The 144,179-nt window shown below is 39.3% G+C and overlaps 2 protein-coding genes across 2 annotated transcripts in view; one reads left to right on the top strand and one right to left on the bottom strand.

The window, feature by feature from the left end:
- Window positions 1-32,083: 32,083 nt before the first annotated feature.
- On the top strand, window positions 32,084-112,477 carry LOC118809537 (protein shisa-6). The gene is made up of 9 exons (XM_036572952.1): window positions 32,084-32,203; window positions 32,808-33,697; window positions 36,315-36,475; window positions 43,555-43,653; window positions 87,871-87,909; window positions 96,616-96,678; window positions 101,729-101,881; window positions 107,858-108,288; window positions 111,074-112,477. Exons 2-9 carry the CDS (start codon window positions 33,150-33,152, stop codon window positions 111,494-111,496), a joined length of 1,917 nt encoding a protein of 638 aa, XP_036428845.1. The 5' UTR covers window positions 32,084-32,203; window positions 32,808-33,149; the 3' UTR covers window positions 111,497-112,477.
- A 14,415-nt stretch (window positions 112,478-126,892) lies between these two features.
- Window positions 126,893-144,179, bottom strand: part of dnah9 (dynein, axonemal, heavy chain 9) — a 156,656-nt gene continuing 139,369 nt past the window's right edge. Inside the window, exons 67-70 of the mRNA XM_036572951.1 lie at window positions 137,310-137,480; window positions 134,816-134,998; window positions 132,536-132,925; window positions 126,893-127,485 (exon numbers count right to left, since the gene is read on the bottom strand). Of these exons, the coding sequence (XP_036428844.1) occupies window positions 127,258-127,485; window positions 132,536-132,925; window positions 134,816-134,998; window positions 137,310-137,480 (972 nt within the window). The 3' untranslated portion in view covers window positions 126,893-127,257. The remainder of the gene's footprint in view (window positions 127,486-132,535; window positions 132,926-134,815; window positions 134,999-137,309; window positions 137,481-144,179) is intronic.

Here is a 144,179-nt window from a genome sequence, read left to right as displayed (position 1 = left end):
AGGGGGTCTCCCACAAGGTTTATACTTAAGGGACTTATATTTATACTTAAGAGACTTATATTTATACTTAAGGGACTTATGTTTATACTTAAGCGACTGGGCACTGGACTGAAGGCCTACTGTCAGATTAGCCAACATGATTACGTGACAAAGAAATTAACATTTTTATTTTCAATCAGGGACACCAATTTTGTGAGAAAATATCATTCCAGGCCTTCTGGAAGTCCTAGATATGCTACTGACTGCGAACAGAAGCTGTAGTCTAACCAGGTTTCAGTCAGTTACTGCAGTGGTAACTCTTTGCCAGGGCTCTTTACTGAAAGAGTCGCTGTGAAATTGCTACACATAAAGTAAAATATATGTTATTATGTTTGCTACAAGCTTCACATTTCTGCATTTAAGCTAGAAAAGTGAAAGATTAATTTAAGTGAATCATCATTAGCTTAGTGCTAACATGCTACTAGAATCATGTAGGGGTGCTAGCAGAAATTAGCATCATTCCAGAGTGTTTTTTTCATCAGTTTTGTCCTAAACTGAAAAACTAGCTCTAATAGCATGGTTCACCACAAACTGACAATCCATCTAATCAAGTAACCAAGTTGCCAGTCATCGGTGGGGTAAGTTTTCCTCAAAACACAAAAATTCTTTTAGGGGTTGCCTTTGAACCTTTTCAAAAAGGGCCTTTGTTTATGAATAGGTTGTATGGTGTTTTCAATAAGTCATATCTAGTGAAACCGACGGGGAAGAATCTCTAGAGTGAGCCTGGCAGCCTTTTGTAATGAGGAAAGAAACCACTCAGCCATAGAGCACTGTACCTCCAGTCAGGAGGCTGAAATTAAAGGACCAAATGATGCGTGCATTAAATTTTCCCTAAATCTCCAGGGTTTTCTCGCGCTTGCTGGAATCAAACTCATTTCTGTGAGCCCCATCTGCCTCGGCTAGCCTCACGTCTCTGCTTCGGGCGCAAACTTTCTCTCTGAGAGTGCGAGCATGCAGGCCTTACACTTAACTGGGCTGCCATTTAGCACTGGAGCCGTCGAAACAGGTTTTATTAAGTCGTGAGTGGGGCGATATTACCCTGAACATTTGTTTTATCCTAACCTGCCTGAAAGCTCGACAGCCGGATAACTTTCCTACACCACTTTCCTTTTAAAGTGCTGCCCCTCTGTTGGCTCTTACGCAACGCTGTGTTCAGAATCGGTTTGTTATAACTGACATCTAAACCCAAGGGAGCAGAGCAAATGTGCTACTGTATTTTCCGCGATTGTCAGCGTAGCTCAGCAGCTGGGGTTCTGCCAGACAGAAGCCTGGAGTGGGTGAGGATTCCTCTCTGAAAGAAAGGAAGCTCTATGCTCTATAGCCAATTAATTTGTTTATCACAGCACCACCTGTTTGATGGCATCCTCCATGTGTAGGCATTGTTTGGCACTCCTGCATATAACTAATAAGTAAAGCCTACATCTTAACAGTCAGGTTTCTAATATATGTCATTTCATATTTTTCGCATGGTTTAATATGAATTAGGCCATATTCTATGGCCTTTTCTAGAGGATTATGTGGTTTTGTTATGATATGGTTTTGTAATAAAGCTTAAACATACAAAGAGCAGAAATTCCATTCAAATTGACAAAAGATAAATATGTTTTAAATAGTGACAAAAATTGAGGCTTATAGTAGAGATTGAATTAATAGAAGAGCTGTTCTTACAGTCATGGGGTGGGCAACGTGGAATTCCATGCAAAATACAAGAATATCACTTATTTAAACAACAAGCTAGAAAAGACTGTGCATTACAGTGATTTCACTACAGGTAAGATGACCCAAAGTGGAGTCACACATAAAATTTGATCACCTGTGGACAATTTATTATTAATTCCACGCAGCCCATAGCAAATTCTGCCATTTAGTCTTCTCTTCTCCTTTATTAACACAATCTCTCATTGTTGATATTGCATGTTTGATATCGTCACTGTCCAAAAGCAACAAGACAGAAAAAAACAGATTCTTCATTTTTCTACATCATTTGAGCACACAGGCTGCAAAATGTATTATATTCTTTAGCAACGTAACTCATGCTTCAGGCACATTTTATAGTTTAAAGAAATGCAAATGTACTAAAAATTAATTCATAAACAATAAATAAATAATAAGTGCTTACAGATCTGAATTCTGAATGCGCACGTATATTCACTTGGTAAGAATCACAGTGCATCCAACAATAAATGCAGCACCATACTTCTTTTAGGCTATAAAGTGACAGAAAGCACAGTATGACAGTACTGTACAGAAGTCAGAGATCATCCTGCTTTTCATCTGCAGTCAAAATGGCCATTAAGTACATATTACTCATGTTTCAGTCTCTGAAAAATCAAAAACATATTTAAAAGAAAATTACACAAATGCGTCAACAACTGAATTTGATAAGGTAATATCACATCATCTCAGTATTTAGTGTGTCCACACTTTGTATGTTTATAACAGCATACGCGTTCATATCTAGATATTAAAGTCGTCTTTACCGTGTTCCCTTAACCCAAGCAAAGCAAGGTGCAGCTTTTGTCTAAAGATCCTGTAGGTCAATCTATACTCTATAGTGTATAATCAATATAAAGTCAGAGACCAGCTATCATGTATTTACTTTCCAGTCAAAATGGCCTTTAAGTACATGTTATTCATTTTTCATTCTCAGGACAAAAATAAAAACCATATATTTTATAGAAAATGACATAGAAGTAGACATAGAAACATTTCCGTTGTTTAGTGTGTTCACACTTTGCCTCTACTACAGCTTCCATTCTTTTTCAGAAGACATGCTTTCAATTTTCTTCAGAAATCTGCAGGGATATTTTTCCACACCTCCAAAGTTCAGCCTTCTCTTGAAGCCAGGTAATCCCAAATGTATTCAGTGATGTTGAGGTGTAGCCGTTGTTCTGAGAACACCAACAGCTACACATCCTTTCAGACTCATAGCACTGAGTTGTCTTCTTACAGTGGGAGATTGGACAGAAACTCCTGAGGATTTCTTCAGATCTTTGAAAAATCAAAACTTTAAGTACTATTTGTTTAAGTACTGATGGTGACAGTTTTGGTGGTCTACTAGGTCTTGCATGGTTATTAGGAGTCCCATTTATCGTATATCTCTTAATAATTTTTTGAACTCCAGTTTTGAAAAGTGTCCTTAGTGTACTTTGACTTTCCTCTTCCTTATGCAAGTGGATCATTTATATCCAGACTCCTTAGAAATATCTCCTGAAAATGAATAACTAGTACTTAATGGCATTTTGAGTGGAGATGAAATAAAGGAGGGTGGTCTCTGACTTTCGTGCAGTACAATAGAAGGCTCCAATTCCACATACTGACACATTTTCTTATGTCTAGTAAGGGTCTATGTCTAGGAGGTGCATGCAGCATAACTTCTGTGGGGCCAATTTAAATGAGTTAAAGGGAAAACAAGCCAAAGTATCTGAATGTATTGCTGGTGAGATTTTCAGTTTGATAGGGTTAATAATAATTGTAATTATTGCGTTAATCAATTCTCCCAGCAAGAGGTATAGTTTGTTAACAGTAGGCTATGGTTGCCAAGCAACATAACGGTCAAGAATGTTCAATAATTTGGCACGTTAATACAGTTGATGTGTGCAGTCATGTATGCGTGTTTGTGCATATATTGAGTATTTTATAATGGCTATAATGTGGCTCAGCCAATCAGAGTTTAGAACCAGACCTATCCATTTTATAATTTGCTTTTTAACTGGGCCCTGAACAGACTTTTTCTCTCCATGTCTTTAGATTTAAATCCACACAGATGGCTGATAAACGGCAGAAGACAAGCACTTTGAACTGATGCCACATAGATGATACATCCCACCTATGTGCTATTAGGATTCCCTGAAGTCCCCAAGCTGCTATCTAAAAGCAAGCACTATTGGCAGCAGGAGTCATTGCTCTGTACTTAATGAACTTTCAGAGCATGGAGAACACTCCGTACCCAAGTTTAAGTCTTAAAGATCATCTAATATCTTCTCCAGTGCAAGCATTCGGGTGCCCAGGAAAAAAACAACAGAATATCGCAAATTGATGATGTGAGCTCTGCAGGGTTCCATTTATCAAATGCCACGTTTTGAATACAGAACAGGTCTTTAACTGAAAAATGAAAGCCTGTGTGCATAAATGTTCAACATGTCTTATGAACAGAGGATGACAGGATCAATGTTTTGTGGATGCCAAGACACGTCTTTTGCCTCCTGTTGAGTTAACGTGTCTCTGCACACTGCTCTCCTGTTCCAGAGGTTAGGTTTTACTTTGGCTATTGAAGGAGCCCCACCATAAAAATAAATATGCAAATTGTTCCAATTTAAAAAGGTGAGGATGGATAGTAGCTTCAAATAGACTTGCCCAGTGCCGGCTCAACCTAATAAGCAACATAAGCAGCTGCTAAGGACACTGTGGCCACCAGGGGGCCACCTAACAACTTCTGTCTTATTACTATACCATTTAGTTGTATAATGGCTCAAGTGAGGTGAAAATAACAGCTAGTTAATTGTGACTCAAAAAAATGTACACATCTAGAGACAAAAACCTGATGAGTTGAAAAGCTGATAAGAAAATAAGGATAAAGCTATGTTTATTTTGCAGTGTTATATTATGGCATTTGTTTTGACTTGTAGTTGGACAACAAGTAGCAAGAAGTAATGGATCTGTCTAACAAAGACAGGCTTTCTGAGTTTCAGCTTCACAAAACCAACCAAACACAGTCGCAGTTAACTTGTTTTACAACAGCGGGTAACAATTTTCTTACATACTCAGGCTGTGATTAATCCAGTCTTAGACAGTCTGGCTGAGATTATTCTAGGCTTAGATACTCAGGTTGTGTTTAATCCAGGCCTAGATACTCAAGATGTGACTAATTGAGGTTTAGATACTCAGGTTGAGATTAATCCAGGCTTAGATACTCAGGCTGTGATTAATCCAAGTTTAAATACTCAGGCTGTGATTAATCCAGGTTTAAATACTCAGGCTGAGATTAATCCAGGTTTAAATACTCAGGTTGAGATTAATCCAGGTTTAGATACTCAGACTGAGATTAATCCAGGTTTAAATACTCAGGTTGAGATTAAGCCAGGCTTAGATACTCAGGCTGTGATTAATCCAGGTTTAGATACTCAGGCTGTGATTTATCCAGCTTTAAATACTCAGACTGGGAGTAATCCAGGTTTAGATGCTCAAGCTGAGATTAATCCAGGTTTAGATCCTCAGGCTGTGACATTTACGACATATAATCACATGAAACATGGGAAAGAGTCGCCAAAGAAGGAAAGAAAAATCACTCTACCTAAATATGTACAAAGTAAAGCATTCATATTGGTAAAAAAGCACTGCTATTGCCACTGCCATCAAGGTTAAATCTAACTAAAAATGTAAATGCAACCAGAATTGTAAATTATTAAACCCCGAACAAGCATCCAATCATGAGCAATACACACATTACTCAGTTATAAATGTATACAATTTATACTATATAGTTTAGCTTGTGTTGATCACTGTTTTTAGCTGGCCTTTCATTTTACAGTACATTAGTACATTAGCATCACTTAAATGTGAGGCCTTTTGGATTTGCCTCTACAGAGTCTCTTGAAACTACATTACCTTCTAATTGCAGGTTATGATCGGTTGCCTTGGGCCTACTGCTATTGCAAATAACAGTTTCTCATCTAGCAGAACATTAATTCAGACCTGATTGTTATTATTACTGAGTCTTGTTTACACTGGACAATTAAAATGCAGATTTACTTAGCAATCAAGTGGTCATGCAGGTTTCCGCATCAGTGGTCAAGTTCCACACACTTACATCTTGGTATTAGGAACTTATATACTGAACTGATTTATAAACAGCACTGTGACCACCCTTTCATTTAGGTAGCTCCCCTTCAAAGAGACACTAACCTTCACACTACCCAAACACACCTTAGCTGGCTAAAGGAGATGAAAACCTGGTAGACCATCATGACTGTTACCATGAGATGAACAGTGCTTAAAGCTTTCATCTTTGAGAGAAAATAAAGCTTCACTCTTGCTTCAGATCTGAAGACATCCACAGATGTTTGTGTCCATCCATCCACTGTGAGAAATCAACTCAGTTGATTTCTGAAAGGATGTGTAGCTGTTCAGAAGCTGTTACTGAGACAAGAAATAAGAGACAAAAAAAGGAACATTTGTACTGGATTTTTGAGAGGTGGAATTTAAGTTTGTAACTGGGATTAGAAAATGTAACCAACTTTCAAGACTGAACCTTGGAGATGTGTAAAAATATCTCTGCAGATTTCTTAGAAAAACTGAGTAGAAGAAGAATAGAAGCTGTAAAAAAGGCAATGTGTGGACACAGTAAATACTGACATTTTTTAGATTCTATTAAATTGTTGTGACTTCCATGTCATTTTTTTAATAAAATATATGGTTTTTGCTGTTTTCCCTGGCAATGAAAAATGAATAACTTGTACATAAAAGCCATTTTGACTGGAAATTAAATAAATGAATGGTGAATGGTGGTCTCCTTTTGCATTGATTATACACTGAACTGTAGTTTGACCCACAATAGAAGATCTTCAGACTAAAGCTGCATCCTGTTTTTCTTAAGCGAGGGGTGTCTGAACTTTTTTTGAAAAAGGTCAGATCACACCTTGTCAAAACACCTGAGGGCCGAAATATTTTTCAAAAATGATTGAAAATGTCAATGCATAGAATTGGAGGTTTCTGTGTCCTACTATGTTTCCTATCACTGTACAAAAGATGCACAAGTTGTCTTTTAGTGTTGGATTGCTGAGAACAGTTTGGATCGGTAAGCAATTGTGATTAATAATTAAATTGTTTAAGAGTAAAAATAAGTTGTTTAACTTGTTTAAAAGGCACATGCATTTGCTGTGGCTCTCAACGGAAAAAGTATTCAAATTTCCATCTTGGCAAAATGGTCGGTTCTCTGTGTTAAGTTTGTGCTTTATGCCTGTAGTCTTGACTAAATGTTTATTCAGTAAATGACTAGTCAGTTAAGAAAAGCTCTTATACTTTAGCCAACTTCGCTACCACAGTGCAGTGCATTACACTGTTATTTTACTTTAATGCTGCCACCATCAGGTGAAAGGAAAAACTGCAGCATACTGGCTGGTGGGCCTCTTATAACACTCTCAAACAGAAGCTAAGGGCTAATTAAAATCTGCCTGTGGGCCACATTTGGGTTTCAGACACCCCTGGGTTAAGAGAACACTAGATACCAATATGTATGCTGTCACAATCTCTTGAGTTCATCAAACCACAGTCTATTAGTATTTGCAGAAGACCTTCATTAAGCAACTATAATGAAATTTCAGTTTGCACACAAGGCTGAAAAGCTGAGGAGTCAGTTTTCTGGATCTCTGTAGCTGCTTAGCTGTAGGATATTGTACAAGAACTTTCTCCATCTGAGAATAACTCAGCTCTCAGCTCATTTCTCGGTTCATTCTGCTGGGTGTAGCCAAGAAATAAAACCTTTGTTTCATTTCAAATCAGAAAGTTTAAACTACAGAGTTTAATCAAAGTATAGAACCTTGAATTTGGTGTTATAATAACTTGTATAGCCCAGCACTTTTGGACAAATATAATATTCAACAGCATTAGGGCTTGTGGTTCATGAATAAAACAATATTTGAGAGCTCTATAAAGTCTTCTGCACGCTTTAACAAACATCCAACTTCATTAGTATGGAGTGGAGAAAAATCGAGCCATTATTTTGTGCATGGAAAATCACCAGCATGCTGTGCGAGAGGGGAGGAATATTTTATGTGTGGATGTCATCTATGTGTTGAGCTGACCCAATAGGAGATGTATATATGGAAAAGTGGACATGGGACCTATCAATCACTTAACAGAACAGAAATAGATTTTTTTTTTTAAAGACTGCAGTTTTGAAAGACCATACTTTGAAAACATGTGTGGGCTGGAGGTACATGTGCTTCACTTGCTATCATTACTGTCATTTCTGTTTTTTGCACTAGGCATTATGTACTTACCTGCAGTATGGACGGATGGATGGACTTGCACAGTAACTGCACAATCTAGTTGCCAGTTGCTGTTTTTTATGTCTTATTCTTCATTTTGTACACTACTTATGTACGCATGACTATTTTGAAAAAATACATGTGGGGAAAAAAAATTTTCAAAATGAATCCTTCTTTGAAGCAGCTTTACACATTCGTAATATTCTCTATAGCAGCTAGCGAGGAGCCTCCTGAAATGCTTTTCTAACAGGACCGAAGAAGATAAACATACGCTGAGACCTTGTTCTTGATAAAAAACACTTGTTAGGTGGGATTTCAATATAATTCACTATTTGTGTTTGTAACAGAAAATAAATATATTTGTGTTTAAGCCTAAGCTGCACACCAGTACAGGCCCTCTTTGTTGATAGTACCAACCTACTGCACAGCCATTGTCATGAAACACTGGAGATTATAGGACTTTATTCTATGTTAATAATACCTTCTGGGGCAGCATAAACATAACTCACTCATTGTGAGGCAGAGTTTGAGTTGGTGGTTTTCATAGTCGTTTGCATTAGATATCTGAGATCAACTTGATGTAGCATAGCATGTAGCATAAAATACCCACAGGAGAAATCAGGCAAGCAGAGGCAGATTTAAGAAACTGATAACTTTAACCCTTGTGTGGTGTTCGGGTCTGTGGGACCCAATGTTTCAATGTTTACCAAAAGAAAAAATGATGTGATTTATTATGTCAACCTCAGATTCCTTGACCTTTGCTCATTTTCTGTGAAGAACATATAAAGTAACACATTTTCAATGACTTCACACTGTACACCCTGTATACATTTATATTACACATGTGGTGTTGGGGTGAACCCACGGGGAATAAAAGTGTGGAGGTGCTGTGTCACTTCACTCTGTTCTCCTCCTACATGGTCTGCTGTTAGTGTGTGTGTGTCTGTGTGTTTGTATATGTGTGTGTGTCTGAGGGTGAACAACATGGACAGGCTGCTGACTGGCTACAGCTGCTAAAGGAGAACCCTACGCTAGACACTTGTAATATTTTAAACATCTGTTTGTTTTACATAAATAGTTATGGCTGTATTGATTTAAAAAACAATAATGCGGTGTGTGCACCAGACCACTGAGTAACAAAAACATGAACACCACACAAAGGTTAAGACATTGTAAATTTTCCTGTGGCCCCCAGTTTGAGAATCACTATTATATACAGCAGAGAATATTAGTTATAAGCCTTCAATTCAAGGCATAAATGTCAAAACGAATTTCTTCTGAAATGAACCCTTTTTGTTTCTAACCAAACTTAAAAATGAAAAGAGTCTTCGAATACAACAAGTTGTCATTTTAAAAATGAACTAAAAATGAAAAAATTTTTTTTTGTTTGTTTGTTTCGCAGAGGCCTCTCTGAAGTCTAGAAGGCATGTATATATACAAATTCCACATGCATGCTAATGTATGCTGAACAAAAGTTTGTTTGTGCTTCTCATATCAACATCATATCCATGTTTCTGGGATCAACAATAGCTTATTGTTTTCTTCTGAGAAGCTTGAAAACACTAAACTGTAACCAGACTCTTTTTTTGCCAAGACGGTAAAGAATGGTGTTGGATTTTAGGGATTGCTCCAACAGAAACAGATGGTGGGATTTGGCAGTGTTGGTTGCCTAATAAATTGCCTCTTGACTGATACGCCTATTTTCACATATTATTATCTGTGAAACACCATGAAGAGGAACTGAGATGCATGAGGAGGATGCCAAACTCTGCTTTACTGTTGCAAAGTGTTTTCGAGCCATCTGTTTTGATTAATGGCGTTAGAGCCATAGGATTTGTACAGCACCTGGGAGGCAGCACTATAGCTGGCAGTCTTCCCTCAAAATCATATGGCTCTCTCTTTCCCAGTGACTAAAAATACTCATTACAGAAAACTGCTCATAACAAACAACTAACCACAAAAAACAGTTAAAAATCAGCTCTTCCACTTAGCTTCTCAACTGTTTGGCCTGACTGTTTACTGCACTCCCTGGATTACTACGAGTTCATTAACAACCTTTTCAAAGTCGTGAAATAAAGAGAGGCAGTTGAGCTGAATGAGATAAGCCTGCTCCACCAACGGAAAAGCATGATATAAGACTGAGTTCTCCATTAACGAAGGTGTAGCAATCAGCTAATGTCTGAGTTAAGAGCTAGGAGTGGCCTGTTAAAGGTGCCGTTCCCTTAACCATTAGAGTTGTGATGGGAAGTGGCAGTGCAGACACGCTTGGCTTTGCCTTTGAATCATTTGGTGCTCTGCTAGTCCAGTAGCAATCTAGAATAATTGGACAGTCGTGGACCTTCTCCTTTTCTTTTCTAATTACTCACATCAGAGGATGAGCATATAAAGAAGACAGAGCAAAGCTAAGCTAATTTTTTAGAACGGCTTCAGCGGATACTGTGCAAGTGAAGCACTTTGAAGCAGAGTGTAAAATATTGCAGCGAAATAATGATGTGTGAACTGTTGTCCTCTAATGCGGGGGTGGGGGTGGGGGGTAGCATCTTTAGCAGCTTCCTCTTTTAGCCTCACATGATTACTTAAAGCTGCCATCATCACTCAGTCAATATTTATAATCAGCCAGCAACTCCAGACTTGTCCTTTTTCTTGACAGCTGCAAATGAGTTAGTTGTGTACAGTTCAGTGGAATCTGCCCATGTTATTTGTACTGGAGGAGTATGTGCCCCTTGGAGACATACATATGGACCTGTTAGAAACATATAGGGCCCATTTCATGAAAAACAATTTTTTCTTAACTGTCTGAAATGAAAGGGTTTATGTAGTATGGAAACTGAGCTTCAAAAACAGCACATTTGGTGAGGTCACAAAAACCAACACATTCACACATATCCACCTATTCAACTTACTGCAGTTGAGTCCCAGTCCATTCAAATAGAGGTCATAAGAAGTGTATCAGCCCAATCTGCTTTTTGGATGTGGCACAAAACATGGCAGCCAATGAGAATGGAGCTCATTTACATGTATCAGTGTTAAATTAAACAGCCTGTTTAATTCTAAGGCATAAAAAGAAGCTGGAAAACAGTCACGTAAAAAAAAATGTTACAAAGGCAATATTTCTTGAAACAGCCCTCTGTTCTTTAGTCGATATTTACAATCAGGCAGCAACCGCAGATTTGTCATTTTTCTTGACACCTGCAAATGAGTTGTGTACAGTTCAGTGGAATTTGGCCATGTTATTTGTATATGAGGAGTATGTCCCCTCGCAGAAGTGATGACACTGTTATGAATGGACATGTTCTTAAATTAGAGGGTTAAAGGGCCCATATCATGGGCAAACAATTTTCCTTCATTGTCTGAAATAAAGGAGCTTGAAAACCTCCAAAACGTACTGTTTATTCCACATTCAATATAGTCCATATATGGAAACTAAGCTACAAAAGCAGCCTGTTTAATTCTAAGGCATGGAAAATAGAGGTTGGAAAATAGTCATATAAAAGACTGTTACAAGAGACATGGTTACCTTAACTCTGCTACATAACACTGACACAACCATGTCATGGTGGTCCTGTGGGGGGGCACTGACCATTAAAGAATAGGGTAAAAGTGGGCTGACAAATAATTAGGGACGGTTATCGAGAACCAGTACTAAATTGGTACTGGTTCGTGACCGGTCAGTACCAAAATACCAATACACTCCTGGACCAACAGTGCTGCTATTGGTATTTATGTAACATTAATTCATTCTACATAACTGCCATTTTTAAATTTTTGGTGCTCGTTTTGATCAGCAGGAGGGGCACTCCGCTACGTGTAACAAAAGGATTTACATGCCTCTGACGGCCTTTTTGAATGCTGAGGGTCATTCTGTGCTCTCCAGTCATGGCTGAAAGGGTAAGACGTTCAAAAGTGTGGGCTCACTTCACTAAATTTAATGATAATGCATCTAAATGCAATACATATAAAATGGTAGTTGTGTGTAAAGGTGGAAACACCAGCAACCTTGCGAACTACTTACAAATACAACGCACTATCCATCTGAAGCAGTGCAGCATGTTTGCTTTAGCAAAGCATCTGCTCCACTATGTCCTCTGTGCAGTCTCCCGGTGTTGTGATGAGTTATCCTACCTTGTCCAAATGTCCTACTGTAGTGTATGTTCATAGGTAGTTCCCTACATACAACTCTAGATAGGATATTTTGCTTAAATCACCTCATGAAAAAATGCTACCAGAATTAAATCTGCAAAGCTGAAGTCAGCTTCCTGTACACCAGCTTCTTGTTTGAATTTTCCCATTCCACCTTAAATGGTGCAGCAGTTACATGCTGGTGCCTCAGGCGTTATAATAATAACTGCTGTACCATTTAAAGTGGAATAGGAAAATTCAAACAAGAAGCTGGCAGATAGGAAGCTGACTTCGGCCTCATGTTAAAACTACAGGTAGGACATTTTGACAGCCTGAATTAGCTTATTAGAGGGGAAGCCGTCTGTGCTGAATTTAAATTCGGGAGATAGCATAGCATAAATCGCTAACTCTTAGGTAGCTGAAGTTTGAACAGAGTGTGAGTTGTCCTGGCAACCAGGGGTAACCAGGGGTAACTTTGTATTGCTGATGGCTGTTGAAGTTTTCAGCTGTAGGAAGATGACCACAGCATTTTTGCATCTTTTCATTTTGAATCTTTTTGAATCTTTTCTCATCTTTTCATGCACCAACACATGGAAAGTAGTATTAATAAGAGTATTGATAAGTATCAGTATCGATATGCATATCAATGAAATCCTAACAATACCTACCCCTACAAATTATGCAGAGAAACAGATGGACTTCAGTCAACTGGAGAACTTTAAAGAGCTCCTATATAGTAAATGGAGCAGATGAATGTAGAAATAAGGAGGCACAGTAAACATTAAATAGGCACAGTATATATCGCTGTTGTCGGAAGAAAACCTTGTATCTCCAAAACGGTAATTTTTCCGTAAAGGAAAAAAAAAAACATACTTTACTTTTAATGTAAGTCAATGGAACCAACATCATTTTTGGTCATTTCTTTTGGTCCATTAATCATGAAATTTATACACAATGTAAAGAGTAACATGTATTTTCAAATTATGTCAAAAACCGAAAACTACAGCAGCACTGCTGTGTATGATCCACTCGTACCAGCACAACACACACTAACACACCACCAGACAGTTGGTCAGAGTTGGTCATAATGTTATGCCTGATCAGTGTGTATATATGTATATATATATACACACTGATCATATATATATATATATATATATATATATATATGTATATATATATATATATATATATGTGTGTGTGTGTGTGTGTGTGTGTGTGTGTGTGTTGTGCCTGGAAAATGGTTATGTAAATGGTTATTGTAAAATACAATAAGAATGTATGATATGGGGCCTAATACTACTCTACTAACGTTTGACATGCCATAAGGTCTTCGCAACAGACACAGTGCCTACTCAGTAGAGTGCTGAAGCAGCACATTTGTGCCACGAAAAGAGTGAGGTACACAAACATCAAGGAGGTGTGCATGGACTTTGATGTGCTGTGCTATTTTCGATGACTTTACCATTTTTTTTCCTTTATTCGTGTCCTATGGGCATTGGCTTCATTGAAAGGGAAAGAACATGACGGTCTCTGTGGTCCCTAATCTGCATGTGCTAGATTTGCAGTCGTGCTCCCACTTCTACCTTGGAGAGCTCGAGCTTGTTCATTACAGCCAAACTCCAGCACCGAAAGCTTTTCAGAACCTCTCAGCTTGCTTCCCTAAACATGCATGGCAGATGAAGTGCTGGTTTCTACTGCTGAGTGTTAGAAACAGAGAGAAGATGATTCATCACCAAGCCTCCATCCATCCCACAATGTGCTGTAGTATTTAATAGCGGTTCTGCTCAGAAGCACAAGACTGCAACATCAATATATTATGTGCTCGGGACACGACAGCCTTACGCTGAGGGAGAGGTGGTCCGCAATCATTTTTAACATAACAATATCTCACTTACGTCAGTTTAATGGCCACGTCCAAGGTGGCGGTGGTGGTTACGTTTTGACACCACGCAAAGAAGGTCAGAGCTGGATCGTATGTCTCCTGAGCACTGTGGACTCATGGCCTAGCTGTGAGGGGTAAATGAAATTGTGTCCTCATGCAGAAGAGGTCACTTTCTAGGCTTGCTCTTGGCTAGGACCAGTGATCTGCTATTCATCAACCAGGACCTCAGCAATGATGTATGAGCTGCCTGTTTTTGTACCCTTATGCTGCTAAAAGGTACAACGTGCACACTGACAGGGCTGACAGAAAGGAACAGCAGAGCTCCTGGAAGGTGAGGTTCTGCGTAGTCATACTTAATTGCCCACAAACAAACAAACAAACTATATATATATATATATATATATATATATATATATATATATATATATATATATATGTATATATATATATATATACATTGATGTGAGGATTTTTTATGTTAATCATTTCCACAGTTCCACAGTTAGCATTCAACACCTGCTAAAGCTGATCACTCCTTCATTAAATTAAATCAGGTGAGCTGCTGGTGGAGTTTAACAAATCCATGGAATGACTGGAGTGCAGTAAGAAGTCAGCAACCAAACCTGCGTTCAAATCTTGTTACTGTATTCGTGGTTTTTGTACTGTAATGTTATATTGTTTTTGTATTTTGTGTTTTGTATTTGTTCTAATGTTCTTTGTCTTCTATCTTCTATTTTGTTATTTTTTATAAGGGTTGGGCAAAATAAAAGTAGTGATGGTTGAATACTGAGATGTATTTAGGAATGTATTCCAGTGCACATGAAAAAGTAACACATCATCGCTGTTCAAAGGAAAACAAGTATCTCCAAAATAATAACTTTACGGAAGAAGACAAAAACACTCTTAGCTTTCAGTGTAAGTCAATGTGAAGAGACTTTACTCCAAGTGACTTTAGAGCATTTCTATTAGTCCATTCATCATGAAATTTTTACACAGCGTAAAGGACAGCTGGTGTGTTGAAATGATGTAGAGAACTAAAAATCGACAAAAATTGAGATACATGGTTTTCATTGGACAGCGATGATACTCCACTGCTGCTCTCTCAATCCCCCCAAACAGGTTGTCCACTACAACACCATTGGTGAGCTTATCACTTGCAAACACCCACTACTAGGAGATTATCAGTTTGATGATCCCTCAAAAGAGTCCAGTTATCACATTGATTTATCAGTCTACTCAGGCTTTAGCAGAGCTCAGTAACACTGAGATTAATAACTGATCATCACATTGATTTATCAGTCTACTCTGGCTTTAGCAGAGCTCAATAACACTGAGACAATAACTGACTTTTCACATTATCAGTCTACTTTTAGTCTATTTTTCAGCAATGTTCTTCCTCTTTAGAATATGAATAGGATAGTAGTAGAGTAACAAATATGTTTGCTGCTGTGTATTGATTTTAAAAGAAATAATAAACAAGCATTGATGGTGTTTCTTTTGAAGATTGTTTTTTTTATTTAGTGGGTAAGCATTCTAAAAGAAGTCTTCTGAAAATGTAAAAGGCAACTGTATGCTGAATACTGCCTTTACAAATTGTGGCCTGGACTGAAGACATATTATGATATATTCTGTTACATCCCAGCTCTGATTTTTACACACTTACTTGCCTAAGAAATTTACAAAGTATTGTATGTACATATTCATGTTTTACACATTAATATGTACATATTTGCATATTCATATATATAAATGTTACTGCGGTTAATTGAATAGTAACTGCAGTGTGTGCAAAAGTATGAACACCCTACTAAGTCAGTACTTAGTAACACCTCCTTTGTCAGATGTTACAATTTGCAAATGCTTTTTGTAGCCAGCTTGGAGTCTTCCTGTTCTTCTTTTAGGAATTTTCCTACACTCTTCCTTACAGAACATCTTATGTGATATTCTTGGGGCGTTTTAAGATCTACCCACAGATTTCCAGTGGCGCTGGGACTGTGAGAATGATCCCAAAAGCTTCAGCTTGCATTTCCTGAAGTAGCTCATAGTGGATTTAGAAATGTTTTGGATTGTTGTCCTGTTGTAGAATTCAGCCTCTTTTTAGCTTTAGTTTCTTGCCTGACTGCATCACATTTGCCTCCAGTATTTGCTGATATTTAGTGGAATCCATTCTTCCATGTACCTGTGCAATGTTTCAGGGTCAGAGAATTTATTACGCTCTGGAATTGACATTGACAATTTTCTAATTGCAATTCTTAACCCGCCTAACCAGTCCTAATGAGTTAATTAAGGCCTAATGAGTTAATTAAGTTCTGATTAAGTGTAAGACTGGGAAGTTTTACAAATTTTTGCACAAACCACAATTACTATGTTTTTTTAAGTAAATGTGTATGAATATGTGCAGAAAATGTTATTATTTTTAAATAATTTGCTGCAGAGCTTGTGTTTCCTTCTTGTCACCTCAGAAATCCATCAAGTATGTGCCCACATCTTAGTACTGTGCAAAAGTCTGTGCACATTATTTAAATCATTATTTGTCTTTGCCATTCTTATTTATTATTATTTGTTATTATTTGAATTCATGGAGCTTTTAGTGTTTCATAAGAGTGATACTTTGTGTCGTGACACTGTATGTCTTTGTTATAACAGTATTTAATTGTATTCAGAATTTATAACATACAGTGTAGTGTCACAAAACGTAGCTACTTAATTTAGGAGCACTTGTTTTACCAACCGGAACTGGCTGATGCACAGATGCTGAGGAAGATACATTACAATATGACCAGCCTCAATAAGCATGTCCAGCACTGAAGTGTTATAATGGATGTGATGCAAACCCTTTTACAATCTTTTAAGCTTCATTCACGTGTTCTGGATGTGGACATCTTGAGAGTGAGAGAGAGAGAAAGAGAGAAAGGCATGGAGCTTGTTGGTTGTGGTGGTGGTGGTGGTTGGGGTGGGGGATTGGGGGCGGAAGCATTTCCCATTTGGTAAATGAATGATTTAAGATTCTAGCCCATGCACTTGTGCTTTTGACGAGATAGAGGGTCACGGAGAAGGAGAAGAGGCATACGGCTGAAACACGGCTTTTCAATTTTTGCCCAGCCCTAGGAAAGCCCTGCACAGGAGCCAGAATATGCGGCTTATGGCAGCTGTGACCCACTTAATTCATTCATCCCGCAAACGACGTCAGGAGAGAGGAAAACAGAAGCAGCTGTAAAAGTATTCCCCCGGGGGGTCTCGCGTTAGCCTCCAGCCATTCCAATAACTCTGACACCTCCGCACGCAGCAATCATACTACTGACGGAAACCCAGCTGAACACAGGGGCAACGTGATGGCTAAGTGGGCTTCAGGTCAGGATTGACTGTTAAAAATAAAAGTGCCAAAAAGAAGCATTTTTAAATGAGATATGTGAATGTTAAGAACCTCCACATTATGTGGCTCTATATCAATCTTTCCTGAAAACCATACATACAAGAACCATACAAACTGTTATTTGTGTGTTGTGCTGAGGTCCTGCTTCACTGTTAGATCTAGTGGAGATCAAGCTCCATGACAGCTAAGCTGAAAAGATTCTGCTCCTTGACGGCTCTTTTCAGACCCTGTATTTATAAAACCAGACTGTTGTACAATGTGCTGAAATGACTCTCTGGGCAGGTTCGTTTCTCACATAGTGTATGCTAGTTTCTCGCAAAATGTACGTTTCTGCAGTTACCTGTATTATCATAAAGTGTGGTCTCAGCTGAATTGTGCATTTAATGAATATCCTGCTGACTTGATGAAAGACAGCGAAGAATTCTTTCTTATTGAAGGACTCAAACTTTGCAATTCAAAACTTGTTACTTAGCATGATTATAGCCGAGTTGACTTGTCAGTCATGTGAGACTTACTCACGACTTTGCAAAACTGCGATTTGGTCTCATTTCTAGATTACAAGTGATACAGCCTGATTAAAAGTGCTATTGTTATACCAGAGAGGAAACCTCAGAGCTAACAATAACAATTTTATTAGGCTGCTGCTAACTCAGAAAATCAGTTAGCCCTCTCTGAAGGCCTCATGATTTCTGGAACCAAAAAAAAACAAAAAACATTTCTATAATTTTTAGTTGATTTCTTATATACAGTTATGCTTGTATTTAAACTCTGCAAGTATTACACTATTACACGTATTTTGTTGTCAGGTTTGGATGGGAACAAAAGGGTTAAGTTCTGAAAATGCCCAGCTAAAAATTGGCCAATCAGGAATCTTTCCTTTGTGGTATCTAAGCAGATATAGCTAAGCAAGCTCTCCTATTGGTTTGGACTTCAAGAGATGAAGAGAAGGCCTACTGCATTAGATTAACCACCAGCATAATTATGAAGTGTCAGAGAAATCAACCCAACATGTTTTCATTTCCAATGGTTCGGATGAATTTCATGAGAAAAAACATCACTTCTCTAGATATGTCACTGATTGTATATGAGTGGCAGCCTAATAAAGGGGCTGTTAGGAATGGAAAACAGCAGCAGCAGCTCTACACCTGAGGTCTGTACTCAAAAAAAAAGCCAGATAAACTGTACATCAATGTGTCTGTCACAAGCGTCACAAAAAAACATGCAGTGTCTTTTAGAAGCTTCACATGTCTGTGCTTAACCCCTTAAATGGTCAGAGCCCAAAATGTTATTACACACTTCTATAACCAAAGCTCAGTTAGTTTGCATTGAAGTCCCTGTAGTTACTGAATAGTAAGCCTTAGTACATAATAAGCCTGGGATTTTAAGGGGTTAATCTAGAACTGCCAAAAATTGTTCATAAGAATAGTCATTACCTTGGTGCTAACAAAGCATTAGCATTATCAAAGAGCTGGGTTTTTTCCTCATGTTTTGACCAATTTTTGAAATGTATGGCCTGAATTGAAGACCTAGCTGTGCTAGTCATGCCTCACCCCTAATTTATGCATATACTCTACAAATTGTTGTACATACATTCAAATGGGACAGATTTTTCAAAATTGCTGCATAATTCAATCACTAAATGTTTTGATGTGAAACAGTTCAAATTAAGAGAAACTTACCAACTTAGATTTCTTTACCATGTCAGTGATAGGAACCAGGCATTGTAAAATAAAGCCATTTTATTTAATAGCCAAATTAAGCAGTGAACCTACATGCATCTTTTTTTTATATATGTTATGTTGATAATGACAAAATAGTGGTAACATATAAAATAGACATACTTTCTTACTTTGTATTCTGCCTTACAATGTCCTGCATGTGCCTCTCTACTATGATTGTAATTTAAAGTGGAAAAAAAAACATTTTAGGCCAAACCCGTCTCTCAAAACTTTTTATTAAAAAGCATCTCAGGCATCAGACAAGATATTCCTTTTATGTAATAGCTTTCTGTGAGGGTGCTTTTAGAACAATAAATGGTTTAGATGTCTGGTTCCTATCGCCACCACTGTGAACAATTCTGACTCTTTAAGTTTCTCCAGAATGGTGCATTTCACATCAAATCACTTTGAATCTTAGCCATTTAATTAGGCTGGAATTGAGAAAAATAGATAGATTTCCCTTTTACTATAAAGCTGGGCTATGATCCTTGGAATATAATAAAATATGTAAAAAGGATACACCGTCTTCTAATGTTTGAAACATACTTAGACCATCAGTTAACCTGAATGCTAATTCATTCAAGCAAGTCACAAAGCTAAAATTAATGCACCCAGCTGTGGCCAAGTTGCCTTGACAACACCTGCGACTGAACTCTTAAGGAGGTATTTTTACAATGGTGTGTCCATGCTGTTTCTGCGTAGTGTGTGGCTTGCATACATGTTTGAAGCTTAAACTGTTCTGAATGTTTTCACATTATGCATCATGACCAGCATGTTCAAGAGAGCGCTCCACTTGTGTGTTCTCTATGCACAGATGAACCTTCATTTCACATTACATCTCGTGCTCAGAAACCTGTGAAATGCTAAAGGAAAACATCAAGCAGTTCATGTCAAAAGCATGATTAATTTATGCAGGCTACACTTTCTCCTGGCTCTGACAGAGGAAAGTATGAAATGCATGCTGGTTTTTTTCTGCACTGGTGAATTTGACTTTACACCAACAGAAATTCATGCTTGCTGAATTTGGCCCTGATGTGTTATCAAAAACCTTAATCTCACAGCTTGGCTTTTGGATAAGACATGTTTCAGTTAACAGGTTGTATTAACAAATGTGATTTGACTTTGATTTGGAATCAAATCGTGGGTCTGCTTAATACAAACTGAGATCATACTTATGCCGTCAGTTAATCCGAATACTAATTCACTTATCTATGCTCTGCCCACAAATGCATTATTTTGTAGAAACAATCATATTGTAGCGTTCTGCTACTGGCTGGCACTGGCTCCTGAGACTCCTGAGGGTTTTGTGTGTGTGGGGGTGTCACCATCGGAGGAAATTTGTGTGTGTGTTGGTGACCTGCCCCTCGAGTTCAGTGTTATGTATGTGCCTGTTTTCTGCCAGCGTGCTCAGTAAAAAACACAGCAGAACATTCTGCAGCAGAATATGGCTACCCCCATGTTTGTTATTTTGCCAATGCTGCAATATAATGTTGAGTTTACAGTCGAAGCCACAGTCACACTAGAAGTTTGCGGTTCATATTATCTTGAGAAATGGGCATGACCAAGGCCAATCCTGAACACTGACAATGAATAATGTTGGTGCAGTTAGGAAGCTCACTAACTTGCTAACCATAAACAGTAAAAACACATTGCATTAGATGGTTGGTGGCAGTGGAGTGACTTGAGTGCAGTTGTGGCTAACCAAGGAGCTAACCATGCAGTTAGCAAGCTAACATGTCTAAATCTATAAAAACACAAAATTGAAGAATGGAATACAGTCTACTGAGTGATTGTGTATCTAGCAGTCTCTCTTTTAATTGGTTTATTTTTTGTCAGTGGAGAACAAATTGTAAAAGGTTCAGACTCTGGTTAAACTAAGTTTCCTTACTTTTGGAGGCTTGGTGCTACTAAATGAAGAACCACCCCTTCAGAGGTCAGTATAGCAGCAGTGCTATTGGTTGAAGTTGTAAACACGCATGTCAAAGTTTACCAGTTGAACCTGGTGTGAAATTTTACATACAAAGGTTACTCATTGTGGTTAATTCCTTTGAAATGAATGTAATTTCACTTACAAATCGAAGTGTGATTGGGCCTGTACATTGGATACTGAGCTGGACTACAGTTTTGTAATTAAAACTATGCAGGTTGCAAACAACAACAAATTTGCCTCCATGCTACTGTTAGCTTGATTGCACATGTCTTTGCAGCATTACCTTTCACATGCAAACAAAATAAATATCATTTAAAATAAACTACAAGCTTTAAATGTAGGTATTTTGGCAATAGCTGAATTATACGATACAGTTTCTCATTAGTGTGAATAGGATTGCATTTATGGGCAGAGCTTGGACAGGTCAGTTCATTCAAGGAAGTTACAAAGGTACAATTAATCCCAGTCCTGGGGACCCCATACACATGTTACGGTTTTCCTCTTCTAGCACACCATATTCAACTTCTTAAACTAATCAACAAGCCCCTCATGTGCTGGGTCAGGCAGCATTTCCAGGACTTGTAAGGTTCATTTTATTTCTGTGCCATATTGAAGCCAGTTGAGTATCCCTGCTCAGAATGATGGTACCATGCTACGCATAGCTAGATGACTAGCCAATACACAGAATATTAAAATGTCAAGGACAGAATTTTTAGCTCTTAGTGGAGCCCAGGATAAGAGGTGCAAAGAATGGTACAGTTGCCTGGGCCTGATCATAGCAGTGTACTGAATGAGAGTCCTGCAGCATAACAGGGTTATCAGTTATAGGCATTAAATTGTATGACAACACCTATCCCACCTTAATCCACAAAAAAGGTTATTTCTGCTTCTCTTTTAATACAGAGATTCCTCAATTGTATACGTAGTTGTCACATTTATTTTTATACACTAATTATTGAGCTCAGGTGTTTCAGCCTCACCCATTGCTAACAGGTGTATAAAATTAGGCATATAGCCATGCAATCTCATGGCTCCAAACAAGGCAGTGTCATAGGGTGCATTGTGTCAACAGTTTGTGGAAAAGTTTGGTGGAGGAGGGATAATGGTCTGGGCCATTTTTCAGGGTTTGGGTGAGGCCCCTTAGTTTCAGTGAAGGGTAATATTAATGCTACAGCATAAAAATCACATTTTAGACTGTTTGGAGAAGGCCCTTCCCTGTTCCAGCACAACTGTCCCCCTATGCACAAAGCGAGGCCCACAAAGACATGGTATGAAGAGTTTGGTGTGGAGGAACTCCAGTAACCTGCACATAGTCTTGACCGTAACTCCACTGAACACCTTTAGGATGAACTAGAATACTGTTTGCGAGGGAGGAAAGCCTTTGTGGAAAGCCTTCACAGAAGAGTAGAGGCTGTTATAGCCACAAGGTGAGGGTGGGGGGGACTCCATAATAACGCAGACGATTTTGGAATGGGACGTCCAACAAGCTCATATAGGTGTGATGATCAGTCGTCAACATAATTTTGGTGTATAATGTATTTAAATCATATCATCATTTCATCAGTTTGATTTAGTTTGTGTCATAAACTACTGTTTTGAATAAGCAGTTAAATAAATAGAAACATGCATCACACTTCAGTAGCCTGTTATTGTCACTCTCAACAACTACAAAAAACTTGCTGTGTGTCCAACAATACAGGCAGTTTTATGCTTGTTAATACAGAGACAGAAAACACACTAGCACACAAAAAACTCCACTTATACATGCTGATGCATTTAACTGTCCAGTGTGGACGCGCAACATATTGTATGGCCTGTTTCACACATACTACATCTGCGTTGCCTGAGAGATGCAGAATGTTTCGATTTTCATTCCGGTGCTATTGTTAACAGGTTAGAGTGTTCACACGACCTGCTTAGGCACTGTGGCCAGTGTCCCAGACGTGACTCTAAAGCAGTGCTGCATTTAGGGAACAGGCATCAAGTGCTGCATGTGGCATGGCATGCTAAATGCAGTAAAACACAGTAAAATAATTAAAACCAATGAAAATGGAGCAGAAAATGTCATGTTCTATCAATCATGGCTGTTATCAAATAAAATATTACATTTCTTGCAGATCTTTATAAAATTGCCCAATCTCAGGACAGAAAACTGTTGAGGGTAAACAAACACAACATGATCTTTGTACAAATGATCTTTTTCATACACAAAACAAAATAACTGAGTTAACTGTTTGTCAGTTTGGAAAATGGATGTCTGTAGAAGCTGATCAAAGCAGATACAAACACAAAGCAAACACTGAATAGACAGGTTTCAGATTTAGTGACTCTGGGGCTCTAAGTAAAAGACATGAATGAAGCCCCCTGGATGCACATGTTTAAATTATTCAAATCTCTGGGCTCCAAATTGTCTACACTGGAAAAAATTATATCTTGGCAAGTGAAATCATCTGAAATGTAATCGTTATATAGAATATTTCACATTTTGAGATTGATGTTAATTAACTTATTTGTAAACAACAGATAATTTGGATAATCAGACAAACCAAACTATCTGCTACTGTAGTGAGATAATTTGGTAATGTAGAAGTAAAGCAAAAAGTAATGAGATTACTTTTTCCAGGTAGTAATAAGTTATGTAATTCATTGCAGTTTGAGAGAAATAATTAGCAACTTATAATGGATTACTTTTCTAATTAATTACCCCAAAACTGGAGCTATCTGTACTAACATTAACACCAGCACTGTGCAGAATCTGTGCAGCACTCTGTTCTGAATAAAAAAATGAAGTTAGCGTTGGCAGTGTAGCGACAAACTTTTTGTCTCCCTCTCTATTTTTGCATTTCTCTGCTGCACTTAGATTTATTACATTTTTGCTCTCAACACTAAGAACAGTGCACTGAAGAACCTCCTCTCCATAATGTAGATTATTGCATTATTTTCTTCTTCATAGCGGTCTCTTTATGCCCTTTAATGCATCAATTTATGCAGTTGTGTCATCACAACCTCACTATGACCAGGGGAGTAGCCCTGTGTTTAAATTACTGACAATAATTTCTACCTGATTAGTTCTGACCTCTTTAATAATACATTTTTAAAAAAAAGAAAAAAAATGGTGACTTACATTGTTAATATTCGAGCCTGTAGGATCCATGTGCACAGATGATTTTAAAGTAGGTCCTCTAGTGACAGGACAAGAGAAGAATAGAGAGAAAGAGGGAGGTTGATTAATTAAGGTAAACACTTTATTGCTCATGAAGTTTATGTTTACTTACAAGTTATATATTAGCTTAGATATGTGAGCCTGGTCCAGTGTTCAGTTCAGTGAGTGATCTGGGGCAGGGCTAGCTACCACATAATGGTCAGGAAATCTACTGACCTCAAGCTCACTTTGGTGAATGGACATGCCATGTTTCCTTCTTTTTCTCTGTCTGTGAATGGCTTTTTTTATTGATGCAATTATTTCTAAGAATCACAGATAACAGCTATTGGTAAAATGTATGCAGATTTCTGAAGAGGTTATCTAACATCAACACATACAGTGTGTCTAATTTGTATTTTCATGGGGTCCTTGGCTGATGGAGGCCCTAATTTTGTCTAGTGTAAAGACCACCCCTGTGCATCACGGCTTCACTGCTCTAGCAGCAGATTTTAATGAGATAAAGGAGACAAAGCCAAAGTCTCTTACTATATTGCTGACAATACGTTGGGTAAGATAAGGTCAATCCTTAAAGCTTTGATGAAGCATCAGTTGTAAAATTCTGGCTTTAAAAAGATCAACATTGGCCCAGTGCTAACATATTAATAGCATCTCTCAAACCCTCTGAGTCGAGAGGCCTCAAGAAACCTCTGCGCTTCTCTTTTGAATCACCAAGAAAACGTAAACATCATTTAGTCTGCCCTTGATTTATTTCCTCCTTTATTCATTGAGTCTTTCACTGAGTGTGTGTTCAACAGTGCATAAGCAGATGAAGGTTGCTAATACAGCATGAGCTATTTTTGTTATTGTTGTAGAATTACATATTAACTCCAGCGTAGTGCCTGTTGTCCTTGTATGTAACATCGCAAAGTAGCGTATGTTTAGTTGAGCTGACAACTTCATAGCTTGCGCTTTCTGCCCCGCCCCCCCCAACCCTCCAGCACATGTGAAGTATTCGAAATTCTTGACAAAGCATTTTCTTCGCTGAGATGCCACACGCATGCTGAAACACAAGGGGACAGTTGGCTTAAAAGCACTGCTGCAGCTGAGGCTCGTACTGTACTTAGGGAGCGCCGTGTTCAAGAGAAATTGGGTCACGATTAATGACGGGGGGACGAAGTCTGTGAAAGGAATTGCAACCCAGTGAGAGGAAAACACAAAAACTAGAGACTAGGGAGATTTCACACACTTTTCTCATTGCTTTTGTTTGTGTTGTAAATGGCAAAGTCTTGTTATTTTAGGGGGCTGTTGAAATGAATTGGCTTTCAGTAAGATCTTGAGTGCTGATGGAGCTGATGACAGGCCGTCACTTACTTGTCCCATTATATTTTAACATTTTAACATTTAATGCTCATGCAAAAGCAACTATTTCTGCTTTTTAATCTACTCTTTTCCTTTAATACCATGATTTTTCAATGCTGTCATTGATTTTCTGAATGATTTTCATGGTCTGAAAAGAGATGTCATGGATTATTTGGTATCTAAAGGACATGGTCCAACAAAGCTGCGCAACAGCCCTGATATACATCCCATTCACTTTGGCGGCAGAATGTAGGTCTTTCACTCCTCCCCTTTCGTCCTCATTGCTCGCTAGCAGCTCAACACACCGGCAAATGTTATTCTGTTAAAAAGGACCTGTTCATCTGTCTTGACTGATCTGATCAAAGTGAGGAGTGGGATGCGTAGTTGTTCACACCTGGTATTTCCATGCATTTCAATGTGATCAAGTCCTCGTTTGTGCACAAGCTGATACAAATGTTTCGACTACATGTATTGCTAACAGAACTTATAAACAAACAGGAAAGAAGACAAACATTCAAGCTAAGTAAAGCAGCTGCCTTTATCTCTGCTCTGATGACTCAAGGACGCATTAGGTCACTACAAATATTATGTGGTCATATACAGTACTGTGCAAAAGTCAGAGGCCACACCTTCAGTTATTTCATTTCCAGTCATAACAGCAATTAATATATAAGTTATTCATTTTCACTGCCAGGAAAAGAACAGCAGGAAACAAAAAATGTCAAAAAAGCTTCAAAACCTAAATATAACCAGCAGTGTTCTAGTTAGTCTAATTACAGAGCTATTTTATTTGATTATGTTACAAACAACAGAGTTGATTTCAGCTCCACTGGCAGAATTGCCACTAGGCAGCTTACAGAAAGATGTCAATGGCTGGTTTGAAGAGAGGGTGAGTGAACGAAAGGGTGATATCTGACTTTTTCACAGTACTGTTGGTCCCTGACCACATTTGAAGTTGGTTTGAGGGATCTTTAACATGCACTGGATTCCGTTCCCTCCTGTACTTTGTGCTGTCCACATCCAATCACTCATGTTAATGCCAGGCTAGTTAGGCAAGATGGGGTTAATTGGTGTAGGCCCATAGACCCCAACTGCTGTGCACTGAAGATTCTGAATGTTTCATGTATGTGTATTGATAGTTCTTGCAAAACCTGGAGAAAAGCATCATGCCGCCATATTGTTGATGTTCTGTCAGCATTATATGTACAAGCAGTCAATTCCAGCTATCACTTCTAAATCAAGCTATCAAGAAAAGGTCAATTTGATTGGACATGCTGATGTGTTCTAAATCGACAAGTTATCTTTGAGTATGCATTAATACCTGTCATAACATGTACAGACATCTTTAATTACCTTGCCAAAACTGCATCAGCCGACACATTGCAGGAGCTAAAAGCATACAAATCTGCTATATTTTACTTGTCATGATGCCTTTGTGGCCCACAGTGTACAAACGGTGGCTATATGAGCGCCGCTGCCGCTGACAAGTGTGACGTCAATCGAATACTTTGCTATGTGTGTTCAAATTCAGAGCACATATTGAGTGTGACATTGTACATATTGCATAGATTGCCTCTGTCAGATTCATATTAACTCGTGGTGTTGCGGCCTTGACCTTGTCAGCTAGCTAAACACGTTCACAATGGCAGTGTATTACCACTGATGTGTGTTGGGAAACTAATGTATTTGAGAGTCAGCTGGATGACTGAGGCAGATGTTCTCCCCATGAGCATATCTGTAAGTCATTTAGTAGAAGAATGCAGCAATATTAATGTTGTATAACTCTATGGGGTATAATGAGGTGATATGTGACATCATCAGTGTTACATAGCCTCATAGTATGGTTCAGTTAATCAATAAGTAAATCACCAGCTTCTTAATCCTGTAATTATAGCAATGATAATGCCAAGTGACTTCACATGTTTGGCTGTATGTGGGATGAAGAGTAAACTGAGGAAAGTCATTAAGAGTCTGAACAGGTGACGTGGCCTTGCATTTGTGACAAAAAGCGTTTCAGAGGCTGCAGTGATTTTTCTCGACACGGTGGTGGAACAAGTTTCCCACGCTGCTCTCCTTATGCTGTCTGATGCTCTGTGATGCCTCTAATCAGGCAAGGACACATGCTGTGACCCAGGGAAGAAAAAGCAGGGCCATAAAAATCAATATTTCCTGGTGTGCGTAGTTACTGCAAACAATGTTGATTTTTGAGAAGGATGCCGAAGCTGAATGCTGAAGCACTGACGCTGTTCCATGCACAATAGCACAATGGCCTTAATTGAGGAAACATTAGGGCTGATAATGGCTCAGTGGATAAAGGCGCTAAACCAAGAACCGGTGGCTCATATTCTAGGAGGTGCTCCGTGGGATGCTGACTCATTACCAGAATGCTGCAGGCTCTAATCTTCCTCTGGCTGCTGCCATTGTCCTGTTCAGAAAGGCAGAACATCTCACTTCCTTTAAGGTGCCGCAACATGCCACCCCTCCCTCCACCTTCGCTAAAGCCCTGCCGCCTTGAATATGAAATAAGACTCGTCAGTGGACAAACTAAGATGAAACGAACGCAGTCAGACATTTGTGCCGTTTCTTGTTCTGAAGTTTTGTAATACTCCTCGTTTCATTAATCCGCGCTCATTTATTTTTCCATATAATATGGCCTCTGACGTATGCGAGCCGTATTTATAATGTAATTGCACTCTTCTTTGAAAGTGTGCGTTCCTCGGAGCCCAATATATCTTTTAAAGTCCAAGGGAAAACTTCACAAGAAGCATTTAAATATTTCATTACAGCAAGTATGGATGGCATGGTGAAAAAAGTGGTAACTTAGCAACTGCTTCCAGTCTTTATAATCAGAGGATTGTGTAGGCCGTTCATTCAGAGATGCTCGCAGCTCACACACCAAAATATATCAGACTTTAATTTATTTACATTTTTCGCATTATGTAACAGCATTTGCCTGTTTCATCTCTCCTTCACGCACATTCCCGTCCTCTTGAACCCTCAGCGTTAGGTGTAGCAGCTGCCGCATTGTTCTGATACATCATCTCAGTTAAGTATATAATGACTGCAATGTCAGAACACCAGTCAAACAACAAAACAGGCTCAGCACAGCTATATTTGCTTAAGCAGAACACTTGCAGGTCTGACTCCACCAGTGTGGGCTGCACCAGTAAGTGCTATTTAGCAGTGGCCTCAGCTTTCTTAATGCCAGAATCATCTTGAAGCAGCCAAACTATAACCATGGACAACAGCCTTACATGGAAAAATAGGAGGTACCTATAAGATACAGTCCTGTGCAAGCAACAGTGACCACCCTTAATTTATTTCATTTCCAGTACAAGTAACGGCTGTTAAGTTATTCATTGGTAACACTTTATTTGGAGAGGTCCTTTGTAGATGATTAATATACTCTTAACAGATTATCAGTAACACATCAAAAACAGCAGTGAAGTAGCTGTGGTGCAGCATCTGAATACATTGAAGGAAATATCTAGTAAATGTACTGTTGATACTTTACTGACATTAAGTAGATGTATTGTTAATATGTTACTTCCATTGTGCAAAACTTAACCTTACCCAACCTTACCCAAAACCTAACCCTAACCCTGGCCCTAATCCTAACCCCAAGCCCTAAACTTAAACAAAACCTAATCCTAACCCTCATATGTTTTTGGCATGTTACAGTGAGTCTGTTGAGTGTTGTTTAATCTAAAAAGGACCACTCAAAATAATGGGTCACCTATTCGTTTTCAGCAGAAAATATATTTAATAGAAAAATACGCCAAGTTAAAGCAACACTATGTAAGATTTAGCGGATTTGGAGACCACTCTGCTCGAAATATGTAATTACACCCAATGTGTGAAAGAACATTTTGTAATGTCAGTTGTGCTATGGACCCCCACAAGCAGATGAATCTGACTTTGCAAGAGCGTTGAAAGAATATTTAAAGAATACTCAAACTCAGTCAAAACTTAAATTGAGTGAATTATCTGCTATTGTCATCACATCTTCATTGGTATAATGTTGCTTTTGCATTTGAGACCCTAAACATTGAGTCAGACTTTCTTTTTTGTGTCTGTATTTGTGACGTTAATACATACAGATGTATGACGTGGTCTGAAAAACTCCCGCCAAATCCACCCTGGTACCACTGACTTTTAAATGATTATTTCAGGCTTTGCAGGGCGACTCGCAGTGGCACACACACTCCATATTATAGTGTGCTTTTTAATCTCCAAACTCAGTAATGCTACTTCTAGTAAAGCATAGTACTGTTTTAATATAATAACCAGTTTTTCAGTGTTTAGTGTGTCTGAACTTTGCTGTTCTTACAGCATCCAGCCTTTTCAGGAGACTTGCTTCCAGTTTTTCAAAGAAATCTGCATGGATATTTTTCCACACCTCTCAGAATTTGATTGTATTTTCTGTCAGTGTAATCCCAAACACATTCAGTGTGTTTGGGATTACACTGACACTGTTGAGGTCTGGACTCTGTGGTGGTCAGTCCATTGATCTGAGAACACCAGCAGCTTCTTTGTTTGATTAGCAATATTTCTTCCTTTGTGTCTGCTTCCTTTTCTCAGTAACAGCTTCTTGACATCTACACACCCTTTCAGGCTCATAGCGTTAAGTCTTCACACAGTGGAAGGATGGACAGAAGTGCATGTGGATTTTTTTAGTTCTAAAGTAAGAGTGGAGCTTGATTTTCTCCTCTCTCTCAAAGATGATATCTTTAAACTTTAAGCTTTTTTCTCTATCTGATGGTGACAGTTTGGTGGTCTACTAAGTCTGGCACAGTTGTTAGGAGTCTTTTTCTCTCTGTTTCTCATATTTTTAATCATTTGTAATTTGTATTGCATTTTTAATATTTTTTTCTGTACTCCACTTTTAAAATCTCCTGATTTTTTTTTGCTTTTTGACTTTTTTCTTTCTCACGCAAGGCGAATATCTCCTCTGAAATATCTCCTGAAAAATGAATAACTTGCACTTGGTGGCTGTTTTGACTGGTAATTAAATAATTGAAGGGTGATTTCTGTCTTTTACACAGTACTGTAGTATTGGGCTGACTGTGTGGAACAGGAGCTGCTGCAGTTTAAAAAAAAACACATGAACAGGGACTGAGACATAGTGTTCTTCACAAATCTGTCTCGTCAGGGTACAAGCTCCCACCCCACCTTTTAACGCATTTTTCATTTTCACAGGCATCTGGGTTCAGCCCTCTGTAGGCTAATGCAACAGCATGCTCCAACATCTTGCAAGATTAAAGGTGGCAATTAGAGGATAAAGAGGCGTGTTTTATGGTGTGTGTAAAAGCGCGTTAGTGTGAGCATTGTGTATGGAGCAGTCAGTGTGCACTGAGCTGTGGCCTGTGCTGCACTGTGGCTCTGCAGTGGGGCAGGTGTGGCTCACGCATGCGCAGAGAACGGCGCGTCCTTATCGTCCCCACCTGAGTCTAAAAGCTGTGCTTAAAAAAAAAACTCGCGAGAGCAACCTGTCATCTAACGCGTTTTTACTTTTAGTGCTGGAAGAGAGTGTTTCAGAGAGAGAAAGAGAGAGAGGGAGAGAGTGTAAGAGGGAGTGAGTGAGTGAGTGAGTGAGAGAGAGAGAGAGAGAGCACAAAACAGTATTTAAAAAACGAACTCCATCACCAATCTGAAGATTTTTTCGAGGTATTTTTGATTGTATTAAAATGAAAGGGTTGTATTTAAATTGCAAATAATAAAATCCTACTTTTCCTTTTTCCATCAAGGAATTCTGCTCCTAAGTGTGGCTGTTCACGTAGCTCTTTACTACTGTAAATGTGCTTTAAAATGACGAGAGAGAGAGAGAGAGAGAGAGAGAGAGAGAGGGAGACATAGGATTTAACAGTCTGGCCTGAAAATGTTTTTGAGGTCTTTTCCTTCGAGATAAATATATAAAAGAAATAAAGGGATTCTCCAGAGGAGGATGGATTCCCCTTTTGAGTCTTGGTTCCTCTCTGGGTATCTTGCTCTCAGCGGGGTTTTCCTTGCCACTGCCTTGTCGGACCCGGACTTTGCTGTGAAGCTGCTTTGTGACAGTGCACGTTGCAAAGAGCTCTATATAAATAATCTCGGCTTGATTTCTCAGCGTATCTGAAAAACTGTAACGCAGCTCTGCTCAGTATACTAGTGCCTCAGAGTGACAGGCGTGAGAGAGAGAGAGTGTTAGTTTACTTGTCTCCTACCCGTATTCCGACAAAGCCCCGCCCCCCGCGCTCGGATTGCCTGGTAGTTCACACTCAGAAACAGTCCGCCCAATGAGTGTGAACTACTGCCCTGCTCGAGCGGGGGGGGCGGAGCTTGACGGAACAGCGTCCTGGAACGCTGAACCGGTTCGCGTCCTTTAAAACCGCGGACTGCGTTCCGAGTATCAGCGTATCGCAGCGGAATACGGGTGGAGTCTGTCGGAGTACGGGTGGGCGTGTGTCGTTTTACAGGTAGAGAGAGAAAGAAAGAAAAAAAAAAGAATTGTACTGGGGCGTGACGTCAGCGATGTAATGACGTTCGGCAGGAGGGCGGGCCGTTGAAAGAAGTCCGTCTGCGCGCGGGACGCGGCTGCTGCTGCTGTCATGCAGCTTCACTCAGCCTCCGACAGCGGCCGCGCGGCCATGAAGACGAGCTCAGAAGTGGAGGTAACTTGTCTTTTTTCCTCTCCAGATTTCGCAGCGTGGTAATATTTACATTTAAGTCACGAGGAAGAAAGAAAGTGTAGTCGTGTGGAGTTTAATGTCGTTAAACGTTAGTGCCAAACGCAAGTCAAAGCGCTCGAGGAGCGTTGACTGCGCTGAGAATAGTAACGATGCTGCCTTCAGTTTCTGTACATTAGCAATGCATTTTGCACACGCAGAGGTAGTTGCGTGCTTCATTTGCAGTATATTATTTAACAGGTTCATTATAAAAGTGAAATGCACGTGCAGTGCAAAGTTGCCTGTATGACAAACTCACGTGCAGCTGTAACTTGTGTTTTATTAATGTTGTAGCGCATTATATCGTGCATGCAAAGCGATGCGCAGTGGAGCTCTAACGTTGGAGGAGCGAGACCTAAGATGGGTTAAAGTGTTTAAGTGTTCAGGCGCCTCTCGTTTGAAAGCTAAACGGGGCTGCAGTGCAAAATGCAGCGCTGTACTTATACGTGTTCTCCTTGTTTGCCACCCGCCCCCCCCATTCAACATTGATGACTTGTGTGCTTTTCTGGGCGTTTAATTAACAATGAAGTTGCTCTCTGCTTCTACTTAGAGCACGATGGGCAGCAAGATGTAAAAGCTTGCTTTTGCGCGAACGTTTGTGAGCGAATCGGAGGGAAAGAGCGAGATGTTGGTTCGTCCGTTGAAACCCCTCAGTCCCCCCACGATACCCCGCGACTGCCAGGTCTTGTATCAGTACGCCATGGGCGCGCGAAGTGCAACTAAATTAAACGGCGCCGTCCACCTTCTCGTGTGATGGGCGTGCAGGGCAACGGCAGCAGCTGGAACTTGTGGACCTCTTGAGGAGCGAGCAGGACTCGAGCGAAAGATTTACAGAAAAAAAGAAGAAGAAGGTGAAACTGAGGAAGAAAATCAAAGTAGCTTGAAAAAAGCCATGGGTATAAAACACTTTCTGCTGCTTTTGATCTACGTGGACCCGCTGCACGTGCTGTGCACGACGGCGCCCAAACGCGCCAAATCCGCGCCCAGGCGGCCGCCCAAAGCGCGCGAGCTCAACAACAGCAGCACCACGGCCAGCAGCAGCACGACGGCCACTACGCAGCGGCTCGCGCAGGCGGCCTCCACGCACGACACGTGCCTGGGCTACTACGACGTGAGCGGTCAGTTTGACAAGGAGTTCGAGTGCAACAACACGGACCACCGCTACTGCTGCGGCTCGTGCTTCCTGCGCTTCTGCTGCCAGTTCAAGGGCAACCGGCTGGACCAGAGGGCGTGCAAGAACTACAACAAGCCCGACTGGGTCAAGACTGTGCCCCCGTCCCCTGCCCCGACGGGCGACGCCTACGACCCGAGCATGGACCAGACCAACACGGCCGTGTACATCACATGCGGGGTCATAGCCTTCATCATAGTGGTGGGGGTGTCCACCAAAGTGGCGTACGACAAGGCCACCCAGCCACCTCAGGAAATGAACATACACAGGTGAGCACTGGGGAAGGGGGTTGGTGGGTGGTCCGCATTGGCTGCACTTTGATATATTCAGACATGTTGATATGTGCATTCACAAAAACAAAGGTTTTCTTTGTGGTTCTCAGCTTTGACAATGAACTTTTACATTGCGTGGAGGTTCTGTACCTTCTTCTTCACAAGATTTGGTAAAGAAGATTAGTTTCATTCCAAAAGCGTAACAACTGATGTATAACGGAAAACACATGTTTATGTCTTTAATAAAGGTGATTGATCATCATATAGGATTGATATTTCTTGTGTGTGTAAAGCCCACTCCCAACAATGTATATCAGGGAAAAAAGAAAATTTTTGAAAGTGGTGTGTTGTGTGTTTTGCAACAAAACCCTTAATATAGAACCTCAACATTATGTGTAGGATCTTAAATTCTCCACATTCACAGACTACAAACAGACTACACCATAGATGACTGAAGTTGTGTCATCATTCTGTAGTCGGCGCCATGCCCATATTAGAAACTCTGGGTCCAAGGATTTCTCGATGGTGAGAATGCAGGGGATTTCAAAAAGCACACTCTGTGTTTAGTTCCAAACTTGATATATTTTATCCTGCGTACATTTTTCCACTGAATGTGACCAGATCCTCTGAATTACAAGGTTGTTAAGGAGCTGAAATATGAATTTTGCTACTTGCGAGCTAACACATTAACACATGGGGCTAACACATGAATTGACATCATACCACAATCAAACTAACAAGCTTTGTCCTGGTTGTGGTAGTTAGGTTGCTTTGGCAGTAGTAAAGTACATTAGCAGTAGCTGGTGTTGTTATATAACAGAGTTAAAGTTTAATAATAGACTTACTTTCATGCATTGTCACTTCAGTAGCTACGCAGGAGTGGTAGCTTGCTACAAGCATGGATGAAGCAGTGTTTATATTTCAGTTCCTAAACAACCTCATAATTCAGAGGATCCAGTGGTATTCAGGAAAAATGTATGTAGGACAAAATGTTTCGGGTTTGTAACCATTTTGTGTAGCATCGATTTTCAAAAATCCCATTCTTGTTTGCCATAGAGAAATCCAGCTTACACCTAATATGGGCAGGACACCTAATATGGGCAGGACTTCAGAGGTCGATTTGTGCTCTAACAAGGGCGGATAAAGGAGATCTGGGGAGGGTCTCCAGTATTTTTTAGCAATACAGAATGTTTATTTTACCAATAGTGCTTTATGTATGATGCTAATTTCCACCATGGAAATCTAACTTTTTTGTCCTGGCTCCTTTATGGCCCCCTCCATTTAGAGGTGCTGGGTGGGAAGTCAGTTCCACAGTTCCCCAGCTGTAACATCCCTGTATTAAATGGCCGCATGTGGCCCAAGGCCCTCTTCATGTCCGATGCTGGCTGTCCCAATTGCATTGTGAACAGCTCATGCAACTGAACGGCTGGGCGCTCTCCCTCTCCTGCAGATGCGCATCCCTTTCGCACCGCTGCCCGCACGGAATATTAAACGGGGTGCGAGGCGGCCGTGAGCAGATTCCCGAACAGAGCCGGAATGTGCACCATTTATGATGCTTCATAGACACCCTCTGTTTTGTGTTTGGTCAGAGTGAGGCTTTACAGTTCATTGCTGATACTTCAATTTTACTCTCCATTTGGTCTGTACAATAAGAACTGATTTCATAACTGTGTCCCCCCTGGCTGGGCAGACCATAACGCGATTTCAGGTCATTTCTGTTGATGAAGATGATCTCTGTTCACGTCTCAGAATTCTTCCTGCACTTCAACTCACCTGATATAGACAATTTTCTGTTTTAGTAATATTAAGAAAATGTTCTTTTGCTCCATGTTTGTAGTATTTATCAAATTCTGAGTTTAACGAGCTTAGTCGTCCTGTGTCCTCTGTTTGGAAGAACTCTAAACCTCGGCTTGGTGATACCTACCCCGCACACAGGTTGACTGCAGTTCAATATGACATCTCCTCTGTGGTTTGACTTTTCAGAATATTGACTATTTCTAGTCAATATTGTCAGTATTTAGTTCTCTCTGCATTATTCAACTCTTACCATGCAAACAAGTAAAACCGAGGAAATGAGTCTGGAAACAAGTTGTTAAATTCACTCGCTAATAGAGGTGAAGCAGGTCCCATGTATTTAAAGTCAAAGTCATTAACCCTTGTTCTGGTTTAGTGGTGCCAGTAAAAATGTACTATGTTGTTTGTGTAAAGCCCTGTTTTAGAGCTTCGAAGCAAACAAATAAACAAACATACAGATTCCAAATGTAATTGGAAAGTGTGCTGTTGACATTTCCATCACAGTAAAGAAGTAGAGAGCTGCAAATGTCAAAGTTATTCAATTTTTCCCAATCAAAGTAAACAGAATGAATGCATTCATAGTGCATAATTATTCTAAATCACAAACCCCAAGGCTGCCTGTACGTGCAACTCTGAGAATACGACAAATGGCCATGATCAAGCGCTTGCGTTTTAATTTCTAAACCACATTAGAACCACATTAGATTTAGTCGTTCTTGGATAGTATGTCATTTTCTTTGCACCTTGTTCACCTGTTTGAGCTACAGAGCTCAAAGAGAGTCTCTCATTGCTGTTTATGTTCTCTCCACCCTTTTCACAGAGCTCTAGCAGATATTTTGAGGCAACAAGGACCCATTCCTATATCCCAGTATGACTGTGAAAACTTTGCGGCAATGAACAGCTCATCCAAAGACAACACTCCACAGCGGACGGGCTCCAAAAACCATTACACCCCTGTTCACACTTCCAAATCAAATCATGGTAAGACTCCTGACAGCTAATGCTAAAGCGTATCCTGTTTAACTGACAGCTTGCTCTCGTTGTGTCGGCTCTACATGCATATGTCTACAGTGTTTTGTTTCTTTGGTAATTGATGACATAGGCTGTAATTATAATGAATAGCAAAGCTTAGATAGAGAGTTGCTCTGTATTAACGTGAAAGGATGCAGTCACAGTCTAGGCTACTCTACCTCAGCCACAGCTAGCGTGTTAGACCAGCGTGTTACGCGCAGAGAGCTTGTCACTAGCTTGTATGGGTTGCACTGCTGGCAGGGTGCCAGACGGCTGTCACTCAAAACGCTGGATAATTCATGCCGATGCAGAACAGTGCGAGGATGAGCCAGCACATGTGCTTGTGCTTCGCCTCTGTGCTTGCAGCATAATCTGACACTTTATCGCTCGCTAATCAAGTGGCAAATTCAGAATCGTGGACACTTTTGCTGTGAGAATCAGCTGCCGTTTTGGCCTGTGGATGAACTGAAGGCTGCTCTACATTTAACAGTTCAAGGTCAGTTGGGACCTCATGGAATGTTAATTTGTCAGTTAGTACAAGATTAATAATGATTATTAACTTTATATATCAGATATATCTCAGATTGCAAGCATATATCGGTCCGCTGGCTTGATAAGGTCGGCATCCTGCTGACTATTTGCCACTGCCGGGCCCCCTTGGACTACCCAGATTACTGTCCTGCGTACAAGAATTTGTTTCATCTCCTCAGATTTTTAATACACATAGCATTTTGTTTTGGAAAATACACTAAGACGAGTATTACAAACAACTGAGACAAAAAAATACTGACTAGGGATGTAAAATTATTTTGTTGAAAATGTTGTTTCTGACACTTTGCTAGATTAAAATTATTTACTAAGTTAAGTTTCCCCTATTAGTCCCAAAATGGGCAAATTTCACCACTGGATTTTAACCCATCCGTGTAGTGAAAACACCCACATACACACTAGTGAACGCACACTTGCCCCGACAGGCAGCCCTATCCACAGCGCCTGGGGAGCAGTTGGGGGTTAGGTGCCTTGCTCAAGAGCACTTCAGTCACATACTGTCGCCTCAGGGGATTGAACCGGTGAACTTCTGGTCACAAGGCTGGTTCCCTAACCTCCAGTAAACTAAACTAATTAACAAAGGATAAAGAAAGAAACAAATGAAGGAAAAATAAGTAAATTGGAGTGTGAGTGCAAACTTAGCCATGAAAAGTGGCGTTTTGTCTAACACTCTGCCTTTCCGCTAGTGGGCTGTCCTGAAAATGCTCAGCAAAAAGCCAGCCAGCCACCAGCTTTGCTGTTGCAGGCCAACAGTGGCCCACTCTCCTCTTGCTGTCTGGGATTATATATATCTGATATATAGTCAAGTAATCTATAAGAAAGCTCTGGCTGCCTACACTCCCAGTATCTTATCTCACATTTTAAAGGTGGGCAATATGACTTATTATTTTAGATAATAAATAATATGGTAATATGCTTTTTCGAGCATATTGTGAATATCGTCAATGTGTAAAGAACATTGACCCAACTGCATGTTTCAATTACAAAGAGAGCATAATTAAGCCTGTTTTATATTTTTTTAAAAGCGATCCTTGTACTCAGTTTTTGATAGTGGTTTTTAACTGTGGCACTGCTGGTGCATTCTGTCTGTCTATTTATCAAACCCCAAAAAAACTAGATATATAAGGATACATATAAGGGATGTTAGCTAAGTTAGTAAGATGTTAGTGAGAGTACTTGGGAACATGTGCACATCCTGCAAAAATGAAGAAATTATTGTAGATATCGTGTATTCTGAAAATGTCTTCAAGTATCTTGATGTTATATTTTTGTCATATGGCCCACCCTCATCTCCGGTCTCATATCATGTTATGCCTCACTGTCCTGGGATCTCAATATTCAAATACCGCCACCTCAAATATTGTGATATTGTATTTTTGCCATATTATCCCAACCCTAACACATTTAATCAAGCTTGTTAAGATACTTCTCTCTTAGATTTGGATTTTAACTAATTTAATCTAATTTTAGTTTTGCTGTCTGTAGTGTATCGAGAAGACTGATTATAGTGTGTTCAGGCATTGGGACATAGCTTCACTTTGGGTGTGCAATAGAACGATATATTATCATTGTTGTGATATGTTATCATCAGCATATGCTTTTCTACAAAAGATGTTGAAAATGAGAAATTTTGTTTTTCGAAAAATATATATGCCAATTTTGAATTTGATGTCAGCGACATGTTCCAAAGAAGCTGGGACAGGGAAATGTTGACCACTCTGTTGCATCACCACTTTAAACAACACTCTGTAAGTGTTTGGAAACTGTGGAGACCAATTGCTGTAGTTTTGAAAGTGAAATGTTTTACCATTCCTGCTTGATATAGGATTTCAGCTGCTCAGCACTTCAGGGTCTTTTGATGTATTTTTCATAATACACCAGATGCTTTCAGTAGATAACAGGTCTGGACTGCAGGCGGGCCATTTTAGCACCTGGATTCTTATACTACAGAGCCATGATGTAATACATGCAGAATGTCGTTTGGCATTGCTTTGCTGAAATAAGCAAGGCCTCCTCTGAAAAAGACATCATGTGGATGGCAGCATATGTTACCTAAGCCTGTATAAATTTTTCAGTATTAATGGTGCCTTCACAGATGTGCAAGTCACCCATGCCATGTGCATTAATGCACCCCCATACCATCACCGATGCGACCTTTCAAGTGTGCGCTGATAACAAGCTGAGTGGTCTTTAGCCCGGAGGACACAGTGTCCATGATTTACAAAAAAGAATTTCAAATTTTGATTTGTCAGACCACAGAACACTTTTCCACTTCGCTTCAGTCCATCTTAAATGAGCTTGGGCCCAGAGACCGCAGAGACGTTTCTGGATCCTGTTATATATGGTTTCTCATTTGAATGGTTAACATTTGTGGTTGGAGTGAGGAACTGCGTTTACAGACAGTGGTTTTCTGAAGTGTTTATGAGCCCATGGAGTGGTTTCCACTGCAAAAGCCTGTCTGTTTTTAATACAGTGCTACTTAAAGTCCTGAAGATCACGGCCAGCCAGTATCGGTTTTCGGCCTTATCCGTTACGGAGATTTCTCTAGATGCTCTTAATCTTTCAATGATATTATGTACTATAGATGATGAAATGCCCAAGATCTTTGCTATTTTACATTGAGAAACGTTATTCTTGAATTGTTGCACTATTTGCCCACGCAGTCTTTCACAGAGTGGTGAACCCCTCGTCATCTTTACTTCTGAAAGACTCGGCCTCTCTGGGATTCTCTTTTAATACCCAATAATGTCAATTAACCACCAGGTGCTTTTTTTTAGGATTACACAGCTTTACCAGTCTTTTGTTGTCCCGTCCCAACTTTTTTGAAACATGTTGCTGGCATCGAATTCAAAATGGGCATATATTTTTCAAAAACTATAAAATTTCTCAGTTTCAACATTTGATCTGTTTTCTTTGTACTATTTCAGTGAAATGTAGGGTTTAAATGATTTGCACATAATTGCATTTTATTTTTATTTACATTTTGCACAGCGTCCCAACTTTTTCGGAAATGAGTTTGTATACTATGGTTATTCTATATCATGAGCATATCATGGGCATTGTCAGTACTTCTGTAACACCGAACAACTTCAAATTTAGGCTTGTAAATGCCTGTAAATAACAACAGTCGATGCACAGTAACTGCACAAATTGCACAGTAACAACTGTGCTACAACACAGTAACTGATTGGACACCCATCATGACATCATCATAATGTATTAATTTATTTTTACCTAAGTTACCTGATTTTTCAGTGTAGTTGGTGTTTCGCTGGTGTTTTTTCTAACCTTAGAAAAGCAAAGAAGTGTAGTTGTAGATATTGTGTATCGTGAAGGTGTCTTTAAGTATTGTGATGATTTTTGTCATGTCGCCCACCCTTAGCTGCACTTTCATGTCATGTCGTACCTCACTGTCCTGGGAGCTCAAGGTCCGTGTCCACCTCTCATTCAGCCACTGTTTGTGTCCTCTGGTGTGGCACGAGGCAGACCGTGTTGTGTTAAAGTGACAGTCAACGGTGCAAGTGGGGGTGAGGGAGATGCTGAGCTAGGGTGTTCAGGGCGACCTTGTGTTGTCATAGCCACCCCGAGGTCAGCCATCACAGAGATTGTTTCCATTAGAGACCAAGAGTCCACTACAGTCCTGTCTCGAGCAGACATGAGAGACACTGACAGGCTCTAGAGGAGCATGGATAATTTGTATATAAATTGAAGTCCAATGCGCTGACAACTTCAGGGACAGCGCAGATAGAAAATGCATATTGCATGCCCTAATGCACAGGTTTATTTTTCCTTTTGCACTGAGAGAGAGTGACGCTGACATTGTCGCGGGTAGTCTTGGACTGTGCTGGTTTACACATCCTGTGTTTGATTATTTTTTTTAAACTGTAGGGTAGGAATGCAGGACAGTATTGGAATCAGATCGGTATCTGTAAACTTTTGCTGGAAAAAACATTTAGCATTGACTAGATATTGGATTACATTCATTGTTCTTTGGAAGAGCAGAAAATGTAGGCAACACTGGGCTATTGCTCTGAAATGTCTGCATTTTATTCATTTTACTGCATTTGTAACTCTACAGAAATAAATGATACACTTCTCTGTTACGCTAATCCAGGTCAATCAATCTAGTTCCAGTTTCTATATTTAATATGTATCGTGATTTTTTTGTGGACCATTATTTTACAGTGAAATTGGCACATGATAGGTTTTTGTTTTTATTTTCTTAACCTAAACTTCACACTGTGTTCGGAAAATGAGCACACTAGCACATTTGCAATCTACATAACATGAATCAAATAATGTGCTACATAAAAAGTAAAAAGCAGCTGGCTCTTTAGCACATTAATTCTTGTATAATTATGCTACGAAATTTACTGTAGCAGCAGCATTCAAATACAATGTGAGTGCACATACCTGGCCCATGTTATTTACATCATAATAGGCCATTTGTGTGATTCGAGAAAAAATCTGGTCAATTCCAGTCTTGGCTGGGATTGCAAACTTGGGCTTCCCTAATGATTATGTATCTACGTTGGTATCTGCAGACACATACATGAAAAATGTCAGATATCGGCATTGCTGCATAATTCCCATATCGGTGCATCCCTACTCCGAGGCTTTTTTCCTTGTAAATCCCAACAAACGCGTACTTTGACTGCTTATTATGCAACTGTAAACCGCCATAATGAAAACTGGTGCCTAGGGAGAGCTTAAATTTTGAAGACATCACAAACAGATCCAAGACTGTGTTGTAGATTTTCACAATTCACTCAGGGGACTGAAATTTATCCCTGTATATTTGTCTTTTTCGGATAGACTTTGTTTATTTTGGTGTAATAGATCCTTCAGTCTCGTTTACTTTTAAGAATATCCATATAATGCAGTGTTTCATCAACCATGTCCTTGCCACAGCACAAAATGACTAATTAATATACTCTAATTCACTAATTAATTGATTAGCAAATGAACTGACAAAGAATAACAGAGCATTAATATAACCTCTCACTTAAAACAATTTTATTGTATTGCCCTAGGACAGTTGTGTCAGTGTGATAGCGGGTTTGTGTGCGCACGCACGCCAGTGTGTTTTTCCCAGATATTGCTTCAATACTGCATGCATAAAATTTGCCTGGCTTATTAAGCTATGATTTAATTAGTTTAATTAACATGTGGAATGCCAGTGGGCAATTTCATAATGATATGCACTCTACACATTTTTTATTTTTTTATTTCTACACTGCGGCTTCTACGTGTTTTTCTTTCTCATCAATTAATGGTAGAACTACATAGGCTATAACATTGCTTTAACGACTGGGATTTTCCCCAGCAGGTCTGAAAAGTCTCCTCATCTAGAGATGAGGGCGTTAATGCTGACTGTGTCAGACCGCCTAGTGCTCCGGGACTCACCTGCATCGCACACGTTCACTCTGACAGTCCCTAGAGTTGTTATCATTTAAAACACATTTGAAATTCTTGCCCTTGTGGTGAGACTGAAGGTTGAACCCACTCTCATAGCTCCTCAGGGAGACCAGTAGACCAGCTGGTTAAATTTAGCCACATAGACAAGTAGTGGGGGCATCATAGTGAAGGCTGTGCAAGATCACGCTCTCCAGTTTGAACTCCTGTCAGTTGCTGCAGTGACACGCCGAAGGCCTGTTGTCTGGTGGATTTGGTGGGTTAAGTCCAATTCGAAACCCCTCCACCACACACTCGTTTATTTGATTCGCAGAACTGTGTCAAAGCTCTCCTGCTCCAGCACGACGCAGCCATTCAAGCCATCCGTGTTTGTTTTGCTGTGGTTTGCCCCACTGTTACTAGTGATCCAAAGCAAGAAAGCAGGTTCTGAAGACTGGAACAGACAAGCTTCTTTTATTTCTGCGAAACTCCAGCAGGCTGCACAGCTTTTTTGCGCAGCCTATTACCAGACCAGCCCCTGAGGTTCCACCTTTCATTTCTCCATTCTGCTTTGCTCAATTGTACGCCTCTGAAAAACAAAAATGCCCTATTCTGAGTAGAAGTTGGATTTATTATTAACCTGACGCATGGCCATGCCAATTGTGCCCGGATTCCTACGGTGTAATTGAGTGTTTTCACTGAAGTTCTTCTTATCTTATTTCGCAGGGTGCTGTATCAGTAGTTGCTTTACTATTGTAAATCTGATGCATGCAGTTTACTGGGTGTACTGTCAACTTAAGTTTCCAAATGGCATCCAAGGTTATCATCAGGATATCAGATACAGCAATATACTCCAGCGTATTTCGCTGGTAATTACAATGTCAAGAGCAAAAATAACACCTCGAGTTGCTAGACGCCCTATCATGAGCAGTGCATATTGCACAAGCAAGGTGACTTTCCCTCTACATTATGGAAAGTCATAACTCTCTGAGTTGTGGAGGGAATTTTGCGTTTTATGCTGTTTACCTTGAAAGGAGAGTGAACCGACAGTGCGTGTGTGGTTTTCGTGTTCTGCTCGGGCCTCACAGCTGGCTAACTCGTTTCAGGTGGACACTACTCGAAGGAGAGCAGCCGTGGCGGAGGGCACGACCTGCACAACTTCATCTCGTCCGGCTTCGTGACTCTGGGGAGAGGCCATGTGAAAGGTAGCGCTGTGCTCTCTTTCTGTTTAATGATATTGACAGCCTGCAGCCAGGCCAGATTCACTGTAAAATACACTAAGAGATATTTGGGCTGGCTTCTGCAGTGTATATGTGATCAAGTACCTAAAGCCCAAAAGCACAGTTCAATAAGAGAGTGCCACTGAATGTACAGAATGTGCAGTGCAGTGGGTGTGATCCAGCTGAATATTTTATAACTGCTATGTGTACAGTACTGTGCTCAAGTCTTATGCATCTGAGAAGATGCTATATAAAACCATTTATCTAGAGAGTTTTCATTCATTTGCTCAGGAAAAAAAAAATATCAGAACAAATACAAACAGTTTTAATACAATAAGTAGTGATTTTATGTCAGTGTGTTTGTTTAACCATTTCTAGACCTCTTCATGTGGCAACCTGGTATTAAGTGTGTGTACCATCCAATACTGGGCCTGGCTAATCACTACTTCATGAAATTAAATCAGGTGTGCTTGTGATAAAATTTAACAAATCATGCATGGGAGCATTGAGAAGAAATCTGGAACCAAATCTGTGTTCTTCTGTCTAGTTTACATGACGTTAAGTTTGGACAGTAATGTAATTTAGACAAATGATTATCGTCTGCAGAATTATTGTGATAAATTAAATCATCATGACCCAAGTTCAGTTATCACAAGTAGAACATGTGAGCATTACAGAGCCTTTACATTTTCCCTAATGGTAATATAATTACTGTAATATAGTTACCGACTGAGCTAGCTTCCAGTATTCTGCGATAATTTACAGACATCCTATATGTTACACAAATGGTATAACAGTAACAATTGTGAATATCTGCTTTCATTTGGTTGCAAACCAAATACCATATTATCTGTACCAGAGATCTCATGTCATTTCTTGATAGCGAGGCTTATTTAAATTATCATGATATTCGATAGTCAGTTAGCAGCCCAAAGCTACAAATATCAAGAAATTCTTGTTACTTTCCAATGCATTTCTGTTTATTAGAATTATTTGTTATTTGGTGTTTTATAGGCAAAACACTTTTTTGTACAGTACTAAATATGTAACTGAATGCTGAATAAAGACCAAACTCCCCTTTTCCCTAACCACTGTGCAAGTGTTTCTAACAAAACAGTCCTAGCTTGTATGGCTCCAGGATTATAATATTGCAGTTATATCACTGCACGCTGCATTATATTGTGGCTGTCTAAAAAAGACATGTATCCTCATTTTTTCTGTTTTCATGTCAAAATTTCATGATGAATGGAACAATTGAAATGGTCTGAAATGACTTTAACGAAAGTCTTGTTACATTGGCTTACATTAAAAATAAAAAAAAGTTTTTGCCTTCTCCTGTAAAGTTACCATTTTGGCCAAACTTCTTTTTTGTTGCTTGTCAGCAACAATATTAAGACATAAATGACTAACTTTTGCTGGATTACATGAATACTTTGATTTGTCAAAAAACCCACAGAAACACTCATCTGGAGCTATGATTGCACAAGATGCTCACAACACACAGTAAAAACATAGTGATTGGTTAGATGGTTAATTTGCATATTGTGTCAGTATTGCAAAGGCCGGTGTCAAGATAACTGATTAACAAACGATATATTGTACAGGATGTGGTTAGTAATAGCTAACTACAACTGTAAAACTAATCCATAATTTTCATGATTAAACCAGGTAAGAAAATATAGGCTAATTCTTTTTCATTAGCACCAAGATGATCTTAGCCCACTGAGCTGTTGCACTACTTCCAAAAGCTGGACTGTAATGCTTGTGATACCATTGAGATTTTAATATGTTCATGACACACTGAAGCTTCTTCAGTAGGATCTAAACTCAGTGACCTATCTGCTCTCACCCCCACACAAGGCCTGCTCGGTTCCACATCCCACTCATATGTGAACACTGCTGATGCACTAATTAACGTGCTTTTGCTCTGTGTTGGCTCAAAAGCAGCTAGACCTTTTATTACGTATCTGTATATTTTGCCTTATTAAAGTGGTCTTTTTGAAGAGAAGAAAAGCAAGGTAAAGAATAGGGTAGCAGAAGATCTAGTTGATGGATAAGCAAACCAATAAAATGGTAAAACTAGATTGAGGTTAATTGCACTAAATAATAAACATGTCATTGATGTTTGTTGCTGTTGGGATTCGCTGTTGGGCTTTGCCAGCCTTTCCCTTGTCCTAAAGCATTATAGTGAGCTAGCAGTGTGAGCTGGTGACATAAATCAAGAGGTTCCCTCCCAATAAAGTGCCGTAGATCATGCGTCCATCTAGACTAAGGGGCTGAAGGAGAGAGGAAGTCGTGAGCAGCATCTGCAGTCAGTCTCCATTAGGTGCCATTCCTCTGTCTGCATTTCATTTTCTCAGCTACAGAGCATTGACCCGAAATCCATTTGTTTTTTGTGTGTCTGCCTTTCCTCCGCCACCCGAGCGGCTTGTTTTTGTTTTTGTGTCTTTGGTGCCCTTTCCTCCACGGCCTGTTCACCCATGTGCAGCCATGGCGGAAGCGCTGGCTATTTTTATCAGTGCTTCATGCAATATGAGTAGTGAAGGTATTGGTGAATCTTCAGGCTGAATGGTTTTCAGACTGCTGCTTTAAAACCTGAGCCCAATCACCTCTCGTCTATTCAAGCAGTGCCACTGCCTGTGCAGCTTTGGTTCAAAGTGGATTTTTTGTTCTGTTTTACAATGTATGTTGGTCCATTCTGTAATGGTGCGTTGCAGTCTTACTGTAGGCTGACTTGGACAGAGTTATGATCTTTTAACAGTGAGAACACAACTGTACTGTCTCACAGATTATTTGCTTGTTTTTGCGATAAACATAAACATTTTTTTGAGAAAATGAATAGCAGCCTTGGAAACAGAACACATGCAGCATCAAATAGCACACACTCACATTGTGTGATGTTAGGTTGCTGCCTATGTATTTCCTCCTGTGAGGTAGTAGGGTGTTTGAGTAGTTACAGTACTGTGCAAGTCACCGTTTCATTTACATTACATTTCCAGTCAAAGTGGCTGTTATATACTGTAATTTTTTGTAATAATAGAATAAAGAACCCCTTATAATAACCATTTACAACACATTCTCCGTCTAAGCATGTGAATGGTTATTCGAGTGTTAATGGTTCTATATAGAATCAGTGTCTCTACCAAAGAACTCTTGAAGGATGATCTTTCTTAAGAGTGTAATATTAGGGATTGCACTGATTCAATACCAGGTATAATTATCTAGATGATATGAGCAGAAAATTCTGGATCTGATCTGGTAGTAGAGTTTGAATTAGAGTAATCAAAGTTATTGAAACAGCCATTATTAATTTATCAATATCAGAAAAAAAGCAGAACATGTATACTTCAAAGAAAATTAACAGAAGCCTCAACAACTAAATATAATATCAGTTGTTTCAGTATTTAGTGTGTCCACCTCTTTATTACAGCTTCCATTCTTTTCAGGGCACTTGCTTTTACACACCTCCAAAATTCAGTCTTAGAAGGTGGTTGAGTTTTCTGTTTTTCACGATCCAAACATGTTAAGTGATGTTGAGGTCTGGACTCTGGGGTGGTCGGTCCATTGTTCTGACAACACCAGCAGTTTCTTTGTCTGATCTGAAAATTGCCTTCTTATTTATCTATTTACTTTTTCTTAGTAATGGCTTCTTAACAGCTACACATCCGTTCTAACTCATACTGTTGAGTTGTCTTCAGAAACATCTTTTTTCACTTCTGAAGCAAGAGTGGAGCTTGATTTTCTCCTCTGGGGACTGAATTGTTGGTCTGAAAGGTCTTGCATGGCTGTTAGGAGTCCAATTTTCTCTTTGTCTCATATCTAATCTCCACAGAAGCATTTCCTGATATTTGGACTGGATGTTAAATGAATGAAGGGTGGTCATTATCTGGCTGATATCATCAGAAAATGCTGCATCAGACTGCAGAGGGAAGAAAATAATGTATCTGATCTAAGCCTATAACAATTCTAGCCACACCCACATGTTTACTTGCAGCCTGATAATCGGACTAATAGCTCAATCGGAATAGAATACATCCATGTAAACACCGCAGTTGGAATAGACCAGTCCGATTGAGGCCATTCAGAATACAATTTCTATCCGATTGAACGAGGTGGGTAATCCTGTAAATAATCAGTTAAACAGAAGAATTTTAACCACGTGAACTCCTGTATCTGAACACATTCCCAATCAGAAAGCTTAAGCATGTTCTGTGCATGGGAGTTTGCGTCATAGCAAAAGGTTATATTGTTCAACATGGCGGGAGCAGAAACTGGTCTGCAGAGGAGCTGAAGTTTTTTTTCGAACAGTAAAAGACGGCAGTGGGACTGGCGTCCAGCTTACGTGTCTCAGAACATGACATCGTCCTCTTGCCCCTTCTTTAAAAAGTACATGTGAAGCACGTTTTCCTGAGTCTGACATAATTTTAAAGCAATTGAAAACAAAAGCGTGCCAAGTCAGTACTCAGCTAACTCACTGCTGCTCTTCTCAGTCTGACTGGACTCGCGTGATGCTCATTGTCATGGTCACGTCTACACTAAGCGGTACTCTGCGTATGCGTGTCATTTTGGATCCTATTACTTGTAGTGTGCATGTAAACAGAGATTTTCCATCAGTTGAGCAGAGTGTGCATATAAACACCTCAGTCTTAATCCATAATCAGAATGTATTCAATCACACTGGCAAAAATCAATAACCTACTTTTAGATGCTTGCGTTAAGTGAAGTGTTGGTATTGGACAATACTCAAGGTTTCAATATCAGTATTGGTATGTGAAGAGAAAAAGTGGTTCCCTGGCATCTCTACGTAATATGCTTAGTACCATCTGAGTGTACTTATTAAAATGAAAGCTCTTGTTGTGTTCTTAATGGATAACTGTGCAACAGCAGCTGTGGTATCTCCCACCTCACCTTAGCAGCAGCACACTCAGGCCGTATCAGGCAGTATTTTCATGGTCCTCTCCGCACCACTGCTGCCACAATCAATCGCAATCAAACCTCAAATAGTCAGGGGGAGTTGGGATGCCATTCTTCTTGTTAACAAAAGTGGACCTGTGGTAGAATGGCATCCATCTTATTAAATCGGTCTCCTTTTCCTTCTCCACTTCTTCCCCTCACTCTCCTTGTCTTTTCTCTTTCATCGACATTAGGCAACACCTTGTCATCCTGCCTTCTAGTCTTCTAGCCTCTCCGACACATTGCTACCTTCATCTTCTAAATGCAGACCAGGCCAGATCAAAAGCAAAGTAAACCGATCAATTACAGAATTTTTACTCTTGGGATGTTTTGGTCTCTGTCACTATTCACTGAAGATCCTTCTGATGCAAGAACCAGAAGAAATGAGCAACGAAGAGACTGTTTTAGGTTACTCCATCTTTCCTTGAGGAAGAGGGCAGCCAAGGATGTAAATCAGCCATATGCATTAAAGCTTGCACCGCGTCCAGACAGGATTTATTTTATTATTTATTTACTTTGTTGAAGGGGGATGGTATTAAATAATTAAGCTTCTGTTCTGGGGCCTAATTACAGCGAGAGACTTCATTGTTTGTTGCTCCCGGGAGGAAAGCTGACGATGTCAGAACGAGGGCACGGTGAGCAGGGCCACGCCAGCTGCATGCTTCACATATGGCTGATCACAGTACGCAACGCACACTCTGTTTTCCATCAAAAGAAGTTTACTCACGCCTGTTTGACCCCCCTGATGCAGTGCACTTTTTTAAGACCTCGTGTAAACTTTGAGTGCTTTCAGTCCTCAAGCATTCCTCTCTTCCGAATTGTGAAGTTGTGCTAAAAACCGTAATGGAAGCAAACTTCCATTACTATTTCTGAAGTTTACTGCTATGCTCAAGTCTCAGAAGAATTACTTGGAACACTAGAACAGTGACTGGAATTTTAGATGAGAAACAGCAAGATGGTGTTTATTAAATCTACTTTGTGTGAAAATAGTAATGGTCCTGAATCTAACTAACCTGTCAGTGCTTCGCCCACAGACTGCTGTTCAGTTGGACAAGCTTTAAAGAACTGAGCTTGTCAGAATTAGGCAGGCCTGAAGTAAAAATGACTTTGCCACAAAGCTTATGTTAGTTAAATTACACAAAAAAAGAAAATATAGTATAAATATGATATAAATTTTTCAGTACTTTTTCAGTACTTTCAGTACTTTTCAGTAATTTTTCAGTGTGTCCACCCTTTGCTTTTATTACAGCTTCCATTTATTTTCAGAAGACTTGCTTTCAGTTTTTTAAAGAAATTTACAGGGATATTTTTGTGTGCCTCTAAAGTTCAGTCTTAGAAGTTGGTTCTCATGATTACAATTTCTCATTCTCACAAAGTAATACCAATTTAGACTCATCAGATCACAAAACCTCACTCCACATCTCAGACGTCCATTTCCTTTTCTCAGTAATGGCATCTTGACAGCTGTGCTTCCTTTCAGACCCATAGTGTTGTTGTCTTCCCATAGTGAAAGGACGGACAGAAACACGTGTGGATTTGAGATCTGGAAGTTTTGTGACTGTTGCTATAAAGCTTGACCGACCTAGCAACAGTAGCACTGAGAGAATGTGTTTGTGGGCGGAGCATGGATAGGTCAGTGAACACTGCATGTTCAGTTCTACTGTGATTCATCATCCATTCACCCCTGACTTTGTTTTTCAGAAGAATCTAGCATAGCGGCTCAGCCGTAGCCCGTTGAGGGACAGACAGGAGGGAGCTTATATGATTGGTTTGTTGGACTGTGGGGCTCTGACCTTTGCTTCTACTCTTTGTGAATATAGAGCAGCTCCCTGAAGAAAACTGCAAGCTCTTTTCACTTACTCTTATCAGCATTCTGTTGTTCACGTCTCTTCTTTCAATAGAGCTTTCATAAATAAAGGAAAAAAAGAAAACAAACCACTCTCATTGGTTCCTGCTGTCGCGGCTAGAATGGGGAATTTAGCGTCCAGCTCTTGTGGAATCCCTGTCTGACCTGTGCTGCCCTTAAGAAGTAGTACAGGAGATGCTGCTGCAGACTCACTCGCCATACTGAAACAAAATCCCCTAAGCTGTGCACAGACTGGTAGAATTTAATGGGGAGTGGCCATCTGTTCTATGTGCTCTAGAGCTTCCTAATTTCACTTTCGTTCAGAGTAGTGAAGCGGCGCGTTTTAGCCATCCATAAACGTCGACGCGTGCCTCAGTCTCCTTTTCCCCACAGTTTGATGAAACACAATCTCCCGAAATATCCGTTCCAATAATGAAAACCAGCCTCAGCCGCCTCAGATAAAATACAGTATGAGCCGCTTTATTTTATTCTCTCAGAGCTGGGAAGTTAGAATCGCTTCCCTGATTGAAAGTTCGAATATTTGCTATTTTGATTTGAAACAGCCTCCTCTGTAAAATCAAGTCTGCCTCAGCCTTTGGTTTACATAAAGCATGCAAATATGGTTTGATATCAAAAGATATCCATTATTACTTTTATTTATGAAGGATTGTACCTTGAACCTGCATTTGAAATGGCAATAGCTGCTTTACAGTTTCACTCCTAGCTTAGTATGCACACAGTCCCTTAAGGCTTGGACTCAGTTACTTTCTTGATTGTTTTCAATAGCAGTGGGCAGCATTTGATTACATGTTTTAAGTTGATGGATGTGGTTGACACTCAGCATAACTGGTAGCTTGAGATGTTTGATGGACTTAAGTGATTTATGTATGGTTGGAAAAGCATTAACGCTTACTGCTCTGCTTATATGCGCAAAGGAGGATAGAAAGCCGGGTCCTTCCTGATTGCAGTTTATTATCGTATGGAAATATGAAGCGCCTTCAATTTCACAGCCAAAACACTGAGTGACTCACTGGCATCCCAATGGAATCTGGTGCCGCTCAGTGACCATGTTTTTTATTCAAAGAGAGTAGATTTGCAGTGGATTACCTGCCAGCATTTAGAAATTGACAGCTATTTGCAACGCCAAAGCGGCTGTTGTTTTTTGAGCAGAGCAAATAGATGTGGTAATTTTACTCTTGAAACTCTGTGCTTTCTGCAGCTTCAGCATGAACACAGAGAATAGAAGATTATTAGCATCACTTTAGTGATAACTCTTCGTCCACCCTGCGGGATGTTATTTTCCATTCTCATGAAGCTGCGAGGATGCTATTTCCATCAAACTGCTCGCGGCACCTCTGACAGATGTGCGTGTTGGTCAGAGATGAGACCGGAGCTGGTGATTAAGATCTGTGGGCAGGTGACTTGCCCGGGCTGTCAGAATCCTTACCAGCAAATTCATTAGTGTGACAACAAACAGGAAATGCCTCCCACTGCGTCCATAAACAGCAAAGTCTCTAAATGTCAGCCCAGTCATCCTCCTGCTCCTCTGGTCCAGCTGTCTCACTCAATACCCCCTGTGTGCCTAGAGCCCTGTCTGCAAGCCCGAGAGGAAAATGCTAGTGAAGTCACTTCCAATATCCACCTAATGCTGCCTCTCTCCTCCTACTGCCAGCCCTCATAGCACACAGACTGCTCTGAAGCTAGTTTTTAGACCAGATGCATGGCTAGCGGATAAATCTGGAGCTTCCTTGACTTTAAAAGGTCTACAATTTTTTGCAGTATGTTTGATGTACAAGCTACTAGGGATGGGAAAAAAATAATCAGTTCTGAGATGCAGCATGATTCAGGATTCTGAATTGATTCATAAAACGGCATGATCGGATTTTTATATGTGTTTATTTGTGTTGCACATAAACTCACATGTGCCCAGAGACATTATACAGTGGATAGTTTGGCACAGCCTGATTTGGAGAATGAAAAAAAGCAGGGTCTCATTAATGCATACATGTTTGCATTCATAAATTTGGAACAAATTGGTTGTATATAAAAAAAACACTTGAAAATATGTAGAAACAGGCTTTATTTAACAGCCATCTCAGCAGATATAACGAGATGTTGAAATATTTCCTGAAAAATTATCTCTAAATGTTGCAGCATACAAAGCAACATATTCTGGAACATACCGTCTGAGGAAAATTCCCAGAGTTTTGCTTTCAGCATAAGTGTCACAGTGGTTCAGATGAGTTGTGAAATTTTGAAAACAAGCATCTACAGTTGAATTCCGGAGTAAGCCTGCTGTATCAATAGAAACCACCACTTTGTCTTTTTAATGTGTTAAGCACATGGACTGGACATGGCTTTGAAACTCACTCATTTGCAAAAGCATGTGTTGTAGTCTGAAGTCTCTCCTGTAGGGGGCACTATTGGAATGCAAGTCATCTTGTGTGCATTATTTAAAGTAAAAGCCACAAACGCACTAGTTTGCAGTGTGTGTTCAAAATGAGAGGTGAAATAGTTTTCATAAAAATACTCGCTATCATATTACGCAAATGTGATTTCTATTAACGATTTTCATTACATCAGTCAATGTTAAAAAGCGTATATGTCTGTTGCCTACATTTTAATTGAAAAAATCACAATGTAGGCCATAGACATCAAAAATCGAGATCAAGATGCATTGCATTTTGGCACCCTGAATTGAAATTGAATGGAATCGTGAGGTACCTAGATATTCCTGTCTCTAATAGCTACGTAATGAATTACATTTACATTCAGTGTACATTCTGTATTGACAGTTTCAAGTCTGCACTTCTGACGCTATCCATTTCTTTCAGTGTCAAAAACTTACAAAAACATGGCAGAAATGTAAGGGATGATTTTGTCTTTTCATAAAACAACACCGTGCACATAACAACTCTTCAAATTTAAATCATATTAAAACATCTCCACTTCTGCTTACAAATGCAAATATGGCATTGACTGAATGTTTAGAATTATTTCTGTCATGATCATTTCAGCTGATTTTACTGCCATGTAAATTATTGCGATTAACTATGACTGATAAGCTGTTTTGCTTCCTTGCATGTCGTTATCAGTAGATCTAAAGACAGACACAGCTTGAGCTCAAACAAACAAGCATTACCAACTGCTGCCCTCTAAAGGTGTTAAGATGTTTTGTTGTTTTTTAAGACTTATGATCTATTTCTATTTTTTTTTACTTACATGTGCATGTGCCTTAACCCAATACACCCAGTTCACATTTTGGTTGTTGAGATGGAATACGGCTGTGAACGCTAACAACTGCGGAAAATAATTGTGATCAGGTAATAATTGCGCCGGGCCTGTTTAGAATCCGTTGTTTCATTGATCGATGAGCAAGAAATAAACAAATTGTAAGAAGAGGCACTTTAAGGTGTAAATGCCAGGTCAAACCTAGAAGCGCTTGCATTATCTGTTTGGTGTTTTGGATTTTTAAGAAGAAGGTTTTACACCGATTTTTAAGCACACATAATCCAGCCTTTTTTGGCTGTTGCACTGAGGAGTTTTTATTTTCGTCGATGAAAGAGGTCCTGCAAAATTATGTAGGTTTTAATTTTACATGGTTTACATCAGTAAATCTCTCAGACTCTCTCTTGTGGCTCAGAATTGGTCTTGATCAGTGCTTCTTATTTCAGGTCCTCTGGGTTCTACCATAACTCTGGTTTGGAGATGGAATCTGCTGAACTGCTTGCTAAGCAGGCCTTAAAATCTCCAAAAGCCAGCAAGAGAAAGGGAGGCAGATGGGAAAAAATCCCAATTACAAGTCAAGCTCTTTTTAAAGTGTGGCTTATATAGTCCAATAAAAGTGAGTAAAGAAGAGGGTAAGACGTAGAGCAGCGCAAAGGTAGAAAATCGACATATATATATATATATATTATATTCGTTCCAGTCTTTTTATATGACTTCTGGAAAGCTTTTATGCTCATCTCTGATTGAAGCAGCTGAAAGTCAGAGTCTCCTGCTGACCACTTATGATGGGTGCATGTCCAAAACCAATGACCAATCTCTCAGGAAATGGTCGGACACACTATTTCATTCCACTTTCTTACTCTTACTTTGATGGGCTTGAGTGGAGAAGCTGATTTTTCTGCTCTTCTTTACAGCACACGGTTTCTTATATTCTTCTGAATATAAAGTACTTTGCAACCCACAGGTTTTGAAGTGTATAAGGAAGAATGGCTACAGTTCAACCAGATTTTGTGCTCTGTTTAACATTGAAAAGGACTTCATACATTAATAATGTTTGGTTAATTTTGAAAAATGTCTTTAACAGTTTTGAATGCACCATCCATAATTCACAAATAGACAGCGGTGACTTCAGCTGTCTTTTTCAAACCGCCCAGACTATAAGCTATTTGTCTTGCCATAAGTGGGTAGCCAGCTCAGGAAAAAACAAACAGACTTTTTTTTTCATTTGCCAGCTAGCTGAAAAAGAGTAAAGAGAAATGGAGGACAAAGAAATAGGGAACACTTTGATGTTTGGTCGCGTAGGCCACCCGTTAATGCGCAACATCAATCTGGACGTTCTCCCCTACATGAGGAGGCAACTTTTTATCAGTGCTCATTAGAGTAAGTGCAGATATTTTATGCATCAGTTGAAATGTAAGGACTTTCTCATGCTAATTTTCCTCTCATAGATTTGTTATTTATTATCTTTGAGGGATCTGAGGAGCAAGGAGAGAGACCATTTTCATGAATCTTGACACGAGTGTTGAAATGCAACAAGATTAGTGTGTCAGTGTAAATGAGCTCACCACCATCTCCATACTTATCACACCCCTCATAGAGACAGATACGCAGCTCTTTCTGTATTCCTCTGATAAATGCCACCTTTCCATGAAGTACTGCTAGTGCCTCTCTAGATGTACCTGTAAATACTATTAATACTGTTCGCAGTAGGGTATACAGTATTACATAATTTCTACAGTCATGGAATGAATTTCATAGAACATTCAAAGGAAAGAAATGAAAAAAGACTTGCCATATTTTTAAAAGACATAGAGAAAATGGGACTCCTGACAACTACGCAAGACCTGGTAGACCACCAAAACTGTCACAATCAGATGAACAGTACTTAAAGCTTTCATCTTTGAGAGAGAGGAGAGAATCATGCTCATGCTAGCTAATTTTGAGCATAACTCAAAAATGCCAGCCAGTACATGACTAGCAAACACAGCTTTGACCAGTTGTGCTCACATAAAATCATCGTATCTTTGATTAAAGCACAAAAATGTTTACTTAATTGCAGAAAATTACTTAACTTACTTAATTGCAGAAAAAGGTTTTGGTAGTGACGATTCTTAATGCTACACACTAAATTTTCAGACTTTAGGACACATTTACAATGAGATCTAACTGCTCACTATGTTGCCATAAGGGACAGGGATGCAGTCTCACTTTCTGCTTTGAACTGCCGGGGTGTGACTAAAATCTGGTTCTGTGTGTGCACTAAAACTCTTTGTGTTTCGGTAGTGACATGAAAACATCAATAAGACGAAAAACTAAAAAATCTTAAAGAAATTTAAAAAAATTGTAAGTATTATTGTTTTCACAAGTGTGAATTTAGGGGTTAGGGTTTGGAACAGACACCTCCCATAAGAAAGTACCCTCATAAATCAGGGGTGTCAAACTCAACTAGTATAAAAATCTCAACAAATCCAGAGAAAAAAAAATTATTTTTAATTAATGTTGTGCTTTAACCCAAACTGGCCATTGTTTACTCAAAATATGCAAAAACGTCAGCAGTAAAATATAGGCACTGGTAAAAAACCTGCAAATATTACATGAATACCTGAAATGTTCAAAATTGAAATGTCCTTAGGAGCTCAGTCTTTTAAAACCTACCTATTTGCTTAATTGTTTTTTTTAAATATGCTTTTACTGTGTGAGCACAGTTTGAATTCATTTGGTAGTATGGTCCATACACATATATGTATACATCTCTTTCTCTGCTCCATGGCCTCATATCACCTTTCTACCGCATACACCCACCTGTTTGTGTATACCATCTGGTTACGTCAAAAAATTTTCCAATTACAAGACATTTCACTATGTCCTTTATGGCTTAATTACTAGAATCTGTTTCAGTGTAATTTAATTAGATTCTCTTGGAGCTTTCTATGTGTTTATAAGTCCTAATACTGCTGTATAAAAATGCTGCTGTGTATAAATTTCAGATATTAAAAAATAATAGCATTTTCAGTTTTAGATAGATTTTCTGTTTTGTCATTTAGCTAATCTGATCTGATGATCTCTAGTGGGGAAAATAGCAATTATATGTTAATTCCTGCAGTGCACCTCAAGTGGTTTGTCTTCCATACATTTCTTTATTATATGAACTGTGCAGCATTGTGCAGCAATAGTGTGCTTGCTTTTTGGGACTCTTGTTAATTTTGAAAAAGTACCTCTATATTAAAGGCAATATTCTTGTTTTTCTGAAACTTTGAACTTATTTGCTCTGAATTTAGAGTGAGAGTTTACTCCAAAAGTCATGTCTAGCCCTGCAAGTGGGATCAGTTTATAGCTCTTCTTGAGATATCTAAGGTGCTGTTACGTTAACCTCTCACTTTCAGTATGATGCTGTAGGCTTAGGTCAGGCTTCTGCTTAGGAACCTAGAGCAGAGGAAGCCGGTCTTAGATAAGCATCACCGGGCCACAGTTCTCCACAGAAACTTTCGTCTCAGTATGAGACCAGGCCCGATAAGCTTACCCAGCATGCCTCTGACTGGGAAGATAAATGAACTCATGAACTCTCTACAAACATCTCTCCTAGAACAGCGCTCCCTGGTGAATGCATTAGCAGTTGAAACACAAGGCAGGAAGCCTGAATTTGTTTCTGTTTTGTACTGACACACTTCTCTCCTTCATGTGTGCCTTTTATGGCTGTTCAGGCCAGTCTTAATAGATCCAGCTCCATTTTTCATTGAACTTAATTCTTACACACTCCTCCGGATGGATTTATGAGCTCCTTTGGATGGATTTATGTGTAACAAAGTCATGTTTTAATGAAACCAGTTCACAAAGTGACCTATATATAGCAGGAGCCGAAACAATATTCAGACTATTTGGTGTGAAACAGATCAACTGTCAAATAATTCCACGTTTTGTATAATCTGAAAATGCATTATTGGGCCTAGCAAACAAAAAGAACCAAACCTGAATGGTAATCCTTCAGAATCCTCAAGGGTATTTCCTTGACCTTCTGTGCGTTGTGTTCGCCACATGTGAGGCAAACTCTAGTTTTCATTTGTAATCTATTATTAATATGGAAGCGGCAGGAAAGAAGACTGTGGAAGGCAGATCGCTGTATCCCCCCCACCACCCTCCATACCATTCTCAGGGACTATTGTAAGGGCGCACAAATGGAATGATTGCCCTTTGTTGTGCGCGAAATTTGCCATTCTGTCTGGAATGGAAACCAGCCTTGTCATTCCAGGCACACCGTGCCCAGAGTCAGCCGTGGTTTTTTATGTAAGTAACGCTGAGCGGGAATCAAATTAGAATTTAACAGCTTCAGGTATGATTCATCCGCAAATCCATTCAGTGAAGATTAGAGACGGAGGGGGAGTGGGAATTATAAAGACCATCTCGGCTCTTTCGTCTGCCGCTCATTCTAATTTACCAGGGCATTGTGCCATGCGTGGAGGTTGTTGAACCAGACTCGGTGGCGCTTCTCCTGAATGCCAGTGTTGCACCCTGCCATCTCCTGAGCAGTCAGACTGCCTGTATTACATATGGCCTCATCGTCCACACAGGTGGAGCCCTAATCAGTTTAACGTGCTCCAGCTGTGACTGCTACAGGATTAAACGCTGTAATGATAAGGACTCGCTAAATGTGAGATATATATGTGGCTTGGGCGTGTTGTTGTTGCGGCGTAAAGCAGAAGGGCGGATGAGGGAGCGTGATGGGCTGGAGGGTGAGACTCTGTTGTGCCTGGCTGAAGCAGCCTGTGGGTAATTGCCTCATTACGTTCCTCATTGGTACCCATTTTGAAATAGCACAAAATCTGTGTAAGACCTGGGAAGGACATTGTGCACACACAAATTTTTTTTTTTCATAGCTCTTCTTGGGTTTACAAGTTGTAGATAAGGCATGTAGTATACCAGGGGTGCCCACTCTTTTTGTCTTGCGAGGCCGTGTTTGTGGTGGGAAGGGCCAAAAAGACAAAAGTATACAAATAAAGATGGTTGATTTTTTAAAAGTATATTTTATAACTTGACCTGATGTTTTGTGACTAACAATACTTGAAAAATACAAATTTAAAAGGTAAAAAAGATTGGAATAATTATATACACAGAATTCTATAAATAGAATGTGTTTTCTCTCACTGGGTGTAGGGTTAGGGTAACAATAAATGTCATCACAGGCCAGAAATCAAACAAAATGTTGCTCTAACCCTTAGAAGCAGTTGACAACAATGATAACAAAAGTATAGTGCAATTGTATTAATTGTTTCTCACTCGTAGATCATCAAACAAGCAAAGAAATTCTGTATGAAGTGCAGAATCTAAACATTCAGTTTATGGCATGTTCATGTTGGAAGTTGAAGAGGAGATATTTGATAATGATTTGAATTTAAAGTTACTGTTATGCACAAAGTCAAAGTTTTAGTTTGTTTATATTGAACAAAACATACAAAGTTAGAGGTCCAGACCCAAACCTGTCAACAGAAAATGTAAATTAAATGTATACATAATTTGTCATAAAACTAATAATGTAGTGGTCTAATTATCTTTGAAATGTTTAGCTTACGACAGCAATAACTCAGCTTCTGTGGGATAAATGTATTTCCTGTTCTTAATGGGTCTTAAGCAGTTATCGTGATCTTGCTTTACTTGCCAAACACCCATGCCAGCCACAGGTGCTCTCCTGCATCTCATTGGTTGGATGCGCTTGTTGCATAATTGACAGCCCTGTTCAGTGGTAACAAATAGATGGAGGGAGGCTGAGTAGAAGTAGATACAGAGTGTCTACTGATCAGCCTCCTGCTGGGTGTGCAGTGCAGTATGTAGGTTAATGGATGGAGGACCTTTTTCTAGTTCTTGTGCTGAGAACATGCTACCAACCTGAGTGGAAAAAACAACCAAATAAAGTGAACATCACAATAGCAGAAAAGGAGACAGAGATGAATTAAGAGATGAAATAATGTAGTGATGTCATTCCACTTCATGTTTATTAATATTTGTCATATTATACATACATACAATCCATGCAAAATCTCACCAGCACTGCAGAGATGTCCTGGCAGTGAAGGGTTTAGTCTCATTTGGATTCTTTTGGTGCAGTTCATGAAGTAGAAGTCCACACTTTTCTTAAGAGATAAAGACTTACAATGCTAGCTGTAAGAGGCAGGTGGAGGTTAACATAAAAGCTGGATGAAAGCATATCCCAGTCGACGGGATGTGTTGGAAAGCTCTCAATGACTTGGTAATGGAAGAAAGAGGAGGAGAGAGATGGGCCCTCAGAGAGAAGCCCCGCTGGCCAGCACAATATGACTGAAAGAGCCACGCATCAAGGTTTGCATCTGAATCTCAAAGGCAGTGCTTTGCTGTTGTCTCCGGTCCATAGGGGAATGTGGTAGAGGGTGAATACGACAGGCTGTGCATGGATGGGTTTGTCCATTGTCAGTGACGGGGCTTATCTGCTCAGCAAGAAATCAAAAGTAGTTTGCGTCAGGAAGGGATGTATTCTCAGCGTATGTCTGGAGTGGTGACATTGTGAAATTTTGTGCGTTGCTAGTGGTGTAGCGGTGTAGTTCATTGGTTTTCTCAATGCATCATGTATACTTCCTCCTGATGCAGCTGCATCGATTTTGAAATAGAAATACTGAATTAAATGCATTGTTTGAACTAATGGTGATTTATTTAGAAAACAAAGTTGTTATCAAATACTGTGATTCTCCTCAGACTTCAGCCTCACAGCACGAGTGGCTCAGGCTGCATTTACAAGCTAACTATGGATGCAAATCATGGAGGAAACCAGAGATTTACGAAGCACTGCTGAGGCACTGCTGATCGTAAACCAACCAACTGCTCTCTGATTTGGTTTTAATTGAATTTATGCTCTATAGTGTGCTTAGCTAATAATCACATAATGCTGACACACATAAAAGGTAGTGAAATAAGCCGAAATAGCTGCTGTTTAATTGTATCAGTCAGAAACTTTTTTGCTTTAACATGTGCTTGCGCCTCATTGTTTTTGCTAGCTAGCTTGATTTTGTAGACATAACTGTGAAGAATGAAGAGGAGCCAAACAAAGCTCTTCATTTGGAGAAATACATGACACGTAGACTGTCGAAAGACTGAACTTGGTCACTGAGAGCTGCTTTAGCATTACTGAGATCAGAAAGAGTTTATAAAGAGTCATTCGCAGAAATATTATCCAAAATATAAACCTTCTTCTTGATGACCACCTCAAACAATGTGGTAAAGGTTCCTGAATCACTGAATCACCAAATCAAATCACTGTTTAGTGTATCAAATCAAGTCAAATTGTTCGCAATTTACAAAAATTGTTTTTGAATCGAAATCAGTGAATTGTTAATTGAATTGATTCGCTGTCAGCTCAGATTCACACATCTAGACACTGCGCCTCACTGAAAACTGACATTGTGTTTATTCTGCTGTTTAATGTATCCCGCACCAACATGCTCACATGCCAAGTGCCCACCTCATGACTTAAATCTCAGAATTGCTGTACTGCTGACATTACACAACATCTGTTCCTTGTGACCTGTTGTTTGTCGATATAGTGGCGTGCTCACTCACGTGTGATCTCACGCTACACAATCCTTCGCCTGAAGAGATCTGTGACAAAGCACTCCTGATAACAAAACCCCACTGTCTCACAGAAAAACAAAAAAAAAGGTGAGAAGTGTTTAATCTCCTGCCAAACTGTAGATTGAGCTTGCTGTAGTTGTTTTTCCTGTAATAATTTGTGCAGACAGAGAAGAAAGACAAGAGTGAAAAATCAATATGAATCATTTTCTAACATGGAATCGTGCTCTTTCCATAGACCTGCAGCCTCGTCTCCGTTTTCCGAGTCCACACAGAATACGAGTGGCCATCGTCAACACATAGGACAAAGCTGTCACGACAGTTCATCAAAATGCTATTTCAAACCTGCCCATAGTGGTGGTCAGTACAGACTTTTTATTTTTCTTATTAGTGGCAGTTACCTCTGTAATTAAAAGTCTGGCTTGAGACACTAGTATGTGCACTATATGGACAAAAGTATGTAGACACCTGACCATCACACCTATATGAGCTTGTTGGACATCTCTTTCCAAAAGCATGGGCATTAGTATGGAGTTGGCCACTAGAGTTCCTCCATACCAAACTCAAATGTCCTTTTGGACCTCTCTTTGTGCACAGGTACACAGTCATGCTGGAACAGGAAAGGGTCTTCCCCAAACTGTGCCACAAAGTTGGAAGCATATATTTGTCTTAAATGTCTTTGTATGCTATAGTATTAACACCACCCTTCAGTGAAACTAAGGGGGCCAATCCAAACCGTGAAACACAGCCCCAGACTATTATCCCTCTTCCACCAAACTTTACTGTTGACACTATATGTGTCAGTAGGTAGTTTTCTTATAGAATCTGCTCAACCTAGATTTATCTGTCAAACTGGGCAGATAGTGAAGCATGATTGATCACTCCAGAGAATGGCATTGTGCATAGTGATCTTAGGTGTGATCTTGGGTGCAGCTGCTCGGCCATGGAAACCCATTTCATAAACCTCCTGATGCACAGTTGCTGTACTGATGTTTCTTCCAGAGGCAGTTTGGAACTCTATAGTGAGTCATGCAACAGAGGATGGGCAATTTTTACACGGTACATGGATCAGCCATTGGGCTGCCCCGCTCTGTGGTCTACTACTTCATAGCTGAGCTGTTGTTACTCCTAGGTGTTTTCATTTCACGGTAATATCACTTACAGTTGACTGTGGCAGATCTAATGGGGCAGAGGTGGCAACTTAAAGTCACTGAGCTCTTCAGTACCCCATTCTGCTACCAGTGTTTTTCTATGGAGATTGCATGGCTATATTATTGATTTCATACAACTGTTAGCAACGGATGTTGCTGAAATCCCTGAACTCACTAGTTAGGAGAGATGTTCATACAGTGTACGTGGTTCTCTGTTTTGTTTTGGAGTTTTGCCAGCTTTTTCATTACTAAATGGAATGCACTGTGTTTGTGAAATATAGCCACCAGCAAGGCTTTAAAACTCTTTGGATTTGCCTCACTTTTGTTCTTTTCAGCTGACATGGTTTTTACAAAATGGAGGCTGGTACAGAAATTTGTGTCCTGGCTGTGGGAGGGTGTTTGGATGTCAGTCTGTGTGGCAGCGAGGTTGATTCCCTTGAGTGCTCAGCCTCTCTCCCGGCTGCCGTGACCCTGGGAGCCGAGTTCAGCAGACACAAGGAGAAAGATTCTCTCTGCCACAGTGCCACTTTCATTCTCAGTTCCATAGCTGCTGTCTAATCTGCACTCCAGCCTTTTCACATGGACCAATGCATACATATTCACACCACTGATTCACAATAGCAAGCTTGTATTATGGATTTTTTGCATGCAACTGTCTTAATATAGTCTCTTATTGTTAGGAATGAGAATAATTTTATTATCTATCACTGTCATAACCACTGACTTCGCATTTTGAGCAGCTTGCGGTGCATCACGTCGCTATTCCTGCATCACGTCAATACGGGTCTGCGCACAGGCTTTTTTGAATGCGTCTCCGACGCGCCGCATCTCAAAGGCACCATATTGATTTATTTCCTGCGAGAGTGTTGTCGGCTGTCCCTGCTCTATTAATATCCCGTCTGGCTCGTTTAAACAACTTTGTAACCAGTAACAGATCCCACCACCCTTGGAGGTGGAGGCGGGCCTTGCATGTAGCAAGCTGTTATCCAGAGGCGCACCAGTCACAATGTTTTCCAGCTCTTTACTAAAAGACATCCTAGAAGATGTACCAAAGCTGTGGTAAGGATGTGAGATATGAAATGTTAGTTAACCCATAGAAGGAGGCAATATAAAAACCATTTTGTAATTTGAGTGCAGTTCTCACTCATAGCTCATTGAAACAAGTGGAGAAATTGTATCTGAAGTGTCGATTAAAAACTTTCAAACAATACCACATAGTAGAGGATGATATGGCCAAACATTTTATGTAATAGTATAATATATCTTAGAAAAAAGGAACTTTTTCATTTTATGGTTATGTTTTTAAACATTAGGTTGTGAAAAGGTACAAATACGTACCTTTTCCCGGGAAACTCTTGAGCCCTTGTAACAAAAAAAGAGTATATTTAACATTTTTTATAAATATTCTATAAGCAGGGCGGCACGGTGGCGCAGTGGGTAGCGCTGTTGCCTCACAGCAAGAATGGCCTGGGTTCGTTTCCAGGCCGGGCGACCAGGGTCGTTTCTGTGTGGAGTTTGCATGTTCTCCCCGTGTCTGCGTCGGTTTCCTCCAGGTACTCCGGTTTCCTCCCACAGTCCAAAAACATGCAGTCAGGCCAACTGGACATGCTAAATTGCCCCTAGGTGTGAGTGTGAATGTGTATGTCTGTCTGTCTGCCCTGTGATGGACTGGCGACCTGTCCAGGGTGTATCCTGCCTTCCGCCCAATGACAGCTGGGATAGGCTCCAGCACCCCACCGCGACCCAGAAGGATAAGCGGTTTGGATGATGTATGTATGTATTCTATAAGCATGGCATGGCATTGTTTGATGCCCTATATTTAAAATAAATAGGTCACTAAAACATAAATAAAGCATAGTTTGGCTTTTTAATGTAAAATGATGTACAAAATAAAATAGAAGATAAAATAACATAATCTAAAAAAGGGGGGAATGGTAACTTATTTAAGCTACACAGTTGAACTGTAAAACCACTATTGTACCTTTGGGGGTATATGTACATTGTTTGTACCTTGATAATCAAAAAATATATAAAATTAAGGTACTTGACATTGATTGGTTTGTAGAAGAGCGTGCGTTTGGCGTCGACATGTCTGTTTGGTAGATAGCCTTTTCCGTTTGAATGGGTAAAAATAAATGAACAGATTAATTTTGTTGCCACTATACTACCTTTATATACTTCTGCTGCAGTTTCTTTATCTTCAGGTGGCATTGTTCTCACATCCTGTCATATCTTGTCTTTCTCATCCTCTTAGAAAATAAGGTAAAAGTTTTTTGCATTTTTTCAAGCTGACTTTTGACTTTTTTGTCGGACCAAGTTGCAGTTACATATTTAGTTTCCTCTCCTTGTGTGCTACTGCAGCTTATTTTTACTTGTCTTACAGTTCTTTTTCTTCTTCTGTTGTCTAACATGTGACAATAGCCTGCCTTAACTTCCTGTAATTCGTCCAAAAGTCTGAACCATGAGACCATCTCATGGTTCAGACCAGATTTTGCTCAGACAAAGTCATGGCAACGTAACGCCACGACAGTGAACGGTAGGTTTTCTTTCACTTTTTAAAGCTTTTATTTTCTAGCAAAAATCTGACTTTGTGAAATATTGGATTATGGAGGTTTGTCAAACCTATAGGTCAAACCTGTAGGTCAAAGTCTACAGTGCTTGTACAGTCAAAAAAATAAATTGTTGTAGGGACGTTATTCGATTATGCCACACATTTCCATTTAAATAACGCAGATGCACTCAAATAGCGCTGAGTCGGTATACACGTGTTTTGTTACCTCAGTGTTCAGTTCAGTTTTTGCCCATTTTACATAAAGGGATTACTTAAAGATAACACAAATTATTTAATGTCGACACATTACCAAGTCCAAACACACTGTTGGTTAATGTTTTTGAGCGTAACACACAGCCATCATGCTGTTATGAAGTTTCTGCTTTTGCTTCGTGACGCGCTTTGTGTTTTGCGCAGTGCTTATGCTCACAATGTCGTTCTTGAGGTGTGTTTATGAGATATTATCTCCCCCTGCTGGGTTGGCAGGGTCATGCTAGCTTTTTTGAGTCATTTTTGCACTCTAGTGTGGATGTAGAGATTTTTCAAAAAAGCTGTTTTTGAAAACAGCTGTGTTTTGCGCTGGGCATGTTGCATTATCTGTGTTTTCCGGTGTAATGACAACAAAGACCTTAAGAAAAATTTCAACCGATATACTAACTGTAGATGTAGATGTAGTTTATCTCCCACTACTAATACCACACTTGCATTTGTTAATAGTAGAGGAGTTGTTTTGTTATGATTTGGATGAAACCTTATTTTTGTGCAGTCTTTTTTCACGGAAAGAAAAAACATCACTTAACATTTTCCCCACATTTTCAGTGTTTCCCGCACATAGGTTATACTTTGGCAGTGTGCCAAGGTGTATGGACCCCTGCCAGAGTACATTTTGAGCATTTCTATTAATCTGTGCCTTTGATTTTACCGTTAAGTGAACACAGATCAGGTCAGGCGGGAGAGTGAGTGAAAGAGACAGCAGGAGAGTGAGCAGCACTTGCAAAGACGTTAGCTAGCTGCGTTCACTTAAATAGCAAAATTGTCCTGGCTGACTTTGCTTCAAAAGAATGCCTAGTTGTGGTTACACTATTGATTGATCTAATATTTAGTTAACAGATGAGTATTGAGAAATATGTTAACAAGATGTTGCAGATTCACTGTGTCAGAGAAGTGCTTTGTGGTAATATAGCTTAAACCCGGGTAAGACAGAGTCAGAAATGGCTGTATCTTAGAATATAGTTTAGCAGTAGATATAGGCGTAAAAAAGTTATTTGACTCTATGGTGCATATTCATTTTTAACATGCGTTTAACCCATTTTTCCAGTGATGAGACACCGATATGGGAATTGTGGGAAGGTGGAAATCATTTTTTAAGTGCATAAAGTATCTGCCAGTGTCGATAAATAAATTGTATAAACTGGGACCACATGTACCTGAATAGCTTTTAGGAGCGTTTATTGTAGTTTTTATTTCCCATTTATTACAACTGAAACGTTCTGCTCTTCCAGAGTACGAAAATATGGCATTGTCAGCAGGGATGTTATGAAGGAAGAGACTTTTTCACTCGTTGAAATGAAGTGGAATGAATAAAAGGTTGTAACTCTCAACATGGCGTCTGTTTATGCGGGAAAGTCCCACCCTTCAGGAAGAAGAGCCAATTAGCTTGCTGCTTTAATGTGATGGGGGTAAGCCCCCTCACTGTCGAGATCTGTGCAAGTGCAGTTGCTAGAACAATTAAAAAAAAACATGTTTTTGTGCGTTATTGGATTTCATATCAAATATTTTGAAACAATAATTTGACCTTCAGTTTCAAGTTTTTAGGTCTCTCCCCATTAAAAAAGAGATGGCCGCCTTATAGGACTTTATCAGTTTGAAATATTACATTCAATACTATGTAATACAAATCTAATTACTATGTAGTATAATACAAATCGAATTACTATGTAACTGTAATACATATTTAATTACTGTGTAATTGCATGTGCAGTTACATAATCATATTTGAATAGTATAACAAACTCCACTTCTAAGGGGTAAATTTATTCTGTGCATACCCAAAATATGGTGTGAGTAAGATGGCTAAATCTGTATTATATTCATCTTATACCTGTCTCGACTGTATCACATCTCTTATTTCAGTTCTGAACCGCTCACTCTACATGAGCCGAAGGATGCACATGCTGAACACGCACTCAAGCCAGAACACTACAAGTGTAGTTATGATCAGATGTAATTAGAATTGTATTAACCTTCTGAGAAGAAGCTCGGAGTGTGAAGTCCTGCTGTCTCACAGCGCATGGCGACTGCTTCGTCAGCTGTGCGAGAGAAATCCCTGTCCGCAGCTTGCGCTGTTGCTGCTGAGCCCAGTTTCTGCAAGAGATTCAAGCATGAAAATATTTAATTAAACTTGAGGAAGCCAGTCATGCATCAGATATGGGGAGGGAGGGGGGCCCTTCGGGGCATTCGTGCTGAAGTCCCAGACTTTTTGTGCTGTCCCAATGGCCTCTTTGCCGTGTCCCTTTGGGCTCAGCAACACATAGAAGTTAAGTCATCATGACCTTCAAACTGCTGCTCATCACTAATGTTAACCCTTAGAGCTCAATTGTTTTGTTTTGCTGTTTAAATTCATAAACGAATAGTTTGCGGTATTTTGGATATAATGTTAATGTATTTTGGATATAAAGTTTTTGAAAAGCGACTGACATATAATGGAAAACACATTTGTATTTCTCTAATAAAGGTGGTATTGATCATAATATACCGATATTTTTTGTATGTGTAAAGGCCACTCCCAACAACATACATCATGAAAAAATGCTTGAAAGTTCATATTTAATCATGGTAAATATGAAGCGTTCATAAACCCCTCATATTTACTATGTACAGTACTGTGTAAAAGTCTTTTCCACACCTGCTGAGTTCAGTGGTTTCATTTTTCCGCTTCTTACAAACCATGAAATCCAAACACATGCAGTGATGGTCTGGACTCTGGGGTGGTCAGTCCATTGTTCTGAGAACAGCAGCAACTTATTTGTGTGTGTTCTTGATAGCTGCACATAATTCCAGACTCATTTTCTTCTCACAGTGGAAGGATGGACAGAAACACCTGTGGACTTTTTCAAATCTGAAGCAAGAGTGGAGCCTGATTTTCTCCTCTCTCAAAGATGAAAGCACTGTTTATCTGATGGTGACAGCTTTGGTGGTCTACCAGGTCACATTTTTTCACTTATTTTCCTTCAACTTCCCCCAAGTGGATTGTCTATTTTCTTATTTCCTTGGAAATATTCCCTGAAACATGAATATCTTGTACTTAATGTAATTGTGGTTAAGTACATGGTTAAGTGAATTACATAATGAGTTTCATTTAAATTTGATTTACATTCTGTATTGATAGATTCCCATTTGTTATAATGTGGAAAAAATGACAAAAATTAAGGAACAAGAACTTTAACAACATTAACAAGACTACACAGACAACAAGAACTTTTTCATCAGATTCAACTCAGAGTAAATTATCTCCTCTTTTACTTATGTGGTATTGTAAGTTTAGAATCTGCACTTTTGTCAGAATTTCTCCAATTCTTTCATTGAACTATGAGTCAGAAATAATTAATATAAAATCACATCATAACTAATAATTGTGATTCTTAGGAGTCATGTCAAACTCATACAACTGTCAAGATACTGTGTGTAGATATTCTGAGTATACGGGATTGATATCATAGTCTATAGTTGAGAGCATGATAGCATCTATGTGCAGCTACAGTATGAGCTGCATGAGATGGACAGATAAACTTACTTTCCATGCAGCTGCCACCCTCGCATAATACTTTCCTCCTTGCGTTAAACAGCGGCAGCTTCTGTGAAGTCTCGCATGCCTTTCATCCCACATCTCACCTACAATAAACCCTCACAGACTCTTGACAAATTCGCACTCTGCTTTTTCTTCAAAGCCTGAAAAGAGTTTTAAAATGCTTGTTGCTGAAGTATATTGTTGATGGTATGTGACTACATAGAGCTGTGATATAACATGACTGGACTTTTATGTGTCACCTGTGCTTCTGATACAAACAGAAGAGAGTAAATAGTCATTATACACCGCAGCTCAGAAACTCCAGCGACAATGTTGTCTCTCTCCAACTTGTTCTGCTCAACTAAGGCTGTAGCATTTGACTTGATGAGTCGATTAAACTCCATTACTTGATTGAACGTGATTAGTCAGTTGAACACTGTTTTAAGTTTGCCCTTTTGATGAATCATCAATGACCGGTTGGCAGTTTGCATGATGAAAATGCATGCCGGGCTGCTACAGCTAATCAGTGTTATCGATAATGTCAGTAATAAAAAAAAATCTTGTTGTCATGATGTCATGATGCACTTCCCGTTTACTTCACCTGACTGAAAGAGAGGAAACATAGATGACGGACACTACACTACAGAGTTATGCACGACTAATAAAATACCTCCCTTTAACATCATCTAAAAAGATGATATTCTGTAAGATGTGTAAAACTGAACTTACATTTGATGACAGTGCGATCGTCAAGCATGAAGAGAGAAACAGATTTGCAGCAGAAAATGATAAAAGCTCAGCCTGGTGAGTAAACTGTAGTAAAACTGTAGTCAGAAGTTAAGAGCAGTGTTTTGGCTGCTTTTCAGTGAGCTCTGTTTTGGTTTAGCAAAAGTAAAACACTGTTGACTGAAGGGATGAGCTGCATTGTCGTCTGAACCACACGGCTAAATGATATTTATTTATTGCTAGTGCGCTAACGCACACAAATATTTACATTTGAAAATGTACATTTTGAAAATGTACTTTCTCCATGTCTTGGCCTCCCACTCTCACGACAAGTGTTAGGCCACTAAAACCGGAGCTTTTGAAATATGCCCTCGTTTTTAAAGAGTAACTACACCCCACTGTTTTCAGCTAACTCCACCCCTGGCTCAACATTGAAAAATGCTCAAAAATGGGAGGGGCACCCTGGGAGGGGCACTGCAGTGATCTACAGGTTTGGAGGTGGGGCTGCGAGGGAAACCGGGTGGGCTGGGCTTCTGTGTTTTTAGAGCAAGTGTACTTTAGCTACCAGAAAATATTGAGAGTGACAGAATCAAACGGCACTTTTGCAACTGAGAGGTCTTACGAGGTTGACCACTTTTCTCTATCTTTGATGAGGGAAGGTGTTTTATGTTTCCCTTCATAAATAGAACCCTCGGGCACTCACTGCACTCACTGAACAGAAATCAACGGCAAGCAGCACTGGAACTATGGAAAGCGGGAAAAAAGTTCAAGAAAGGCTGTATGGACGAAAGGTTGACACAGTCGGATTCAGTGGCCATTTAATAGTTCCAGTGTTGCTTGCTGTTGATTTCTGTTCGGTGAGTGTGTGCGCCCGAGGGTTCTACTTTTGAGGGCAATGGCGAAGATCTTTTGATCGTGTCGACCTTGATGAAAATATGATTTAGAAGATAGGGCAGGTGTTTTATGTTTGAAAGAGCACTGTGCAAAAGAAGGAATAGTTCATGTATTTTTACATTTTTTTTACATTATGTAGGTGAGAAATATTAAGTTATTGACAGACTACTAGGTCAACATTTTTACATTTAGTTGATTATGGTAATCATCATTAGTTGTGGACTTACAGTGAAGTGCAAAGTGTTAATTTCAGCAGCAGAGTTTGCCCAGAAATCACTGTGATGCTTCAACACCCCAGAGCAATTATAAACAAAGTTTATGTACATTATATATTTAGTCATCTCAAAAAGCATTCAAAGTTTGCATGGCTAGCCAATTATCTCAATGAGGCTAAGCTGGCCAAGGACTAGTGCTATTGAAAAACCCTCTTCACTGTCCCCTTCACCATTTGTACTGTAAGTGGCCATTTCTTTAACCTTTTAAATGGCCTGGGCCCACCAGCCAGTTTTTTGCTACACACTTCTATAACCTAAGAATAACTCGGCTAGTTTGCATTGTAGTCCATGTAACTCAATAATAAGCCTTAATTTGTCATAAGCCTGAGATTTTAAGGGATTAACACAATGGTGACACACCTCTGAGAGGTGAGTTGAAGCTGGCAAGGGCATGTGAAAAATAAAAAATTGAAATGGGATGAAAGTCACATTATATATTTAATGGTAATCTGATTTTGTTGATATACATCGATAGAAAGGAGACTCTTGTCTAACAGTTCACTGATTGATTTTTATCCAGTAATTTATAGGGCAGAACTAATGTCTTCTAATTGGTTGTAAAGGAACTTGACCATGAAATTTCACTGACCCAGAAAAGAAATAAATAAATAAAAATAAACCAGAGATAATGAGCATCAGTTCCTCATAATGAACATATTTCATATTTCAAATTGCCTTTTTCATTGGGGTCCTGTCTTCATACAATATTTTCTAAAGGAATCTTTAATGACTCCATATATCTTATTTTTTATGCTTCTGCTTCTCTGAACACAATCATTTTAAATTATTTTAACAATACTGACTGATATTTTCTTCAGAGCCTGTGTCATCTGCACATAGTAGTTCAAAACATTACATCAAATATGCAGATGCATAATTTATATTCCGTTCAATATTGATTATAGTACTGTTGACTGTGGTCCCATTTGCTTATCACTATTGCTCACAAATATCTAAAGCTGTGTGAGCAATGGCCAGGCCCTTTGAAAAACAGCTTGGAGGGCAGGCACGTAAGAAATGCATCATCTGCTGCAAAGCACCAGCCATCAGCGTCTCCCTTTTATTTTGACTTTGAAAACGAGTGGAATGATGTGCCAAGAATACTGCTTTATTTGCCATTAGCGCTCATATCAAGCTGCTGCATTTCAAGGGATGGTAGGTATATGCAGTGCTGCGGATGAACTTGAATGAACCAAACGTTCCTTTGAGAGATTGATCTTCATACCTCTTGCTTGGCTTTTAGAGATTGTGTCACATTCTTTTCTTTTAAATGCTCACTATCAGATGAAGAGAAATCTGAGAAATTGAGTTGAAATGAAATCTCATTTGAGCTGGCTGTTACTATACCTTAATGATGTCATTAAGTCTCAAGAGGGGCAATGCGTCTCTGAATCTTTCAAAAGATTTTTTTTTTGCCGTGAGCGCTCAGAAAAAAAAAAATGTATTGTCATTTCTTTTCCTTCACGAGACCAAAGGCTTTTCCTCTGAATATTTTTCCTGGATCAAAAAAATACATTTTTTGACACATTAGAATGCAGGCTTGCCTGTAGGGGGCCTTCTATCTCATACCATGCAGCTCATGATGTTGTATGAAGTCAAAGTTCAAGTACACACTTCTCTCTCTTCGTTTGTTCAGTAATGTGGAACACATAGTGACTTTTTATGTGTGTGTGATGGTAGGTTTGTATCAGTGCGTTGTCCTCCTGTGAGTCCTCAGTGCCGTGAAAAAGAAATGTTATTGAAACAGCAGGGGGTTCCCTCTTCTGTCCTTCAGCTGTGGTGAGCATTTCTCCGCCTTCCCTCTCTTTCTTCTTCTTAGCCTGGTCTACTGTTACCTAGCTCATTCATTATTTTCACCTTCCAAACAGAAATAAGTAGTAATTTGACATTCTTGTGTTTTGAAACAAATTCACGCTATAATTTATTTCTAAAATGTAGGGACAGACTGTAAAGATGGACCATTTATTGATTTGTTCATAGCTGTGATGTAGCTACATCAGAAATGTCTATTTACATTCACCTACAGCACTGGGGAAAAGTCAAAGACCACATCTCATTTCCAGTCAGAACCGTTACAGCCGTTAAGTACAAGTTATTTATTTTTTAGGAGATATTTATGAGGTAAAGTCAAAGGAAAATAAGTGAAAACAAATGGAGTTTCCAAAACTGGAGCAATATAGAAAAAACGGGACTCCCAACTGTGCAAGACCTTATAGACCACCAAAACTGTCACTATCAGATAGAACTTTCATCTTTCATCTTTGAGAGAGAGGAGAAAATCAAGTTCCACTCTTGCTTCAGATCTGAACCAGTCCACAGGTGTTTCTGTCCATCCTTCCACTGTGAGAAGACAACTCAACACTATGAGTCTGAAAGGACGGTGTTGGATAATCTGGCTAGACTGCTAGCTTTCAAACAAATAACCTCTGCTATCTTGGAGGTTAATCTTATCAGTTATCACTGCTGGTCTTGGCCTTTGCCCCATTGTATTTTAATTGGATGTTCTCATCAAGATAATTGCCAGTGCAGCTTTGTGATTGGCTCCCGCTTGCTGTAACTAGAGATAGCACCTTGCTATTGCACACCTACTGTTTAATGTGCTTCTTTTTTCTCTTGAATACACCTAGTACATGGAGTTCCTTTTAAGTACGAATGTAGTGATGCTGTTAGTGAAGATAAAAGCTGTCCCCTGTCCATCCAGCAACCCTAATTGGCCATTTGCTATGCCAGGACTGACCTAGTTGTGATTGTGCAGTGTTGGTTTCCATGGTACTCTTCTGGATGTTTGCAGGGCAGGTATTGATTGACATGGTTCTTCTCCATTCCCAAGCATGAAAAGATAAATGGCCTGTAGATCACTGGAGTCGTAACATGGATCAATACCAAGCAGCTGGTCTTAACCTCCACCGAGAAACATATTCCTCAGCGTGTTTTGTTGCATTAAAATTTACAGTGGTTGTAATCTGATATGGGTTAACTCACTGTAAGAGAGTAGTTGACTCAGAAGTAGAGCTGCACTGTAAAAAGATTTGCTGCTTTAACGTAAAAACCTGCCTTTCTTAAAACGTTGATTTTATTGAACTTGAAATAATATTTTAACAGAATGTAAAACAGATTGTTGTTCAGTTAACTTACTATTCGATGTTCGTTAAACTCAAAATCGTTATGCAGCCAGGTAACTTGCTTTTGTAAGATAAAACAACCAGTCCTTCTTACTGGGTGGACAGTGTGATGATAGGTTACCATTATCATGCTAATTTACATCACAGTATGCTTTGTGTCATGGATTTTGTCAGTACCAATTATTTGTCTGGTTCAGTCATATGACCTTCTCATTAATGACCGGCTTCTGCTGTGTCTCAATGTGAGGCCGAAGGTGGCCGAATTAAAAGACAGCAATAGTCCACCCCCCATTCAGGTTTAGACACAAACACTAACATTACTGTTATAATAACAATAAAATAAAAATAAAAAAAAAAACAATAAAAGTACATTTGCATCATTTCTAATAGGTCATATTTATAACCCAACACTGAGTCAATGCATAACAAAACACAAGCTGGGTTAATCAGACCCAGCCTCATTAGGTTATATGAAAAACCCAACAGGCTGAGTCATTAGGGTTACCCTAAAATATGGTTACCTTGACCCAGCACTGGGTTAACTTTAACTCTTTTGTTATGCTACTGTATGATATTTTTGTTTGCATGTTTTTCATTGTAATGTTTTTTACGTTTTATGTCTCTTCTACTTAAAATCATCAGAGTATTGCTCAATAATGACAAACTGTTCAATTAAAATGAGATCTTTGTTGATATTTAAGCTTCTTCTCAGTTTGCTGCATGGTTATTTGAACCTGTAAAAAAAGATGATAAAATTTAAAAATAGACACAGTAAAATACATGACAGTTTGCACTCAAAAACACCACCTTATCCAAAGTGATGTATCGTACATTGAGAGAGGAGTGATGATGCGGTGATTTAAGCTGTAACTTGGTGCTGCTGCCGGATAAGAAGCCATTAACTGACTCTCTTCTGAACTATGAACCTTCCACACGGTTAACTGTTGATCAGTTTGATTAGTTTTGGTGGCTTTTGCACAGCAAACGTTGATGTTAGTGATATCACTGATCAAACTGATATCACCGAGGTAATTAAACATTGTCATGTCAGTATTATACAGCTTATACAGGAATACAGTAAAACGTATTTCTGTTTTCTGATGGCTGATCTCGCATCATGGAATATATTTCATTTCTCATGTTTATAAGAAAGGTGTCAGTCATACAGTGACGTCACTCAAGAGAGAATAAACAACAACAGCCTGTGTACAGTAACTGCATAAACCACATAAAATGCACAATAACAAGTAGCTGATCGGAGGTCAGCCCATTCTGACATCATCTTATTTTATTAATGTATTTTTACCAATTGCTTGATGTCTCCACACAAATTCAGAGATTTTTTTAAGTACAGTATATTTTACAATGTATACGATGTTTGCCACTGTGTTAATATTATAACAAATTCAACTGTCTCCACGAATACATCCTGATACTTAAATGAAAAAACCTGAGTGCTGTTTAGGCCTAGAGTGATGCTGCTGGTTTTGATTTTGTGGCTCGGGTCACTCGCTTCTTAATGCGACTAGAACAAAATGCTTTTTGCCCGAAGACTGAACAGATACACAATGCACAGTGCAAACTCTCCTCTGCAAACAGACAGCAGAAGTCAGCAGTGCATTATCTAAATGGAGAATCTGAAGTCTTTCGACTGTGAGTAATGCCTCCCTGTTTCAGAGGAAAATGGCTCGCAGTATGACGGACATAAATATTGCACACCCTTATCCATATTTAAATATATATTTGGAATCTTTTGTATATAAATGGACAATCTGGTGCGCTTTTAGACAGGGGCTATTTTTAATTTTGGCGCCTCCAAATGGCCTCTCGGAAACGGAAACATTTCTTGGCTGTTTTTAATTTTTCTCCATTATTTATTCGCTTATTTATTTATTTGTTTGATGAAGCAACTATTCCATTCATGAGCTCATGCAGTTTTCAATTTGTTCGTTGCGGCTTAGTTATTCCATTGTCTTGGTTTGACTCCCTCCTTTTTGTTGTCATTATCTAAATTATGATTTTGGCTTATCTTCCTTTTGCTTCCTATTGCTTTTGTAATCACGGCTTCTATGCTGTGCAACTTTTGAAAAGGCTTCTACGGCGCCTGTGGGAGCTTACAGGCTCATGATATTTTTTGCCTTTTGCTGCACAGAATGGCAGTGGCTGTTTCATTAACCTCAGTCCTTATCAAACACTCTGCACAATTTATTGTGTGTCAGAGTTGGAGGAAGAAGGTGGGTGTTTTTGGAAGCGTTAGACAGTGCATTGTTTTTTTTTCTCAGCAGCTGTTCACAGCCATTTGCTGTTTTCTCTAGTGTTACATATAAGACGGTAACGTTAGCAGAAACTTTGAGAAAGCAGGAAGCCGAGTACCTGCCTCGTCTTGAAATATGGAATTGCAGAAAATATTAAAGAAGCCCATGTTATCAGAGCCAACATAGATACTTGTGAACAATAACAAGAGTCAGACAGTTGTGATTTGGGATGATTGTAGCCTTGTTGGTTTCTCCCCAGATCACAGGAGACGAAGCAACAAGCAACAGTATGTGAGAGAAAAAATAAATATTTAACAAACTCTTTTGTCTGGATCCTTTTGTTCAAGAAAAGGCAATGAGAGATTGGAAAATTGCATCTCTCAATAAGTATGTCAAGATTTGATTTGATGTTCCTCTCTTTTGTGGAAACATCTTCTTACATATTCATAGGCCTTTTGCTCTCAAAACATGAGTTTGCCCACTTATATGTGTTGTGTTCAGCCAGCCGGATGGTAATTTAATCGTGATTGTGACCGTGGCGCAGTGAAGCCCCCTATTGGGCCAGGCCTGTGCTCTGTGACACTGCTTTCTGTTGCTCCATCTTTGTCATGTCATGTAATGATGAAATGCAATTACAAGAATTGCATTTCCTCTTGGATTTGATTAGATGCTGGAATAGGGGCACTGAAAATAGCCAAAAAAAAGAAAAAAGAGAATTGAACTATTGTTATTGTGCTGGAGTGAAAATTGCTTCACATAACTTGTCAAAGTGTCTCGTCTTTTTACATTGGGATGGTTCTCTACCTGGCAAAACATGATAAATTTCAACCCCTTTTAATCATTTGAGCTCTGTAGGACGATTCCCAGAGGTTTCAGTTTATACTGAGCTCTCAACACACGAGCTTTTTTATTTTTTATGCCCATCTCCCTTTTTGTAAGAGAGATTGGTTCACCCTTATAATATCAAAAGCATGATGTCATTTATTGAAACACGCATAATAATTGAGGATTCTCAGTCTTTGCATTAACACTGCATTGCATATGTAAGTAGAAGAGTAGATATTTTATTATGATTTGAATTTGCCATTAATATTAAAGTTGTTGTGCAACACTTTATTTTGATAGTCCACTCTAGATGCTTTGTAGATGCTCAGCTTGTCATTAGCTTACATGATCGAATACCTATTAAAAGCAACTGAGCTCTAAATGCTCATTCCTCCATCAAGCAAAGGAAAGGCTCGCTAGAACAAACCTGCAGTTAGAACGCTGCTGGTCAGAATTATTAGACTATGAAATGGCGATAAAGTTTTGAATTAAGCTCTGGAAAATCGCAGTCACAACTCAGTGTGGAAACTACTAACAGACAGACTTATACTGGCTTCATAATAAGCTAAGCTTCATCTGGGTTACTGTACTAAAAATAATTTTAATATGATGAACAATAAATAGTGCTACAGAACACACAGTGAGAGGCAGATGACGTGTATCGACCTCTTTTCATAGCCTCATAAATCTGTATGTGAGTCTCAAACAATCTTGTGGTAAGATGAAATGGAATGGGTAGATCCTACAGAGTCAGGGAATGTTTGAACCATATTTCTGTGCTGTATTATCACAAAGATAGAGACACATAATCAAAAACATCAAATTTGACACATGGGTGAGTTTGTGGACCCCAGAGAATTAAGATTGGTTAGCTAATTGGTTAGCTTAACTTAGCTGCTGACAGTTAACTATTAAAAACATTGTGTGTAAAGATAAAAGTTAACATACATAATATACAAGTTTGCTTAAAGATGCTCACTTTAAATTGGCCAACATTCAAATTTATTAGTTCTCAAACATGCATGTCTACGCCAAACATCTTGTCAAGCCAGTTTATTTTTGAGTGAAGAATGTTTGGTAACACTTTACTGTAGGGTACTGTTCATAGGGCTGCATGACATCTACATAAGCTTGTTAAGACAACTGACATAACTTTACATAACTGTTTATAAATGCTTATTCCAGCAGGCAGACTTGCTATAAAGGTTACATTTGTCAATTTTGATCAAAGTTAGCTAAAGTAGCCTTTATGACAGATGATGCCTATTGGAATAAGGATTTATAAACAGTTATGTAGGGTTATGTCAGTTGTCATGACAAGTTTATGTAAGTGTCATATAGCCTTATGACCAGAACCCTACAGTAAAGTGTTACCGATTGTTTTCAATGTTTTCTTCTGGGTGCTTTTAAATTTTCCATTTCTTTTTGTCATTAAGACAAATTTTGATGTCAATACAGGATGTAAATCAACTGTAGATGTAATTAATTTCCTAACTTACTACTTAATTTAATGTTATTACACAATTATATTTGAATAGTGTCGCAGAAGGAAAGTAATAGAGGAGTTAAGGGTTAAGGATGAAGGCACTGGGATCATAAATTGCACCGTGTGGCGTTTTCGTACCTTCCCAGGCTGCAGGAAGAGTGGAACAGGGGCACAAATCAGTGGCTCAGAAAGCATGTGTAGGATTGCCTTTTATCATCCGCTGTATCGTTTTCACCTGCCTCCTACCGCTATAGCTCTCAATAATGAGCTTGTCGAGCGGCAATGAGGTACGAGTCCTTGAATTAAAACGGCATTCTTCACTTTGATCATGTGGCTCTATGCACAGCGCTGAAATATAATCTGCCATCTCATATTAAGAATCTCTCGCTCTCCCGTTCCTCTCTCTCTCTCTCTTACTCTCTCTACATCTCCACGGCCTCGCGAGTTTGTTATTCTACACAAATGAGTGGTGGTATCATAACCCGCACTCACATATCTGGAAGTTATTTGATGTTCAGCATGTCTCAGGCATGATCTAAAACACTGCTGTTTAGATTTAAAGGAATAGCAGCCATCCTGCTGTTGTTCAAGTTATCTTAATTATTTTCTTGCCAATTGCATATTTATCACCAAGTGATGAATGTGATATTTTTTTAAGTCCACCAGGGAGACGTATCTAAAGTACACAAGCCAACTTTTTTTTTTAAACAGGCACGCATGCAATTAGACGACTTGAGTTAAAGAGCAAGTAAAAAGATGGAACAGGACTCAAGCTGTGCTTCTGTCTAATCACAGTGAGTCATCGATGCTTAAGGCGCTATTTGAATTTCCAAAGTCTATCGGAGCGCTGGCTTCATTCGCCATCAAGAGACGAGCTGTTGCTCATACATCTCTCGCTTTGCGTGGCCCTGCATGTACACGTCCTACTGTCTTAGCTACCTGCGTGTGTGGGGAGGGTGACATTTAAAAGCATCATCCTCCTCCATGTCACATGGCTTCATTGCTTCTGATTATGCCGACGTTATGATGGTGCAGGCAGTAAACAGCCTATCGTTCTCAGTAGGACATCACACCAGTACCATCTCTCTCTCTCTCTCTCTCTCTCTCTCTCTCTCTTTTCCCCTCTCTCTCTCACACTACAGGTACTGCCAGCCTCAGCCTCGCATGCCACTTGATTTGTTAATATGCTAATAGCAGTGAGTCTTGGTGCTTTGGAACAAAAGGGCCCCCTTAGATCCTGCCACTGCACAGGATGTTTAATTAATGTGAGTTATTACTGCGCCCGAGTGCTTATCGCAGTTGATTTTAGATACTTAAGACGCTGATGGCTGAAAAAAAAGGAAGGTCGTAAATAACAACGCAGCGAAGTTTTTCAGATGTTTGTGATATGGATGTCTCCCGCTTACCTCGCTTTGCCTCGCTCTCGAAAAGCTGGGGTGTTGTACTCAGTGGAGAAGAGAGAGAAGGATACAGGAGGATGCACACTGCTCTGCACACTTGGGGTAGTTGCATAATCGGGATGGGAAAAGGTGTATTGCAATTCTCTCTTGAAACAGGACCTGACTTCAAAGTCAGAGATGAAAACACATTTTTGACTTTTAACTGAGTTGCACTTAATACTAAAATCTTTTTGCATGGATTGACCCTGTATCTTAATTATGATTATTTTATTAAAATAAATATTAAACATTCCATTTTGTCACTACTAGAACAATCATAAACACTGCTGAAACTTTACCAGATGTTTCCGCAGTAACTGTTTTGGTAGTGACAACTTTAGCTAATTTTGAGCAGAACTCAAAAATGCTAGTCAGTACATGACTAGCAAATACAGCTTTGAACAATTGTACACACGTAAAATCATAATATTTGTATTGAAACACCAAAAAGTTCACGTAATTGCAGTAAATGTGTTTCGGTAGTATTGATCCTTAATGTAACACACTGATTTTTAGACAGTGAGATCTAACTGCTCCATGTGTCTGTGAGGGGCGGGGATGAAGTCTTGCTTCCTGCTCTAAAATGCAGGGGTGTGGCTAAAATAAGGCTCCACTTATGGACTTTGGTAGTGACATAAAAATGTGGGACAGCATTTTTAAAAAAGGGTTTATTTAAATGAAGCTCATAATAAATTTAGATCTTTTAACTCGACTGACTAAAAAAAACATTGAAAAAATAAAATGTTTTAAAATATAAATTTTCAATTTTCACAAGTTGAAATTCAGGGGTTAGGGTTTGGGGCAGCCACCTTCCAATATAAAGTTCTTTAATGATGATTTTGTATATATTTAGTTTATTACTATGTTAATTAATGCCTTGGGGTTAGATAGATAGATGGATCATAACACAACAGTGGCACAACAGTATGGACCAATTCAGTAGTATCATAGTAAACATTTTAGTTACGAGCTCAGGAGGACTAAGTCCAGGAGATGCTAACCGGCTAACAGTCTAATCCAGTAATATTCAGAGTTTGGCAGTTTACTGTTTACTGAATGATCCTGTACAGCAGGGGTGACCAATCCTGGTCTTGGAGATCTACCACCCTGGAGATTTCAGACTCAATACACCTGGCTCTATATTCAAAACCCCTGAAGGCCTTCATTATCTGGATCAGGTGTGTTAGATTAGGGTTGGAGCTAAACTGGGCAGGGTGGTAGATCTCCAGGACCAGGGTTGGTCACCCCTGCTGTACAGCTTAAGTGACTCGAAATCGAATCATGAAGTGCTTAGAGATTCCAACCCCTCTTGCATAACCGAGGTACGGCTTAAAAGTAGCAGTAGAAATGACTATAATGATTTGTAAATTGACTTTTTTCATTACTCGTGGTATTGAATGTAGTTAAAGGGGTCCTTGTAGCCTGAATGGAGATGTAGGCACTTCAGACAGCAGCCATGAGGTAGTTACCATTGAACTTCACTCAAAATGCAAAAAGGAAGGGCTGCTTTCAGTCGTTCACTGCATTCCAAGACATGCTTATTTTCCTCCAGTGCTCAGAAAAGAGATGAAGCACAATCACATGCTTTTCTCCCAGTGAAAAGAGAGAATATTGTGTAACTATTTAGCAGATAGTTCAACATTTTGTGACCTTGAGGAAAAGAGCCAGATACCTTAGCAATAAGAGTTAAATCAAAAGAGCATAATGCTGTGCTGGATCTTAGCATGGTGGCTGTTTTAACACAGGAGGTGGAAAACTGCAGGTCCTGGAGTGCTGCAGCATTGCAGAGATTAGTGCAGTGGACCCAGATCGACTCGCAGCGTGCTTGCTGATTAGCTGGTGAGTTGGATCAGTAATGTTAAATCTGGAAAAACGCTAAACTCTGCAATGCCCAGCCCCTCCAGGACCTAAGTCGGACAGCACCGCTTTAACAGATTCTTGCTGTTCCTTTGGGATTCTTATGTCCTCTCTGCTCCCCTGTGTTTGCATTAACCCTGCAGATTAGCTCCAGCAATAATTCCTTTCTAGGTTTACCTCAGCTTATCGATTTCACGAAAATGTACCACTGCTGTGCGGTCCGATTGTATAAAAGACAGCCGACAGAGGCAAAGCCCTTGTAAGACTGTTTACTCTGGACAGCAATCTAAATGAAAATCTTAGCAAACATCGACTGCCATTAAGGAGAGGAGTCGTGGTTGTGCAGGTGGAGTGCTCTCTGGAGCCGTGAGCAGCCTGGTGACATCTCTGTGCTGCTTTGGCAGGGTTATCGTGTAGTGGTCAGGTGATGAAGTATTCAAATCCAATCAGCCAGTGGTCAGACAGCTCTGATACTTTGAGGTAGTTTAAGAGGTATGAAGCGAGGAGTATTTTTGAAGGGGGGCCAGGCATTTGCCATTGCTTGGATGTCAGGCACAGTGGGTCCCATGATGCTTTTTTGCCACAGTTGTCTCTTTGCTTGCTTTGATTTAAAGAGATGGGTTATTGTTTTACTGTGCTTCCTCCTTGTGTTTCATAGCAGTCACTCACTGTAGCTTCCGTTGCTATCGAGATGACAGTGCATTTAATCTGCCCCAAAATCCTTTGATAGCTTGTCCATGCTTGCAGAGAACTAATCACACTGGCACAGAACTAAACCAGTCGACTATAAAGAAGCAAGTCACGTAAATTCAGAAAATAAGGCAGGAATTCAGACATAAACATGCAGGTTTCTCATGTTTATGAGAAGGGGGGGGGGCGACCCGTGGCAGACTTTAGAAAGCAAATGTCAACAGTAAAGCAAAGCTAAATCCTTGCAAATAAGGCAATTTAAAAATGCATTTTTTAGGCCCCAAAAAGGGCATGACCTGTAAAAAGAGGACATATGGACCCTAGTTGGATTCTTGTTATAGAGTCAGTTGAATGAATCTGACATACCACTGCATGAACAATTTTATATCCAGGAAACTTAGCAAAATAGAAAAATATACATCTTAGCTAACTTCTGAGAGGTGGTAGTGGGCGATATTGTGATCTATCTGGTATATCAGTTGAAATTCTACCTCAGGTATGAGTTTTCTCCTAACTGTTGCACCAGGATGCCACAAATAAGCGAGGATAATGACAAACAAGCAATGCGAACTATTCTAACATTAGCTTGTTGGGCTTGGGATGTTAAATGAAAAAGAAAATGCAGCATTTCCTTGATCATCTCGCGCTGTGTAGTTTGTTGCAGCTACAGCTTTGTTTTCGAGGCAATAGATATAAAGGAATGGCCAGTCTTTTGGGGTTAGTGTTCATCTAACATGGTCACCAGAGCACTTTTGTTTACTCCCACACTGTCTAAAAAGAACTGCCTGAAGTTTTTTTTGTATTTGTTCTTGAGAAAAGTCCTTTATGATGTGTTCTTAAACTGCATAATTGTCTGGACTGAGGTCCATTGTTCTCGCGGTTTGTATGTGAAACACACATATGAGACAAATTACTTGAGAAATTCAGCAAAGTTGACGTTGGCTTTTTGTTTGAATTTCTTGGTCCACCTTAAATGGTGCCTGTACAGATGCCGCAATCTAACTGCTTCTCCATTTAAGGTGGAACATGAAGTTCAACAAAAAGCAGCCTTAGAAATTAAGATATGACACAACATTTAGCACCGAATTTGCCGAGCCCTCAGGGTGTTAGAAAGCAATATTGACATAGGTTTATCTAGGGGTGGGCAATATAGCAATATTTTATCACTATCATGACCATTTTTATTATTGTGATACACAGTATGCATTTCCGAGCATTGATACTTCAGTACTTCAGCTTGTCAGAGCATGTTTCTTTACAAAGAGAGCATATTTACTCCTGTTTAATTGGATATAGTGCAGTACAGTATGTGAAATATTGACTTACTATCATTGCGTTCATAGTTTTTACTAGCAGCTTTTAAATGTGACGAGTGCATTGTGCGTTTGTCAAAATATTGTAATAAGTATTGCATATCATGAACATTTCTTTTAAATATTGTTATCCTGTTAATATACAGTTCTTTTCGTATCGCCCGGCCCTGAGTTTATTTTATTTATATATTCATTTATATATTGTTTAGTTTTGTTTTTACTGTTTTGCACAATAAAAATATTTCACTTTAATTTGGTTTTTAAAAATGGTTCTTGTTTAAAAGTGAAAGGACCAAAATATACCAGAACCATGAGATATTTTAATTATACTGTGATATAAATATGTTGCCTTAGCACCCACTACTATTAAGAGCCCAATTAGACCGACGCTATTCAATTCCAAAGTTACCAGACATCCTTCTTGAAAGAGAATAAGCAGCATGATATCCATAACAAAAATATGTGTGGGATTGTTTTAGAATTTATGCATTGATAGGCACGTGGCCCCCTCTGTTCTGTGGTCCACGGGATGAAGTGTGGCTCTCAGCTGCCTGTCAGATCCCAGATCCAGAGTGGGTCCCCTGCTATGAGCATCTTTCCTCTTTGATACAGAGCACTGAGTTTGATTTGGAGAGTGGGAAATGTAGTTCATGCATCTTCAGCTGGCGCATTCGAGTCACACTCCAAAAACCGAGTGGATCTTTGTGTGAGCGTTAACCATTCATAGACCGGTCAGAGAGTTAGGAGGTGGGCTCTAGCTGATTACTGGATGGTATTGTGACCTGCTCACTCGCTGAATCCCGTGCAGAAATCGAAGGCGCCTCTCTGCAGTCTGTGGGGGTGGCTGTGCAAAGTTGATGTTTAATCGATAGTGATGGATCAAAGTGGTGCACCTCTGCTAGCCTGTGGTAATAGCACGTTAGTGTTCGCAACTTCACAAACTCCTTTCATCTCAACACTCTCTCTCCTCACTCTCTCTCTCTCTCTCTCTCTCTCTCCCTCACTCACAGCTCAGTGAAGAACCCTCATGCTTTAGGTGCTTGTCTTCATTCCTCCATTCCCCACTTTGACTCGCTCTTTAATTAGGAGAGGGAACAGAGTTCAGCAATGCTTGGACTGACATCCAAAGACCATGAACCGTCTTTAGAGAGATGTAGTCATTTGCCACATTCCTATTCGGCATGAAAAAAATCACAGCTCCTATAATGAAATGGCATATTAGAATATATGTAGCTAAATGTGACATGCCTGGACAAATGTGGGTAAATTAGCATGTCGCTGGTGAAATCAGACTCTGCTGCCTCTTCAGGTTTGATCATTCTCAGAGTGAAAAAGTTAACTATTATCCTGTCAAGGAACAGCAGCAGATTGTACACCTCTCAGTCTGCCTGACACTCGGAGAGTGATAGTCATAGACTCTCCACACAGAAAAATTGAACAAATGCTGTCCTGTGAGTGAATACAAATCTTTCACACATTGCTTGGGGGGGTAAATAAATAAATAAAACCTTTCTAGAAGCGATGAATGAGATCCTGTTCATCATTTGGCAGGGTGAGGACGATTCTTTCACCATCACTTACAGGATGTCAAGTGTCCTAGCTGACAAATGTTCCACAATATATTTGTGTGGAAAAGTGCATCTATTTCAAAGAAAAACTCAGAAATGTAATGTTTGTCCAGAATATACTGTTATGTCCTTTTGTCTCTTGTGAGTTGTGCAGTTGTTATTGTCATTCGGCATTTGTCCAAGGTGTTTTAAAGGTTGTATTGTACGGAAGGTAAACTAATGTGCAGGAACAAATTAGCCTTGTGCTTCCACTCTCCTGCCAAACTGTAACCTTAAATTTGTACTTGAACAATAGCGAGCAATATGTGGGTAATCAAATGGTCCAGTTGATTCAATGAAGAAAAATGGTTTAATTGGAAAATGTGCATTTTCAGCTGAATCCAAGAGCAAAAGCTTTTCTATTCCTGCATTTCCAAAAATCAGTATCAGACTCTGCAGGGGAACATTATTCAGATTGAATTATTGAAAATGTACCTTGATTAAATGTATTGATCTGAAGAAAGCCAGAGTTTAAAAAAAGAGTAACAGTGTTTTTGCAGATTTTTCTTGCAGGTGATTCTCTGACTGGATAAAAACATTTTTATGGACTGCTAACCCAACCAGGAGCCTGTCTCATGAAGCAGGATTTCTCATTAAAACAGTTTTCCACTTAAACTTTAAGCTTTGTATTCAGGATCATAAACAGCTCTTCTACCAATTAGGGCTGAGCTTCTGACCAGTCGGGGCCAGACTTTTTTTCTGGCCTTAATCATGTGAAAAATACTGTATTTCGGTGGAGGAAATAAATCATTATATATAGATATCAAGAATATAAAGCAAATATTTCTCCAATAATATGGTACCAATGGCAGTGTTGCTTTTTACTGTTATAAATATTGTACATACTTCATATTTAGGTAGTATAATTTCTTTTTCCATCTTTGAAGATTCCCCCTCATATTTCATGTTATTGGCTATTTGTCATAAACATCACATTTTCATATGCGCACAAGGATGACTCATAGCTTAACTTAAGTATCTAAACCTATGATAATGGAGAAAGTTGTTAACTGCTGAATAACAGGTTAACCACAGGTGCATTTGTTAGGTTTGTTGGAATTTAATTAGGAACCCCGTCTAAGTTTAACTTGCTTTTATGGTGCTCACGGTGGCTCAAATTGATTACTCAATTTAAAAATGAAAATTTAAAAATTGGATTTTACATTTTACAAAGCCATGTTTGGCAGACTGAAGGTTCTCCATAAGTGGGAGCTGTTGAGCATTCAGATCACTTTTGTGTGTAGCACAACATATTTTATGAAAAAATTGAATTTGCAAAAGTTTGAAATTGTAACAAAGTAAAAAAATGTCACTTCTATGTCTGTGACAACCTTTATATGCTTGAGATGTTCATTGGAAGTGAATGCTGCCACTAGCTTGACACTAAAACTACTTAAAATGCATGAAATTGGATCTGCTGATACTTGAACACACATTTATTAGTATTTTGCCACACAGTATGTTTGGAAGGAGCATTCGACTGAATTAGTTCAAACTGTCAAACTAGAGTTAAAAAAAAAAAAAGCAATTTATAAAAAATGAAGTATTTAGACAATAGAAATTTACAACGATTATGACATGATCTATTTAAACTCAAGGCATAAATTGAAACAGTAATAAACTAAATGTATAAAATCATTTATATGGTAATTTCTATTTTATATTTTCTGTTATTAACTTGTGGATATAATGCTTTTTTTGTTTTTTGTTCCAGATTTTTTCAGATTTTTTTGATTTGTTTGAAGTGATGTTTAAAGGTTTAGTTTCATCATAAAAATTCATAAAAAAGTCTGTCCCATGTTTTCATGTCTCTACCAAAACAGAGTTTTAGTCAGTAGGCGGACCCTTATTTTAGCCATGCCCCTATGAGAATGCATCCCTGCAGTTAGATCCCATTGCTTTCAAGCAAATGTTTCCAAAGGTCTGAAAATCAGTGTGTAACATTAGGAATCGTCACTAACAAAATATTTTCTGCAAAAAAGGTCCAAGTTAGTTAAAAGTTGACATTTATCTTTGACTTGAAACTGTTTCGATAAAATGATCCATATAAGAAATATTACACCCTTTCTGATTTATTCTGCATAGTGCACTATTTTTCAGTTAAGATTAAGGAGAGTTTTTATAGTTAGGCCTTAAAACCTTAGGATTAAAAAGAGCCATCCTTGCTTTGTGAGACAGGCCCCAAGTTGTTTTTTTGTACATTACAAGGGAGTACATGATCTGTATCAAGTGCACATATTGAGGCACACAGCCAGCACAACAAAAGAAGCGATTCAGTGATGCTTTTGGGTGAAAAATATTACATACAGCAAATTTCATCTGAATGTGGTACATGTCTCTACTGCCCTTATTATCAGCATGATAATTTATTCTGCCTTAATTGATTTAGCACAAAGCTACTGTTTGCTGAAGAAGGAGGAAAAATATTGACTTTTTTCCCTGAATTTCAACTAACCTCCCTCTGCAAATGTAACAAATGGAGTTTCCTTCTATCGGCAGGCAGAATGTTATGAAAAGCTGATTTCTAAACAGTGTTTTTGTTTGTTTGTCTTTGGTACGGATGGCCTGTCTCCCACTCACCGCCTCGCTCTACTTGGTTGTGTCTTCTAGGGGAGAGGCACTGGCCGGTGCGGTCTCAGAGTCACCATGGTAGGAATGGCAATTCTGTGTAGTTGAGTGTGTTCTCCCCTCTTTGGCCTCTGACGCTGGCCTCTGTCTGTGTTTGTGGTGGCTATGTAAGTCTGTGTACGCCCACTCCTCACCATGTAGAAATCTGTGCAAATGGTCCGCTAGATCTGTTCTGTTTTCATGTTTGTTTATTTATTTTTTTATTTTGTCTCATTGAAAGCCCAGCATTCCGTTTTGCTTAACCTGCTCCTTCCCCTGTAGTGTCTCTGTTCCTCTGGACTCCTTTCTGTCCCCCCACCCCCCTGGAGTCTCTCCCTCAAGCTTCGGACACCTTCGGACGCCAGCGTCTATGCAGGGATAAAGACAGCTTTATTGATGATGTTACTTCTTATTAATGAAAGAAGACATCAGATAAAACTGTGCTTATCCTTGTTAGTGACTCGACAGTGCTCCTCATCAAAGGAAGATCTTGGCCTTGGGATCTTCATAGCAAATCTGGTATGTGGGACGACTGTTTACAACAAGAAAAGAAGTCTTTCTGTTGCTGTGTATTCTCTGTTTGGGGCGTAAAAAAACAAGAATGATTACTTCTTCCATTATTTTTAATGGTGTTTGTTTCATAATGCCATTAGCAATGTTATATAACGTATTTAGGCTGAGTAAATAAAAACAAATAAGCAAACACGCAATGTGCCATGAGCTTTTATACCATAGTGTGCTAAGAATGTCTCCGCCATGCATTAGTATGGGGTCAGCGTGCTGGGTTATGGGTCAATGTCCATTATATTACTTGCCTGCACATGATATTGTTAAATGAGCCATTGGAGTGCTGCTCTTTCTGACCCCTTGAGATGGGTTATATAGTCGCTCCAAGAGCCTATCTGTGTGCATTTGTCAGTGTGGGGTAAAGCACTTTACAAGCGAGCCCAGACTATTATTTACACATCAAGCTCTTTCACCTCGATTGCCTTGGGGTTACCCTGTCTCGCAGAGTATGAGTGACTTTAATAGAAGGGGTCCTAGGAAGACTATTGCTGTTACTGACACTTACATCACATGATCCGAAAGCCATCATCAAGCAGACTGGCATTTGTTTTGTTTTGTTTTTCTTTGTTTGTTTGTTTGCTTCTTAACTTGTTTATGGCAGAACAGAGTCAGACACTGGGGGAATTCAGTTTGTCAGTCCGAACTGCACTTAGTTTTTAGGCCAAAATCTGCCTGCATGCATGACCATTATGGCATTTAACATTTTGCAATTAAATGTTAATGCTCTTTGTCAGTCGCTAAATGCCAACCCCCAGTGGCTCACTGCCCCCTCTGTCTATCAGAGCAAGAGGAGAAGGGCAGGCCGACTGCATTCGGCCTGTCAACACGCCCAGTGGGGCTGGACCCCGTGCCTCGCCCGGCCCTGCCCCACATATCACACATGACTTTGGTAATTAAATGGCAAGACCATTTATTTTGCATGGTGGCAGGGGGGAAAACCAACAGAATGAAAAAGGTTAAGCTTGTAAAAATTGAGTGGCGATTCTGCTTTTTGGCCACATGCTGGTCCAGTCCACATGCTGGCTCACTGAAGCCTAGTTAAAAAATAACAAAAGACTGAACTCCGCAGCACACAGCCAATGATTTGTCAGTCAGTTGTTTCATTTGGAGATTTTGTGAGCAGATGGCTTTGAGTTTTGTTGTTGTTTTCTTCTTTAATCAAAGGTGAACTACTATTTTTCAACTTCATGGTGCTCTTGCACATACTGAGAATCATGACTATGAGTCAGAAAAACAATGTTGATTTTCACCAGACATGATATAGAAGAAGATTCTCGCTTGACTTCAGATTGTGGTTATTAAGGAGGCAACTTTGTGTTGCAGTTGCATCCAAACAAGCCTGAGTTGGCCTGGGGGTGACGGCAGGGAACACAACACTGGAGGCTACACAGCTGTTCATGCAAATGTTCCCTTATGACCTTGTTTATTTGCTTGCACTTGATTTTTTTCCAAGGAATTTTTCATGATAGTTATTTATATTTTTATCACAACTATTCAAAGAACAAACATAAATCATATCATGAATTTCACGTCTCTGCTGGAGTTCAACTACTGAGGTTTAATGTCATGGAATGATTCATGCAAAATGAGATGTTGATGTGTTTTGAGGTAATTGCTTATGCAAATCACAGATATTTCAGTTTTTTGGGGGGGCAGGGTGTTTACTTTCGTTAGATTGAGTTTGTGTGTCAGTGCAAAAATATTGGACTAAAAGCCTTCCAGCCTTAGCTGAACTTTGAAATAGGTTCTGAAATATGACTTCGAGAAGTGGCCAAAAAAAAAATTCAAAACGACAAAAAAAATATTGGAGTATTGGAGTATTCCAATATTTTTGCAGGAATATAGCATACATATCAAGCACGTCACTCTGTGATGTCGATTGCATGTTTTCCTCTTGTGAATATGCAACAAAAATGTCAGACTACTGAATCATTGGTGTACCATCTGGATATTATGCGTACTGGCAGGAGTGTTGTTGTCAGGATGTATTAGGCGTGAAACGGGAATGTGTGCGATGTGAGGATTCATTTGCTGTAGGCGCTGGATCAGCGATCGCTGCTCTCTATACTGTTTTTGTTTTGAAAGGCCAAACCCATCAACAACGTGGGCTGTACATGATTCACAACAAAGTGGACCGCATGGCAAAACAAGGGTGGCTTTAACTCTGTAAGACCAGCCGAGGCTCTATGAATGTTTTTAATACCATTTTTAACATCCATGTGAACTAGATGACTCATAGCAATGGATTGACCCCATCAGTCCTCTGGACTCAGGTCAGATCTTTCAGCTGAAGTCCGATCTTTCACACTTTCACCTTAAGTTCTGTTCTCCACCCTCTGAGGAGCATGAACTAGTGATGTTCAAGTCAGGCTGATATATATATATATATACATACACATAGTCTCTTCAGACTCTTCATGTATTTAACAGAAGATTAATTACACATTTTCCCAGTCTTATTGCAGTCTGGACTCTGGGGGGCTCAATCCAGTGTTCTGAGAACACCAGCAGCTTTTTTGTTTGATTTGTTGATTTCCTTTTCTCAGTAATCGCTTCCTGACAGCTACACATCAGACCCATAGTGCTGATTAGAAGTATGGACAGAAACACTTGCAGATTTTTTCAGATCTTGGAAAGATGAAAGCTTTAAGTACTGTTTATCTGATGGTGACAGTTTGGTGGTCTGCCAGGTCTTGCAGTTCTTTTCTCTTTTATTAGTTTTTTATTAGTTTTATTAGTATCTTTTGAAAAAAATAAATGTACCATTTTTACTGGAAATTAAGTAAATAAAGGGTCTGACTTTTGCAGAGTACTGTGTGGATGTTTAAGCTGTAAGCTGTTTGTGCGCTGTATGTTGTTATGATGGAACCTGTGATTGTAGACCTCTTGTTCAAACATAGCTTTTACATGACTTTAAATCAATACCCTTGGCTCCTTCGTCAGACTACTCTGGACAGTGCTCATCTGAGAACTATGGATAAATCAACCAGCAGCAGCAAACTAACAACAGCAAAGTGGAACACTACAGTTCCTCTTGAGAGCCTCCACTGTAACAAGAATACACAAGCTGTATGTACGATAATAAGAGCGAGAGAGCTTAGAACGTGTGGACGACTTGGTTTGCACATGCTCCGACTATTGCTTTCACTTGATGTCGGTGAGAAAATTGGAAACAGAGTTCATACAATGGAAGTCAAGGGATTTTCATGTTGAAGTTTATGTAATCCCTGCATTCACACGATAATCTCTACATTCACATGATAAAAATAATGTTACTGAATTATTGAAAAATGTGAGATTTTTATGTTGGGGTTTGTGTAATCTCTGCATTCACAAAATGAAAATACTGTTTTGAATTATTGAAAGTAAAAAAGTATATATTCTCTAATTATCTTTATACTAAGCTCTTGTACAGCCAGTCACATATTTTGCATCAATGCAAAACTGGTATTTGGAATTTAGAGGCTGCCGACTGAATCATGAACCATTCGGCTGATTTTGATTCATCAGCTGCTTTGATGGAGCATTCCTATCATTAACAAAATGGTACAACTTGCTTATTTACCTGTAAACCTTCAAGGGAAAAGAGAAGCATCTGCATGACAAAAACCAACTGCTCACCGCAAGTCTCCTCTGATTAAATTTCACATTTCTCCAGCTTGCCACCCAGAAAAGGAAATGCAGTAATAGGCAGGCGCTCCTGGAGTGCTTTAAGTTCATCATTAACCCCACGGCCTCTCTGCCACGTCACGGCTGCTCTGCTGCAGCTCCTCCTTGTTGCTTAAATGACTTTTGTGGGCTCGTGGTCAGAGTGAGGCCGAGAGTGTGACAGTGTGCTAGGCTGGGAGAGCGGACCTCCGGCTGCAGCCGAGGCTTCAGCTTCCCGGCTTCTCAAAAGCAGCTAATTGGTCCCCAGATTAAAGCCAGATCACTGAACTGGACTGTGCCTCTTATTAATTAGGCCTTACCATCAAGTTTTGAGCTCTAACTTTGCCACTGTGCACACGCCCATTTACCTGATATATGCTTTATTTGGATAGCGTGGCTGCCTCTTAAATGGTCCTTAGCTTTTTCATCACTTGAACTGTGCCGGTTTTAATTACAAGATGTTATGGCACCAGAATGACTGCTGATAAATTTTCCAGGGTATTTTAACAGGACTTTTTTTTCAGGAACTTTTTTTGTAGATATATATACACAGACAGGCAGGCAAGCAAGCAGGCAGACAAACATATAGACAGATATATAGTCATATACAAACAAACAAGCAATACATACAAATTTCCCAATTTAGTAGTTTGTAATTTTAACTACACTTGTAGAAAACTAAAAACACACTGTATGGACAAAAGTATATGGACACCTGGCCGTCACACCTATATAGGCTTGTTGAACAAACCGTTCCAAAACCTTGCGCATTAGTGGGCATTAGTAAGCAGTTGGCCTGCCTTTTGCGGCTGGGAGTTTGAAGTGCGTCTGTGGGAATTTGAACTGATGTTGAACATGAAGGTCTGGCTTGCAATCAACCTTCCAATTCATCCCAAAGGTGTTCAGAGGTTAAGGTCAGGGCTCTGTGGAGGCTACTGGAGTTCCTCCACACCAAATCCGTCAAAACCATGTCTTTATGGACCTCGATCTGTGCACAGGGGACCAGTCATGCTGGAACAGGAAAGGGCCTTTCCCGAACTGTTGCCACAAAGTTGGAAGCATAATTGTCTAAAATGATTTTATATGCTAATATATTCCCATTACCCTTCACTGGAACTAAGAGGCCTAGCCCAAACCCTGAAAAATATCCCCAGACCATTATTCCTCCTCCAAACTTTACTCTTGGCACTAAGGCACTTTCCAGTGCTTCAGAGTCCAGTGGCGGCGTGCTTTACACCAGTCCAGCCATCGTTTGGCATTGCACATAGTCATCTTAAATTGTATGCAGCTGCTCAGCCACATTAGCCCATTTCACAAAGCTCTTAATGCACAGTTAAAGTGCTGATGTTGCTTCCCGAGGCAGTTTGGAACCCGAAAGCCCCGCTGTGTGAGTTTGTGTGGTCTGCTGCTTCGTGGCTGATTTTTATTGAGGTGTAGTTGCTGTTATATATCACAGTTCTCACCAAAGCAGAGGTGGTAATTGTCAGTTTGTACCAAGGTATTTAAAAAGTATTTTAATAGTCAACCCATTAATCACTACAAGTAGTGTCTGTTGTATGACACTGCTTCCCTACAGTTATGTTCAAGGTGCTTGAAGGGAGATTCCAGCCAAAATGAAAATCTACATCTGTTGTATATCATCATCACTGTTATTAATATAGTGCCTTTTTGTGCTTTACAATTATAGAGCACATTAGGCAGAAGATACACAGTTAACAAAAAGTCATGACTGTCAGACACATGTAGACATTACATTCAAAGACAAGAGGAATATTGATAGCACAGTGAAAACAAGTATGTCGGATATGTATACTAAGACTAGGAAAACCCCATTCTGATGATGTATCTTTAAGGTTGGAGGAATTTTAAAAAGCTACAACGACTTCGTGGATTTTTGTTTTGAATTTTTTATTTTGATTTTTTTTCTTTCGTTAGCTGGTGAATGCTGAATTAAGGCAGATAGCTAATATTACTGTTAGGAAGCTGAATATCTTCTGAATATCAGCCTTATAACTGTGGTAACTGTCTTCAAATCATCTTTGCGATGGACAGAATGGATTACTCAAATGACAGAAATAATTTATCAGATGAAGTGAACTACATTTATCAAGGTAGCTGGTTGTCTAGAAACCTCAAATCAGTTTGGCTTCTTTTCTCTGGCTGAAAGGGTAGAAAAGTTGTCTTCATTTTGTGTTGAATAAAGATAGAATCACTTTTCTTTATGAATTAATTTGACAACCAAGGTAAGATTAACACTGATGCTAGCTTGGTTGTTTTTTTAGTCTATTAGTGGTTCAGCTAGCAGTCCAGATTGGTTGACATCACAGGGATTCCCAGTGGTTGTATAATGTAATGCGTTATGGGTATTGTAGTGAGGAAACATTTAATGAACAAAGACACAAAAGCAATATACAATTGTGAATACTGTCAAAATGATGGGGTTAAGGAATATAATGCTGCACTACAGAATATTGTGTAACACGACCCATTTTAAACTACAGAAGTGGCTGGAATGCCTCTTTAACTGACAGTGACTTTATCCCAGTATTTACAGTATCGACTCCAAAAGCAGTTTTTTTTATCAATAATATGTTTTTTTTTTTTTCCAGGTAAAATCTGCACTATTTTATCTTAAAAGAGAGACAGAAAGTAGATACAACCAACAAACCAAACAAACCCAACATTACTGTCTTGGCCAACAAATATTGTGTTGTCTGAATGTTTACAAATATTGGACTGCATGGCAGATGTAAATGACTATTAAATTAGTGACTCAACTGCATTTGTAAACAGGTACAACAGCAGTAATCCCCAAAAGCATGGCATGGGGTCCATGCCAGAATGCAGACATTTATCACCGGTTCCTAACAGGGCCGTCATTGCCAGCTCAGAATAGCTGCCATTCATCATAGCTCACGAGTGCTCAAGCCTGCCACTATCCCTCTATGGTCTCTGCAAAATCCACACTACACTTGGTCAGGTCAGTCTGCTGCTGACTGCATCTGCCTCCTGCAGTGTACACACACAACACACACGTATGCACTCCAAACCAACAGACATGATGACTGATGGCAAAGTAAATTTAGTGAGGTCTTCAAAGACAGAGAAATAAATGGCAGCAGTTGATTTAGCTCCAGGCATAATCTTTTCAATAACGTACATCAAAACTATCCTATGCAATATATCGTGGGTAATGCATTTATTGGCTTGGAGATGTTTAACTCATTCAAATCTGCCCCTAGAGTATTTGGTCTGCGTGTGAAATGGATGACCATGTGGAACAGGAGTTTTCTTTGTGCCACTATTTACTGTCACTGTATTAAAAAGAAGCACCATTCTACCTTCACTGGTGGATGCACTGTTTCTGAGTGAACATACAAGAACATTCAGAATGCAAATCAGATCACAAAGGGCTTATTGAGTCTTTTCATTTGAGTAACGGTCAATGGTGATAAAAGGATATTCCTTTTCCTTTTTCAAAATGAAAGTTATTTGTTAAGCTGAATCTAAAGTACATGTCACATCATACTGAGAAATCACACTATTAAATGACAAGAGTACATTCAACTAGCAAGACGAGAAGTAGCCTTGTTTTTTTCTTCATAATTAGAGATGATTGACTTCCAGAGCTTCTTTCTGCAGGCCACCTAGTACACCTTCTGCCAGTGTAATAAAAATTGAGTCAGATATTTTTAATTGATGTAATCTGTTGTCTGTCTGTGTGGGAGATGTTATGACTCTGTGTTGAGCTGCTAGTGAGCATTCAGGGGAGAAAGAGGAGAGATGAGAACCCCATGCTTTGAGAACAGTTCAAACCTCTCCACAGACAAGGCCATGCTGACAAAAACAGGCAGCACAACTGCAGATTTTGCGATATAAAACAACCATGAACTGCCACAATAAACAAAGATATAATTTAAACACAATTAAAACACTTGTAAATGTTGACTTGCTTGCTTTCCTAAAAAGATGAAAATCACTTGAGTTATTTTTTTGCAAATCATACACATTTTCATCAAAATTCCATCAACATTGTTGAAGAATAAAATGTATAGTTCAACTGAGAGAACTCCAAAAGAGGTGCAAACTGCATTTAAGTCTACTGTGAAAAGGGGACAAACAGTACATCATGACTTTTGAATGTGTTAATGTGAAAAATGTATATATATTCTTCACTGTTACAGTATGTCTGCCTGTGCTTATGTTAATTAATGTGTATGCAGCAGTTTAACTTTCTGTTTCTCCCATGTTAAATTCCCGTGCAGCCTAACATCTCATCTCTGTCATGTAGAATGTAAATCTCTGCTGGCTGTTGCTCTACATGATTGGCGGCATACATTTCCATCACCATTGCTGCTTAAATGTATATGTGCTGGCTCATTCTGCTTATTATGATTAACATTAATCTTGCCTTTGCTCAAAGCCTCATTCTCCTATCTGAGCATTTATGTTCTGGATAAGAGTCCATTTTTGATCATGATTTGGTTTCTTGATTTCACTAGCAAATCAGACCTGTCATTGCTTCTTCTGCAGGCACCCATCAACACAACTACAACCATCTGGGTCTCAGTAGCCCCACTCGAACACCTAAAAATGGTAAGAACCGCTGTCCCCATCACACCGCAACATACCATACAACAGAAACAAATGCACTGCTAAGTGAAGCATGTCTTTCACTATATTCTTTTTTTCTGAGCAGCTTGTTATTTTGTCACCACCTGCCTCCAACCCTGATGGTTCTTTGAACAGGCCAATGGCACTGTCCATCTTCCATAGTGTCAGCAGCAGGAAAGCACAGTGCACCTTGATTTGAGTTAATGTTCTGTGGAGGACACGGTCCACTCTGCAGGCCGGAGAGGTGCTCGGAATTCAAATGCTTCACCTGGCCCTTCCACCAATTCACAGCTAACAAGCCACATCTAATCCTTCTGTGATATTGTACCTCTCTAAATAAAAATTCAGGACATCTTGTTTACTATGGAAATAGTGGCACAGTGGTAAAAGTACTCCATACAATGCAAAGATCAATCTGATGGTCTAAGGATAAAGTGATTAGTGTTCTTAGAAGCATGTTGCATCGCTTATCAAAACTAGGCTGTTACAAATAAGTAAACTTGGTTATTTAAATCTTATTCTAATATCATCTTCTGTTTAAATAGGGTAATATTAAACCCAGTGTGGGAAAGTAAACATTCACCGTTGTTGACTTGGTGCTAATATAGCACTGAGAACCCCATAGACAGGCTAGCAGAAATCATTATTGCAGTACTGGCATAAACAGGCAAAAAATTACACTGCCTGATATTTTTCCAGATTGTTTACACAAGTTGCTTTGACACTTTCTCACATGGCCAGCCTTAACTAACATTATGTAGAAGAGTGATAACAACATGGTTAACTTAAAACTTTCTTTTCTCACTTTACGTCTCATATTTTAAACTCATATTTGTTCACTGCAGCGCGAGGCGTCCTTCGTCATCAGGGGCTGATTACATTTGGCTGACTGATTAGCACATTGTTACATAGATGTGATGTACATCATGCATGCCTCTAACAGAACTGAACCAGAGGGAGCGCTGCAGAGGCGGAACCAACCACAATAATGATGTTATTTCTACAGTCTACATAAAAGTGTTAAGATTTCAACAAGACTGGTGTCATTTATTATTACAAAGCAATATATTGCAGCTTTTAATGAAAAAGGGGCTTTAGAGTGTAGTAAAAGGCTTTCTAGTTTTCTTTTCCAGTAGAGTATTTTGCAGTCTTTGAAAGGCTGTACATGCTTTGTTATTCGGTAAAGTTTCTCATTGCCCTTTTCTGAGTACTCAGTGTATTTGTCAAACTAATCACAAGATTTCTTGTTTAATTTTAAAATCAATACTGACAGCCCTAAGCAAAACAAGGCTTCAGAAGGTTGTGGTGGCAGGCATCACAGGAACAGGAGAGACAAGGATATAACTGAAAGCGATTGGAAAAAGAAAATCTTTTTCAGCCAATTATTTTGTTTGAACTTCACCCAGGGGAGATGGTTAAAATGATCTGTCACTTAAACCATCTCTTTCTCCTCAAAAGCCTTTTACTTGGAGTCAACTTTTGCCTTTGTAATCTGGTTTTATAGTGGAAAAGGGGCTAGTACGGCCATTACGCCTGCCGCAGTGCACACACTACGCGCGATGCGTTTTTGAAGAATCAATTGAGGAAGATGCAAAAGTCAAGTCGTGCAGGGATGACATCTGTAAAAACCAGCTGACACAGTATTTGTACTCTATCGATGTTTTTCTCACCTAATGAACACACGCTGATCAAAAGCTGAAGGGAGAGCAGGGAATAAGCGTACGCTGGGATAAAGCTCTTGACTGGCGCCCTTAAAATGCGGAGGCTAGAAATGCTCTCGCTAGCAAGCGGCAACTGCTCATCTTGTTAGTGAAACGATTAAATCACCGCCTTTGGTGAGCCGCTTCAGTTCGACCGGAGGGGAGTGAGAAGATGGATAGCACTCCCTAACAAGCTCCAAAGATTTTTCAACAGATTGGTTGTTATATGACAAAGCCTGTTATTGCTCTTTTCTCAGCGAGGCTAATTCTGTTTATGGCATTGGAACTTTCTCTCAATAACACCGCTTCTCATCTTGCTGTGGTGACATTTGTATCTGATATTTGCCGTAACCTTTAAGACATTTTGATTTAATTAAGAAATGAAAATACCATGTTAATAACAATGTTTAATCCTGAAAAGAGGAACATGCAGCACTACAAAAGCATTACAGCTGGTTTTGGCTGTAGCGTGTTCTTTCTTCTAGTGATGCACCGATCCAATATCCTGGATCAATACTGGAGTTTTATACTTACTAAATTAATTGGTCAGAAGTGAATGATCCACATTTGAAACATAGTCATTACATAATTGTATTCGTCCATTTTTATAAGCCTTCTAGTACAATATAATTTAACATTTTACACTTCTAAAAAGAATGCTGGCATATGATGTCTCCGTTTTACAAAAGTTAGACCACCCTTCACTTATTCCATTTCCAGTCAAAATCAAATGATTAAAATATATACAGAAAATAGGACCCCTAACAACCATGCAGTTTCTGGTAGACCACCAAAACTGTCATCGTCAGTTAAACAGTACTTAAATCTGTCATCTTTAAGAGGATACCACTTTTGCTTCAGATCTGAAAAAATCCACAGGTGTTTCTGTCCATCCTTCCACTGTAAGAAGACAACACTGAGTCTAAAAGGATGAGTAGACCTTAACATCATTCAATGCGTTTGGGATTACTTGGATTGTGAGAAGCGGAAAATGAAACCAACTCATATGGTGTGAAAAAATATCCCTGCAGATTTCTTTGAAAAAGTCTCCTGAAATAAAGGAAGCTTTTTTTTCTGTTAAAACACGTTTTCTGCTTTTTTCTGATGCTGAAAAATGAATAACTTTAATGTCTGCTTTGATTGGAAATTAAATAAACAAAGGGTGGTTTGCACAGTGCTGTACATACATGTACTTTGCTACTGCGAAGAACAGCGCTGATTTTGGAACAGTACTCTGTGTCAGCCTAACCGATATCAGAATCTGTATTGAGACAAAAAGCTGGATCGGTGCATCCCTACTTTCTTTAACACAGCATCCTTACTGAAATGCATATTTTTGTTTGCTAGCTCACAGATCTCTAAGGCATGGTAAGTTGTTCTTTACTGCAGAATTACACTTGATGCCCCTCACCCCCACCTCCCAAACCCACTCCTATTCCTCCTCCTCCACACGTAAATAAAGATGAATGCCTTGCTGTGCACTTTGCCAGCAGTAGCTTCAGATTAAAAGAAGTAAAACCCACAGCATGTGCTGAACAGAGTGTAAAATGGAGTGAGTGGTGTTGTGTAAACACTCTTCTCCTCTCCTACCGCACCCCTCCTGGTTCCCTTGTGTGTTGTTTTGTCTCAGACCTGCATTCTGCGGCAGTCGTCCCTGCCCTATTTTTAACCAGGGCTCGATCCCTGCCCGCCCTGACCGAGTCCAGGCTGGCGTGACGGGCACACAGCCCACGGGGATGGGGGGGAAAGGGGGCAGCGGTAGCAGCCGCCTATCCTCCTCCACAGCTCTCACTCACATCACATCACTCACAAAACAAGGGTCATCTACTAAGGAGGAGCTGGAAGGCCATTGACCAGGACATAACTAAGCCAATCTCTCACAATGGCTGATTTTAGCCACAGGCCACAGTGTTCATCCACTGATTCCCCTGCACTCATGAGCAGTCTGTGTGATGGCGCTAGTGCTACTGCAGTGTCAGTCTGTCTTGAGTAGGCGTTGTCTTGAAAACACAAAAATGATAAAATAGTTTGAAAGTCCAGAGTTTTTCAACTTAATCTGCCGCATCTGTACTCTCCCATCAGTTATCAAACTGTGTGTTATGTTGTACTTAATCTTCTGAAAACACCTGAAAACCTCCTGACTCAAAACATACTTATAGTATAAGCCATTGGGCAGTTGTTAAAGATTTGAAATACATGGCAATATAGCTCGAATTAAAAACTGCAACCATTACACTCTAATAATACAGGTAATAGGACAAGGCCAGAAACATACTTCATTCAAGTACACAACTGCTTCAAGCTACGCAAGGTTTCATGCGCCGTTGCGTTCTAAAATGTGTCACAACACAATTTGTAATGCATGAAAGCTGCAGTCTGAGCATTACAGCAAAACATACACTACCGTTCAAAACAAATTGAATCATTTGTCATGTTAATAATTCTTTTTCACTAATAACTTATACAGTTTAGATTGAAATGTTAAAAACTACAGTAAATCCCTATTCAGATTAGTTTTGGATTTAGAGTTGGATTAATTTTACTGGGGAGGAACTGTAATTTGATGAGATATGTGATTTTAATCCTATATGAATCTAGAATGTCCATAGTTTTCTCAGTAGTGTAATAATTCCAGAGCGAATTAACTTCCATCATTCCTTTAAGTCAGAGATCCTTCAGTGACAGTAGGCAGATGTGAGAGAATGTCTTACCCAAAGGTCTTTATTAATGATTCTTAAAAGTGTTCTACAAAAATGCATTTTACATTAATAATTGCTGATGTAATTCAGCAAGTACGCAGTGCCTTCTATGGCTGTCTAAGCATTAGCCCTATCATTGGGAGGTCACAAGTCCTCAGTGATGCCACAGCCATCTGTGGCTGGGAGTCTAAGAGTGCACAGTTGGCCTCACTCTTTCTGGGTGGGTAGGATGGTCTTCCCTCCATCACTCAGCACAGTGCTAACCAACGTGGGAGTCAGTTAGCTGCCGAAATCGAATTGGCAGTTAGTGTTCTCCTCCAAGCGTGTTGAACTGTCCAATAATGTTGCCATAGCAACAGTTTGAAAAGATGCAGTAGCACTTAATGTGTCTCAGAGGAAGCACATCCTTTTCTGCAGCATCTGGGGAGACCTAGCTAGCAGGTGGAACTGGCAATGACTAAATTAGGTGAAAATCTAAAAAAAAAAAGATATTTATTATAAATGGTAATCAGCTGTACTCTACAGATAGAGATTAGGTTGAAAAACTCTGGAATATTCTTTTACAGCTTTTACTTCTTCCCAAGCATTTTTCTCTTGATATGTCTTTTGGTCTGCTGTCTTGTCGTCCTCCAGAGAACACACGCATGAACAGTATCCTCACATCGCAGACGGAGCCATACGATCTGTCCTTCTCCCGCTCTTTCCAGAGCCTCTCACACCTGCCTCCTTCCTACGAGTCTGCCATGAAGGCTGACCTCAACAAGTACTCCTCACTGAAAAGACTCAGTAAGAGCCAGTTTCTCATTCTGCACGCTGCTGAGCTTCAGGCATTTCACCAGGGTTGGGATCAATTTCTTTTAAATGCATTAATTTCAGTCTCAGCAGTTCAGCTGACAAGACAGAATTCATCTCATAACTGAAATGCGCTGATACATTTCTAAGCTGGTTCTGAAAACAATTAATTTCATTCACAACGTAAATTGAATTTATCTCCATGAGCTGTTGGAATTGATTCCAACCTTGCATTCTAACAGTGCCTTACAGTCTTTTTGTTGCATTTGTAGTCTATACTGGGCATGCTGTATGAGATCATTTGCTTGTTGCCTCGTGGTTAGTCCCACTGCCAGTCTAACAAGCTAATTAAGGTTTTCTGGAGGCAGTTGTATTATATTAGGGTTGGAGCTGTAGTCTGCAGGAGGATAGAAATCCAGGAGCATGATTTGGCACCTCTGTTCTGAACACTCTTTATAAGTGGTCATCAGTTTCTGTTCTGAGGACCCCATGCTTGCATAGATTTATTTTTATGTTGTCTTTGCTCTGATCAGTTGTCTGATTCCACTCACCAGATAATTATCAAGTCTCCTCCAAGAGAGGAAGAAAAAGGAGAAAAAGCAGAAATACTTTGTGCATGTGATCAGAAAGTTTGGCACTAATTGGGATGTACTGACATGGAATTTCTGTGCAAATAACTAATAATTAATCACCACATTATCTTAATGCCAATAACCACAGGTTAAACTGGGATTTTGGATGTAGGAAAGCTCAGTTTTCTCAAGGGGTGTCAGTAATGTGAGAACAATATTGTTCAACTGATATGGTAGTATGGTGGTTCTCAGCACTGATTTCATGAAATATCTTTTTCTGTCTTTGTGCAACACTTTACTGCCAGGTGTTCAGTGCCATCCAGTCAGATTTGGAAACCTGGTTCTCAAACAACTGAAAAACCCACATTCCTACCTAACATAACAAATGTTAACCAGTTTAACTTTGTTGAACTGATGGAGCTAATATACGCTATTAGCTAGCTAGCTAGGTGCAGATGTGTGCCTTTGAATACATTTAGCAACAGTCAGTTGGTAAAACATTATAATTATATAAGGCTATCAATATAAATAAAACCTATTTACATGTAGCAGGTCTACTGTAATTGAGCTTCTTTAGATGTTGCAGTATTCATAATGATTTACATTTTTGTCAAATTACAGTAATGGGGCTCAGCTCCATTTGCCATTCACCAAAGTTAACTTAATTAACTATATTTAGCAACTTATTCATTAATGTATTTATTTTTGGCATTTTAAAGTCCTCAGTACAATTCATACATGAAATATGCAGTTATCATAAGATGGATAAAGATGAGTCATTGATTCATTTTACCTAGCTTTGACATAGCTCAGATATGGCAATTACCGTAAACATTTCAATTATTTTCTGGAAAGATTTTATATTATTTAGCACACGCTTTTATCAAGAGCAGTTTACGAAGGCAGGTGAACATAACATTAGGAGTCTTGCCCACTGACTCTTATCAGTGTAGCATCCCTGCCTGGGAAAAAAAAAACAGGTGCTATATTAACCACATCAGACCAACACAAATAATCAAATTTTCTCATTTATCAGTGCATAATATATCAACCTCTGATATATAGGGTACTGTGAATTAATGTCTGTGCTCCAACCATCTTGTATAAGCCTGTAGTGCATGTATATAAGTGAGTGCATGTTGGAAGAAATCTCTAACTAAAGCTGTCAGTGAAGAGAGAGTGATATACCTTTATTATATATGCACATTTATATCACGCTGCGAGGGAGAGCACATATTTCATAGGCCCATTATCTCTGTCAGACAGCTGAAGCCTTGTTAAAACCCCAGTTCAAAAACCCTATTTAAAGTAAAGATTATTGGCATTCAGCGTCAAGGCTGGTGATTAAAAGCCACCACTATTTCATTTTGCTTGTATCACTGGAGATAACTTACTTGTGGCCTAGGCCCACTGTTCTATTGATCTAGCTGATGATAGATTTCTGCCGTGCAGTATCATCTCAAGTCGTAATATTCCCTAAGTGAAGAGTAAATACAGCTAAAGCGTTGTGTAATTGCCTAGAAAACTCTAGCACTATAATCAAGCGTAGTATGGGGTATTGATAGACCTTCATTAAGGGTGAGCACCAGCGCAGAAGTGGGGAGTTGGGGTCAGGGGGGCACATCCACCCCACTTTTTGAAATTACATGAGATCATTTTGTCTGGTGGTAGGATGGTTGTCAAGAAAGTACATAGCTTATATGTATGGAGCATCAGCTTCTTAGCCAAAGTCTGCTGTCTGAAGCAGATCTCATACAAGAATGTCTTTCTGTTATCGATATTCAGCCTGTAGACATATTGCTTTTTTCATTATGGCTGAGCTGCAAAAGACCTGCCAGATATATGCAAAAATTTTAAAACTCTAAGTAAAACCCAGAACAGATTGATTTGTTTAGCAGTAATAGTAAGGACAAAAAGAAAGAAAGTTGTTTTCAACTACTGTACAATGAGACAATGTCTACAATGAGAACATTGTACCCACCGGCAGGCCCAAAGTTTTATTACACACTTCTATAATCTGAGAATAGTTCAGCCAGTTTGAACTGAAGTCCCTGTAGCTACAATATAATAAGCCTTAGTATGTAATAAGCCTGGGATTTTATGCGGTTAATAATTTAATACTACTGAAAAAAAATTCTGTTGTAAAAAGCCAATAAAATTGAATCTCTATACTGTTAACAGCATTGTTTGTTTTTGTGTTTTAATATTGACATGTAAAGCTACAGACATCATGACAATATGATAACTAATTGTAGGTGTGCTTTGTTCACCTCACTATAAAAAAAATGAGGGTTTCAACTTAAAAAAGTTAGTTACCAGGCTGCTGTCAATTGAACTTTGAATAGTAAGTTTATAGATGGTAATGTTTAAATTATTTTTCTTCTACAAATTTATCTTTTGTATTTTGTGATATTATTGTTATTCTCTAGGTAGTGGAAAATACCTTGATATAAATTACAGCTTATATTGCCCACCCCTACTTCTCATCAGCAGTCCCCCTTCATCTCCCAAAGCCACGGCCGGAAAAAACATGCATACATTCGCAAACACTCAATAATTCCTGGCACCAGATCCTCTTCAAAAACGTCCTCAGGCATTGCCACCCTAATATTTCAGTTATGCTTCTAAAGCATATTATTTGTTGTAGTGAATAGCCAAAAGGCTTAGCTATGTCTATGTTTGGAACTCCAATGGCATTCATACAGATAGATCTTGTAGGGTGCAGCCAGCGGAAAAAAATACCCTCTATTTCTGTATAGTAGTCAAACCACTCTGCACTTATTAATAAATCAAAGAAGTATGTGTGTCTTTGAGCTTAAATGACTAGTCTCATGCAATCGTGTCTCAGATACATGCTACTGTACTCAAGTGAACTGCTTGCATAATTAAAAACAGTATATCTATAATCGCTATAACGTATTACTTGCTGTTAATGGATTATGAAATAATGATATATGGCTTATAAAATGATGAGATTATTTTGTGCTTTTATTTCATAACAAGCTTGACATAATCCCTTTATAAGAGGCTGCATTTTAAAAATTATGGTAACCTCAGGGTCCTGAATGTAGCCTTTTACTGCAAAGCTGCAACTTGGGTCTGCTATACACTGTTGTTTTGCTTTCATTTCTTTGATTTGAGGTTTTAATTTTCCTGAATATAGTTTTATTCCTCCACAAAGTGATGCACTCCAATTCTCTCAGGCGGAGGATGTGCATGGAGAGATCCGTCAAGTGTAACAGAGATCTCAAGGTCATCAGCTCCTCCAGACCGCATTCATTCCATATCGGTGGAGACCATAATTTAATTATTACCATCTCTAATCATTCTGTTACGGATACAGTAGTCACTTAGTGCTCTTGTGTGTGTGTGTGTGTGTGTGTGTGTGTGTGTGTGTGTGTGGACATGATGGAACCTTTGGTCTTGTGCGGCACAGTCTAGTTTTTTAGATAACCAAAGAAAGATAATATAAACAGGATAAAAGAAGGCCATTGAGCAGTTCATTCAGTTGTCTAGTCTCTCTGGGCCAGACCTGACCCTGTTTATGAGAATACATGCCTAGAGACAGCTTGTAAAAAATTTTGTGCTGGATTATTGCAAAATCCTTCGCTAACAAGGTGATGTCCACAGCATTTCACTCTAAAACCCTCTTCCAGTCCATGCATTTTAAACATCCAGAGTATAATCGATAATACAAGCAAAACATCTTGCCTGCCAGTGAAACAGTGTCTGCAAACAGAGCAGGTTATTTTTTCCACATCACTTTAACCTGTATTGTTGTGACTGTCCAGCTGCTGGCAACCAGTCACTAACTTTTACTACCTGTCTAATGCAGCTGATGCTTTCTGACATAGGTGGCATCTAAAGGCAAAAAAAACGTGATACTCATAAACTCACTTAAAAGTTTGCAAGTCATATTAAGTCGATATTATTTTCGATTCAATTATAACTTATAAAATATACATTAGAATATCATGAAGAAGACATGTAAAGGTATTTTTAGGGAACAATTCTGAAATGATAGACAATAAAATGTAGTTATCTATTTAGAATTCTTTTATGTCTGGAGACTTGACCACAGCTTTTGGCACACGAGGCATTCTAGGTATTCATTCATTATAGCTTGATTCATGTTATAGGGATTTATCAGTCTAAAGCTCTATTTTCAGATTCTCCGTTTCCTACTCATTTAAACCTGCGTAGGAGCATAAGACTAGCATATTACAATTTATTTATTTATTAATTTTATACATTTATCTGCAACCAAATAGTTTTTTTTTTGTTGAAAACGCAGATTCTGCTTTCGAATGTGAATGTTTTCTAGCTAATTCTCTAAAGTAAGGCTAAAAATGTTGGCTGCTGAATTACACACTAACAGAAAGCTACTAAATGCCTTATTTTTAACAGTTAACTTACCAAATTAAAGAACATTTTTCTACACCACTGAACACGTTTAATGTAATATGTGTGTCACTGACTGTTTTTAGATGTCAGTCATACACATTACAGTGTCAGTATAGTTTGTTTTAAGATCCCGTGCCTTTGAGAGCTCCGCCAATCATCACATACACAAGTCAAGTTTCCAAGCAGGACAAAAATTACATTTGTAAAAGCCAACTGAATGAACATGGAGATGATTTTCATATGCAAAAAAAACATTACAGCATTACATACACCTCAGTAACTCCCAGTGAAGCTAAAATGACATTGTGAATGCCTGTTGTTCAATAACCTGTGATCTTTGCTCCACTAAAACAGCATGTGTTTGAATATGCTCTTAGCTCGCATTGAACCCCAGCTTCAGTAGGGTTCTGTGGGCTGTGCTTTCTCTGGCTTCCACACACAGATTTGTGCAGACTGCCGTCTATCAGACACAGTTTGCGCAGATCGCAGTATGTCTTACAAACACTACAGATACATTGTTAACCATTTCAGTGCAGTTTGGAGGAAGCCATGCTTCAGTCGAAGTAGTTGATGACTTAAACCCTGTTTGAGTTGGATTTATTTTACATGGGGAGGTACTACAATATATAACTCTGACAAGACTGACAGTAATAATTCCTGAGTGAATGACCATCTGTGATCCAGTGAACCCAGAGCTCCATCAGGAATAATAGTCCTGTTTGAATTGCCCTGACAGTAATTTAATAACAAAACTTGGTAATAGACACAGCCATGTGCTGTGTCATTCTTGTTATTGAGTTGGGTAGCGCTGTCGTTGGACGTTGTGAGAATCTGGGGAAATTACAAAGAAACTTTATTTTAAATTAACTTGCCAGGGCAAGTGCCTTACAAATCACACATGAAAACCAACCCTCATTAAAAGTAATCCAGATTGTTAGTTACTTTGTATGTACCATAGTGGCCTGACCTGTAACCTGACTTTACTATTCCACAGCGGACAAGGACGTGGATGACTACTACACCCGCAAGAGGCACCTTCCTGACTTAGCAGCACGAGGCACCCTCCCTCTTCACATGATAAAAATGAATCAGATGAACCAAGAGTCACAGAGCAGTCAGCAGGCCCAGCAGCAGCAGCAGCCTCCACGACAGCGTCCTCGCCGTGTCCAGAGAGCCATGTCCCAGGACCGTGTGCTTTCCCCTGAGCGTGGCTACGCTCAAGACTACCCCATGTCCCCCTATGGCATGTCCCCGTACGGGGGGCGCATACTGTCTGATGAGCAGTTGCTCTCAGCTGAGCGTCTGCGATCCCATGAGCGCCTCATATCACAGGACCGCCTGCACTCACAAGATCGCCACTACTCACAGGAACGCATCCACTCACAGGAGCGTCTGCTGTCCCAGGAACGCCTGCAGCACTCCCAGGTAAGGATGGCTGTTTTAACCATTTTTTTTCTTACAAAATCTGCGTTTGTAATAATGAAAAGTATTTAAATATCCCAATGAGAAACTGAGTTTCAGCCTGAAGCTCCCCCTACTTTCTATCTAACTTAATATACATTTCCATCTTTACCATCTTTACCACCTCCTTGTCTCATCCATGTTCCTTAGTGTTTTCTTTGTTCATCGTGGGAGGTTTGGGGGATTGAGGCTGGGCTTTTAGCTCTTCTCATACTACAACCATACATTAAATAAAAATATGAATAAAAAACTTAAAGGAATAATTAGGCTTTTCTATTTACTTCAGACGTAATAAGCTGAGACATATCTCGAGTCCAGATTTTGCTTCTTTAGATTACAGCTGGAGCAGGTCTTCATTAAGGTTGTGCAGACTTGCTGACTTACTTTTAACTATAGAAAGGAAAAAACTGAAGGCATTTTAGACAACGTGGTCTGTATTCACAAACCACCTATGAAGTAGAATTACTGATCAAGAATTAGTATTTGTGACAATGACCATCATACACTGATGTGCCAAAAGTCATTGGATAGTAGTATGTAAAATTATCATGAAGTGGTGTTTTCTCAGGGGCACGGCTTGGGAACGGCCACACCTGTATAAGTTGTGAGCTGTCATCTTGTGAGTGAGGTTGAACACTGACCAGCGTGCTCTCGGCAAGGCAACATGAACTATCAGAGTTTGAACGAGGCATTATAATGGGTGCCATATGGATGGGACGTTCCATTTCCTAAGTTGTGCGGGTATTTAACATTCCTTGATCTACAGTGTCACATGTGTACCAGGCATACGTCAGAGAAGGCATTACCACCCACAGTGAACAGTGCAGTGGCTGCCCACCGGTGCTTAATAATCATGACTGGCGGCATCTGGCTAGAATTGTCTGTGTAAACAGACAAGCGACTATAGCAGAAATCACATCCCCATTCAGTGCAGGAGGCCCTACACGCATATCCCGCAGGTCTGGACCCTATAGCACTAGCGACATGTGGCATGATAGGATGAGTCAAGGTATCAGTTGTTTCGGGCTGATGGTAGGGTTTATGTGTGGCACAGACCCCATAAAGACATGGGCCCCAGTTGTCAACAAGGCACTGCAGGCTGGTGGTCATTCCATACTGGTGTGGGGTGTTTTCTCATGCCATGTGTTGGGTCCACTGGTCCATCACTACGTTTCACTGCATGTGACCATTTGTAGCCCTTCATGGGCTTCATGTACCCCCACAATGATGGGATATTCCAGCAGGATTATGTACCGTCATCGGGCCCAAGTTGTCCAGAATTGGTTTGAGTACCATTCAGGAGAGTTGTGTCGAATGGTGTGGCCTGCACACGTTCGCCAGAGATGAGCCCAATCCAGCATTTATGGAATGTGGTGGAGAGGTCCATTCACTCCCGAGATCCTGCACCTACAAATAACATGGAGCTGCGGGTGGATATCTAGATGGCATGGCTCAACGTCCCTCCAGACGTCTTCTGTCCACTTGTGGAGTCGATGCCACACTGAGTTGCTGCACTTTGCTGGGCTAGAGGGGGTCCTGCATGATACTAGTTCCTGTCCCATGGCTTTTGGCACATCAATGTAAATACAGAGGAGTCTGATCCAAAATCAGCCCTGCTTTATGAAGACCAGTTCTGGTTTTGTCTGAAATGCTTAGCACTAAAGTTTTGTTCATTTTTATGGTTCAGAGTAAGTCATACTGTTCTCTAAACACATCAGCAAGTCTGGGCAACCTTAATGAGGACTGGGGTGCAGTTTCAGCTGGTTGAAAGAAGTTTTGGTGATGTATATTTACAGAAATTATTTGGGCTATTGGAGTGACTATGGGAATAAGTGGCTTAAAAAGTGTGTGTGTGTGTGTGTGTGTGTGTGAGTATTGGGTTTTAGTGTTTGTTGGCAACATTAACCTCATAGCTCCAGTTCTAAACTAAAGAAGCAAAATCTGAGCTCCAGACATGTTTTGGTTGATCTGTATCTGGTATTAGTGGAAATGAGTTAGATTTTTCATCAAACTATTCTTTAAGACAGTGAAAGTTTACCATTTGTTTATATGCTCAACAATAATCGAATTGAATTGAAACAATAATTGAATTGAATTGTAGTTGAAATGTTCCCATATTTGGCTTCACTTGTGATGCCATTATGCTAAACATGAGACCTGATACTGTCTGTGCTTATATCATCTGGTCAAGCAAAACCTATTAAAAAGTTACAGTATGATACATAAATTATTTCATTTTGTGTCTTAAACTACACGAGTGTATAAATCAGTACTAAAGCAATATTGGAGCTGGATTAATTGAACTGAACGATGTAATCTGTAAGGGGTTTGATTGGACGGATTCATACGAGATAATGTATCTGTGTGTAATTTTCCTACACTAGCACAGAGAGTCCGGATTGAAACATCAGCATGACACGATAGCACAATCAGTAACAACAGCACTGCATGGTCATGTCTATTAGCGGGCTTTGTTAGTATATTACTATATGTCCTATTAATAAACACATACTAAGCCAATAATAATAAGCTAGTATTACTATTACCACTATTATTGAGGTTGCTCCAGGTTCAGCCAGTTACAGAAGGCCATTCACTCTACAATTATTACTGAACAGACTTTGCAGATTCACTCTAGATTAAAATCATATATCTCTTAAATAATATATTCCCCATGTGTAAGTAATGTGGCTAAAGATGAGTTCTTATATCTGTCTATTACAATAACCATACCAACCCCTATTTCCAGGAGCGCCTCTACTCACAGGAGCGTCTGTACTCACAGGACCGGCTGCGTTCACAGGACCCGCTGCTGTCCCCTGATAAGATGATGTCTGTCAAGCGCTCCAGCTTCCACGGCGACAGGTCCATGTCCAGAGCCATATCCCACACGGACGTGTTCATGCCCACCACGCCGGTCATGGATCGCTACAAGATGACCAAAATGCATTCGCATCCCAGTGCCTCAAACAGCAACAGCGCTGCTGCTGCTGCTGCCGCCGCCGCTGCACACAACACCATAAGCACGAACCAGACGGCCTCCAAGAGGCAAGCGTTCGCCTCGCGCCGCACGCAGACCGTGGAGCAGCTCCACTACGTCCCTCCGGCTGCCCAGCAGCAGCAGCACCACCATCACTACCGCACAGGCAGCAAGACCGAAGTAACTGTTTAACTCGGACCTCAGCGACCAGCCAGCCGCCAGAAAACCCAAGAGACTACAGCGCGAGAGAGCCAGTCTGACCACTAGTCCTCGTCTATGGTTTCCGCAGTGACTGACCCCAGCACCAGCCCGAATATATTCAGACAAAGAGGCCCTTCCATGTGCATATCCAACATTTCCCTGCGTTTGTAGATCACAGATAAAAAGAATGGACTAGAGGCTTGCGTGGTTCGTCCGGACAGAAAATAAAAATGTCCGTCCAGTTCTGCAGTTCTTAAGGGCTTTGCATGGAAACTCACAGAGGCCTGATAGAAGAGCGACAGAAGGTACAAAAGAAAGCGTGCTAGTTGATGTGGATGTGGAATGGAATTGTGTAACTTTATAAATATATAAATACAGATACTGTTTGTACTTCCAGTCCTAGTCATAGCTTTAGAAGTTCTTAAATTAAACCAATGTTAGCACTTCTATTGGTGCCTCTACGAAAAATGTTCCATTTCAACAACGAAGTGGTTTTGTGGGTTAAAAAGCACAATTGATTAAATGCGTTCATTCTGTTCATTTGTTTGTTTTTTTCTTCTTTCATTTCTTTTTTTCATTAGTTTGGTTAGTGATGGCTAGCACGTATCAGTTTGTTCTTTAATTAACGGCAAATTCCTTTGCATAGAAGATTGTAAATAAGCTATTTTAGCCGCAGTAAATGGACAAGTCTGTTCTGGTTGGCGTTTGTATTACTGTAGCTTTATTTTAGAGATTCAAGAATTATAGACGACCCACTAACCCAGTATTGGACTGTTTTAAACAAATACAGTAATTTATGTGTGCCATTTTAAATGTGTTTGTAGGATGAAAACTGGGTGAATGTTGTCGACAAACCATGACCACTCTTGATATCTGGCTGTAGACTGTGCTCCAGTGAGTGACTCACAAGACGAATATATTATGCTTGTTGTAGTAGCTTCAAATAAACCATCCTTATTTTTCTAAACATGATACTCACTTGGAACAGATCTGTTGTGTGCCTCATAAACTGCTCCTCTTCAAATGTTATGACTCCTCTTGATGCACCATGGAGATAGCAGGTCAGCAAGACAATGAAGTTCTACCCTCCGTGACCACCCAGTGTTCTTCTCAAACTCCCCACCCTCCCCCAACATTAGGGGTTGAAAATTCAATACTTGATTTCATATGAAACACTGGTGTCTTTCAGTATGTGCATGGGAACTCAAGTACTCTGTTAACCGTTAATGGTGCTATTACTCATATACTGAAAACACTATTTAGATATTTATTATGTTTAAGAACAGGAAGACAGAATTTATGCAGACTAACAATTCAAGAAAACAGCAGTTTCATATTTTAACAAGACTAAAATTTAGACCAAACGGCCTCAGAAAAAGGTATCCGATCAAACAGCGTCACACAAAATTGCCTCAATCAGTAGAAGTAGAGGACACCCACACAGCTGACAACTTTGTGGTAGTGGTTTGTGGTACTGTGGAGAGAGGAGAGCTATATCTGATTTCATTTACCTTCAAAACACTGTGCAGATGTTATAATGGCATTTGTATTGAGAATTCACAGTGGTATTCTAAGTTATACAAACCAGTATATGCTCAACCAAGCATGCGTTTGGTCTGATGATCTTTTTTTCTGAGGCCGTTTGGTCTGATGTTCAGTTACACCACATTTGAGACATGACGATGTTTTCCCGAGACTCAGTGTCGTTTAGTCGAGGAATGATGCTGCTCTGACTCTGACGATGTCCTAAAATATAGCCCATAGCCCCACCTAGTTTTAAGTTGTAATAAGAACGTGAACACTGCACATTTCATGAAGAAAAGGCAAAGCCAAAGTGAAGCTTGGATTTTCTTTTCTCTGTTAGCTTTTCCATTTAGATATGGCCATGAAATACCAGAATAATGACTAAAATGAAATTACAAATAGCTGTTTTAAATTTATTGACATGCTTATGTGAAAAATCAAATTGCAAATGTAGGTATTTAATTTCATTTTCAGCTTTGGCAGGATATTTGCACAGGTGTTTGGAAAAAGAAATGGCAAAAAGAGATTTGCATTTACATTTTATTGTTATTATGATTTCTTTTTTAGCCAGATTTGCCTCCCATAGCTGAGAGGGCAAGGAGAGCATGGCTGGTGTTCTGCTGCAACTTTTTAACTAACGACTCTACTTGATGTTATCTAGCTACGCTCTTTAAAAATGTTCTTCAAGGGTTCTTTAGTAAAGACAATGGTTCTATATAAAACCATAAACACTCAAAGAACCCCTTTCATGCTTACATGGTTCTTCGCATGGTGAAAACGTTCTTCAGATCGATGGAGAATGTGTTGTATATGGCTTTATAGAACCTTTCTGAAAATGGTGCTATAAAGCACCAAAAAGGGTTCTGCTATTGTTACAGTGTCAAGCTTCAAGCTACAGTCAAAGAACGCTATTTGGTGCTATGTAGAACCCCTTTCAAAAAGGTTCTTCTTAAAACCATATACAACACTGGAGCTAAAAGGCTAGTGTAGCTAATGTAATGGAAGCTTTAGGGGAGAACAGGCTTGGTTGGTGTAAGTTCCAGGTCAGTAGGGGGCGCTGTCACAAAAATATAGGATGAAAATGATTGACCTTTTGAACAAGCATTCATTAATTTTGTCAAGAGCTCCAGTTTGTTCAGACAACATGAATTTAGTCATGAATGGACTCTTTCGAGGAAATATTTTCAGACGTTGAAAGGTTCTGTTTTTAGTTAAGATGATTAGATTTCATTTGCTGCTAAGTCGGGTTTTTCTAACACTCGGTCTGCTTAGGATGTACGGCAGAGAGCGAAGACTGTGTCAACCATCCCTGTTCTCCCCGACTTTACTGCTCGATACAATTTCAGGCTCGGTTGCAAAGGGTTTGCATCAGGCTATGTTAGCTGTGTTAGCATCCGGTTTCCGATTTTAGATCAGATAAATTCGGTTTTGAGCTCCGTGGTATAACTAATAGTCTCAACCAAACGCTATAATGTCTCACACTAAATACGTCATCAGTTGGAGTAGATAATGTGCAATTCTGTTCCTATCATTATGCCCGTCTCTCTCTTTCTCTGTCTATCTCTCGTTCGCTCTCAGGGCTCTCAGGTAGAGTTTCAGTTGCTTGGCAAGAGACTTCTGTACAATATAGTACCACCAATAGTTGCAACATCATAATGTGATTGGCTGAAAGACATTCTGCGAGTGCCAGTATCTCCTGATAATGGCACTTCAAACACATATCATTAAGTATCATCAAAGAATTTACAGAGAGGAGAATTGCCACTTAGTAATGTCTTCTGTGTTTCTCAAACGCCAGAGGGCGCTCCCGAGCAAGCCCAAAATGAATAAGTTAATATGGAGCATTTGAGCAAAATCCTAGTTTATGAATGTTTAAACCTCTTTACATAAAAGAATGTTTTCATATCCTGAACACAAAACAGCATAAAACACTTTAACACCGCTGTTATATATTTCATTGCTTTTGAATTCATTATAATACTTGGTGCCTCACGTACGCTCATAACATCAGTGAGCGCAAACCGCTTTTCTCAGCCAGTGAGCTGCTCCGCTCACCAACCAGTAAGCACTCTGCATAAGGAATACCAACCAATCTGCACGCAGTAGCAGTAAAGCCAACCAATCAGCACTCAGTAGCAGTAATGCCAGTCAGTCAGCCCTCAGTAGCAATAATGCTTGCGTCCTACTGCCCAAACCCTGTTTGCTGTAGAAAAAAAAGAAATATACTAGAAAGTTGGTACGAGTGGATCAGACACAGCAGTGCTGCTGGAGTTTTTAAACACTGTGTCCACTCTCTGTCCACTCTATTAGACACTCCTACCTTGTCAGTCCACCTTGTGGATGTAAAGTCAGAGACGATAGCTCATCTGCTGCTGCACAGTTTGGGTGGGTCATCCTCTAGACCTTCATCAGTGGTCACAGGATGCTGTTGACTGGATATTTTTGGTTGGTGGACTATTCACAGTCCAGCAGTGACACTGAGGTGTTTAAAAACTCCAGCAGCACTGCTGTGTCTGATCCACTCAGACCAGCGCAACACACATTAACACACCACCACCACATCAGTGTTACTGCAGTGCTGAGAATGATCCACCACCCAAATAGTACCTGCTCAGTGAGGGTCCATGGGGGTCCTGTCCACTGAAGAACAGGGTAAAATGGGGCTAACAAAGTGTGCAGAGAAACAGATGAACTACAAAGTGCACCTATATAGTAAGTGGAGCTGATAAAATTGACAATGAGCATAGAAACAAGGAGGTGGTCATAATGTTATGCCTGATCGGTGTGTATATATATATATATATATATATATATATATATATATATTCAAATTTCCATCTTAACACGCTTCATCAAAAAAAAAACAGTTTAACAAATAACTATAATTGTGAGGGCTTTGCTAAGCATTATTCCTTCCTGAGTAGCGGCAGATCTAGAAAATTTTACCAGGGGTGGCAAAGAGGTAAAGGTGAGTTCCGGCAGGAAGGCAGCGTGAATGTGTGTGTGTGTCATTGGGGCTTTTGGACAGTTGTTCTGCGGATTGCCAATTGCGAAATGACTCTCTTAAAGGTGCAAACGCCTGCCCCACATTTTGGGGTGGCCAGCAACAAATCTGACACCCAGCTACAGTTTGTAGCCCTGAATCTAAGAGCTTCTCATCACTCTGATCAGAGAAGTCCGAGTTCTTGGAGTCCTGCGTCAGTAGTGGTACCCTCAGCATTTTGAATGTAAGGAGGACTGTTATGTGAATTGGAGGATTAGTGTATGAACACGGCCTGTTTTAAGCACAAAAGTAGCCAAGCATGGCATGGCCTATAACAGTAAATAACGTCTATAATATCCATCATGGCACAGTTATAAGGTATAAATGCTAGAAATCACCAGCATATTAAAATTATATTGGTCATTATTGCTCCTGTGTGCGAAGCAGTAGATACACATTATTATTCGTTTTTATTATGAGCTGTAAATTTTTGGTCGACTAAGCAATTGTCTCCTACTGCAGTTTATTTCCAAAAGAAGTGTTTAAATGACATTTAAATGCCTCAGTTAATACATTGTTATACTCTGTATCTGTTAAGTGCCTAATATGACAGAAGATGTGTGAGGAAACATGAGGAGTGAACCTTTAACATGTAAAAGAGTCTGAGGAACTGTGTGCGAGACTGGATCTATGCGAAAGATGGTGAAAATTTGTCTGCGAGAGTGATGCTGCGTGAGAGAGGCTAGAAGTCGGCCCCGCTGTCATCTTTTTCACCTGGCTGCACTTGATAAGCACAGATTTCAAAGCTAACAGCTACTCCGTGAAAAATGCATATGAATAGCCTCCTTTTAGCACTGTTTACTGTTTAGCTTGTAAGACAAAACTGCATACAGTCTGCAGCATATGATGCTGTGTGTAGTCAGAAATGCCACTATTGATCATGTTTAGTTTACTAAGTCGCTTATCTACCATTTTTAAGTTCTTGTCCATTTGTTGTGTGTTTAGTAAGTTTTTCTCTACTTTGACACAGAAGTGCACAAGTGTTCATTTCATGCAACACAGGTGTGAGTTGTAGTTCCACAGAACTTCCTCATTGGTTTCCTGTTGCTATAGATACTGGTTCTGCCCACACTGATTTAAAACACACGTGGACCGGCAGTGACGGACAAGCTAACGTGCTCTCCTTTACTGGCATTTAAATGACCCACCATTGCTAGTCCAGAGTGTTTTTATCAGTCAAAGCTGAGCAGTTGTAGGAAACGTGATCGTTCAGATTCATCGGTATGTCGCTTTGTAAAAATTGTGTGAGAAATGTGGAGTGTGGTGAGAAAACGTGAGATTAGACTGAACTGTGTGGGTCCCACAGCCAGTGTGTGAGAGCTGGCAGCCCTGCGTTTCCAGTGTAGACATCCTGAAGTTTTTGCTGTCATACTTTCTTTAGTGGACTTTATATGCAGCATCGCTAGATCAGAGCTATTTATCTTTGCAGAGTGTAAATAAATGTTCTTGTTGATTAGTTTTTGTGTCATAATTGTCTCAAAATCTAATAATAAAACTCAATAATTGGTATAATTGGTGTTATAATCACAAAAATACAGTCAAGGTCATGCTATACCATGGGATACTGGCACTTCACCAAAGTTAGGCTTTGGCAGGGTTGGGGATAAACCTGTTACTTCTCAATTACAGCTAGTTTCAAAAAGCAATCATACATACATCGATGTGCACCCATTAGCATACAGAAGACTCGGAGGATAAACAATAGGTTGTATTCTCATGGTTTTATGTGTTACACCAAGGCAGAAAAAATAAGACTGGACAGCATTTAGCAAATTTAACCTTTAATGTTTAAGTATTATTCATGTATTTACTTCAAGTATGAATAAAACTACTAAAAATAATAACAGTATATATTAACAGTAATAAACCAGGCAATTATCAGGCTGTTTAAAAGATGTAAATTAATAAACAAATTAACAAATACATAAATCAAAGACAAAGGCAGTCTATTTTTGGCATGGCTTAAAATCTGGCAACCCCAGAAGTGGGTAGTACATCTACATGAGTAAAATATTGATGGATTTGTTTGTTGAGGTTTTTAAAATCTTAGCACTTTTACTTCTACTCATGTATATTAGTGAGTAAAGGAATCTACTTTTTACTAACTAAATGTGAATGGCTACATTTTAGCCATCACCTTTTTTGTGTTTAATTTCATTATTTTTTGATTGCTCACACATCTGACTTTAGAGCTTTAGCATTTTGTTTTAGGCCCAAATAACTTTAAAAGAGAAGAACAGAGCCTTCAGCTCCTATGCTGATAGATGCTGGATTTCATAAGAAGTTCCACTGTAGTTTTTGGCCTGATACTCTTGCACTTCTGCTCAGGTTGTTTTTTGGGAAGGCACTTTTAGTTTTCCTGCAGTCATTATTTTACCCATGTATCAGTTCTTTCAACTGATTTAGGTTACTGACCTCTGGGCAGCCCTACTAGCAGCATGTGTTTTAGCACAGAACTAAACTCATTTGGGACACCAAACATGTCTTGGCTGATCAACATTTGGGGTAAGGGGAAAAAAAACTGTGAATTTCATTTTTTACAAAACTATCACAGCAACTGAGACAGGAAGCAAGACACTCCAAATGCTTGTAACCTCAGGACACGAAACATGTATAAAGGTAAAGGAGCCAGTTTAGCTTTTACGACAAAACTCCCAGATTGAGCAGGGATGGTTTTATGAGCGAGAGTTTCCTTAGGGTTACATAAAAGGTGTGCATCAGTTTATGATCTGGGTTTTCAGAAGACACATCCAACTTGCTCCAAACACGGTGTATAACAGTGTGTAATGGTTTTATAGACCTGATTTGATAGACCTGCTCCATTTGAAAACAGTCGACTAGGGCTGTTACAATCATGACATTTTAGCTAATGATTAAAAGTCATAAAAATAATTGTGATTAATGATTTAATTGTCTTTTCTTGTTCATTGTTTTTATTAAAATACAAACTTAAAGTGTCCAGATTAGCTGATTAGCCACTGTACATAATAGTTATATTTACTTAGTAGCTAACACTGGTTGAATCAGTACTGCACACAAATCTGTGAAGCTGCTTATCCTTATGGGTCGGGGTGGGGGGGGGGGGCTGGAGCCTACCCCAGCAGTCATTGGGCAGCGCTGTCCTCCAGAGAATGTGAGTGGAGCAGCAGACATTTCTGCTTCTTACTCAAAGTGTTCTGAATTCACTCCGTTCCAGGTTTTCTATTTCCTGCTCTTCGCTCGCTCTCCGCTCGCTCTCCGCTCACACATCAGAGACAATACACTCCATGTCTGCTCCATTTGACATATATATATATGGACAATACACTACACACTTCGATTCATGAACTTTATAATTTATGACCATTAATAACTGAAAGCTTAGTTGAACACTCTTTGCTACACAGGCTTTTTTCAGTTGTTTTAAGCACAATCACCAGCCAGATAACTGCTGAGGGTAAACAAATGCATGTGCCTTTAATACGATCTTTATTATTCAAGCAGCAAAATGGATGATGTGACAATAATGGTGTGTAATATCTGTAGACGAGGCCTGGGTGATATCTAAAAATAATTAGCACCATATTTTTAGCTAAAAAATTGAGTTTACCAATAATATGCCCCCCTCAAACAATACACGTGGTCCGTCTCAGCTCTGACTTACTTTCGCTTAATTGCTGTATGCAAACACGTACGTTAATGAGCAGCTTCTGCTGCAGTTTCACAGAGATTTGCCTGTTAATAGCACTCCCTACAGGAGAAACGTCAGACTGCAATCGATTTCCAAAGCTCCATTTCAGTTCTTGTGCCAAAACGGCGATTATCGCCTTTTACACATCGCCATCAGGTTGCACCACTCACGTACTCTGCTGTCCTTAGAGCACAACTTAGAAGAAATCACATTGTGTCTTCATGAATTCATTTACTTACTTCTTTTATTTACATTTATTTGCCTCAATCCAACACACACAATTCACATCTTGTTTTTTTTGCAGCATAATATGACTGTGAAATCTACTGACTATGGAAAATGACTGCAGTCAGCCTAAATAATGGCAGTCAACTCAAATAATTTCAAATATTTAATGTAATGATTGTGACAGGCCTATGGTGAACCCTTTCAAACTTTACTTCCTCCTTTTCACGGGGGGCTTGTTTTCAGAGTGAATAACATTGAATGCATATTTTTCATGCTTTTCTTGCAATGTTTTTGTATGGGCACAGAGGAGGTCTGCCAGCTTCTGGCAATTTTTTCCCCCTTTTTCTTGACGTGAATTAATACCTGGCACTTGCATGCTTAAAAAATACAATCACCAAACCTTATTTAAATTCATTGAACTTCAGGGGTGCAAATGCAATTCTCATGGCAAACAAAGGCTTTGCCATTTGCATTCCTTCTCGGGGAGGTGGACGTTACATTTTCAAGCCCCCCCATTCACACCAGCTCCCATCAGCATGTAGATGAAAATATGACACTTAAATGAAAGTGAGGCTGTGTGGCAGGCTGCTTTAAGAGGTGCCTCTGAAACAGGGAGCAAAGGCCATCTCTAGAGCTTTCCCACTGCGCAAATGGCTGCTGACTAAGACAGAGCTTCCATATGAAATAAGGAAAAGCTTTCAGCGGCTCTACCTTGGAAAAGCAATGTCTTGTTCGGCTGGAGTACAACCTCTTTGCATTTGAAATTTTAATCCCTGCTGAGTTGACGTATAGGACAAGTGCTCCTAAAGAATTCTGAACATTTGTCAGTGTGCTGCACCGTGTGAGTGTAAGGATCTGTGTAAGCTTTTGGTAGCAAAAAATGACATAAATTATGTAAATCATTTTTTTTTTCATGTACATTGTCTTCTAGCTTTCTAGTATATACATGTATGTTACTATGTATGAAACTACATTTACATCGTGTTCTACCAGTCTAGTATGTACATACCGTGGCTACTAAAAGCATTTGGACACTTTAACCTTTGGTAAAGCTTAATAAAGTTCTTTAGGTTACTTCATAAAACGAGCCCCTCCAGCGTAAAACCTTATATTAACCTTTCCACCCTTTTCCCCACCCTTCTTCTAGCAAAACATCAAACTGATGGTAGACTCAACCAGACTGCATTAAGGGTACTATGAAGCACAGAGGTGGAAACGGAGTCTACAGCTGTTCTTCTTACAGGGGTGTCGGTGAGCTTGTGTTCATTGATGGGATCATGAACTGATGAGGCTTTTTGGATGCAAACCTGCAGAAATGCCATGTACACTGTTAGAAATGAAGGTTCTGTGCAGGTACATTTTTCATTTATCAACGTACAAACAATGTAAATGTGCCCTCAAAGGTACAACAGTGGTTCAATTGTGCACCTTAAAAAGTTCTTCCCAAGTGAAAAGTGGATGGGGTGTGTGGAGTCAATACAACTTAGAAAATATAATTTCAATGGATTATGGTACAGTTATGATCCCTGACTAAAGATACTGAGACTCAATGTTCTCTTGAGGGTCCCGCCCAGTGACAGTTTTGTACCTTTTTTTCTGAGAGCGTAGTTTGTTATAATTGTGAGAAAGTTTCCTATGATTCTGACCTAAAATCTCATGATTATAAGACACTAAGTTGTAATTAAGATACTAAGTTGTAATTATGAGATTGTAAGTCCTAATTAGGAGAAAACTTCTCTATATTATTAGATCTCATTATTGTAGGACAGCAAGTCATAATTGAGGTACTATTGTAATTATGAGATCAGAATGTCATTATTATGAAATAGCAAGTCATAATTATGACATACTAAGTTGTAATTATGAGATCAGAATGTCATTATTATGACACAAAGCCATAATTATGAGACAGGATTACGAGACAGAAAGTCATAATTATGAGATATTAAGTGGTGATTATGAGATACTAAGTCATAATTTTGAAATTTATCTTATTGTTATAAGATAACAAGTCATATTTATGAGATGCTAAGCCATAGAATTTTTCTTTTCAATTTACCTTTTTTCAGTGGTGAAAAGATGTCTTTTGAAAAAAATATTTTTCCAAAAATATTGTTCCACAGCAGCTGCCCTTTACGATGTGTGAATATTTCATGATGCATGGACCAATAGAAATGCTCCACAATTACTTTAAATATTAACTTGCCTTAAAAGTTGAGCACATTTTTGCCTTCTCCTGTAGAGTTACAATTTTGACAGTATATGTTTCTTTATTTTGGACAGCAACAACATGCTATTTAAAATGATTATAGGACAACAGAGTTGCCAGCTTTGGTGAGTTGACTGGAGTGAGGTTATCAATGGTACATGCATCTATTATATCTATTGTTCCACTGCTTAAAGCACTAATTATAACCAGAGCTCATAGTCATTGCTTTTAGGCTTGTGGTTCTTAAACCAGTCTACAAACACAGTAGTTGATATAAGGAAACATATGCTTTTGATGGAAGGAGAGGTAATTACAGTGTTGGCAGCAGATAACAAGGGTATGAAGTTAAACCTAACAGGAGTTTAAACTCCGTCTGTAGCTGAGCGGGGGAACTTCACCCATATTACAATGGAACACTATCACAGTGATCTTGGAGTGAGAAGGAACCCTGACGCTCCAGCTTTCTTAAGCTGCTCCTATATAAAAAGGTGGCGCAGTGTGAGAACCACCCAAATGTGGTCTTGATAAGCTAAGGTACAACCCAACTGAATGTCATCATGCAGAAAGAACAGAAATAGTCACTTGCTAGTTTGTTCCTGGTATGTAAATTGATTGGCTGTTGAGTAAAGGCCCAAAAGTGCAAGAGGTGGCAATCGTGCATAATGAAAAAATATAGCCTAATACTAAACAAACTTGATATTCGATCCGACCATCTGACATAATGACAAAAATATGGGTGATGTAACTGGCCAGAAAGTTAGCATGTTAAAAGAAATTGGTGGAGGTAATGATTGTCGGAGGCTGAGCCAGACATTTCCTCTCTAAATATCTGAATATTCCTCAAATTATTATAGAATATTCTATGCATAATTAAAGAATACAAGATACTATAAAGGGCATTTCATGTCTGAAACATTTCTGCAATCAGCAAGTAATAAGTAGAACAAGAACTTTCTGTAGTTGAAGGTGAAGAAATGCTACAATGCTGTGGGAATTACCCAACGACTGATTTAATATTACATACGCTGCGCCATCACTGGCTTTTGCATTAGTGATTTCTCAGGACTGACCTGTAACCTAGCAACCAGCATTTCCTGTAGAAAATGATTAAGGCGCCTTCGTTCTCATTCCGAGCACGAGCCGCTGATAGATTTCTCCCCAGGACTGACACTTTCCCCCGCAGCATGTTCCCCACAGTGCCAACATGCCCCATGCAATATGCAAAATGATTTTGCCAGCCGTGCTCTCGGCCTTTGAGAACTTGAATGGCGTTGGTGGTGCAGACAGTAAGGGCACTACAGCAGGTGAGGAGCAGCACGTGGACGCTTCATGACTACTGGAGTGATGCTGCATTTCTGCAGTGTGTTGAAATCTCTGGAAGCTATCTCTCCACTCCTCCCTCAAAGCCAGCGCTCAGCTTGGGGATTTGGGTTCTGCTCTCGTTTACTTTTTCTTTTCTCTTTATCTCACTGCATTATTGTTCTATCTGCTAGCTGTGTTTTCTATGACTTCTGTGATGAAATATGATGCGTCTTCACATCAACAGTGAAACTTTAAAATTTAGACTGTTATTCTGTTGCTGTATGTATGCTTACATTCTGTATTTACATGGTTATTACTATATAATTACATAGGTACACAATAAACAATGGTTACATTCTGGGTCAGCAGGTTGGAGTATGTACTTCTCCATTTGTTTAGATGTCAAGCAATAACAAAAGCCTGGCAAAAATGTGACATTTTTTTTCTTTCAGACTATATACAGAAATAACGTCACATTTTAAACATAGTAAAATGTCGCCTTTTCTTCCTGGGATTATCAGTTTAGAATCCACATTTGCAACAGAAATTGTCTGCTTGTTTTAAAGAGCTGTGAGTGAATATAAAATGACACCCTGCTTTTGTTAATGCCAGAGATAACTGAGACTTCTAAGGGTTAACTGCTGCGTAAGTGATTCTTTTATAGTAATTTAAAAACAATTATTGTCAAATAAATCTATAAATTTGGAGATCTACACATGTACTAAGGCAAATCATCATTTATGGCTCATTAGATGATAGTTTAGTCTCCAACAGACCAAAACGCTGGGATCAAAGTGGTTAGAATCAGCTGCCATCAGTCTGGATAAGTAAATATTTATAAGCTAGCAGGTGTAGCAAGATGTTGTATTGAGACCAAAGCGGTGGAGCACTCTCTGACCTTGGCCTGACACCGTTCTGAATGCCGTGTAATCAGCAGCATCGTGACGGACCGGCTTAACTGCCTTAACCAATTCACCATTCATTTAATTATGGCAAGATGCCAGCGTCCTAATGCATGTTGTTTTGTGAAGAGCTGGTTTCAGACCCCACTTGACTATAGCGCTTCTGGATCTTGCTAGATTCTCAGTAAGCGTGATCAGATTCAATTACCCATTAAATAGAAAACCAAAAAATCAATGCCGTACAATTTAGCAAGCAAACAGAATTACAGTGTTTAATTGTTTTAAAGTCAATGTTTTCTACTGTGCTTTAACCGAATGGTGTAAGAGGAATATGAGTTCATATCGAAATGTTGTAGTTATGGATTAGCATTTGAGGACACTGAGGTCTTGCATGCTTGTACTTTCCATCATGTTTGTAGAATGCAGAAGTGATATTGTTTTACCTCTGAGGAAGGCTGTTAAGAGACCTTCCCCAACAGTGAAATAATAATGTATTACAGCATGAATACAAAACACATATGCACTGACACCCAAGGCATTAGTCATACACATACAGAGTACATGAACTGTGACCTACACTTCGCTATAAATTATTTCTTCGGCATCCCCTGCAGTTTGTGAACATGCAGCAGGTGACACTCTATATGTTATCTAAAACTTTTGCTAGCTCATTATAATTGGATTCTCCAGTATATTTATTGCTTTCCTCATATTCTGCTTCCCCACAGTTCTGTTTCATGCCTCGGTGTCTCCATGCGTGTTGTTAAGTTTTCTCAATAACAGATATAGGGGTCCCTTGGGGCCCATTGCTGCAGCTAGAGGATTCATTGAAGAATACGGCTGAAGGATTGCAATTTCTTCTGAGGAGCATCTCCTTTCTCTCTTTTTTTCCCTGGACATGGTGCTGTCTGAAAGTGCTGGAAAGCCTTTGCAGAGGGAAAGTTTAGGACAGGCTGCTGTGTTTTTAGCTGAGTAGGATATCTGATATTGAGTCTGAGGGAAAGACTCAGAGGATAAAGACTCAGAGCCAGTAAAAAAAAAGATAACTTCAAAATGAAAAGTGGAGGTTTGGATATTAGGAAGAGAATGAAGACCAGGTGTGTGAAGGCATGATAAAGAATAGCAAAGCTATTATTTTTAATAAAAAGAAGGTAGTTATAAAAACAATCAGATGCTACAGTTTCTGCACAGTTTAAGTATTTGGCATTCAGGCACCTCTGAATTAGTCTGCATACTCTAGTATCACATAGCCCGGCACTGATTCTTTTAATTTACAGCTTGTAACTGGGTACACATATTACATTATCCAACATCCCATCATATAGAATTACAAAAATATACATTTTGATTAAAAACGATAAAGCTTCTATAAAAGGTAACAGATAGATTTCCGACTAAAGGTGCAAAATGCAGTGGTGTCTTTATGGTGGCAAATATTGCTCTGACTGGGAAGACAACCAAAAGCTACATACATATTAGGGCTGTATGATGTGGAAAGAATATTGTATTGCATTAGGATTGTCATGATTACTCGATTACATTCTCAATGAATCGGCTTTGTGATTTAGTTCACAGTCTGACTGATAAATAGGGTATCCACAGGTCATTATAAAGCCATGTTTAGCAGATTCCTGTTTGTCAGATCAGACGCTCAAATCACTTTAGTGTGCGTCACTAAAAAGAGGAAACCTACACCAGCAGGATCTCACGAATGCAGGTATGTTTGTAGATACTGTTTAAAATAACTACAGCAGTAAAGGATATGTCACTTGAATATCTGTGGCAAACACCAAATGCTTCACATATTCATGTTTAGGTAGAGCTGGCTTAAGTAGTATTAAACCCTGCATCGACATACTAGCAGAAATTAGCATTATCATAGTGGTGATACTCCGACTACTTAAAAAGCTTAAAAACTATACTTTTTGTTGATACATGCAAATACCCTGATAATACATTTTTTAAATAGCTTGTGTATATGATAGATATATACAATGTAAAGGTTTTAGTGTAAAGGCACCTGAGAAAATCAGAATTAAAAAAGCTGTTTATGTGGTCAGTAAGTATTTATTTTCTCAGAAAAACCCTAATATTAGAATAAATGCAAATAATCTGTATATTATGTAGTTATTTTATCAATGTATCTGTTTATTCATTTCCAAACCTCTCCTTGTGAAAGCCCAGTGTTTACTGTAGTTATCATCCAGGTCTGGTTTGGCTAATCATTAATTCATTTTGTTAAATCAGGTGTGCTGGTGATGAACCTTGTTCGTCAAACTAGTTCACAAAATATCAACTACTTTTTCTTTTTGTTTTAAATAAATTCTTGTTACTTGTTACTGTATTGATGTTTATTTGTATTTTATTCTAATGATATATGGTGTTTTTACTGGAGAAATGTATTCACTGCTGAGATAAATGACTTTTGCACAGTACTGTGTATATATACTGCAATATGTACTGCAAAAGAAAAGCCCTTATCTGCAGGTTGTGCAAACCCATTTTTTAATGTTTGGCCTCTAAAAATAAACAAAACAAAAAGATTATCAAAATAATCTCTAGGTTACTCAGTGGATACAGACTTCATTGTGATTAGATTGATTCTTATTGTGATTGATCTTCTTATTTAATACATTGGAACCCTTGATATTTTTATCAGTATTAGTATTAGTATTATTTTCATTTACATTGGCTTATGTTAAGGCCTCAAATCATCAAAAGGACCCCAGAAACATTCCTTCAGAGCGATTTGTTAGAGAGCTAATTTGCATATTGAAGCCCTCTGAGATATTGTCAATATCGCAGTGAGGATTAACGAATAATATATTGTGCAGCCCTAATATATAAACTCATAATCTTTTGTAAGTTTGTGTTCTATATCTGCAGAAGCAGCGCCACACCCGCCAGTGTCCATTTGGATGGATTCTCTTTGGTTTTCAGGTTGAACGTCCACACATACGTAGGCCCCCTCTGTCTGGTCTTGTAGACGGGACACTGGTACACGTTCCGTGTCTCTTGCTTGTCCACAGGGACGGCCTTGATGAAGATGACCGGGACGGCAGGGGTCAGCTCTTTCAGACGGGCATCCACCATGACTCCAGCCTGCAGGGGACACAGAGTACACAGTTCGTTCTTCAGTGCTGTTGAGATATCAGGTAGTGCTGCGTGCTGCTTTGAATGGATTTGTGCAGGGTTTATGACGCGGTGTTAATGTGTGCTTTATCAGGCACATGACGTATAAAAAAAAGAAAAGAACAACTGCTAAGTCACATAACTCGGCAAACACGTTGGAGCGAAAATTAATTTCTGTTAAGTCCCTTAAAAGTAGCTTCAATTAATCTTGGCAAGGAGCTTTTTCCTTTCTTTCCGAAAGATTTCTGCATTAATCCCATGGTCTCCTTGAACAAGTGAAAGTTAATGCATTTGAAATTGAAATCGGCTTGCCTTTCACATTCCTCAGACATTCTGCGGAGCGACGGTTTATTATTTTTCGCTAATTAATCCTCTTGCAGCCCACGGATGACAGGCAGGAGCTGGACGCCTCACAGTATTAAAAGGGACAAATGCAAACAGTGTTGACATTGCGGTGGTCCATAGAGGACGCTGTTCATGAGTTCCTCTTCACTTGGCACCCTAATGACATCGCCACCCAGCCGAAACTTTATCTTTGAAAGAATGCAAATGATCGAAGCTTCTGAGGATTAGATTTTAAAAGCTTCCTCCAAATAACGCAACTAAGTTTACATTAGGCCACATTTCAACGTACGTTGAAAGTAATGCATTTGAATTTACCCGATTGAAATGTGTACATACTACATTAATATATCACACCAACACAGTTATTGCCAAAATTAAGTAAACAAAAAGTACAAATCTATGCTAATGTGATATATTTTAGACATGTGGAAGTGATTCCCACATTTTAATTAAGTACAGAACTGTGAAAAAGTCAGAGACCACCCTTTATTTATTTAATTTCTAGTCAAAACAGCCTTGAAGTACAAGTTATTTTTCAGCATGAGCTGAAAAAAAAGCAGAAAAGGTTTTAGACACCTGAGAATATTAGACTTAATAAGCTATTTATCTGGGCCCAGTTTCCCCAAAGCATCTTAATGTTAGGATGATGTTAAGAGAGTGTTCAGTGTGATACTCGCTCTACCATTTAAGAATCATCTTTGTGCTGAGGTGCTTTTAGTAAACACAGCCCAGGCCAGTAAGCATTTATCTGTTCAGAAAAGCAGTAATACTGGAATAAACACAAACTATATTAATACTAATAAGTACTACAATAACAATATTAATATTAATAAGTAGTGACTTACATGTATCAATGTGTTTTGTTAACCTCTTTGAAACCTCTTGTTGTGGCAGCTCAGTATTAATTGTGGTTATCATCCAACACCTGGTTTGGCTAATCAGTGCTTCATTAAGATAAATCCGGTGTGCTGGTAATGAAACTGAACACGTCCTTGTGATGGCTGGGAGCACTGAGGAGAAATCCTGAACCAAACATTGTTCTTCAAACTAGCTCACAAGATTTTTCAAAAGAAGAAATTCTTGTTACTGTATTTCTGTTTAGATCTATCTATTCTAATGATGTATGGTGGCTTTACAAGCACAACACACTTATGGCTGAGATAAATGGTTTGGGTGACTAAGACTTTTACAGAGTACTGTATATTTAACAGAAACTACACAGAAACCTCAACAACTAAATATATCATTTTTTTCAGTATTTCATTTGTCCACCCACTGCCTTTATTACAGCGTCCATTCTTTTCAGGAGACTTGCTTTCAGTTTTTCAATGAAAATATGCAGGGACATTTTTCCACACCTCCAAAGTTCAGTCCAAACTTTGCTATATTTCTGCCTCTCACAGCCCAGGTAATCCCAAACACACTCAATAATGCTGAGGTCTGGACTCTGGGGTGGTCAGTCCAAGCAACTTCTTGCTTGTTTTGCAAACTTTCTTCTTTTATGTCTATTTGTCTAGTTCCTTTTTCTCAGCTTCTTCACAGCTATACATCATTTCAGACTTATAGTGCTGAGTTGTCTTCTCATAGTAGAAGGCTGGACAGAAACATCTTTTTTTGTTCTCTCTCAAAGGTGAAAGCTTCATCTGATGGTGAGAGTTTTGGTGGTCTAAGAGGTCTTGCATGGTTGTCCCATTTTTCTCTCCCAGTTTTGGAAATTCCCAATTACCTTCCTTTGACTTTCCTCTTCCTTATGCAACTGGATAATCTAATTTCATCAGAAAAGTCTCCTGAAAAATGAGTAACTGGTACTCAATGGCTGTTTTGACTAGAAATTAAATAAATGAAGTGTGACCTCTGACTTCTGCAGAGTACTGTATGTCTGAAGGGACAGCGTTATTAGAGTGTACTAGAATGTTAAGAGGTTGTCTCAGATTGAAGGCTATTTCAGTTTTGCTTCTCTAAGAAAAGTGTGTCTTTTAACAACGTAGGGTGCTTAACACAAAGCCATCCAAAGTGGTACCTGCTAGGTGCCGTTTATTTGGAGTCAAAGTGCACCTCTGGCCGTGCTTCCTGCTCAGCTCATAGATGCACACTGTCCAGTGGCCCTTCATAGGGTAGGAGAAGAAAGAAGACAGGGGAGCTCTGGAGGTGATGGGGAGGTCCTGCAGGTCTGCCCTTTCTGCCATTAAGTCTAGTCTGTCTGCGAGCTTGTCTCTATCTCTATTATTCTATAAATCACTATTCATACTTTCAATCAGGGACGTTTTATGTGGGACGACACCTCGCCTTCTTGTGAAAAGAAGAGAGAAGAGGCACAGTGAAGAGGCAGGATGGCACCTCAGGTTCTTTGAACTAGCTGCCTCCGTCCCCTCAGCCCTGTCACTACATCACTACGCTAGTTTGCATGGTTGTTAGGAGTCCCATTTCCTATATATATTTTAATAGTTTTGTTCCACTCCAGTTTTGGAAACTCACTTTCCTGTGACTCTTTCCTTCCTAATACAAGTGGATACAAGTGGTCTTAGATCTAATCTGCTTAGAAATATGTATCATGAATCCTGGTTTGTGACTTTTGCAGTACTATAAACCCAAAGCATCACTTTTTTTTAGTGCAGTACATTGTCACTGTATCTTTTGGAGGTACTGGCCGTGAAGCAAGCACTAAGGGCCAGATTTGCCACATGACCGGCTAGGAGGCTGATTGGCAAGTATGTCTGGGAGAAATGCCAGCAGTCTCTCCAAATTGTGAGCATGCTCAATTGCCTTCTGGAGGACCCAGAGTGATCAGCAGCAGTCACCTCTGCACTAAAAGCAGGGCTTTTACTCTACAGCCCATCGCAACCGCTCACCAAACTGAAGAACCTTGAAAACTTTTATGGTTCAAATTTCGCAGAAATGCTGGGTTTGATGTCATTTTGAATATGTTGAGAAAATCCTTCACATAAATGATAGCATTATCATAAATCTTTCTTTCCCATCCATGCTGTTCCGGAGGCATCCGTGCTTATTTATGCTTTCACAGTCGGATAAGCTGCAGAGTGGGTTCTTTCCCCATGGGGCATGCAGGCAAACCTGACTCTCAGTCTAAGTCCATTTAAGGTATAGGAGGAAAAACAGCAGAGCCGGGGTAGCAATTAAAGCGAGTCTATGCTCAGTCTTCACGTTCTGTAATTAAAAGCTGCCTTTAGAGACTCAGGAAAGCAGCACACATTTACATGCTCCTATAAACGTAAAGAGCAAGCAGTGCAGCGTCCAGTCTTCTACCGCATTAATCTACAGATGCGTGTACTCACCCTGTGAGCATGCAGAGTGTTTTAATATAGGAAGCGCTGAGCTGTAAAGATGGCATTCATTTAATTTTTTGTAGAAAAAAAAGTAATTTAACTAATGTATCCAAATCAATTGGGTGATTAACCTTACAATGCTATTTAATATCCAGCTGGTGTCATTAAGAGACTCAGTTGGATTGAAACTTGGTTTCGAACTAGTGGGTTGAGAAACTCAAGTAACATTCTGCGTTTGTGTGACTCTCGAGGGATGCGAGTGTCTGTGTGCACACTTTGCACGGTATGTGTGTTGCCCTTTTACACTGATCAAGAACCCCCACTCATATACTAACCTTACAGAGGAAATGGCTTTTCTAAGTAGGTTTTTATGCTTTGATTGTCATTCAGAAATAAATGGCTTGCTGTTATATCCATGGCCGGCTACATGGCTTGTCACGACACAAGAATAATAAGCTGTAGCTTCAACCAACCGCATAAGAAACTCGAAAATAAAGGCATTTCTCTTCCCATCTCATCAGAGTGCTGCATTCCATACTACATTAAACATTCTTTTTTATATAGAAATACATTTTTGAGGTATTGAGTTCCATAGAATATTCTTAACCCTTAAATGCATCCATGTTCCTAGTGACCTCATTTCCCCCCTCTAGCTAGTCTACTAAATATTTACCCAATATTTTCCCTAATTATGTTATGGCCAATTCCACCACTCACATGATGCTACCAAGCTGGGAAGGCTGAGAGCTAGCACGCACAGATGTTTGCTAATGCAGTGTCACTGGACAGTTCAACACATTTGGTGGAGAACACTAACTGTCAATTGTGTTACATCAGCTGAAAGATGCCCATGATGACTAGTATTTTGCTGAGTGATGGGGGGTGAGGAAGGGTCACCAAGACAGCAAGGCCAGTTATGATCTCATTGCATTGAAACATGTAGTTGGTCACTGTGCTAGAAGTATCCTTCATATCGCTGTTGTTGGAAGAAAACCTTGTATCCCCATTTGTCGTTTTTCAGTTTTTGACATAATTTGAAAATGTCTGTTGCCCTTTACATTGTACGTAAATTTCATAATGAATGGACTACAAGAAACGGCCCAAAATGACTTGGAAAAAAGTCTTGTTCCATTGACTTACATTAAAAGTAAAGTAGGTTTTTTTCCTTCTCCTGTAAAGTTACCATTTTGGAGACAACAGCGATATGCTCAGAAAAGCATACTGTTACATACTCTCACTGCAATTTATCACAATAATGATAACTAATTTCATACTGCCCAGCCCTACGTGCCTGCCTAGTAAAAAGTGCTGAAAAACCAGGAATTTAAGGGTTAAGTCAGCTGGAGACTCAGCACAATTAGCTGCCCCTGCAGTTCCCCCCTGCCTCTTACCTGCGTGTCCCAGCGGGCTCCCTCCATGAACAGGCCATGCACGTAGGCTCCCTCCCTTGGTGGTGAGCTGAAGTCTTCACGGCTCTTCTTGGTGACGTCGCACTGCAGGCTCATCTTGTCCAACGGCCACTCGTTGCGACGAGCCATGGACTGCATGATGGCCGTGAGGAAGGACTGTGGGTTGAAGAAGCCGGCCAGCCAGACAGCCGGGGGCAGACTGAAGTCTGAGCTCCAGCTCTCCAGCTCACGGATTCGGTTCAGCAGGTCAGTGAACCACAGCGCCAGACCGCACATGGATGGGTACGCCCGCTTCGTCCATGAGTCGGGCACCTGGTCCAGGTAGATGGCGTTCTGCAGGTTCTCCATGTCATTGGTCATCGTGAGCTCGCCCTGAGGAAAGATAGAATATTCATGGTTGGACAGCAGAAAGTAGCAGTTTGGAGGCTCAAACATATCTCACTCATTGTGTGATTGCAATAAAAAGGCTTCATCTCGATTCATTTGCATAACTCCATTGTTACTAATTATTTGACTGTTTTATTGTTTGCATAATTTCAGTTTGTCCTTTAAAAAAAAACAAAAAAAAACCATAAATTAAAAAAAAAAATATTGGCCAATGCTGGACCTCATGGGGTGAATAACAGAGCAGAGTATTGCCAACTAGATATAATACTCATCGTGATGTGTCATAATTTGATATACCAGCATGCATTACAGTATTACAATTGGATTGCAATTATTAATGCTCAAAACAAAGTCTGAAATAATGCTGCATTTAAACTTTAACTCTTATCTATATCTGAAATTGTACATTTCTCTTGTTTCACATTTTTGCTGAGCTTCCATGAGCACAGATCTGAAGAATTTTTTCAGAAAAAAATATATGGCTAAAAGTCTTTATCACTTTATTTGTCATATTAAATCTGATCTTTCAGTCACACAGGGCTCCTTTTTTCAAACAAAACCAAAACAGAATTTCACTGTGAATAAGGATATGAAAATGACATAAATAAAAACATAGATGTTCAACTGAGGTACAACTACCAAACCAGGATACCAAGTTTGATACTGGAACGCAACAATGCGACAGTAAAGGAGGGAATTAGTAGTCTAAATGCTGAAATCCACTATTTTATTATTATTACTAATGTAAATAATATTATTTTTATACTATTTTTTTATTTAAGGCTTAATTCTCCCCCTCCTAGCTCTGCACTGTTAGAAAGGTTGGAAATTCCTGCTTTAGACCAATCAGAACATGTTCTTTGGCATTTTTCCTTATATAAATTTAGCTGTTGGACATGAATAAGTTAAAAAAGAAAAACTTGAATTAAATACTCTTTGGCTAACAAAGCATTAGCCAGTACCCCAAAAACAGAACTTCAGTATTTAATATTGATGTTCCCCACGAATGCTATGGGAGCTGATTGTATCATGTAGCTAGCGGCAGTCTGGGTATAGAAGCCTTAGGTGACACCTTATGAGATTTACTTGCCTTTCGTAGCTCCTGACATCTATAGGTGTTGAGTAGATACTTTATCTATTGACTAAACTATAGCAACGGATATGAATAAAGGTAAATAAATAAATAAACACTGATACAAGAGCTGAAAGCGTGGGTACAACATCATGACAAACAGGATTGTGATTCAACGACTAAACTGAATCAGTAGTGCACAAAGAACGACTTTTAACAAGTACAATGATTTTTTTAGACAGTGCCATTCTTAGATGAAGGAATATGATTCATGCTTAGACTGTTACATGCCCATTTACTGAAGAAAGAGGCAACTCATCCCTTTCATGATAATAGCCAAGGACATTTTAACCATTTTACCCATTCTTAAAATTCATCTCAATGCTTGAAGTAGCAATCTCAACTAAATCACATTACATTTAGCAGAGGTTCAAATGGCCCCCATTTCTCCTTAATAATCTAACTGCATTCAGTGATATAATGCACTTAAAATAGCTTTAGAACAAGCAGTGGAATCGATTGGCAGCACCCTGGCGATTAAGTTTCATTTATCCTGAATGACCTGTAATGGGGCACTCAGAGCACATTTGAAGTGTCACAGTATCTGATGGGTCAAAGGAGCAATGCTATAACTACATGAGTGCTAATATCACAAGCTCTATGAAAATCAATATGAGTGTGCGTGTGTACATGAATGTTTAAAATTTGTGTGTACACATGTGTGTGTGTGTGTGTGTGTGTGTGTGTGCATGTGTGTGTGCACATGTCTCTCTGTGTGTGTGTAAAATACAGGCTTACAGTACCTTCAGGCCCAGATTGAGCTCTTTAAGTGAGCGTTTGATCTCCTGTGTAAGGATGTTCATACGCTCACACTCCTGCAGGGCCACCACCACATACGGGCTCCTCTCCTCCACCTTCCCCATCAGCTCCACCATGTTAAACTCTTCTGGAAGCTTTTCCAGGATCTCGTCCAGGATCGCTTTCACCTTAAAAACAAATACATTTCAGTCAAGACGGGATCTGAACACAGCTGGGGTGGGGCTGAATGATTTAGGGAAAACATCTAATTGTGATTTTGAAACAATATTGTGACTGTGCTTTAAATTGTGTTTTGTTTCTACAAATTAAGGTCCAAGCTTGTTTTTTTTTGACCAAGAAGAGCAGCACATCTTCTTTTTCTAGCTTGAGGCTTAAAGCTGAATGCAGAGCGCCAGATTGCCAGTAGTTGTGGTTGTGTTGTCATGTACACATCATATGGGTGTTCAGTGGCGTCTGAAACCGACATGCAGCTTATAAGCTTTAAGCTATGTTTATGAGGTTTAAATTTCTGAAGTTAACAGGTTAAAACTGCAGCTCTTGTGTTATAAAAAATGTGCTGTTTCGTAATGCTAATTAGTGGAGTACATGTTAGCTATGTTAGCCTTGTAGTTCCAGTGCAAAACAAAAGAAGCAAACATCAGACCCCAAACATGCCTTGGCTGAGTGGCTACATTTGGAGTAAAGGGAAAAACTGATTTTTCACTGAACTGTCACTTTAAGTACTTGTTCTGTTACGAACATTAGAAAAACACTTCCTCTTAAGTGTCTCCTTAAAGATTAAAGCTGAACTTTGCACCAACAGGAAATCCACAGAGATAAAACCCTACAGGGTCGCAGGCTATGTAATCAATATCTCGCAAAAAAATCTATTTCTCTCTGTCACTTACATGACCAGTTTAATGCAAAGTGGCCATTGCTTACAAATCCCAATCTCTTAACTGAAAAAGGTCAGCTGTCATAATGCTTCCAGGCACACTTCCACAACTCCCATATCTAATCTCTGAAATGTCAGAGCCACCGAACCCAACCCGCTACTGTGGAATTAGCTCCATTTAACCTCCTCAGACACAAGTGGGCCTCCCAGTCTCCAGCTTAGAATATGACAGTGTGATTAGGCTGACCCTTTTAAGAGCGTCCATAGAAGAGGACGATATAGAGAATGGGCTCACATCCATTCTGTCTGCTGATGAGGGTAATGGGGCTAAATAGAAGCCCTGACATACAGTGATGATGATGTATTATGAATAATGGTTGATAATGGGTACAGAATGCAATCAGGAAAGAGACGGAGGAAATGACAACAGAAATGTTTCCTGGACCGCAGCAAAAGTCATTGCAGGCAAGGTGTGAGTACCTCAGCATGTCTGATCTGCTGTACTGTATTATGTGCAGGAAAACATAAAGAATCTGATGTCCCCAAGAAGAAAAAGGCTTATTTCTTCAAAAGGCAGATTTCACTGTAAAATCTAAAACAGCCTAAAGGTTTCCTTTTAGGTGCTGAGGGTAAGATTCGGATTAGCGTTCGGGGTAGGAAGAGCATTATTTAGCTACGTTAATTCCTACAGTGCTGTGCAGAAGTCAGAGGTCCCTCTCCATTTATTTAATTTCTTGTCAAAACAACCATTAAGTACAAATTATTCATTTTTCAGGGTCAGGTAAAAAAGCAGAAAGCATATATTACACAAAAAATTACAAAGTAATTAGTGTGTCCACCCGTTGCCTTTATCACAGCTTCTATCCTTTTCTGTAGATACTATTCAGTTTTAAAAGAAATCTGTAGAAATCTGGATTTTTTTCCACACCTCCAAAGTTCAGTCTTTGAAGCTGGTTGCATTTTGTGCTTCTCACTATACATATAATTACACATTCAACGATAATTTTCTTCTGTCTGTTTCCTTTTCTTAGTAACAGCTTCTTGACGGCTACTCATCCTTTCAGGCTCATTGTGTTGAGTTGTCTTCTCACAGTGGAAGGATGGACAGAAACACCTGAGCATTGTTTCAGATCTGAAGCATAAGGAGGTTGATTTTCTGTTCTCTCTCAAAGATATAAGCTTTAAGTACTGTTTATCTGGTGGTCTAAAAGATATTGCAAGATTGTAAGGAGTCTTAATTATCTTTTCGATCGCTACATTTTTTAAATCCAGTTTTCGAAACTCCTGTTTTTTCTCTTGACTTTGCCCTTCCATATGCAAGTGAATTATCTTTTATCTAATCCCCTCAGAACTTAATGGCTGTTTTAATTAAATAAATGAAGAGTGATGTCTGATTTTTGAACAATAGTGAAAAAGCACCATAAGGAGTTTTACATGTGTTTGTGTTTGTACGCTTGTCCTTCTTTGTAGAAAAACCAGAGAAAAACAAGGAAAATATTATTTATGCTGACACAAAGTCAGCCTTGGCCCTGACGATGTACAATGTTTTGTTGAAAAAACTACATATTTCATTTTTCAACTGACAGGTCAACGTGGTCCAGTACCTTCTCGTCTCGTGAAGCGCCGCTGCCCTCTCCAGAGCCTCCGTCTCTGGGCTGCATTTCCAGTACAGTGCGGAAGAGCTTCTCTGAAGTCTGGGTGAGGAAGCCGATCTCAGCGTTGGGGTGCAGGCCGTATAGATAAGGTGATTCTGCAGGCAGGGCATCATCGATATACTGAGAGCAAACAGAACAAAATCCCTCAGAGTAAAACAGAACTGTACAGAATTCAGCTTTTAACATTTCTTTTACAATTCATGGTGAATGTTTTCAACGTTTAACAATTCTTTGGAAAAGAAAATTGTCAAATAAATATTTAGGCACAACCTAAGGGAGACACTTGAAACTGAGACAGGGGCTAGTTTTAGGGGGGATTTTAGCTCCTATATATTGTTTAGCTCCCTTCAAATAAATGAATGTTATAAATTCAGATCATCAATTGTTTTCCTCGCCTTTATTCATCATGTTTCCTAATTCACAATATAATGCGACAGCAGGGTGTGAACTGGGGGAAGAGCTGCTGCTGCTGCTGCTGCTGTAATCCAGCTCTGCCACAGCTGTGAAGCACAGATTTACTAACATAACATGGCCATTCATATCAGACCTCGTAAGTGATAAGCCAGTCAGATCAGACCTGGGAGTGGGGCTCTGGTGCTGCAAATGCTACAACCTAACGTCAGTTTGCAACGACTGTTTTTTGCAACAGGACTTCTTCTAAAAGCTTACTAAAACAAGTATTAGGCATCATATACAGAGTGAAACAGTAATTAGTTACAGAGTGAAGGTCATTGAGTTTTTACCAGTTGCTTGTTATTTCAGTCTAAGTGGAAATTTCATGAAACTTTACAGATAGTGAGAGTGTGCACAAGCGTCAGAGACAGAAATAACATTACTGACAGTCATTTAGATTCTTTGTTATTTTATATCTCTTCTGTATTTGAAACAATCACATCAGTAGTAGCCACAGACTGCTGTTTATTTAATATAGATAAAAAGATCACATACATCACAATTATATATCTCCCAATTCCTCAACCTGTAGAAAGACATAAGCAATTTCTTAAAGAGAGGCAGCAGCTCTGCTGAAGGCCAATCAGGTGAGAGGATTTTTGCCAATTCAAATGAAAAAGATGAACTGATGAGTTTCTCATTAAGCCTTGAGTTTAAAAAGAGAATGTGTTTCTAAACACAGGCAAGGAGAAGGAGAGAAAGAAGCTGAAGGAGACTGACAGGCTGAAGGAGCAGGTCTGATCAGGTTCTACTATATAGTCAGTGCATTTTAATAACACGTTTAGGACTTTGAGCTTGTCTAGGAGAGAGGAAATAGCACTGCTTGACTTCAGTGCTGTTGCTTGATCTATTCCTGCTGTAAGTGAATGTAGCATTAAAGTCTGATTAGATCTGTAAGTAACACAAACTGTGAAAAGACAGATCTTCTGTGTGTTAGTTTCAGCAGATAGTCATATTTGTTGACAAATTTTGTGCCTATTGCTACTCCAAAAGTTAATGAAGTACAACATTTTGGGGCCATTAAAAACATTTCCTGGGGGAGCATGCCACCCCTCGTAAAGGCTTAGCAGCTCTAGCCATAAATCTCTTGTGACATCTCTGCTAAAAATATTAATAAATAGCTGTTTAATAACATTTGCTATCTTTGAACATAACTGAAAAGTAACTGTAAGAAGATTCAACTGTTAAAAGAGGGCAAGTTGTCCGAAAACTTTAACCTCCCTGAACAGATAAAAGTAGCTCAATACAAAGGCAGTAGTAGGTAGTAATTACTGATGACATTCATGATAATGACTTTATATGACAAATTGTATGAAAACACAAATATGTGAGAATAATGACCATGAAAAAAAAGGAAAAACAATTAAAAACAGTTCAGTATTCAAACCTTAGATATTTACAAGGATAATGTTATGATCTCATGTTATGATTTAAAACTAAGACATTCATTTAGATAGTAATAAACTAAATACATACAAAATCATCATTTATAGGGTACTTTCTTTTAGGAGGTCTGTCCCAAACCCTAACCCCCAAACTTCAACCTGTGAAAATAATGCCTTTTTGCTGTTGTTTTTTCAACTTTTTTTTTTTTTATCTTTTTGAATGTTTTTAAAGTGAAGTTGAAAGGTTTAGATTTTTACTGAGTTTCATTTTTAAATAAAATACCTTATCAAAAAATGCTGTAACACATTTTCATGTCACTACCGAGAGTTTCGGTCCTTAGGCGTAGCCATATTTTAGCCACACCCCCGCATTGTAGACCAGGAAATGAGACTGCATCCCTGTCCCTCATGGCCACATTGTGAGCAGTTAGATCTTATTGTTTCAAAGTAAATATGTCTACAAGTCTGAAAATCAGTGTGTAACCTTAAGAACTGTCACTACCATAACACATTTTCTGCAATGAACCTTTTTGTGTTTTAATGAAGAACATTCTGATTTTATGTGTGTACAACTGTTCAAAGCTTTGTTCGCTAGTCATGTACTGGCTAGTATTTCTGAGTTATGCTCACTACTGAAACATTCACTACCAAAACATTTGATAAAGTTTTGGTAGTGTTATGATTGTTTTCAAGGTGCAAAATACAGGGGGTCCTGGGGGGTCCGGGACCCACTAATTAATCTCTTGGACTCCCCTGAATGTCTCAAAATCAAAATCCTGGGGGGTCCCTGAAAATAGACTTATTATGAAGTTATGCTGTTTGTTCTGGAAAAATAGACACTCAAAAAGTAGGGAAGGGTCATTATTTATCCTACTTCAAAATTATATATTATATATTAACTAACAATGCAGCAGTGGTCTGTCTCAGGGTGGCGCTGTAGCAAATTAGTTCACCCGGCTTCATAGCCTAGCAACTGTAACTATGCCTGGAATTCTTGTGCAAAAACTTAAGGCTTATATAAGCTGCAGCAAATCAGTAAATCTGAAAACTTGCTCAATTTCACAAGAGTTTGGTGGAAAGAGTGAATTGTAACTCATGTCTCAAACCGAAGACAGAAGAGAAGCTGACCGCATTACCAAACTAGAAAAAAGCCTTTTTAAAAGAGCGATCGTAGAACCAAACATTGTGGTGCCAATGAAACTAGCACCAGCACTGCTAAGGCAAGTAAGTTAGCAGTTAGCCAACACTGCAGTAGCCAACCAACATGGGATCCCACAAATATCAAGTAGCATTTCACACACCAATTGTTTTGTATTTACAACATGGAATGTTTAATCATTTGTTTTAATAAACATAATTAAGCTACAAAGTCCCTCAAAGTAAAAGGATTTTAGTCTAAAGTCCAAACTGTGTTTTGACCTCTGACGATGAACCAATTCAGTAGAATAAACCATAAATCTTACTGTTATGAAACCACTATGGTGGGACAGTACAGAACAGTACAGAGAGGCAGTACACAAACACTGGCTTAAGGGAACGGACATAGCCCCGAGGTTTAACTGAATCAGGCCTACAGATAGCTATGTGAATGGGCATGTTTACAGGGCTGCCGTGCTCTGCCTGTCTGCTTTAAAGCCCTGCAGATGGCTCAGAGAGAAGAACGAGAGAATAAAAGAGAAAGAAAGAGAGAGAAAGAAACATAGGCCGACAGAGAGATAGAAAGGGAAAGAGACAGACAGAGAAAGAGAGAGAGAGTTCTTTTTTTTTCACCCTCTGGAGAAGCGCAAGCATTTTCACCCCTCTAACTCCCTCGCCAAAAGTGCAACACTGTCATCCAGCATGTATTGTACTGGCGTTTGTGTCAGTGCACACAAGCCAAATGAGCAGCACTTGGGCTGAAAATAATGTTGCGCTTCTCGTTCCCCAAGGATCCGGCGCTGTGGACAGCCTGAGCACTGACAGAAGCAAAGCTAATTAAATAGCACTGATTCAAATCTTGGCTGTTTGTCACCACATGGGCAAAAAAAAGGCAGCCATAATTTACGGTCTTGGAGCTGTAACAAATTATCAATCACATAAAACAAGCATGACCTTGATTATGTTTAAACCAATCAAGAATTATGTGCATATTGTAGCAGTAAAGGGGGAGGGGAGAGGGGGGGGTTTGTTTGCTGCTAAAGAAAACAGTGATATTTCCCAGAGAGAACAAAGCCATTTTTCAATCTCCGTACTTGTGCGCTCCAAGTGCTCTTTGTGCTTTTGAGTAAGAGTTAGATGATGGGGACTCTGAGCACACAGCGACACAGATTGAAGCTCCAGTCCAACTTCTTCTGCGTCTAGTAACGCAGCTGGCAGGCTTAGAAGATGCAGCGATGCTCCTGCCCCTCAGGTGATAGCCATTTGCTCTATTAAGATGCAAGTATTTTTATAGCAGCAGGGACAAGGGCTACAATCACATCTAAACACAACAGACTAGTGTAAGGCTGTATATAACGTCATAGCAGGCTAGGAACTAGATACACAACAGCTGTCCTCTGACACTTTCTAAAATGATCAGCAGGAAAACAGCCTTGCAGCATAAGGCCCTTATTCATCAAAGTTACGAACGGTTGAATCATAAAAGTGCAAATTTCACCCACAGGTTTGTTATACATCAGTTTCAGGTTTGGCATATGCGTACAATCAAACACATGTCTGGTAGGAGTGTGTATAAACTTGTGTGTAATAGATTAACAGCCTCAAAATTTTACCAGAACCAAAATAAATATTATCAATATCATCTATAGTACAAATAACAGGAATAAAATAGAAGATAACTATAATACTAATAATCTGTGCACAGGTATAAAATCCAGTATAAAAGTGGACATACTTATATGTACACTAATATAATCAAATGCTGCAACTATTCAATGTTCTATTTAAAGGCATATTACACGGTGTTTTTGTCTAACAGTGCTGACACACAATACAAAATACAGCTACTGCAGATGCATCTCATATATTGCAATAATACAACGCTCAAATATGTTATTTTAGAAAAATAATCATACTGCACAACTTTGTATACTTCACATTTTATTCTTTCCAGTCACTGTAATTTTAACACAATAAAGTTCAGTAGGGGGAGCAGTGTACTGCTCAACCTCAAGCTCCGCCTACAAGCACAGTCACTGGCTTTGAACTGAATGAATTAAGGCGTGCTTTGTGTAAATGATATGTAAATGAGGTGCTGGTAGGTTGGCGCTGGATTTCATGCACTGAAGCCGATTTATCATTCGCCTTCAAATCTCTGCTTGTTTCCAAGTCGTACGAAAGTTCCATGAATCAGACGTAAAGTAGTTCATATGCCTATAAAGCGGTCAAATCTGCACTCTTTTTTACACAACTTCGATGAATAAGGGACATGAAGTCTCATGATTTTATATCATCTTCACCACAGAAAGATCTGCATAGATTACCAGTAAAAAAGATGAAATGAAACATGGCAAGGATGTGAAACGAGTTTAGCAAGTCTCACAAAGCAGCTGAGTTTTCAACGAGGTTCAAAGCAAAGCTGACTAATAAGATACAGTATGAAATAGGGAGAAGTACAGTTGTGATACCAGATGTTTTGAGTTCCATACAGGAGTCAGATCAGTGCCAAATACATATGCTATTTTGACATCTTTTCATCGCAAAGAATCTGGCAATCTTGGCTCTTGTAAAAAAAAAAGAAAAAAGATTTTCTCACTTTTCTCATTTTCTAACAAATTTTATTTTAATTTGTTTTTTACTAAATAAGCCTGAGAGGTACAGCATCATCATGCTGAAGTTGTGAGGGAGGGGAATGTGATGCAGTGGAATATTTAAGGATACAATGACCTGTTATCAAGGCTAGACCTTCTTTTGTTAGTTTTTAACATTAAATTGCATGTCTTTCCTCTGTCTATTCAAAAATTGTAAAAATTTTAAATATAAATAAATAATTAATGCAAAAAAAGTTTGTGACTGGACGTTGAGAAAACAGCAAATTGTCAACACTGAATAAAAGTAAAACCAACGTTTGAACATTGCTCTTCTAAAGGCTTAAATGATGTCACTGACTACAGCAAAGCCTTTGGCTGTGTTGGCAAAATTATGGAATGTCCTCAGGAAAATGGGAATACCGGAGTATCTCAACGTTCTAATGTGAAAACTCTACACTGATCAACAAGCCACAGTCATGACAGAACATGGATAAACAGAATGGTTTCACATTGGCAGAAGAGATAAACAAGGTTGCCTACCTGTTCTACCTGTATGCAAAACATATACCGACAGAAGCAGGACTGGAGGAGGACGATGGAGGATTCAGGATTGGTAGAAGAAACATCAATAACTTTTGATATGCGGACAGTTCAACGCTCATAATCTGGGAGACCCGGAGGCCAGAACTGAGTGAAAAGATAGGACTTCAGCTCAATATTAAGAAGACTAAGGTTAGGGCAACAAGAAAGACTGACAACTTTACTACTCATGGAGAAGATGTGGAAATGGTGGACACTCAAGGAATATGGCACAGGTTGGCACTTAGCAGACCAAAAATGAAGGAGCGTTAAAACATTGTCAATTTGTCTCTACAAAGAAACTGTCCAGGCTATGGTGCTCTCTGTGGTGAAAAGTTGGACAGTAAACAAGTGAGACAGGAAAAATATTGATGTCTTTGAACTTTGGTGTTAGCGATGACTTTTGAGAGTTCCTTGGACAGCAAAGACAACAAATGGATCCTCAACGAAATCAAGCCTAACCTCTCACTCAAAGCCCTGATAACCATCTTATTTTGGACATATTCTGGGAAGAATCAATTCATTAGAAACGACCATTGTGCTTGGAAGAGCTGAAGGTAAAAGAAGAGGACAAAAAGTAATAAGACGGATGGACACAATCAGAGGAATCACGAACAAGCCATTCAGAAGACAAAAGACCCAAACAAAGGAAAGAATATTCTGGAGAAACACTA

This window comes from Colossoma macropomum, unplaced genomic scaffold (genome assembly GCF_904425465.1).
Source record: "Colossoma macropomum unplaced genomic scaffold, Colossoma_macropomum, whole genome shotgun sequence".
NCBI lineage: Eukaryota > Metazoa > Chordata > Actinopteri > Characiformes > Serrasalmidae > Colossoma > Colossoma macropomum.
This window is presented reverse-complemented; position numbering and strand designations above follow the sequence as displayed.

Bases quoted from the DNA above. Each gene is read 5' to 3' on its own strand.
- LOC118809537 (XM_036572952.1), top strand. From the start codon at position 33,150: ATGGGTATAAAACACTTTCTGCTGCTTTTGATCTACGTGGACCCGCTG. The intron at 43,654-87,870 runs GTAGCGCTGTGC...TGTGTCTTCTAG, and splicing joins GGGGAGAGGCCATGTGAAAG to GGGAGAGGCACTGGCCGGTG. The intron at 96,679-101,728 runs GTAAGAACCGCT...GTCGTCCTCCAG, and splicing joins CACTCGAACACCTAAAAATG to AGAACACACGCATGAACAGT.